The 144,179-nt window shown below is 31.7% G+C and overlaps 5 protein-coding genes and 2 long non-coding RNA genes across 20 annotated transcripts; 4 read left to right on the top strand and 3 right to left on the bottom strand.

Moving 5' to 3' along the window:
- Positions 1-814: 814 nt before the first annotated feature.
- LOC105203529 lies at positions 815-2,016 on the top strand. Its single transcript, XM_011172331.1, has 2 exons — positions 815-996; positions 1,212-2,016. Exons 1-2 carry the CDS (start codon positions 815-817, stop codon positions 2,014-2,016), a joined length of 987 nt encoding a protein of 328 aa, XP_011170633.1.
- A 9,872-nt stretch (positions 2,017-11,888) lies between these two features.
- Positions 11,889-12,857, top strand: LOC105203530 (probable cytochrome P450 6a17). The gene is made up of 2 exons (XM_011172332.2): positions 11,889-12,096; positions 12,673-12,857. Exons 1-2 carry the CDS (start codon positions 11,889-11,891, stop codon positions 12,855-12,857), a joined length of 393 nt encoding a protein of 130 aa, XP_011170634.2.
- Positions 12,858-36,393: 23,536 nt separating this feature from the next.
- On the bottom strand, positions 36,394-46,763 carry LOC120358005. The gene is made up of 3 exons (XR_005574984.1): positions 46,701-46,763; positions 37,073-37,076; positions 36,394-36,671 (listed from the first exon to the last, which is right to left on the bottom strand). It is a non-coding gene; the product is annotated as an uncharacterized LOC120358005 (long non-coding RNA).
- LOC120358004 lies at positions 43,987-45,440 on the top strand. 4 transcript variants are annotated; one of them, XR_005574981.1, is made up of 4 exons: positions 43,987-44,028; positions 44,487-44,653; positions 44,725-44,912; positions 45,022-45,440. It is a non-coding gene; the product is annotated as an uncharacterized LOC120358004 (long non-coding RNA). The 4 variants fall into 4 exon arrangements; XR_005574982.1 differs by lacking the exon at positions 43,987-44,028 and adding an exon at positions 44,272-44,374; XR_005574980.1 differs by lacking the exon at positions 43,987-44,028 and having other exon boundaries at positions 44,277-44,653; positions 45,022-45,437.
- A 636-nt stretch (positions 46,764-47,399) lies between the features above and the next one.
- LOC105195240 (adrenodoxin-like protein 1, mitochondrial) lies at positions 47,400-62,731 on the top strand. 3 transcript variants are annotated; one of them, XM_039450342.1, is made up of 4 exons: positions 47,400-47,752; positions 48,336-48,387; positions 49,560-49,807; positions 62,626-62,731. In XM_039450342.1, exons 1-4 carry the CDS (start codon positions 47,644-47,646, stop codon positions 62,640-62,642), a joined length of 426 nt encoding a protein of 141 aa, XP_039306276.1. In that variant the 5' UTR covers positions 47,400-47,643; the 3' UTR covers positions 62,643-62,731. The 3 variants fall into 3 exon arrangements, with proteins under 3 accessions (XP_039306276.1, XP_039306277.1, XP_039306275.1); XM_039450343.1 differs by lacking the exon at positions 62,626-62,731 and adding an exon at positions 50,736-50,942 and having other exon boundaries at positions 49,647-49,807; XM_039450341.1 differs by lacking the exon at positions 62,626-62,731 and adding an exon at positions 50,736-50,942.
- Positions 61,109-67,902, bottom strand: LOC105195224 (sprouty-related, EVH1 domain-containing protein 1). 2 transcript variants are annotated; one of them, XM_039450339.1, is made up of 6 exons: positions 67,697-67,902; positions 65,362-65,665; positions 65,025-65,193; positions 64,114-64,175; positions 63,409-63,965; positions 61,109-62,956 (listed from the first exon to the last, which is right to left on the bottom strand). In XM_039450339.1, exons 1-6 carry the CDS (start codon positions 67,714-67,716, stop codon positions 62,800-62,802), a joined length of 1,269 nt encoding a protein of 422 aa, XP_039306273.1. In that variant the 5' UTR covers positions 67,717-67,902; the 3' UTR covers positions 61,109-62,799. The 2 variants fall into 2 exon arrangements, with proteins under 2 accessions (XP_039306273.1, XP_039306274.1); XM_039450340.1 differs by having other exon boundaries at positions 62,736-62,956; positions 64,114-64,139.
- A 15,057-nt stretch (positions 67,903-82,959) lies between these two features.
- LOC105195230 (ecdysone receptor) lies at positions 82,960-143,343 on the bottom strand. 8 transcript variants are annotated; one of them, XM_039451180.1, is made up of 7 exons: positions 143,207-143,343; positions 142,931-143,139; positions 114,592-115,743; positions 88,026-88,498; positions 87,250-87,507; positions 86,342-86,717; positions 82,960-85,790 (listed from the first exon to the last, which is right to left on the bottom strand). In XM_039451180.1, the coding sequence occupies exons 3-7, from the start codon at positions 115,040-115,042 to the stop codon at positions 85,546-85,548; spliced, it is 1,803 nt and encodes a 600-aa protein (XP_039307114.1). In that variant the 5' UTR covers positions 115,043-115,743; positions 142,931-143,139; positions 143,207-143,343; the 3' UTR covers positions 82,960-85,545. The 8 variants fall into 8 exon arrangements, with proteins under 8 accessions (XP_039307114.1, XP_039307115.1, XP_039307117.1 ...); XM_039451181.1 differs by lacking the exons at positions 142,931-143,139; positions 143,207-143,343 and adding an exon at positions 118,802-118,932; XM_039451183.1 differs by lacking the exons at positions 114,592-115,743; positions 142,931-143,139; positions 143,207-143,343 and adding exons at positions 98,997-99,499; positions 104,876-106,086.
- Positions 143,344-144,179: the final 836 nt, after the last annotated feature.

The raw sequence follows: 144,179 nt of genomic DNA, 5'->3' as shown, positions 1-144,179 counted from the left end.
TCAACTATTGAAACTCGCCTTTAAGTCAACTGAGAAAAGTCGGCTACTAGTCGACTAACAGTCACGCGTGTTGTGTGGGTGGCTACCATTCATGACGTCATTGATGTTACCAGATGCTGTCGCAGTGCGCTGCGTACCAATAACGGAACGGATTTTTCACCACTGCCAGTACTGGCAGTTATATCGGAACACAGCCAGAATTGCGAAAGTCTAGTACAAATTTAGATACAGAGGCAAATGATGTTATCAGAACATTAGGTCTCGAGTGGAATTCAAACTTAGATAAGTTTTGATTCACGGCTCAAAAAACATTAAATGCATCCACGAAGCGTGAAATTTTGTCAGCTATAAGTAAGCTTTTCGATCCTCTAGGATTAATCGATCCAGTTCTGACAAGCGCAAAAATTCTGATGCAAGGTTTATGGAAAACTAAGTTGGATTGGGACGATTCTCTCCCAGAAACAGTTTTAATTAAATGGCAAGATTTTCAATCGAGTTTGATTGACGTAAATATATTGCGTATACCTCGATTAGTTGTTAACCATTTGGGAAATAGTCGAGTTTCAATATGTGGTTTTTGCGATGCATCCGAAAATGCATACGGCGCATGTCTTTATATAAGACCTATTAATTGTTATTCTAATGAAATATTTGTCAATTTATTATGTTCAAAGGCGAGAGTTGCTCCCCTGAAAAGACAATCAATTCCTAGGCTGGAATTATGCAGCGCAGTATTGTTAGCAAGATTAATTGACAATGTAAAACGAACGTTAACTGTGACCATTGAGGAAATCGTGCTTGGTCGGACTCGATGATGGTCCTATACTGGTTACATGGAGATTCGAATCGATGGAAACCTTTCGTAGGTAATCGAGTGTCTGAAATCACCGATATTTTGCCGGCTATACATTGGAGACACGTGAAAGGTTCTGAGAATCCCGCGGATTTAATATCCAGAGGAGCTACACCTACACAACTTCTAGATAATTCGCTGTGGTAGCACGGCCCCAAATAGTTGGGTCCACCAATGAAGAGGAATTAATGTGCCAGGTTGACGACGATGATTTTGCTTTCGCCAAGATGGAGTACAAGAAAGACACTCAAATTTGCAATTTGAATTTGCATTCAGTTCCGAACGATGTCATTCACAAGATTGTCGAGGATTGCTCTACATTAACAAAAATTGTGTGATCATTAGCCTATTGCTTCAGGTTTATTTTGAATTGTCGCAAGAGTCCAGACGACAGAATTCTTACCAGGTTGTCTATGTCAGAATTGACAGAAGCTCATCAGGCAATGATTAAGTATTCGCAAAATCTTCATTTCAAGGAGGATGTAATACAATTGCGAAATCATAAGCAGTTGATCCGAACTAGCCAGTTGCAGCAACTGCACGCTTTCTTGGATGAAAACGGTATCCTTAGGGTGGGCGGTGAAGCGCCCTGTGAAGCGCCCTGGAACTTCGCGAGAAAGCATCCTATACTATTACCTGCCAAATGCAAGATAACTTGTTTGATTATTGAAAGGGAACATTGTACTCTATTACATGCAAGGCCGCAGCTGCTACTTGCTTCAATACGTAGACAATACTGGCCATTGAACGCCAGAAACTTGATTTGTCAGATTTGCCATGTTTGTGTATGGTGTGTTAAAAACAATCCAAAGGGATTAATTCAAGCAATGGGATCGCTGCCAGCCAATAGAATCCAACCTTCCAGAGCATTTTTGATCTCAGGAGTGCACTTCGCAGGTCCGGTCATCACGCTCGTTAATAAAGGACGTGGCAGAAAAACGTGTAAATCGTATATAGCTTTGTTTGTATGCTTTGCAACCAAGACAGTCTATTTGGAAGCCGTCAGTAAACTATCCACGGCTGCATTTCTAGCCGCTTTACGAAGATTCGTGGGACGAAGAGCGTTACCACGCAAGATTTGCAGTGATAACGCCACGACCTTCGTGGGAGTGAACTTGAAGAACTTTATTCATTTGTTCGTACCTCTATCGATGGAGCTGTAGGTGACACCTTGCAAGAGATGAACATTGAGTGGAGCTTCATCCCTCCATATTCTCTCCATCTGGGAGGTATATGGGAAGCGGGAATAAAATCCTGCAAGTTTCATCTAAAGCGAGTAATGGGTAATACCTTATTCACATTCAAGAAGTTAACAACGGCGTTAGTCCAAATAGAAGCCTGCCTGAACTCTAGACCCCTGTCGCCTTTGTCGTCGGATCTTTCGGATCTACAACCTTTGACTGCAGGTCATTTTTTGATAGGCGAACCTTTAACGAGCCTTCCAGAAGTGGACTTATCAAACTTAATAAACTTGATCGCTGGGAGTCAATACAAAGAGCCGTTCAAGGATTCTGGCAACGGAGTATATAGCCAATCTACAAAGTTGCACCAAATGGAAGAAGCTAAGGAGAATCTCAAGGTCAACGATTTTGTATTGCTACAGGAGGATAATCTTCCCCCTCTAAAATGGAAGATTGGTCGTGTGATCGAAACGCACGCTGGCAAAGATGGTCTAGTGCGAGTGGCCACCGTTCGCACGGCTAATGGTATCGTCAAGCGAGCCATCGCCAAGTTATGCAAATTGCCTATAGATTGATAAAGATTAAGTGCTTAATCTTAGTGGGCGGTGTGTTTACGCTCATAATTATTCATTTCTATCACATTGCATTTATTTTACGTTTTGAAAATAGCGCGCTCTCAGGGCAGCAACTCAACCCTCAATAATCGCGGCAGCGATAGATGTCATCGCGAGCGTCGGCTAGTTCCGTCTAGCGAGGGATATCTCTCTTGTCCGTCGTCATCGTAGATACTATTTTTCTTGTTCTGTGTTCTGTACCAGAGCGTCGAGAGCTTGTAAAAATTTTGCAATAAAGATTTGTTTCTGAGTTCAATTTCGCTATTCAACACCTATCATTATACGATCGATTAATTTATACAGTGAAATCAATACATTTAGAATTTCTGCCGTTTGTAAGTATACGAATATTTTATTAATTAATATTAAAATTTCAATATTAATAAAAAATGTAGTAACTTAATTTGATCTTTGTATCCAGGTTGTTCTATCTGTGGGATACATTGTGGTTAGTTACTTTTGAGCTTACGTATTATCTATGATAGTGAAAATATCTTGTCTCCTTTTAATGCGAACGTTCATCCAAAACCGTTCAACTAAAATAATAGTTAAAAAGGTACTTTAATATAAATTGCATTTTACGCAAGATATTATAGCTATTAAAAAGACGATATTTCTCTGGTTTAATAAAACTGTGAATTTTGTCACAATTTATACATAAGTCCTTCAAAAAATAATTGTGATCCAAAGGAATATGCATTTCTGGCGATCTGAAAAGCATGCAAGGACCATTGAATCACTTCTGTGTTAATTTTCCATTTAATTGAGAAAGTCTTTCAGACGATAGATGATATCTGATATTTGTTTTCTCATCATATAAAGTTTCACATATCAATTATTACATGTGAGTCAGAACAATTAATGATTACACATATGAATAAATTTTTTTTTGTCTTGAGCAAAAAATGTAATTGTTCGGTAATATTATGTAATATGTTTCACTGCAAAGTGATTATTCTGCAAAATATTAACTTCAATATTATACGAAAAATATATATTTACTATACATTAAATTCTGAAAATATATTTGAAAACCCCTCCTGTACAAATTGCAACACCGTATAAATATATGTTATTATTGTTTTGCATATGTGCTTGTTTATTAATTTATTTGCATGAGAAGGTATGCACAACAGGAAGTTATTGAGTATAACGTGCTTGAAAGGAATAATATTATTATACATGAATGGATTTGGTATTCAATATTCTTTAAATTTCATTCTAAAAAAATTTTAAATTTTTAAAAATTAATGAGTGTGGTTAAGGACAAATATAAAAAATTTGTTATTTAAAAACATGTGTAAATCTACATCATTGTAAAGAGTATAAAATATCAAAAATAAAACATTTGTATAAAATATTTTTTTCCTATACCTCATAGTATCGAAGACATTTGCTTACAATAAAAAAATCCGTTATTTTCAAGAAAGTGGTATAACTCCTAATCTTTAAGATACTTGATAAAAAAATATATAGGGGTCTAATACTTATTGATGCATTAAAACACATTTAAAGTCTATGAAAAGAAGTGAAGGGCAGTTCCGGTGATTTCCATGTGAATTGAACAATTGCTTGTGCTTCTCCCCTAGAGAGACTACTTAATGGTGGGAGGAGCTTTCGCTTCGACAGATACTAGACCAGTCGGTTTTAGAAGCTTCAGATAATCGTGTCGGAAAGTTTCTCAGTCTCTCAATTCAAGTCTGACGTGTTCAATGGTAGTAATGTGTGAATTTATGGTACAATTTAATTACGAACGCAAACATTCAAAACCGTTACAATATAATAAAACTGTAAATATTACTGTTTCAAGATGGAAAATGAAACCGCGACGTACAGTCATGTTCTTTGCACGCTTTACTTAGATCGCGGGATGGCGCCACCTCCCCGAAATTATCTTATCGCGAAATCAATAAGTCATTCAATATATCACCGTAGCGCTCGATATCCGGGAGGGGAGCGCTCGCAATTCCCGTTTTCTGCGCGGATACGGCGACGCGAATTGTTCGTTTCCGGCTTCTTCTTCCTTCTTCTTCCTTGAGTTTTCGGAGCAGCAACACGCATCCTGGCCGTGTGCAAGTTTACCGAGATTCGCCACTTCTCTAAGATCGCGATCGCAACGCTGAACTCACGCGAGTGATAGCAGAGTGATCGAGTCGATCAACAGCGTGTTTTCGTGAGTGAGGAAGAAGCCGGAGCAACTCGCGTGCTCCGAACCGGCTCGGCGACGAGTGTCACGCGTTGATTGCGTGATCCTGCAGTAACGCGCTGCGAACGCGTTTGAATAAATTCTCCGGTTGGCAAGAATTGACCAAAAGTAACTCTCACAACGATTCCCCTCGCAATCTTACGCGGGGTAGACCGTTGTGCACGAGATCTCCGGTGGCGAGATCTCTTGGCGCACGCCATAGTGATCTACGGTGGCGAGATTTCTGTGAGCGCGCCATTACCACGTGGCGTGAAACTGTAACGAAGATAACGATCATCCCACTCGGGTGATCAGTCTGTGCAATTGTGATATTCTGTGAATATATTTAGCTGTTTGACACCCGTGAGTTCTCCGAACATTTATTTCACCTATCTCGATCTCCTGCTCCCCGTAATCGTCACGATCCTTATCGTCTCGTGCGAGACGAGTACCGGCGCCTAATCTGTTTATCTCTTTAATCCTTTATCCCTCTATTTAAAAAATAAAGTGCAGCGATTGACGATCGAGCGCGCACAATTACAGTAACGTAAAATCGAAATTGATGGATAATAGTGTAACGATAGCATCGTTACTCAGGTAAAATATATTTCTTTCTCGCTCGCACGTCCGATTACAAAATATCGTTCCGTCTCTTTTGGTTGCACCACGTGACGTCAGTACTCTCCGTCTCGCTAACTCGCGCGCGCGGCCACGTGACGTCGGTTCCGTTTTCCATCTTGTTCGCTCTCGTGCCCGGTCGCGTGACGTCACGCGTAGCATCGCGCGAGTACGTGCGCGTAGGTGCGCGCCGAAAAGTGGGATAAACACGTGGTTCCGACTGCGTGGGCGGCCAGAGGGTATAAATACGGAGCCACACCAGGAAGCAGCGACCAGTCGGTTCCAAATCACCGGTACCGACACTCCGGAAGTACTCGGAGCTCCTTGGCTGGGTGTTCTCGGCTTTCTTATACAGAGTGTACTCGGTTTCCTGAAAACCCCTGACACTGGGTGTTCTCGGTTATCCGCCTTCCTGACACCGGGTGTTCTCGGTTATCCGCACTCCAGTGCCGGGCGTTCTTGACTTCCTGACACAGGCCGTTCACGGCCTCCTGACACCGGGCATATTTGGTTATTCTGTACCGCAATCCTGTGTCGGTTGTTCTCGGCTTCCTGAAATCAGCCATCTTCGGCTTCCGGTGCCGGGCGTTTTCGGCTTCCTGATACCGGGCGTACTCGGTTACCCGTTTCGTAATCTACCTGTCCTGTATTGTTGACTCTTAATTTTCGTTTTTATTTTTAGAGCGAATTTATAATAATTTCACTTGTCAGTCGGCGACGACGTGTTAACCGGAGTTCCAACTTCCTTGCCGGACTTTCCTTGGATATCTTCCGTCCCGAGCGTCCCGTCCGAACAAGCGCCCTTCTAGCGAAGCGAGCGAATCTTGATCCCTTCCTCAAGCGAGCGTTAGTTATTAAGTTGCGTTAGCATTAAGTCTTGTAATCTTTTCCGAGCGTTAGTTTGTAAGATCCGCGTTTTGTATTTGGACTTAAGATTTCAACTGACACCGCGAGCGCTATAATTTAGTTTAAGTTCTCTACGTGTTCTCTACGCGTGTATATTATAATTAGTTTTAAGTTCTCTCCGCGTGTGAAGAAACGTTCCGGGGAACACGAGTTCCGAAGGTGTCAACTTCCTCCCTTCATAATAAAATTTTTATTTTTGTATTACGGAGTGTGGGGAGATACTTATTTAAAATAAATATTTTTGTTAATTTTTTTTCAAATCGGAGTTTCTTCTTTTCTCGACCCTGGCACCAGCGAGCTAATCCGCGACCGCGAGAAAAGTCGTATCGTTACAACAGAAAATCGCAAAATATATAATATTCACCCATTATTAAAAAAAAAACTTTCAAAGCGTATTCAATTATATTCTTAATTTCTTAAATCTTTACCTTCTCCACTTTCTGTAATTCCTTTCTCCTTTCTGTTTTATTATTATTTTACACTTCTTTGATTTAACCTGCTTCCTTCCTTCCTTTTTACGTTATTTCATTACTCTTCTTTTAATAGCATTTTAATAGCAATATTATAATAATATTAAACAAAAATGCTGAAAATAAAGTATAACAGTATCAATTCTTTATAATGATATTATATAAATAAAAACGTTTAATAAATCTTATCTAAAATAATCGTGAAGTCATCCAAACGGAAAAGAAAAGTCTTTATCAACGTAGGAAATAGAACCAACACAAAATTGTTAATACACCATTAGCCTCGTGATGTATGTAACAGTTATGTCTATTAATTGTCAAAACGCAATCTTTACCTTTGTCGCACATTTTTTAAACTCTTTACTAAAAGAGATAATGTTCTATTAAAGAAAATTTCATTTTAATAACAGAAAATTGCAAAATATCATTGTTACGTCCTGCGGAGTAACAATTCTTTTCTTTTGAAATCGATGCAGCCAAGCAACCGAAAATTTCGAAAAGATGATCTATCTTAACCGCGCAGATATGCTAAAGTCGAGTCAATACGGCTGGTTCACCCTTGACACGTGCCGATTTTAGCGGATGATTGACCCCATCGACACGAAACACTTGTCGCGCAATTAATAGGTAGCGCGCGGGCAATAATAAGAAACAGTACACCTGCGGATTAAAATCCCATAGAAATCATAGGCAGAATCAGGTATAAAAGGAAGGAGCTCCGGAGCCCGCGGGCACTTACTTACAGTCATTTACAGTCATTTACGAGCACTTGCCGCATCTTTTTTTTCTCATTCTGCTCAATCGCTCATTTTTCATTCGCGATTCACTCCAGTTCGATCCGTCGCACATTCCGTGGCATTATATGTCCGAGTTTGTGACGTTCGGATTCGTATTTATCGTACTTAAATTTGACGCGGCATTGCGAGAATTAATCAACAAGTTCTTTTCAACCTCCGAACACTCTGAGTGCCAACCGTCGACCAGCCGTCCGCCGTTGTAAGCTGAATCCACTCCGCCAAATCGTTCGCACCTTCACTAATTTCACCCAGCAGTAAGTCTTAGCCGTCCATTTTTTTTTTCTATTTACTCTTCATAAGACTACCTTCTCTCTCTAGTAAGATATTTATTATACTTTTCAAAACACTCATATATCCAATATTATTTCACCACGCTTCCTTTCCTCCCTCTATTACTCTCTTTATTTCCCGCAGGATACAATCGAGCTCTTTCGATTGAGTCCGCGACTCTTTTTATTTCCCGCAGGATACAATCGAACTTTCTCTTTCGATTGGGTCCGCGACTCTCTTTATTTCCCGCAGGATACAATCGAGTTCTTTCGATTGAGTCCGCGACTCTCTTTATTTCCCGCGGGATACAATCGAACTCTCTCTCTCTCTTTCGATTGGGTCCGCGACTCTCTTTATTTCCCGTAGGATACAATCGAGCTCTTTCGATTGGGTCCGCGATTCTCTTTATTTCCCGTAGGATACAATCGAGCTCTTTCGATTGGATCCGCGACTCTCCTTATTCCCTGCTGGACACAATCGAACTCTCGTTCGATTGAATTCGCAACTTTCTTTGCTTCCAGTGGAAACGAAGAATTCCGTTCCTTTTATTAATTCAAACTTTTTCCTTTCTCCTTTCAAGAAGTTACAATATAAATTTTATTTCCCTTTATTAGAAAGAGAGAACGTAGCCTTAATTCTCAAATTCATTTTAGTGCGTAAGCGAGTCCCTGAACATAAATCTCGAAGAGCCATTAAGAACTGTCGGAATCGTCGAAATAAGAAGCTCCGGAAGCTTGGCGCATCGTTATCGCTCTACGGAAAATTACACAATCAGCGAGGAAAAATTTCTGTTTTGCCTAACGCTTTAATTAATTTAAGAACTTCCGGCGAACCGACCGATTCATCTCCACCAGTCTCAAATCCGTCCCCCGAATCATTGTCTCTTTCCCCCTGTCGTTATCCTTCCCCCTCTTACTCCCCTGGATCTCCTGTAGAAACAGATTCTAAACAATCACCAGGGTCACCTTCTTCTACCTTCGATCCCTTTGCAGAGCCCTTAGCATCTCCTCGGGATTCAACCTTTTCTCCTACCGACTTTCCTCCTACACCTTCCCCCGATTTTTTTCATCGTAATCTCGATTCACCTGCTCGAAGACCCCCGGAAGATCCATACTCCCCCGCGTTAGAGTTTCCTCAAGAAAACCCGCATTCCTACTCATTATTTACTCCCGAACAAATAGAGAATATAGTAAACAAAAATTTCGAAACGAATCGAAGAGTAGTCAATGAATTGGAAGAAATCTTCGACTCGCTTCAAAGCCTACCTGGATAGCTAAGAATCCCCTGATCACAATATACACCCACACACGCACATTTATATCTCGTTAAGCACAAATGTAACCAATTAGAATTTAAGTTATAATTACATTTTTTATTAAGATCATAAGATTTTTCTTCTTTTTATTATACATGTTCTCTACTAACAAAAATGTTATTTGCAAATTAATAATTATTATTTTAGTCATCACCTATCATTGTAATTGGTTATTTCTTTTATTATGTTAAAATAAATTGTAATTCTTAATTTCAATCATTTTTCTTTATTTCAATCACCTCTAATTCCCGCTCCTATAAAATTGCACTTAATCCGATCCCGCGTAAAAGCGATTCAATTCGTTTACGCAAAATAAGGACTACACGAATGCAAGAGTCTGAATGAGAGTCATAGGTCGTCATTCTCGACACCTGACCTACATTCTGACTCACCTGACGCATTCGACTCGTCGCACTCGCCCGGAGACATGTGTGCGAGAGATTAGGCCTGTTCCGTCCTTCCTACCTCGCTCGAATTATTTCCCTAAGTCTCTACCTGCCAACCGACCCGAGAGACTTGTAACAAACCGCCTTTCCGCTCCCCCCCCTCGGACCGTCCACCGTTCCGGGCTGTCCGGCCGAACAACCGCCAGACCGCAAAAACGCGGCGCATAGCGCCAATAAGACACGCAAACACCGGCGTAGCGCGCGTTGACGCATCCGCACGTGAGATCTCCGTGGCAGATCTCCGCGGGCACGCGCTCGACCGGAGTGGCGACCGCCGGACCGATCTCGAGCGGCGGGGTGACCCCCACCGACTCCGTACCGTTCCGTACCCCCGCACCATCCCTGCCCTCGAGATTCGGGTATATAAGCGCCGCCGCTCCGAGAGTCGAGCGGTCTTCTTCTCCGTCCGCTCTCCTGTCCGCAGAAGAAGCCCTCCTAGTGCTCACAGGGAGTTAAGCGCCTTAGCTTCCGTCAAGAAGTCTTGACAAGAGCCGTCCGCCTTCCTGAAACCGCCGGTTAAACGGGCTCAAGTCCACCTTGGGCTCCACCAGGGGATCCTGATAGTCGGCAATTCCCGATCCGCCGTCCCCGCTTGAGTATCGGCTCACGACCTGGGGTGTGGAGTTCCGCGCCTCTACCAAGAGCTCTTGGCGTGAGTCGATCACCACCGCCGAACATCGCGGTATTAACCGCTTTGCGTCGGGAATCGCGATCCGCGTACAGCCGCACCGCGCGCGCGTCATCTACGGCCGTGGCCGCGGCCTTCGGCAAGGCCACGGTCTGCGCGCGTCAACAAACGATTCCGGGTTCCCGGAAACCTCGGCGCAGGAATTCTGCGAACCGAGCCGTGTACATAGCTCCGTATCCGATACCGCGTCAAACACGTTTGTAAATATCGTTCGTCCGTCCGCGCGCTCCGTTTTCGTCTGTCCGTCCGCGCGTATTCTTTAAGTTCTGTTGCGTCCGTCCGAGCGTCACCGCCATCCGTCCGTCCGCGCGTCGTGGCCAAGCCACTCCGCTACTCCACTGTACAACTATCTTAAGCGAAATAAACTGGCTACTGTTATACCATCCAAACCGAAAAGTCTAGTTCTCTTGGCGACCCCAACCCGCGTCCTAGTCCGTCGCGCTCGCACCGCCCCGTGCGCGGAAAAAGACGGGTCGTTACAGACTTATTTCGAGAATTCTGGACGTAACATCATAATATTCACTCGTTATTAAAAAAAAATCTTAAAACGCGGGTTTAATTACATTCTTAATTTCTTAAATCTTTACCTTCTCCGCCTTCTTTAATTCCTTTATCCTTTCTATTTTATTATTATTTTACACTCCTTCGATTCAACCTCCTTCCTTCCTTCCTTTTTACATTATTTCATTACTTTTCTTTTAATAACATTTTAATAACAATATTATAATAATATTAAATAAAATTGCTGAAAATGAAATATAACACAAAGTATTATTTTTTTATAATGATATTATAATCATAAACATAAACGTTTAATACTTATCTAAAATACTTATCTAACTTATCTAAAATAATCGTGAAGTTATCCAAACGGAAAAGAAAAGTTTTCATCGACGCATGAAACAGAACCAATACATTATTATTACACCATTAACCTCGTGATGCATGTAACAGTTATGTCTATTAACTATCAAAACGTAATCTTCGCGATGACAGCAGCTCGCGAAACAAGCACATCGAGAGAACCAATCAGCATTACGGAAAAGCATCAACAATAAATGCGACTATCAATTTAACATAGATTTTCTCAGATAAAAATTTTAAAGAAATATTACATGTAAGAATGAAGAGAGGGATTACTCATTGAAGCCAGTAATGAAAATAAGAAAGATTGTTTAGACACATATGAAAAAGATATTTTACCTTGAAAACATATCCTTCATTGAATTAATTTATTGATTCAATTGATGGAAAAGGGCTACATTGACAATGATAACAACAAGACCAATGAAAGTTAATACGCATATATATTATATTGAATAAATTTTTAAATTAATAACTTACGCTTATTAAAAATATATACATATTTGTCTTACAGTGCAGTTTCACACCACAAATAATTACAACTTTTCTTTTTTAAAATAAGATTATTAAATAAGATACATTATCAAATAATTTAAAGTTTTTGTAAATAAAACTAAATTTAAAAAACGCCTTAATTTTAAAATATATAATTTTATCTATTCAACAGAAACTAAACTTACTATGGCAGAAGCTACAGCACAAAGTTTTGCGTTCTTCATAGCTGGCTTCAAAACATCTGCGGCGACGGCATCGTTTGCTCTATACTTAGCACAAAATGAAGATATACAAGACAAACTTTGGGAGGAAATTGACGAAGTATTAATAAAATATGGTGATTTGACTTACGATGCTTTAAATGATATGAAATATCTTCAAAAAGTGATAGATGGTAAGTATAACTTCTCATTGATTGAATTTTTACTTATTCTGTATTTCACTTGTTCTGACATATAATTGTTATCATTGGGAGTTTTTATACAATAATACAAAAATGTCTCATGTATTTTATTATTTATACAGGGCATTTTGGAAATCATGGTACAATCGGAAAAAGAATGATTTTACCAGAAAAAAATAAATTGAATATTTAAAATAATGTTTTTTTCATATGACATGTAATTTTTGAGATAATTAAATTAAAAAATTAGCATTTTTTGTCACTTGTAATATAAAATGTCTGAAAAACTATATTTATTTATTATATTTATCCATATTATTCGCACCAAGAACTGTGACTGACATAAGTCTTCTATTCTTGTATTTCCAAATATGTTAATTTTGAAATTCGATTATTTCACAAATGACATATTATACAAAAAAATTTTATGCTTTGTTTTCAAATTATTTTTTCTTGTTTCTTCTCCCAGTTGTATCATAATTTTCAGAACACATTGTATATATGTTTAAATAAATTACATGTAAGAACTTGCGGAAAAATTACACATATTTCTTTTAAATATTGCAGAAAGTATGCGCAAATATTCATCTGTTCCTATCTTGAGTCGAACAACAACAGACATACACATACCAAAAGGAACATTAATAACTATACCAGTTCTTGGCATACACAGAGATCCGATGATATATCCGGATCCGGATAAATTTGATCCGGAAAGATTCTGCGACGAAAAAAGAAAGGCATCCGTATGAGTTTTTACCTTTCAGGGAAGGCCCACGAAAGTGCATTGATCAGGATATGAATTAATTTATTAATATTTGATTTATATGAATATCTTGTTAAAAATTATTATTATTGCAATGTTCCTGTCCATCATGATACTTGGACATAAATTTTTAGTTTGAATCCCAAATAGCATACAATATTTATAAAATATTTACTAAATATTTATAATATTAATTTAAATATTTTATAAATATTTATATTTTAAATCTAAAACCACACAAATATTCAATAAATATTTTTGTGGTTTTAAATTCAAAAGATCATAAACATTTTCATAAATATTACAAAAATATTTATTAACTACACTACTCAAAAAAAAATAGGGAACACTTTCCAGACACCAAAAATTAGGCTATTTTCAAATGACTGTAACTCGGTGAAAAATCATCGTAGATAAAAAATAAAAAAAGCATTTTGAAACTTGAAGATCCAACTTTAACGCTCTATCAGCAGATTTTCAAAATTCTTTTAACTTCCTTGTCTTATGCAGTAAAAAAGCACACCCTGTTTTGTTTCTTAAAATTTCGTATTTTTGACACTTTGCAGCTCGACCAACAAATTTTTTTCGAATAATTCAAGTAAAGCTTCATAAACTACAACATTTTGCCTACAAAATGCTTTTTTTAAAATTTCTCTACGATTTTTTTTGGCCGAGTTACGCAACTTTGAAGCTAAACCTGCACTTTTTACAAATGATATCCGTACTTCGTGAAAAATCATCGTAGACAAAAAATCAAAAAACCATTTTAAAGTTCGAAGTTTCAGCTTTAACATGTTATTAATGGTTTTCAAAAATTTTTTCAATTTCTTAGTACTATGCCCCAAAAAAGATACACTGTTTTTTCCTTGAAATTACGTATTTTTAACAGCCTGTAGCTCAATAAAAAATTTTTTCTCGACAAATCCAATGCAAGTGCCATAAAGTATGACATTTTTTCTACAAAATGCTTTTTTTAAAATTTTTTTTACGATTTTTTTTGACCGAGTTACAAGACTTCGAAGAAACACATTTTTTACAGTATCTTTTTCTGAAAAATGACGTCTACCGCCGACATTAGCATTACCCAATATGCACCACGTGGAGGTTGCCGGTCGGATATTCGCACATCGTGTGTGTGTGTGTGTGTGTCTGTGTGTGTGCGCGCGCGTGCGTGCGCGTGTGTGTGTATCTGTGTGTGTGTGTGTGTGTGTGTGTGTCACAGCAGAGATAAGGACCCCACAGTTCGTCACTTCTGCGGTATTTAATGACTCCAAACCCTCTCTGCTGTGTGTGTGTGTGTGTGTGTGCGCGCGCGCGCGCATGAGTATTCAATAGTGTGTATTTCCTCCTCTCTGATCAATTACTGTTTGCAAGCGTTTTTGCATATTTATACATCTTGCAATATGATCTTGCGGAATGTTGTGCCAAATTTTCGTTAAAATTTCTCCCAATTCTTCTAAATTTTGCGGCTGTTCTTCGCGACGCCTTAATCGTCGTTCTATTTTATCCCAAATGTGCTTGATTGGATTTAAGTCTGGGCTATTGACGAGATGATTTAACAATCTAGTTGCGTGTCGTTCAAAAAAACGTTATATTCGCCGTATGAGGTCGAGCGTTGTCCTGCATGAAAATAAAGTTCCGACAGGTTCGATTTAATTGCAAAACGTGTGGTCGTAGAATATCGTTGATATAACGAACACCTGTCATTGCCGGAGGTGGCAGGATCACTAGATCACTTTGTCTTGTAAGAGATATACACCCCCACACCATCACGGAACCGCCGTTGTAAGATCGTACTGGCATTACGCAACGTTGATCATAGCGTTTATTTCGTCGACGCCAAGAACGACGATTAAGGCATCGCGAAGAACAGCCGCAAAATTTAGAAGAATTAGGAGAAATTTTAATGAAAATTTGGCACAACATTCCGCAAGATCGTATTGCAAGATGTATAAATATGCGAGAACGCTTGCAAGCAGTAATTGATCAGAGAAGAGGAAATACACACTATTGAACACTCATGCGTGCGCGCGCATACACACACACACACACACACACACACACACACACGATGTGCAAATATCCGACCGGCAACCTCCACGTGGTGCATATTGGGTAATGCTAATGTCGGCGGTAGACGTCATTTTTCAGAAAAAGATACTGTAAAAAATGTGTTTCTTCCAAGTCTTGTAACTTGGTCAAAAAAAATCGTAGAAAAAATTTTAAAAAAAGCATTTTGTAGAAAAAATGTCATACTTTATGGCACTTGCATTGGATTTGTCGAGAAAAAATTTTTTATTGAGCTACAGGCTGTTAAAAATACGTAATTTCAAGGAAAAAACAGTGTATCTTTTTTGGGGCATAGTACTAAGAAATTGAAAAAATTTTTGAAAACCATTAATAACATGTTAAAGCTGAAACTTCGAGCTTTAAAATGGTTTTTTGATTTTTTGTCTACGATGATTTTTCACGGAGTACGGATATCATTTGTAAAAAATGCAGGTTTAGCTTCAAAGTTGCGTAACTCGGCCAAAACAAATCGTAGAGAAATTTTTAAAAAAGCATTTTGTAGGCAAAATGTTGTAGTTTATGAAGCTTTACTTGAATTATTCGAAAAAAATTTGTTGGTTGAGCTGCAAAGTGTCAAAAATACGAAATTTTAAGGAACAAAACAGGGTGTGCTTTTTTACTGCATAAGACAAAGAAGTTAACAGAATTTTGAAAATCTGCTAATAAAGCGTTAAAGTTGGATCTTCAAGCTTCAAAATGCTTTTTCTATTTTTTATCTACGATGATTTTTCACCGAGTTACAGTCATTTGAAAATAGCCTAATTTTTGGTGTCTGGAAAGTGTTCCCTATTTTTTTTGAGTAGTGTATTATGATACAGTTCTTTTATGAATATTTTTACTTTACTAAATTTATACAAAATTTTTTTATATCGAAAATTCTATCAGCAAATAATATTTTGAAATATTTTTAAAATATTTATTGTTATTTGTGTTTTTTAAATATTTAAAAACCAATGTCTGCTGATTGAGAAACAGAAAACATTGTGAACATTTATATAAATATATATAAATATGTTTGTGTATACTTCTATACAGCAGTTATCTCGTTAATAGGAAATATAGAGGAAAGTCGCCAATACTAGCACCCTATTTTGTTTTTGAATAATATTTTTTAAACAAAAGTTAAAAATAAAACTTTAACAATATAAATACATATTATACTAGAAAAAGTCTTCTATCAGATAGTATAGCAGTTTTTGTAATATTATTTCGTATTTTTTAATAATTACTTAACGTTTTTACAACATAATCCAAAAAGATCATCTGAAAAATTGTGTTATCTCAGACAGTAATAACAAAATCCAAACACGGCCCCGCCTAAAGAAGGAGTTAAGTAAATAAATTGATGATCAAAATAATAAAATGTGTTTTTATGTATTAAACAACAAAGATTAAAATTAAAAGATTAGAATTGAACCGTTCCCACTTCTTATGCTTTTTGGCTTATTACTGGATCGGTCGCGTCCGACGCTATTTTCCTATTTTATGGATATATTATATTTTCTATTTCCTATTTTATTAAATAAAATATAAAAAATTCATTAAATATTTAAAGAGTAATATTTATCCTGTTTCTATAAGTATTAATGCGGTGCAATGTTTAGTTTCCAAGAAAATGCCGCTTTAGCAGGAGTAGGCCAATATTGGCAACTTTCCTCTTTATAACCCTGGCAGCACAGTAACATTTTAAAAACAAATTTAAAATGTACACTCTAGATGTTTTGGATATATTAAAAACATTCAGATTAGATACGGCTCAAAAACGTTTTAAAGGTATAAATCCAGTGTTACAGTGGATTAACATTTTTTAAAAACGTTTATTTTAGGATGCGAAATTAAATTAAATTAATATATTAAACAAATTCAAGTAGATTAGTAGCTAGTATCAAATAATATCACTGTATGACACGAATTTTAGACCAAAATAATTCTTATAGATTTTTCGTCGATGAAAACGATTCCGTAAATAAAATTACTCTGTTACGTCACATTTTTGAGCTATTTTAGCTTAAAAGTGTTATTCAAAAGTGTTATTTTTGTCCAATTTTAAGTCCAATGTTCTCAAATATGTGATATACAGCAATTTTGTTCGCGGATTCGTCTTCAATAATAAAAAAATTTATAAGAATTACTTCATTCGGTTTGTGATCAAAAAAATTTTAATTTATCACACAATGTATATACAGGCTGAATCATAATAATTGCTTCAATATTTTACCATAAGAGACGATTTACCGACTACAATGGCAGCCAACTGTAAGGCTGAAATCTCATGGACTAATATTTTTTGGGTAATGCGTATCACGTAATAAATTAAAGATGTTCCACGTTTTCTACTGCGTCTGTTTTAAAAAATTTATTAGTTACGTGTTACGCAGAAAATATCAGTCTACGGAATTTCAGCCTTACAGTTGCAGTCGATAAGTCATCTCTAATGGTAAAATATTGGGACAACCATTATGATTCACCCTGTATATATTTAAATCAAATATTCTTTATATAAAGTAAATCTAGAAGTTCATAGTTTAAGCAGAGCGAGATAATTTTTTTGAGGGACTCTTTATTTTATTCTCTCAGACTCTTAGATAACGAAAATTTATTGCGCGCGGTGTGTATGCTTTCTACGAAAACAAAACTTCTCGTGCGATCTTAAAATTTTTGCTTGTCAAATTAGCAAAAGCAACACGTCGCTAATTTGATGTTATTTCCGTTAAGCAATTTTTCAGACACAAATGTCTTTGTAAAAAATTTTAATAAGACATATTTATATCGACTAAGTTAAGTTTAATTAAAATGTTGAAAACATTGCTTTTCTCTCTCTCTCTCTCTCTCTCTCTCTCTCTCTCTCTCTCTCTCTATTTCGCGATAATATTAAAAAAATATAATTAATAAAATGATGATTTTGTTTTACATAAATTTTATGCTATTTTTCTACGAAAGAAATTAGTAAATATTATTTAGAGTACAAAAAATAAAGTTTTGCAAAGTTTAGAATAAGAAGTTATAAAAATGTTTGACAAGTATCATATATTAAATTATTAATTTTCAGGTATGCGATATGGCTATATGCAAATGAAAGTCGGATTGGTGTGCCTTCTATCGAAATATAAATTTACACTTCACCCTCGATTTAAAAAGCCACTTATTTTCTGCGCGAGATTTCCTGGTCTTAGTAAGAGGCGGTATACATTTTATTATTGAGCCACGAAAATAAGTAAATTATATATTCTTTACATAAATTATTTTTATTTTTGCCTTATGATGCGTGTACGTGCGCGCGCGTGCGCGCGTACGTGCGCACATTTACATACGCACATTTACATACATTACACACACACACACACACACACGCACGCACGCACGCACGCACGCACGCACGCACGCACGCACGCACGCACGCACGCACGCACGCACGCACGCACGCACGCACGCACGCACGCACGCACGCACGCACGCACGCACGCACGCACGCACGCACGCACGCACGCACACACACACACACACACACACACACACACACATCATAAGGCAAAAATAAACATAATTTACGTAAAGAACCCTGACAAAAATATTTCTCTGTTGTTTCTATTCTACTTCTCTGCAAAAGAAATTTGTGAAAAAATATCAGAGATATTTATCCGTAAATCATACTAAGGGAGAAATTTATGAGAAACTGCAGACAAAATTGTAGAGAAAATGCAAACAAATTTGCAGACAATATTGTAAAGAAATATTTCAAAGCATTTTTTTTGTGAAATCTATCTGCAAAGAAATTGAAAAGAAACAAAAGACAAAAATCTGACAAATTTTTAAAGAATTTGCAGAGAATACTGCTGAAAAATTACTCGACAATTTCTCTGCAAGACCTATCTACATAAAAATTTAGAAAAAACTAAAGATATATTTTTAGCATAATAACAAGGAATAAGCAGAGAAACTTTAAGATAAGAAGAGAAATTTGAAGAGAAATTTCTCTAAATTTTTTCTGTAAAATCTATTAATATAAAATTGTTGCTGATAAGGAAATTTGGGTCTCTCATTCTACATTACATATTATATATTATCTAGCTTTATGTGAATAAAACCTATAATAAAACCTATACCTGATTATTGAAGAACATGGTGCTCATTGGAATTACGTATACTGTCTCAAATGTAGCATTTATTTGATTATTTATCTCATTGTAATTAAGTCTCGCGCGATTTTACAATTACAATTTTTACTCACAATCAGTAATTATGAAAACCTACAAACTTGAAAGTCTTTTAACACTACACAGTTGTTTATACTTTTTTATTTAATCCTGACGTATTTCCAAACCACCCTAAAGGTATCTGTTTATTAATTGCATTGAAAATAAATCGAGTCAATAGAAAGTTAATTTAATGTTTGTTTATTTCAAAAAGTTCTCATTTGGAGCTATTGCACAAAAACCAGTCTTACTGATTACCAATATTTTCACACAGTCACACATCCTCTCGATACTCTTGAAATATAAGTTTTATCGTTCATTTTCATTATAATACACGGCCTTAACAAACTTTCGGGTGTAATCGCGTGTAGTCTTCCAAACTCATTATGGCATACCTTTATATGGGTAACAGTTACATTTCTGGTTTGTATGTATGGCACTGAATCAATTATCAATTCCTTGTAAAATATAATTATTTTTGTGTTGTCCTGTTCGTGAGGTGAAAAACTGCAAATATTTGTTATAATTCCTATACAACCAGTAGTCGTTTCTATTAACAAACTGTTGATTTTTGTAAAATGTCCATAAGTCTGAGAAGTGTACTGACATCTATCATATATAATTTTTTTATTGCTTATAACTTTGCAATTATTATAGGGTACGTTACAAGCAGTTTCTTCGTCATTTAATACGTAATCTATTACCGAACCAATTAAAACACAGTTATTCAATTTGTGATAGAACTTAACTGTATTGTCGAATATATGTTCGCAGAAGTCGATACTCCGATAGTTAGGCTGAAATCTATCACGACAAATAAAGATAGTGATCTATAAAATAAGTATCTGCGCCATACCTGAACAGCAACGTTCGTAAGACTATTTTTCAACAGTAATAAAATGCGATTTGCATTCTCAAATAGAAATTCTGTGCCCATAATGGTCTCCAGTTATAAACACTTTTATGTATATGAAGTAAAAGATGCACATTGTACGTCATACATTTTTTTCCAAAATAATCTTGAAAAAACACAACATACTTCAGTAGAGTCATTTCACTTTTTTGCAGCATGTCCAATGTTATACAATCTTGAAATAGAAAATTAACTGTGACAAGCAATGCAAAATGTTTCACATATTTTTCTGGAATGATTCCATGTAGGCACAGTAGTGAATAGAACAAGAGCCAATATAACCATTCAGATGCTTTCCAATTACACCTTTCGTTTAATGATCTTGGTGTGCGAGAAATACACTTCGGTGGCTTTATTGACATAAGTCGATTATTAATGATTGACTTTGTCTGTGGATTTCCTACGTAAAAATTTTTACCTGGAGAACTTAATAAAATTTCTGTATGTTGCTTTACAACACCTAAACAAATTGAATGCATGGAGTCGGGAACATTACCCTCTACAAGATCGAAATATTGTAAATTCATTAATGAAGAGGGACCTTTCACACCTTTAACATCATTAACTCCTCGAGCATGTGCGAAAATCATATTAGCTTTTACAGATTCGTTTGTACGTAGTGGAGGGATGGTGATCGAAACAAGGTATACATTCTGAGTACTAATTCTCTCCGTTGGATGTTTGCAGAACGTACAGCTATAAAAGCCATTAAACTGTTTCATATTCAACATAGCGCATTGTGCAATGGAATCGACGCAACAACATAACGGAATAATCTTACTTTTAATTATTCTGCCATTTGCCGTTTTCCATTCTATACCTTTACTCGACAGAACATTCGCTTCATCGACAAATGGTTTTAAAAAAACATTCATATCAGGTTTTTGTTTATTTACCCATAAATCTATCAAAATCATATGTTTCGCGCGTTGTTTTATTGGTAATTCATTACATAGATCGGCCACATTGACGTATTATACTACTTGAAATCGAAGTTTGACATCCGTCTGTATTAAATACGTATGAAAGGTTTCAATCATCTTGCGACGCATTTAACGACCTCATAATCTTTTTATACATAAATCCATCTGTAATATCACGCATACAACCATCATTAACTCTTTGAAAATTAAATTTTTCGGCAAGATCGTGTTGTATGACTGGATTTTGTAATAAATTTAATAATTGTTCTTTGAAATTCAGTGATAAAAAGTAATTTGACGTTTTAAAGGGTTTAAATAATGTACCACATAATACACATTCAAATATTTCATTGCAGTGTATATGTGTCCGATCACCTACGTGTTGTTTGCCCAATACACGTTGGGCAATAAAAATGATAAGTAAGTTGTTGCGTGGAATCCGGAAAATTGCGCATAATTTGGTATTTTGTGAATGGGATAGTATCATGCAGAGTATTAATCAGTTTTGAAGTATCAACAATCGGTGCCCAAGTCCAAGAATGTCGCATTGCCAAATTCATAACCATAAAGAGAACATCATCTTGTTTCATGTATGACAGTGGGCATATGGTTTTGCTAACGCGTTCGCGTTTATCATCTCGGATATTTTGTTCTTCGTTTTCGTCTTCAATATCTTGTTCGTCCTCGACCTCATCTTTGTATGAAGAAAAAATAAAGTCTCTTTCTTCGTTTCATATCTGACAAGAAAAATAAAGTAAAAGATTTGAAAAATACCTGAAGCCTTATTCTTGAAAACATGCGAATAAGGCTGAATGCCTACAGGATGCGTCAATACCCCACGCAACACAAGGACGTCCTTTGGACGTCCAATGGACGTCGCGATCGGACATGTCTTGACGTCCAGATGACATACTAATTGTGTCTTGTAGACGTCTAGGAAACGTCCTTCGGACGTACAATATACCGCCTTCTGACGTCAAATGGACGTCATTAGGACGTCTCAGCAAGACATAAAAAGGACTTTTATGGACGTCGTTTGGACATTATTTTATATTGCGCGATTAGGACTTTATTTAGTAAAAAATGATATTTATTAGTAAAAGTAGTATTAACCCTGCCAAAAATATGCGATTAAAACCGATTTTAAAAAAAAGTAGTCCGAATCGATCGAGATTTCTGCACCGAAAATATGGTGTTAAGACAGATTGAAAATATAAAATCGGAACCCAGATAGATTTATTAAAACACAATACATTAATATAAAACGTTATAAATGTTTAATTTACAAAAAAATATTTCTTGTATCCTTTTCGTTAAAAAGGACTAAAAAAAGATTAAATTTGAATTAAATATTTAATTTTTGTACAAGATTAAATAACAATACAAATTGTTATTTACATGTAAAAATTATAAAAATTTATGTGGAACAGCGTTCCACACACACGTCACATTTGAAAAGACTGAGAGCGAGTATTCGTCTCAAGGTTACAACAAGCAGCTCCTAAAAGTCTTACTGAAGTTATGAGCTGGGGAGTCGGCCGCGGTGGCGCCTAGATATAACGCCCGTGGCCGCATTCGACTCACGAGAAGATCTCTCGCAGCGTGGCTGCCTAGCGGTGGTGCCAGCACTCACTTGTTAAATTCATTTCAATCCGAAATTACAGGATTTCATAAATTATAATTAAATCAAATTTTAATGTATACATGTATTTAATTCACAGAATCATGTAAACAAATATGATTCTGTAAATCAAAGATATATACCTTGCTGCTAGATGTATAATTACTTTCTTTATATTTTAAGTTTATGTTCCAAAACGTTTTTTCCGAGAAAAATTTTACTTGATATGATATACGTTATTATTTATTTATATTTTGAGTAGGATTTTCCTCACAAATAAAATAGCCATTAAATAGCATATTAAATTAATCGTTATAGTATTATACATATGTATTAAATATTACATAATTTAAATATTATATATAATGAAATATTAAATATTAACGAATAATATATTTTATTAAAAAGCTATATACTGTATATTAAAGCTTCTCATATTAAATTTGTAGTTTATGTTTATATATGGTTAAATATATCTTTTGTTAAATATTTTTTAACATGAAAAATTATCTTTATAATTTTATAATTTATAAAATTCTTGTGTTATAATAATAATGATAATGATGATAATAATAAAAATACTTAACTTCGTTGACATATATGTATATAGTGGACCTTTTCGGAACGTACCACCAATATCTGCTAGACATTTAAAGGAGGTCCTTAGAACATCTTCAAAATGTCTTATTTAATATAAAGAACAACGCAATTTTCGAATGCATATTTATTATGTATGTATACATAATATGTTAAATATTACGAATCATCCCAAATATGTCCTGCGGATGTCCTACAAACGTACAATACTGCAGCTATGATAAACCAGGATGTCCTTCGGACGTCTTTGGAACGTCCTATGGACGTACGAGATACTAGGACATTACAAGGACTTTTGTGGACATGTATCGGACGTCCGGGGACGTCCGTGTGTTGTGTGGGACGTTACGCATATATGACAAGATTAGCCAATCATTCTTTCGCTTTTACAAAAAAGAATAATTGGTTACCTTCGCCACACGTTGCCGCGTTCTGTGGGCATTCAGCCTAACTTTCGTATATGAAAGTAACAGAATAGCCAACAACAAATTATTCAATGGATTTCTTCCATTGGCTATTTTGCCACTTCCGTATGCGAAAATTATTCTCATGTTTTCAAGAATACGGCTTCTGCATCTATTATATTATACATATGTAAGAGTGTTATTGTACATTGAATACTGCATCAATTTTACTATTGAATAATTGAATATTTTTGTACTCACAAACATAAACTTATCACTAAACAAGCATCTCCTCATATTACAGAAGATATTTACTGATTTTTTATGAAATATTCTATTAATTATACTTTTTATTCTATTAAATATTGCATTAAATATTCTATTTATTTTAATATACATGCATGCATACATACATACATACGTACACCCAAGGACTTTGATTCTGTCCATGGGGAAATTTTTCAAACTGAGAAGTCACCACTTTCTACATATTTGTAGTTTATGATTAATGAAACGACTAGAGCTTATTGGCCGTTACGTTAATCATAAACTGTAAATATGTAGAAAGATAGCGACTTCTCAGTTTGGAAAATTTCCCCATGGACAGAATCAAAGTCCTTGGGTGTACGTATGTTTCTTTTCAATTAAGCTTTGGAATATTTCGGAGATTTCACCGATCAAAACTGAGGTTACATCGGCCGGCTGTCAAAACATAATTTACTAACACTACGATACATTTATGATCATTGACGCAGCATCCGCTTATAATAGTCATGAACGTAAAAACATCTATGAACAAAACGTGGACCCTAAAATCGGACCCCAGGCATACCTGGCACGAACTGTACATACGTATGTACCTCGGGTACCCATTTTTAATACCTAACACAGAAATACCGCCTGGCGGCAAACACCGCCAGAAGAGACGCGCCGAGCCATCGCACGCGCTGAGTCGGAGCGCACGCGCACTTGGAAGACGCGGTCTTCCCTACTCCGACGACTCCGCCGTCAAGCGCCAAAAGTTAACGGAGGCGAGCGGAGTCACTCGGTATAAATAGAGCCAACACGCCGAGAAACGGCGACTCCGTCACCGACCAGCTTTCCGATAACGATCCGCTGCGTTTGTGACATCCCGCTCCCGAAGTTGGAACATCGGTCGAAGTGTGCTTGGCCGCGGCGAGAGGGTACTCCGCCTCCGATACCGATCCTTCCTAAGCAGTCATCTGAAGGCCGAGACCCGCTCAGACCCAAGAGTCTTGGTCAGCGAGCCGATCCCCGGCTGCCCGGAGGCTACCCTCCTCGCTACGCGACACCCACGAAAACCGCGACCGCCGTGTTCGGGGTCCCGGGTCAAGTTACTTGACAGGGTGCTGCGCGTCCAGCCCACCTGCGACGATCCCATCGTGGCCGCCATACCGCGCGGAAATTTGGCCCGCTCACGAGAACCGCGACACGACGGCTAGCCCGCGGACCGTACCGTGAGACCACGCCGGGTGGGTGCCGATAGCGCACATCCCGATAGCCCACCAACCAATCATATTGACTTATCTAACCCAACCTACGGAAAATCTCTAGGCATCTGCCATTGTGAGTGGTTTGTGTGCTATCGGGATGTGCGCTATCGGAACCCACCCGACCACCCGCCTACCGCGTCACGAAACACGGCACGCTGGCCGTAGACCGCGCCTGCGCAAGATTGCACCGGTATACCACTGTAAGATCTGGCTACGTATCGTACCAATACCTGTATATATTATCGTGTACATAGCGTCTGTCCTGTAAATTGGCCAAATATATGTCACTACATTCAAACCGAAACTCGCGTGTAGTATTTCAACCGCACCGCCGGCCTTCCTTTCTCCCGCGTCGAACCATTTTCGCGGTCTAGCACCGAAAGCTGATCCGTGCGCGGAAAGTCGGAAATTATAGTTTTATACTCATCCTTTGTTACTATTATAGAAAATGCGGTGTCCTGTGCCTCACCTTCTCCGGGTAAGGATGTGAAGAAACATGCAAACAGTTACACGGGTCATTCCCCATGTCGATGGTGGTCAGAAGAGAGTGATAGAATGGTCCGGCTGCGTAAAGCAGCTCTGCTCAGGTTCAAATATACGGGTGTACACGCGGATTTCGTGGAATATAAGAAAAGTATGGCTTTTCAAGATATATTAAAGTATTGAGTATTAATAATTTAAATGAAATTTTGAAAACATTAGATACTGTTTAATTTATACTCTTTTTAACTGTATACAGGGTGTCCCAGACCAATGTATAAAAATTATCACGATGAGGTAGAAGAGATCAAGATAAATAAAAAAGTCTAATATCATTTTGCGATATTTGCAATAATTTTTGAGTAATAAAATATTAAGTTCAGCCGAATAAGAGCGCGCGGAAAGACAAGCGGTTGTTCATCTGAGCCGTAGGACCGCCCACTGCGACCCGATTGTAGGCGACGGTAAGTGGCGCGTGGCGAGGGAAAGGATAGCTTGGCACCGCACCGCATGGAGCCGGGCGGTCTTACGGCTCAGACGACCAACCGTTTTCCTCTCCGCGCGCTCTTATTCGGCTGACTTTAATATTTTATTACACGAAAATTATTGCAAATATCGCAAATTGTTATTAGACTTTTTGATTAATTTCGATCCCTTCTACCTCTCTGTAGTAATCTTTATACATTGGTCTGGGACACCCTGTATATATTTATGGTATATATATTTATACTCCTTGTAATTGTATATATATTTTAAGGATGAAATAAGTGTGCATCCAAGGAAATTAAGGAAATTAAGGATTTTACATCGATAATTAAATTTGACAAGTGAAATGAAATCGACCGAGTCATTAAAGAAAACCAATAATTAATTTCAATTTTTGAAGACTATTTGTTTATTTACTCTGATATCAAATAGTTTAATATAAGGTCTGAGATTTATATTTCAATTTGTATCGAAGTAACTTTAAGTCTTTTTTTTTTGTACGATGAGGGAAATGCTCATGGCACGACAGATTGGCTAGACCTGACAGTGTTGGACTCGAGTCAGGACCGTGCTAACCCGGCCACGTAATTTCAGCGACCAGGCTCGCCCTAACCCGCCTACCAACTAAAAACCTCACCGAGCCACCTCGCCCCAGATCGAAGGAAGGCCCCGGCCAGCAGTACGCTATTTCATCAGTAGCCTTCCCCCGGGGGTCGGAGCGTGAGCCCCCCGACGCGCCAGTTCGTCAGGTTGGGAGAGGACGTGCCAGGGCGGCGGCCGAGATACGTCAGCCGCCACCTTGTCCACCCCGGGGTAGCGCCGTGAAAAACACCGCACGCCACCCCGCGCTCCTTTAGGGCAGGAGGCGAGCGCCGAACTTACCCGTTCCGCGCCAACCCCCTACCCAAGGTCCAGTGGCCCCGAGGGGACCGACCGGGCCTACCTCCTATCCTCGCGCGGCCGGCACGTCGGATGAGCGGAGACCCCTACTCATCGGGCGGCCCAACAGCCAGGGTCCTCGTCTCCTGGGCATCCCCGAGCGCAGGGGCAGCCGGAAACGAGGCCCAGGGTCGCGTAATGACCCCCCCCCCTGGGGAGTCACTTCGCGGCCCTATCTCCGAAGATAGGCGACCCCGGGGGAGAAGGCGTCAACGCCTTCTTCTCCTCGGGTCTCAACGCCTTTCTGAGAGGCGTGCTCGAGTCTCGTCCCACTCGCTTCTCCCGTTGCGGGAGAGGGAGGGGCTCGAGCACCACCTTCGCCTGGGAGAGGTGCGCGGCGCTCGAACTGTCGAGCGCCTCGCACCTCTTTTTAGTCGGCGGACTCGTCCGGAGCCCTGATGCTCCGGACGACTCCGACGATATCACTATCACTCCCGTGATGAAGGCCTCATCGGCTGAGGCCTCCGCCACGGGAAGGGTCTCCTCCATGTCTATATCGGCCACTGGCCCCCCCGCCACTCCACCATCCTCGGCCTGAGCGCCGGGCGGGGTGGGAGGCGGAGGAGTCAGCCGCCGATCTTCTTCCGAGGCTCCACTCTCCTCCCGCTGCGGAGGAGGGGGAGCCCTCTTCCCCGGTCGAGGAGCCGTGTTCAGTTTAATACGCCCCGACAGGTTGCCCGACAGTGGGCAACCCGTCGAGGCCTTGTTTCTAGCCCCCTCGACCTCCCGGAACCAACCATCGGCCAGACCGGCCAGGTCCGTGGTTGTGCTCCGGGAGATCACCCCCAGTTGCCGGTCGACATACCGGCGTTGATCCGACGTAAACAGGGTCGGGGGGATCCTGATGCGTTGCCGAGGCCGCGCATCATTCTCCCCCGTTCCCTCTCCCTCCGACTCAGAGCTCCGGATGACGTTAACTCTGAGTCGGTGGACCCTAAATCGCTCCAAGGGAACCCCATGGAGCCGGTCTTCTGCGTCCGCCCCGTCGGACAATGGGGAGGGGGACCTGAAGGGTCCACTCCCGTCCAAACGGGGTCGGCCACGGGCGCGCCTACTTCTAACGTGAGTCGGAAGGTCGGTCCCGTTTCCCAGAACATCCGGGACACGGACACGGCCCTCCGACTCGTCCAAATCGATGACCGGCTCCAGGGGGTTCCCGGCCATCGGCTCCTCCTCCTCCTCTCGCCGATCCACGTCCATGGGCTCAGCATCGAGCCGAGAAAGCCCCTGCCGCCTCCTTCGAGGCGGGTCGGCGAGGTCCTCCTCGTCCGAAGCTCCCCCACGGACACGGATCGGCGTCGATCCCTCTTTTGCACTTGGTGGTGGTGCGAAGACCACCACTTCAAAAAATCGGATCCACGTGGACCCTGTGGCGCTACAATCCTGCCGACCGCCGCCCGTCTTGCGACGACCGTCGGCCAGCAGGATCGAGTCCTCCCCTGCGGACTCGGTCGGGGCTCCGGCCCAGCGTGCCTTCTCCTCTGGTGTTAATTCACTGAGGGAGGCATATCCCTCCCCCTGTTCTTCTGAAGAGAAAGAGGACCCCCCCGTAAATTCCCCCCCTCCCATTCGGACTCCTCCTCCTCGGACAGCTCTTCCTCGAGCTGCTCGAGGACGAGGAATCGATCGATTGCATCGCGAGCCTCAGGCCCGAGGCGCTCCCGCATCTGCAGGAGCATCCCCCCGCGCGACTCCCGCGACGCACCAAGACGATTACAAACATCAACCTCCACACTAGCCCGTTCGTCGGCGGAGCCTGTGGGCATCCCGCGTGACAGCCCGTCGATTGATATCGACAAGGGGGCACCCGGGACACTAGTCCCCCCTTGCCTAACCTAACCTAACCTGGGGTATCCGACCCCCCCTGCGCGGTAAGTTATCGTTATCCTTGTCCATATATTCATAAGTGGGGTATTGTTTCGCGAGGGGAACCCCACCCTCGCCCCGAGGGGTACTGCGGGTCGGCGTTCGGGGACCACCGACCCGAGGCGAACCTAATGGACAAAACAAACATCACACGCGCCGACCAGGGAAGAACAGAAAACAAAACCTAAGTGCACGCGGTTAAACGCACACCCGGGATGACCCACGATCGATGCGTATCAGACAATGGACTGCGGCGAACAGACGGGACCCCCGATCCCGGCAGGCACCCAGAACGATCCCCCGATCGGCAGCCTCGGCGAGAACCAGCGCCCCCCACGACGATGCCCCCGCGCTAACGAGGAACATCCCCGAGAGGAAACGCCAGCCGTGCCGGTGTACGGGTTGCTCCTAGGCTCGAAAGCCCGGTGTCGATGTACCCGGACTAGCCGGGGCCATCGACAACCAGCGGGTCAACACGCGGGATTAGCCACAAACCAGAAGATCGCCCCAGGATTCCGCAAGGAGAAGACGACCCGACCCCCCGCCGCGACGAACACCGTACATTAAACATAGTACACACCACCATGGCGTCTGAGGCGCGGAAACACGACACTCAGACGCCGCCTCCTTGATTTTTTATAGAGGTTGACTCCTCGCGACCCGGGCGGTGAAGCCAAGGTCCCCGGTCCATCCCGCACGTAATTTCAGCGCGTGATGGATTACGGTGTGTTAGCTCGGGCGCCAGGGTGGCTGAAGTCCCTGAATCTACGGTCTATGAAAGACCGCAGACCCCTAGCGAGCTCGGGAAACCGCAGGAACGCCAATTCCTGTATCTAGAGTCGTCGCACAGCCTCGGGAGGCCCCGAAACGACTCCAGACCCCTACGGGAAACTTTAAGTCTTTATAATTACTTAATGCTGCACGATAAAATTTATTTAATATATCTATTCAACCTTTTTTAAATAATGAGTGTACACCCATGGAATTTGATTCTGTCCATGGGGAAATTTTCTAAACTGAGAAGTCACCACTTTCTACATACTCGCAATTTATGATTAATATAACGACTAGAGCTTATTGGTCATTACGTTAATCATGAACTGTAAGTATGTAGAAAGATAGCGATTTCTTAGTTTGGAAAATTTTCCCATGGACAGAATCAAATTCCATGGGTGTACACCCAAGGACTTTGATTCTGTCCAGGGAGAAATTTTCCAAACTGAGAAGTCGCTATCTTTCTACATACTTAAGAGGATGCTAAAGTAACAGAAGAACTTCCTCGACGTCGGTCCTACAGATCACTGCAGATTATTTATCGAGCAAGACCAGGCTATTGTTCTTTGTCCATTGCATAGATCTATCTTTGTTTTTTTATTATTTCGCCATCTGCGAAAAGTCCTATCAACTACTGTAGGGCTCCATATTGCTCTGTTTATGACAGTTCGGTTTCGCTGAGCGAAACATGCATGTGGTAAAAGCACATTAGCGTATCTTTTTTGTTAGGCGTTCAATCGTAATTTTGTGAGGTCAGTGTTATTCGTGCATGTTTTATGAAGGGTGCTCTACTATCATTTTGTACGCACGAGCTACACAACTTCTGTATTAAGGTAAAGTTAACCTCAGGTGACGGCTATACGAGTGACTTTTTAATGATTTATTAAATTTTTGTTCGATTTTCTTATAAAATTGACCTGAGCACTCTTTCTTTTTACGCATATTTCAATTCTAAAAAAAGTTTTTGTGATTCTGTAAAGCCAATCCAAAGATATTTAATGCACTGTAAATGTCGGTAATTCGTGGTACTTTAGCATCCTCTTAAAGTTCATGATTAACGACCAATAAAGGACCTCGCACATGAAATGCATAACATAACATAAGCACAACATAAAACCGACGGATCAATGAAAATGTTATGTAAATCAATATGGCGACTTTATGTTGAATGCTCATTGGCCCAACGGTCTTATGTTGTGCTTATGTTATGTTATGCATTTTATGTGCGAGGCCCTTAAGACTAATGGAGTAATGAAAATGTTAAATAAATCAATAAGGCGATTTTATGCTGGATGCTCATTGGCCCATAGGTCTTATGTTATGCTTATGTTATGTTATGCGTTTCATGTGCGAGGCCCTTAAGCCCTAGTCGTTTCATTAATCATAAACTGCGAGTATGTAGAAAGTCGTAACTTCTCAGTTTGGAAAATTTCCTCATGGACAGAATCAAAGTCCTTGGGTGTACACTCAAGGACTTTGATTCTGTCCATGGGGGAATTTTCCAAACTAAGAAGTTGCTATCTTTCTACATACTTACAATTTATGATTAACATAACGACCAATAAAATCTAGTCGTCACATTAATCATAAACTGCGAGTATGTAGAAAGTGGTGACTTCTCAATTTAGAAAATTTCCCCATGGACAGAATCAAAGTCCTTGGGTGTACAGAACTGTAAAGACTAAACTACTGGCTACTTTAAGTTGGCAGTAATGAGCACGACGGTAAAAAATTCTAGTTTTAGTTGGCGACATCAGAGGGGACTCTTTACAAGTCCCTCTTAGAGTCCCTAGAAGTAGAGAGTCTGGACATCTGTTCCTAAAATGTCGGTGATGATTATGTCAGTGTATGTACGTGAGCTTTATGTGTGTGTATATTTATCGTTGAGTGCACTTGAACGTGTTGTATGCTGTTATCGCATTGGCTAAAGAGGATTAAACAGGGATCCGTATTGGTGCTGCCATTTTAGGTGCACAATCACGTGTATCCAATCACGTGGAACCCCGAGATGTCCAGACTCTCTACTTCTAGGGACTCTAGTCCCTCTCAGGGCCACTTTCACCAACGCCGATTAACTTAATCGCTGATTAGTCTATCGGAATTGACTAATTGCATTTGTCGTTTTTACTTAACGACAAATATGATTGGTCAATTCCGATAGACTAATCAGCGATTAATAGCGTTTTCGATTGGGAAAAAGTTAGTGCGCACCAGTGCGCACTCAATTCACGCCAAAACTGGACAAGTTTCATGAGTTGCACTGAATAGTGCAAATGCAAAAGAACACGCCCAAATTTTCAGTGCAAGTGTCAAGTTGAGTTAATTATAATAAATCACGCGAAAAAGAAAAAAAGTAACCTCGAAAAAGTAATTTCGTGCTTAGTAAGTAATGATTTTTACTATATGTAATTAAATAGTATCCCACATAGCACGTAATATTTCTGTGATATCACAGAATCATTGCAATATCACAGAAATATTACATATTACTGTGAAATATCACAGAAATATTACTGTGATATTACACAGTGATAATGACATTGAAATATTCCACTGATATCACAGAAATATCACAGAAACATTATTGTGATATTACACAGTGATAATAACATTAAAATATTCCAATGATATCATTGCAATATATTGTTGCAATATTTAATTTCAAAGAACAAGGTAATGTCAAATGACGTTTTTATTATGTCTTATTAATGCAACGTCAGTATCTCTTTGATTAATTTCGATATTTTTAGTATCCTTAATATTCTTGGTAATTTTGGTATTCTATAGAAGAAATCAACTTACAAATAAAATAATTATGTCTTTACCCTTTCGTGGAATAAAAGTAAATGTTAAGAAAAAAAATTAATTAACTTTATTATTAGTTTAGATGTTTACTTAGTTTATTCCTTAAACTGTATATATGTATAAACTATAATGTACGCTCTTCTATGTAATCTATCAATTTAATTATTGCTTTACAACTCGATCAATACTGATTTTATTAAAAAATTACAAAAAACCTTTGTATTTGTCTTATTGCCATTTATAATTTTTACAGGAGCACAAAATTGATTTTAATTTTTAAAAATTTTTATCATGAGGAATTTAAAAAAAAATGTTTACAATAAGTTTTGTTAATACACATTTATTATTCACTTGGCAATAAATATTTCAAAGTATATTTAGAAGTTTTTAAAAAAATATACATTTTTACGTCATTTAATATTTACTGATCGGTACATTATTTTGTGAAATAGTTTATTCATTAATATTGATTAGACTATTATACACCACAGTAAAAGGTTTTTCAAGTTAATTAAAATATTAAATTTCCAACAAATTTTTCTTTAGATTTCACTTTTTTTTCAACTTTATTAAAAAATATGATTATATATATTCTATCATTAATTAGGTATTTTACAATGTTCATTAATTATATGTATGTATATAATGTTGCGGCTCGGTCACCGATCGTCACAACATACGACGAAACAAGCGAGCGCGTGCACAGCCGCTATGCGGTCCCGCCGTGTGTATAAGACTCCACGCAAACAAGTGAGTGCTGGCACCATCGCTAGGTGGCCGCGCCGCTGGAGACCTTCTCGTGAGTCAAGTGCAGCCACAGGTGTTATATCTAGACGCCACTCCGGCCGACCGGGCCGGCTCACCACGACTCACTAGCTCACACTTCAGTGAAATTATAAAGAAAATCGTTGCTTGTTGTAATTTGGAAACGAATACTTGTTCTAATTTTTTTCCCAATGTAACGTCCCCTGAAAAAAAAGTTGATAAACTTGTTTCAATAAACTGATTACTGATTAGTAACTGATTATATTTTGTCAGTTACTGATTAGTAATCAGTTTATTGAAACAAGTTTATCAATTTTTTTTTAAGGGGTACGTGTGGAACGCTGTTCCATATAAAATTTTATATTTTTACATGTAAATAATATTTTGTATTGTTATTTAATCTTGAACATAAATTAAAATTATAATTCAAATTGAATCTTTTTTAACAAAAATGAAAAAGGATACAAGAAATTTTTTTTTGTAAATTAAACATTTATTACGTTTACATTATTGTATTCTGTTTTAATAAATATAATTATTTTTTTATGTTTAATATATATTACATGTAACAATATGAAAATAATATTAAGAATAAAAATAAAATAAATTGAAATAATTTATTTATTTAATTTCTTGCAATATTATTTAAATATCACATAAACATCACAGAAATATTGTGAAATATCACAGTAATATTACTATGAAATATCACAGTAATATTACTGTGATGCGTTTTCGCGGACATTTTGATATTACTGTGATATCACAGTAATATTTCGTGATATTTCTGCAATATTTCATTTGTAATATTGCAATGTAAAAGTGATATTGCTATGATATCACTGCAATATTACGTGCTATGTGGGATATAATCATTAAAAAAATGCTATTTTATTACATCAAGTAATTAATTATATTTTAAAAAAGGTATAAAATCGATGTACTTGTATAAAAGATATAACACTTACGGTGTCATTATCCATTTTTTTCCCACATGCTACATAATTTACAGTTTTTGGAATCTTTCTTCTAGTTCGGAAAATTGCAAATATTTCTTCTTTTTTGCTTGAACTAGAAGAAGATTCCAAAAATGTCTCCAAAATATTAAAAAGATCCAAATCCGGATTGCTCATTTTTTCAAATTTGAAATTTTGTTATTGCTTACAATAATGGGGGTGCGCACGATTGGACACCGCACGATTGGACACCACAACTCACAGCGGCTGATACCTAGAGTTTTTCCGTTGGTTTGGTTAGATAAGTCAAGATGATTGGTTGGTGTCCAATCGTGCTGTGTCCAAAAGAGTGTCACCCACAATAATGCACTAATGCTTGCATGCATCCAGTGCACTGAACTGGCACAGTCAAAATATCTCGTGCCACTGAGTGCGCATTATGCGAGTGTCGTGCGTTCAAACGAACACGTGACACTAGCCAAGTGCGCATTGGCACTGCCAATCGAACACGCGCCTGACACTGAGTGCAGCCAGTGCATCCCAATCGAAAACGCTATAAGTTAATCGACGTTGGTGAAAGTGGCCCTCAGTCACAGTATAAAGCATGGTGGAAGTAGACATGCCGTTTGTTTTCTGTTCCTGAACTCTCTAAATAAGTGTACACTTAAAATGAAATAGATAGATGTTTCAAAGTTAGCGAAAGCAAGAAGGAACGTTCCAGTGCAGTCTAGTGCAGGAATAGAAAACAAGCCTATGATGTGCGCGAAATTCGCAAACCACGCCCCTTTTTCGCATCGAGAGACCGTAAGTCCCCAAGTCTGCCAACTACGAAAAACTAAATGTTTGATGATATCAAGTTACTACAACTGTTTTGATTGCATCTTTGTCATACCCTGCTATATATTTGTTGTATCCTTTTCTCTGATACGTGATACATATCATTATGTCTCTGAAAGAGTACCTAATAATGTATTCTTCTGATGAATTAATTTATATTAGTAAAATTGTTAAAAAATGCTTTATAAATTTTCATGACTACTTTTCTCAAGAAAATTATGTAATACACAAAATAATTATACTTATTAAAGAAAATACCGAATACTATCAATGCATTCTTGATGAAATATTATAATTATTGTTTGGTACAAACTCATACTTATATACGAGTAGAAAAATAAATAAAAAATATGTTCAAAAAAATGATAAATTAATGTTAATGTTACGGCTGAAAAAAGTCAAGTAAGACCAAAACGTTCCTTACTCGCAATCTTTTTAGATTTTAATAAATTAATTTATAATTTAACAACCGTCTTGCTCGTTTACGGCCTATAATTAATCTGTGATTTATAACACGAGCACGAAACCATTGGTTTAAATATATCAGAGTTTCTTTCATATAAATAAAAGTCGTTTATTATTATCTTTTATTATATTAGTTTTTTTCTTTTAATATTATCTTACTGTAAGAGCGGGCCGGAAGGTTTTCAAAATCCCGCCTCACAAAGGAGAGGAGAACGTGCGAGCCGGAAAATATTAGGAAAGGAAATATCTCGTCACGATCCCTCGTGTGTCAGGAGCCGGAAGTACCGACGGAAAGGAGGGTAACTGGAATTAACTGCGCACCAGGAGTACAATGGCAGAACCGACTTTATTCACCGGTCGTGTACAGAAAAACGTGGCGGCCATGCCGCACTTAACGAGAGCTTCGACGAGTCTGATGCTTGCGATGATACACCCACGAGAGAGACCGCAGGGGCGCGCTAGTGAGCCTCGCAGGACCAATCGCATGGCGGTATACGTCTCACGTGGTTTGCAAAACCAATTGGGGCACGAGACAGAAGGTCACGTGACCCACGCAGCCAATCAGGCAAGCAATACGCAGGCAATAATACGCTGACAACGCCACCGCAGTGGCGGCCGATTTGAAATTTATACCGAGTGAGCCAATTGCTCACTTACATTACATTTATATATTTTATTATTATCTTACATATCGTAGTTGTCGTTAAATAAAATTGACCAGAAATAATCAATTACAATTGGTACTGAACTGGTCACAAACAGGAGATTTTGAAACCAGCTCTTAGAAATTGTAATAATAGGCTTGTTTTCTATTCCTGCACTAGACTGCACTGGAACGTTCCTTCTTGCTTTCGCTAACTTTGAAACATCTATCTATTTCATTTTAAGTTTACACTTATTTAGAGAGTTCAGGAACAGAAAACAAACGGAATATTACGATATTCTTTGATTACTATGCAAAAGTTTATTTATAAAAGCCCGCGATGCTAGAAATGGCTAGAAATTGGTCCGAGTACTCAGATCGAAAAGATTATAACCAATCAATGTTTAGCTTTTACGGAAAAATGACAAGCTAATTGATCACACAGTTCTCAGCCCGAAAAGTTGCACCGAGTTTTAGCATCGTGGAGATGAGTCTTAACATTTTCTTTTCAAAATTATCGACATCTTCCATACGTTTTTTATGTCGAATCTAATGTACGTTTTATTATAATTACACGATAAGTGCAATCGTACGACATTCACGCACGTATACGATAAAAAGAGACCGATAGAATACTAAATGACGTGCGTGCAACGAAAACAACCATATTCGGTTGTAGCAACTTTACGGAGTTAAACAAGGTTGGTACACGTGGGGACATACGGTCAAAAAATAAGTGAGAGGGCAAAGAATTAGAGAGAGACGCTTGCAAACTGCGCACACCATATCTACTTCTACCATGGTATAAAGGTGCAATTTTACGCAGCGAATAAAAGCTGGCGTTTTACCCCCACTCAATTGCAACGCTAAGCAGCATTAAAAAGCTAAACGCTATCGCCTCTATCCTTTTCATGTAGCGAATAAAAGCTGGCGTTTTACCCTTACTCCACCCAACTCCACCGCAACGCAAAGCAGCGTTAAAAGCGGCAATTGCTAAGTACATAATCTGACATAACCGCAAAAATGGAGTTGGAATATTATAATCAATATATCGAGTATGTAAAATATTATAAACGCACAGGGGCGGTTATTGTTGAAATTAGACGTATAACTGCTGCAATGTATTTGTTAAAAAAAGAAAAAGAAATAGATATAAAAAAAAAGTTTTGGGTAGCTCCGATTTTTGTAAATCGTAATGAGCACAGTTTTTTTTTGCATCGGGCCGAAATTGTTACTAATGTATTTACCGCTTTTAGGATACAAAAATAATATGAAATTTTATCTATGTAACATTCATCCCTCCACAAGAGTGCCGATATATTTCTTCACTTTCTTGTATGGTACAAACAATTGTTTTGCACACACCACAAGTATATGAGGGTATAACAGAAGTATAACAGAATTTCCTACAATATAAAAAACACAGTTATTAACACAATATAACAAATAAAACTATCTAACATAAATAAAAAACAAAAAGCAACCTAGCCTAAAAGTATGCTTACTATATGTATATAATATATATTAACTTCGTTTGTATTTTCAGATGATGTTGATTGATTTAACCTTTCAGTCATAATTTTTTTCTTATATATTCACTTTTGGAAGGTAATTAATTTGGAATGTAATATTTAAATTTCAGCGTCGTTTTGCTAAAAGTTGGACTGTGTCGAACTTTGAGCATTTATCCTCTGAATTTGCCAAATTGATGAAAATTGGTGAAGAAGGGGTAAACGCCAGCGTTTAGTCGCTAAAAGTTGACATTGTGTCGAACTTTGAGCGTTTATTCGCTGGATTCGCCAAATTGATGGAGACGGGGTAAAACGCCAACTTTTATTCGCTGCGTGAACTTGCGCCTTAAGAAAGAACAGTAGGTCGACTCGGTGTCGGCACCTTTGATATGATGACTACAAAATAGCCATGTTGCTGGTTGTGCGTGGATCCAATAGCGTTTGCGAGCGCAGTGGTTCAACTTAGGCTGCGTTCCGAAATTCACTGCCAGTACTGAAAATCTATAGTATACGTAACGTGAACTATAGATTTTTAGTACTTGCAGTGTATATCGGAACGCAGCCTTAATCTGAGTCGGGTTAATGACGCCATATGCTGGGATCGTCCAATCAGAACTTAATCGCCATATTACTGGTTGTGCGATTTGGTCATGCGCAAAGAACAACTTTCGCCGTGCTTTATGACGGAGTCGACCTACTGTTCTTTCTTATAGGGTGTTCACGACTCAAGTTGAGTTGGTTTCCAGTAAGGCCAAAAAATATTAGGCGCGACTCTCTCTAGTACCTTTATGATTCATGACAACTCAACGCTGTATCGTATTGCCTGAGTTAAGTTTAGACCTCGTGCTCAATCGGTGGACTGCGTAGAATAGTCGAAATATAAAACAGTACGATTATAAAGTACGAATTAATTTTAGAAATAGAAACATTATGTATGCAAAATTAAATAAATGTTTTGAATATATTTCCAATTTAAAAGAAAGTTTATATAAAAAGATGCTCATTACTTTTTGTAGAAACGCTAGATTTTTGGGTTCTTGTATTTCAATTAAATGTTTAATAGGATTATGCGTTGCAAAAAACCAAATTCATTGTTATAATATATTTGCCCTTACAAATTAAGTCAAGATCATTTAAAACTTATGTTTAGTATTATAAGACAGCAATTTAGATCCAATAATAAGTAGTTTAAAGCAATTTCAAAGTGCAATAAAAAAAATTTTGCTTCATATGGAATTAAAAAAAGATTCATCTGAAAACTGTATTTTATTATCAAATATAAATATATTATATTTTATATACAATTTTATATATATTTTATATACAAATACAAATATATTATACTTCTTGATTAAATTTAATTACGACGATAAATAAAACCTCCAATAATGGAAAATAGACATTAGTAACTGATGCATCAAATTGTGATAATAAAAACTTAGAAATATATGATATTGCTTTGTATTGTAATAAAAATAACTCGCAGCTAATTACGAAATGCTCCCACAATATTATATCATACATATCAGGCATTGCGGTACATTTTTTAACAAACAAAAAAAATTATGAACAATGTGTCGACGCTTTGACAGAACTCCAGCTAAATTCTTACGACCATGATTTGATTTCCATTAAAAATAAAGAAGGCTTATTATTTCCTTCAAAAGATGCAATATTTATGTGTGAGGTTTATGAGAAACTTATACAAATAGCTATTATGAAATTTCTACATAGTACACCCATGGAATTTGATTCTGTCTATGGGGAAATTTTTCAAACTAAAAAGTCGCTATCTTTCTACATACTTACAGTTTATGATTAATGTAACGACCAATAAGCTCTAGTCGTTACATTAATCATGAACTGCGAGTATGTAGAAAGTGGTGACTTCTCAGTTTGGAAAATTTCCCCATGGACAGAATCAAAGTCCTTGGGTGTACAGTGCGTTGCATTGATGCCTGGGGTACCGATTTTAGGGACCACGTTTCTTTCTTGATTATTTTTATGTTCATGACTGAATGCTGCGGTGATCGTTGACGGCAGCATTTGGTCATGAACGTAAAAATAACTAAGAAAGAAACGTGGTCCTTAAAATCGGTACCCCAGGCATCATGCAACACACTGTACACCCAAGGACTTTGATTCTGTCCATGGGGAAATTTTCTAAACCAAGAAGTCACCACTTTCTACATATTTGCAATTCATGATTCATGAAACGACTAGGGCTGCGGTCCATTTATAGCGTTTTTCATTGGGAAAACTAGTGCGCACTGAGTGTGCACTCGCCGCTGGCAATTGGACGTTTCGGTTCGCGCGATGACGGTGCCAACGGAAACGCCCAATTACCTGCAGTAAGTGCACATTCAGTGCGCACTAGTTTTCTCAATGAAAAACGTTATTAGTACTTCTGAACGCTCTGAATGCTACGCTTTAAACGGTTAGCCGACAATTTCCCGAAAAATGGCCGCAATAATGTTGGTACCAACAAAAATCCCTAAAGAACGTGTTTTTATTTTTTATAGATTTGTAGCATTGTTCAAGTAGTAAGTCCATCAGTTTAAATAACCTTATTAGCATACGTGCGCGCGTGGTGTTTAAAATAAGTATAACCATAATAAAGTAAATTGTAAATATAAAGTATAAAATAGTAATGTTTTATTAAAATAAAACTAAATAAAGTAAAAACATAAAGTAAGAACATAAAGTAAAATTACCATATGGTAATTATATCAGTTTTACAAACCTGTATTTGTCAATCTGTCATCACACTGCTAGTGAAAGATATTTGACTATTCTGATAATAATGTTACAATTTTAACTTTTGCTTTACTTTGGACACACTTCTCCTGGAGTAGTCTCCACTCCTCCTCCAGTAATCTCAGAATTTGCTAATTTTATTAATTCGCAGAAAAATGTTCTCCCAGATATTAACATTCTGTTGAGCAGATTACGTGAAAAGCTGGAAAACTAAAAAAAATAAAGAAAAGAATCGGTTCATCAAAACGTCTATGTATGTAATTACAGTCAATACATAAATAATTCATCTTTATTTTATTTGAATACTAGCTACACTTATCTGACATATTGTATTTGTTTAATTATTGCAATGATGATTCCATATAATATATATGTAATTATTTGTCCAATTATATATATATATATATATATATATATTATATATATAATTATATATATACAGGGTGTCCCAGAAAGCTCGCATCCCATTTTAAGAGCGGATTCTTTGGAAAATTCTAAGAAGAAAATCCTAATACAAAAATGTCGAGGACATAATGGTTTTCAAATTATTCGCGATTAAAATTTACGAATCACTGAGCTGACATTTCGCGCGCTCAGGCATGGTGATATGACAAAGGTACCACAAAGATACCTCTTGACATTGATTTGATATGACGGTTGTCATATAAATACGCAATGTCATATAAATACGACATTTATATTAAGAAATTACTACTATAGGAAACATATTTGTACATTACATATGCACAATTAATGTTTTCAACAAAATATCAATTTAATAACAAGATGTTACGATAGCCGTTGGGTCAGCTGTCAAAATAAGTTCATTACCATGTTTATATGATAAGAACTTTTATGATAACATATCAATAATATCGATAATTTATGTGATAATATGAAATTAAAAGATAGAATATGTTGATAAAGTAGAATTCAGACATATCAAATTATGTCTATTTGACATTATCGCGTTTATATCAATTAAATTACCAATTTACATTTTTAATAGTTAAAAATGTAAATAAATTATCGATAATTTGAATAATTTGAAAACCATTATACCCTCGACATTTTTGTATTAAAATTTTCCTCTTAGAATTTTTCAAAGAATCCGCTCTTAAAATGGGATGCGAGCTTTCTGGGACACCCTGTATATATATATATATATATATATATATATATATATATATATATATATTACTTTATGTTTTTACTTTATGTTTTTACTTTATTTAGTTTTATTTTAATAAAACATTACTATTTTATACTTTATATTTATAATTTACTTTATTATGGTTATACTTATTTTAAACACCACGCGCGCACATATGCCAATGAGGTTACGTAAACTGATGAACTTAGGCTGTGTTCCGATATAACTGCCAGTACTGAAAAATCCGTTCCGTTATTGGTACGCAGCGCACTGCGACAGCATCTAGTAACATCAATGATGTCATGAATGGTAGCCATATTGCCACTGTGACTACTGCAGCTTCCAAGGTGAGGTAGCTACAGTGCAATATGGCTACTATGCTGTTCCGAAATACGATGCTATAGCAGTGCTGGCAGTAATGCAGTAATATTGGAACAGTTGTGACAGTGTACTGTCATGACGTCACATTTACTGCACTGCCAGTAAAAACGGAACACAGCCTTACTACTTGAACAATGCTACAAATCTATAAAAAATAAAAACACGTTTTTTAGGGATTTTTGTTGGTACCAACATTATCGCGGCCATTTTTCGGGAAATTGTCGGCTAACCCTCTAAACGCTACGCTATGATCGGTCCACTAGTGTTACCAATATTACAATCACTACACAAGTGGACCAGTTTGTAGCAGTTGTAGCACTTGAATCAATTAGCCGCGGTTTATCCAAATTTAATAATGGAATCAGTTCCAATTTTAGTAAATGATTATAATACGTTCAACGATATAATATCTTATATATATGATGATGAGAAAGAAGAAATAGAATTTTGCTTAATGAGTTATGAATCGAAGAAAACGAAGAACGCCTAAAATTGAAGGTTATGTAGAATGTATTATCCCATCTCTCACTGCTATGGAATTCAAGAGTCATTTCAGGTAAAGTCATAATTTTAATTTATTTTTTCTCGCGTAGCAGAAACAAAGAAAGTTAATGATAATAATTCCTTTTTATTGTCAATTGATATATCATGTTTAAACATGTATGAACACAAATACGGCTCCAAACAAATTATTGATGAAGCCAACAGCGGTTTGAGCGCGAATCGAAATACGGCTCAAGTCGTAATTTTCCGCCAAATATTGAAACGCTCCAGCTAACCCATCTCCCGAGGTGAGGCAGTTAGAGCGAATCGAGAGCGAAAACGATGACGTATTGATGACGTAATAAGAGCTATTGGAAGCGTCAAATGGACCAGCCATATTAATGCTACGAATGCTCTGTAGCGTTTGAAGCGCTAAGTGGCCCGCAGCCTAGAGCTTATTGGTTGTTACGTTAATCATGAACTGTATGTAGAAAGATAGCGATTTCTCAGTTTGGAAAATTTCCCCATGGACAGAATCAAAGTCCTTGGGTGTACAGTCGCTTTCATTATAGTTGCGACACTTTTTTTTAGATGCATTTCTGAACGCGCAACTATAACGAGAGATGAGAACGACTGCAGTTGTGGAGGTTAGCGCGAAATGTCAAACGTTGATATACAAGGTGTCACAAAGAAAATTTGGACACCTTGGAGGAAATATAAGACAAGTATACTCGCAAACATTTTTCAAATAGAGTTTATAAAAAAATATTCGCACATTTTTCGTATAGGATCGGCTTTGGTCTAATTGAGCTTTATATATTCATCATTACAGCAACGCGGCGATGAGCTGAGATGCTTAGATGTAGTTAAATAAATTATAACTATAATAAATATAAAAAATTAAAATTTTAAATATTTGTTACAGTTATAATTATAATTTATTTAACTACATCTAAGCATCTCAGATCATCGTTGTTGTAACAACGAATTTATAAAGCTCAATTAGACCAAATTCAATACGGAAAATGTGTTATTTATTAATTAAAGCTAACTTTTTCTTATTTTTAGAAGGAGTAGAAGACAAGGATGATACTGAAAGAAAGAGGTAAATAAGATTTTAGTTTAATTACGTAAGACGTAAGAAAAATTTTGTAATAAATATACAATTTATTATTTGCATAGGTATCACTTTAATTCTGGTCCATTGATGCAACAAGCACGTAACATTTTGAAACAGATGGATGGTAAAGTGATGAAGAATGAATTTGATATTCAAATTCTTGATTTATTGGCGAGTTCTTGGCCAGACAGACCACCAGTTGAGAAAAGCTGGAACTATTGAAGATAATATTATTTTAAAGTATGCGGCTCTTTATATTTTATTATAATATTTATCTATTGCATTATTTCTTAAAAGGATATGAAGACTGGTTTATTAGAAGAAGGGAAAGCTACCTTACTCACGAAAATGTCTTTGGAAGAAGGGAAGCCAGATCCTGTCACATAGAGGATAAAATATTCGTTGCACCACCGAACTTATGACAAGTGATTTATTTATTCCAATTATGTTTGCACCCATTGCTTGTGCAACAGCATTGAAAATATCACATTCTCCATGGAGGTAAAAAATGATTATTTCAGTGTAATCTTTAGCTTTATATATGTATATATAAATCTTTTCCATAACAATATCTGTATTACGTCCATTTGGTATTAAATCTCGCACATTGTTGACGCCAAATTAATTCACCTAAAAACAACGCATGTATTAAGTTAGAAAAAAAAAATATATATATATATTTTTCTACTTAATACATGCGTTGTTTCTAGGTGAATTAATTTGGCGTCAACAATGTGCGAAATTTAATACCAAATGGATGTAATACAGTTATTGTTATGGAAAAGACCAAACTTGAATATATTAGGCTCATGTGTCAAATGAAAATGACTGGAGCAATTTGTAAGCAGTAAGTAAATTTTCCAAAATTAAGTAGAAAGATATTGTTTGTTTTAACTATTTGTTTAATTACGTTTTCACGTTCTACGTTATTTTTATATTTTAAATCTTCCTAATTACAGGTCTGTTCTTGGAAGGATTTTATGATATTATGCTTAAACGACCAATTTTCATATTTAATGAACAAGAACTTAAACTATTGATCAGTGGCTTGCCTACTGTAAATATCTTAAAGGAGGATCTTAAAGCAAATATTGACTATCATAAATACACTGCTACGTTTTTATAAGTACGTTTTGATATTTTGTATTAGCTCAAGTTTGAAAGACTTGAATTATACCATCTTTTTTCCACTCACAGATTCAATGGTTCTGGTGCATTGTGAGGTTTTAATCAAGCGGATTGTTCGAAGTTCTTACAATTCATCACTGGTACATCTAAAGTGCTGTTACAAGGTTTTCTGCGTTAGAAGGCATGAATGGCATACAAAAGTTCCAAATTCACAGAGAAGACAAGTTGACAGACAGGCTTTCATTTGCACATATTTGGTAAATATATGAAAAAAGAAATTGTTTTAATACCTTGTCATATGTGTGTATAAGTTAAAATTAAATTGATATAAAATTACAAGACTAAAATTGTATTTTTAAATTGCAGTTTCAATCAACTGGATTTGCCAGTGTACGAGACGTATGATAAACTCTGAACAAATCTACTCAAGGCGACTTACGAATGCACCAAAGAATTTGGATTTGCATAAGCTTACCAGAATTTGCTCCTGCACAATTTCGATTTCAATCGATACAATTTCGCATTCAATTGATGATATTCTAGAGACCAAACTTATGGTTGGATCTTTACAGCCAGTGATAACATTCCGAACGTGCAATGGCCTATTGCTCGCAAAATTTTTAACGTACTTACAAAAATTGTTATATGCAATGTTATATGTAAAACTATCTTGTGAACGTAGCGAATCACAGTGCTCTAATTGCTATAATATGTATTACACTTATACGACTTTATAAATACGAAATATATATTTTCATTTTCAGAAACAACGCATGTATTAAGTTAGAAAAAAAAAATATATATATATATATTTTTTTTTTTCTAACTTAATACATGCGTTGCTTTTAGGTAAATTAATTTGGCGTCAACAATGTGCGAGATTTAATACCAAATGGACGTAATACAGTTATTGTTATGGAAAAGATTTATGTATACATATATAAAGATAAAGATTACACTGAAATAATCATTTTTTACCTCCATGGAGAATGTAATATTTTCAATGCTGTCGCACAAGCAATGGGTGCAAACATAATTGGAATAAATAAATCACTTGTCATAAGTTCGGTGGTGCAACGAATATTTTATCCTCTATATGACAGGATCTGGCTTCCCTTCTTTCAAAGACATTTTCGTGAGTAAGGTAGCTTTCCCTTCTTCTAATAAACCAGTCTTCATATCCTTTTAAGAAATAATGCAATAGATAAATATTATAATAAAATATAAAGAGCCGCATACTCTAAAATAATATTACCTTCAATAGTTCCAGCTTTTCTCAACTGGTGGTCTGTCTGGCCAAGAACTCGCCAATAAATCAAGAATTTGAATATCAAATTCATTCTTCATCACTTTACCATCCATCTGTTTCAAAATGTTGCGTGCTTGTTGCATCAATGGACCAGAATTAAAGTGATACCTATGCAAATAATAAATTGTATGTTTATTACAAAATTTTTCTTACGTCTTACGTAATTAAACTAAAATCTTATTTACCTCTTTCTTTCAGTATCATCCTTGTGTCTTCTACTCCTTCTAAAAATAAGAAAAAGTTAGCTTTAATTAATAAATAACACATTTTCCGTATTGACTTTGGTCTAATTGAGCTTTATAAATTCGTTGTTACAACAACGATGATCTGAGATGCTTAGATGTAGTTAAATAAATTATAATTATAACTGTAACAAATATTTAAAATTTTAATTTTTTATATTTATTATAGTTATAATTTATTTAACTACATCTAAGCATCTCAGCTCATCGCCGCGTTGCTGTAATGATGAATATATAAAGCTCAATTAGACCAAAGCCGATCCTATACGAAAAATGTGCGAATATTTTTTTATAAACTTTATTTGAAAAATATTTGCGAGTATACTTATCTTATATTTCCTCCAAGGTGCCCAAATTTTCTTTGTGACACATTGTATATCAACGTTTGACATTTCGCGCTAACCTCCACAACTGCAGTCGTTCTCATCTCTCGTTATAGTTGCGCGTTCAGAAATGCATCTAAAAAAAAGTGTCGCAACTATAATGAAAGCGACTGTACAGTCGTGTTCATTATAGTTGCGACACTTTTTTTTCGATGGTTTTTGGAATGTAGCCTTGCTCATCGAGCGGCGAACGTAATTGGTTGGATCCACAAGTAAGAACCAATCATGTTCTCAGCTCGTGTTATAGTTGCGTGTTCAGAGACGCATCTAAGAAAAAGTGTCTCAACTATAATGAACACGACTGTACATCGGCTGAGCAGGTCTAACTTAACTCAGGCAATACTAGAGTCCTATATAAAGAGAGAAGCGACATTGATGTCCGAAGCTCTGATTGGTAATCTGATTGATACTTGATTGGCTAAACGAGCAGCCATATTGTGACCACAGCTGTTTGCAGAATGATACGAATGGTAGTTGATGACGTAAGCGGTCCCAAAATGGCGGTGGAGGACTCAATTGGATACTGAAAGTTGTGGTGGGGATTCGATGTCGCTTCTCTCTTTATATAGGACTTTAGGCAATACGATACAGCGTTGAGTTGTCATAAATCATAAAGGTACTAGAGAGAGTTACGCCCAACATTTTTCGGCCCTAGTGGAACCCAACTCAACTTGGATTATCGTAAACACCCATGGTCGCAACATGGATTTAGCACAAACTCGCACCACATTAATTTTTGACATGACATTTTTATCGGTAGCGTCGCAAAATGAATGTGATACGTAGTATGTAAAAGTGGATGTTCGGTGGCGCTAGTGAACGGGAAAATCACACTCTCACGAAGAAGACCGGGATGGCCGCTCTCGTTTCTCTCTGCTCCGGTATTTCTTTATCCTTGTCTAATATTAATGGTAAACAATAAGGGTAAAATGACATCATTTATGGATTGTGTATGGTCCTGCGCAATCCTGCGTGATCTGTGATAATCAGTCGCCTTGAGGTGTATTTTACGAAGCTTTTTCAACTATTTCCTACGAGATAGATCATACGAAAAATGACATTTGCATTACGACAGTTATATCTGTTCTGTATAAAGCAAAGAAAGTATACATCAATAAGCCACTTGATTAAGCTATCTAATCATAAAATTCATACATCTAAAGGTTAGTTCATGCTGTTATTAAAAACAGAAATTATTAAAATTTAACACATTTTGTGACATGTTGGATCACCGATGATTTTCACTAGGCTTTCCATTTCAGCCATATGATATTGGTTATGGAGAAACATAAAATTTTTAATATGCATGAATAACATGCATGTATATACATATGTTGGATCATGTCAACTTTTGAGTTAATTTCTAATACTTTTACAAGTATAAAAAAAGTTTTTAATAATTCTTAAATCTGTTTTAGGAACTATTTGTATAGCTATTTACTAAAAAAATATTTACAAGACAAAATTGTCATATCTTATGTACAAAGATAATTGTGATACATGATGCAACGATACATTAGGTCTTCTCCGTTATAATAATAATAATTTTCATTAATCTTAAAATATATTTTTGCATACTTGATAAATATATGTAATAAATACAAACAAAAATGCCATGTGTCGGATGATACAGCATAGCAAACAAATTACTTAAAATTGGCACTCCACAGAACATGTTAACTAATGCCTTAGATAAATATTTAAATATAAATAACAAAACATAAATACTGAAAATATTTTTTGCAGCTATGTTTCATGGTGAATACGAAATGCAGGATCCTAAAACAGAGGCTGATATGTAGGTAAAATAAATTATTATTCTTTATGTTAAGTTTACAAAACAGAACAGAATAGATTTTAAAAATTAATTTTATGCAATGAAAGATTAATATTGAATTAATTTATATTGAAACTGCAATCAGTATGAAACGCATCTTTTATCTTTTCTCATAACTGGAAATAAAAGATGATTTTTAAAGCTGCTTTATACAAGATTTTGTAAGGAATTAAATAAATTTACTTGACATTTTTAAAAATGGTAAAACAATTTTGTGTACAATATAATAAATATAATAATGTTTGTTTTTGCTGTGAAAACTTTATTGATATTAAATTTGATGATCCTTTATTATCGAGTTTATTATATAGCATTGGTAATTAGATAATAATAAGTCTATTTTTTTATAATTAAACTAATATGCATTAGTAAGATAAATGTCCCAGTGACAATCATTGAACACATCCTATATTTGGACACTTACAGAATTTCATTATTATTAATTTTAAATATTTTTATATTACTTAAATTTAATTGTAACATTTAAATACTTAAGATATTTATAAGATTAGATTATTTTAAATATAAAAATTATTGTAAAAAGAAATAAATGTTACTCAACTAAACCAGTTTGTATTTTGATGTTTTTCATATTTTTTAAAAACCTGTATTTGTCAAGATAATAATATTGTATTTATTTTATAAATAATAATTGTGTTCGTTAAGAACAAGCATTTAGGACAAATATTTAGCTCAAGCATTTTAGATTATCTGGATATTGATTCAGTCAGATGCTTTATTTTCAGAATAATTAAAAAAACTTTTTTATATTAATAATAATATTTTATATTTCATATTTCAGTTAATTACATAATTAGATCATTCCAAATTGTAAATTCTTATTAAAATTCAACAATATAGGCATCATTCTATGTCAAGTTATTGTGATATTTATCTATTTAAAATAAAATAAATAAAAAACTATATATATATATATATATATATATATATATATATATATAATTTATTTATGAAATTTGGCGAAAGCAAGATAGAAAGTTTTAGTGCAGGCCAGTATAATTACACAGGTCTAATATAATATATTGTGTCATGGATAACACTTGTTAATGTAATATTACGTCAATATTAATTAGGAGTTGATATAAATATAAATTACTTCATTATTTTTCCAGAGTTAATGTTACATTTATTGACAAAACAGGGAAGAGAGTTAAAATAAAAGGAAAAGTGGGTGATAACGTACTTTATTTGGCTCATAGATATGAGATTGAGATGGAAGGAGCGTGCGAGGCCAGTCTAGCATGTACAACTTGTCATGTTTATGTGCATCATGATTATATGGATAAACTTCCAGCTCTTAGCGAGACAGAAGAAGATCTTTTGGATCTAGCACCATTCTTGAAGGAAAATTCTAGGCTAGGTATATCGGTCTTCATTATTTTATTTGATATTGTATTACATATATTTTCATAATAATGAAAAAAGTAGATTATTCGATATTTCAATTAAAAGTAATACAAAAAAAAAAAATTAATCCCGATTTCGTACCTGGATTGAAAATTGTATCAATAGCTAGTAGAAATGCTCTCTAATGGAATATAATTAAGAAATAATGACGAAAGCTCGATTTTTTTGTATGAGTATTTTAAGGATAATTTATGCTTTATTAAATATATTGGTCTGTAAATAAACAAATTTTATTTATCTACAGAACTATCAATCGCTACAATGAAATTTTATATAAATCATCTTGAATGCTTAAGATATTTATATTAAAAAATTTTAATTTTTGTTAAGATTTCTTAATTACGTTTTTATTATAGTATCTTTTTACTTTTTATTAAAATAATTTTTAATCTACAAAATCATCCAATTTTTTGTATTACGTATGCAATGTAGAACAATTTAATTTTTTAATTTTTTATTATTTTAAAAATATATGTAATACATCCTTGAACCATTATCGATACGTGGTCTCCTTCATACTTTTTTTTTATAAAATAAAAACACAAAATTTCGACATTTATTATTAACGATCGACATTAACTATTATTAAATGTAGCCAGTGAAAATATATTTGTCACTGCACACGCCAAAACTACCATTCAGTTTGCAAAGACCATTTAGATATGATATTCACCATCTTCTAATCATCAACAGACAAAAACAAGCAAGATAAATTTAGTCTAATTTATTTTATACACACACAAAATAAAGAATTTTTTCATGAGATTTTTTTTAATATATAATACATAATTCACCATAATAATTATGAAAAGTACAAAATCTTTAACACGTTTACAAACATGAAAAGACAAACATGAATAAATTCTGTTTGTTCCTTGTAGGTTGCCAAATAATTTTGAAGAAAGATTTAGATGGCATAGAGCTGAAATTACCTAAGGCGACTAGAAATTTTTATGTGGACGGACATACTCCTAGTTCACATTAAAGAGTTTTTTTTTATTGAAATTAATTGAATTAAACATGTAAATACTTGTAATATCATTTACTTGTAAAAGTATTTTATAATAAATAGAAATATTGAAATTTAATATGTGATCTTTCGCTGAAGAGTTTCATCCAGATCGTGTGAAAATCAGGATTAAGTAGAAACTACTAATTAGTTGAAAAATTAAAAGTTACATTAAAAAGTTGATAACTTTCCACTAGACTCAGTTAATTTTTAATAAATTTAATAAATTTGTTTTATTTATTTTTAAAACACATTAACTTATCGACTTTTTATGTTAAAATTTTTACTTATAAAAAAAAGAGGGAAAATTGTAAAAGAAAGATACATTTCTATACAAAAACGATATTTCTGTTATTTTATGTAAAATTTATTTACAAATAAACTATTAAATTTATTTGATGATCCATATCGTAATTATTTTATTATTATAATCTATCCTTTTTAAATTACATTCTCTAATTCAATATAAATAAAGCTTTTCAAAATTAATTTTAATTTAACTTAATTTAATCTTAATGCAACATTTAACGTAACTAAATTAATTTTATAAACTAGTAGCTTTAATTTATTTTAGTTTAAAAAAGTATTAATTTTTTCAACCTTAATGAAAATATACAGAAGATAAAAATGGCGAACGTCATTTATATAACGTTTCGGTATTGTACAATATATTTATTTATTACACATGGATTATGATACATATCTTCTTTTTTCTTTTAATTACAATCATATGTGATATTAACACAACACATTTATGATATAATGTATTTGCGAATTAAAAATCTGACTTCTTGAATTTGCAACATTAATACGTGAATAGTGAAAATTATTCTGTTAGTTTTCAAATCTGTGCTGCCACAAATGTTAAAAATGTTATACTTCAGACAGGCACCGTAGACATTTTCCCAGTTTGAGAACTCATTTTTCGTTTATTCGTAAATGTAAACATATGCTTGTAGGATATCCTAAAAATAATCTTACAAAGACTAAAAGTTTTATAAAAAATTTTAAAAAAGAAATTTTCTGTTCTTTAACATAAATGTAAAACGCTGTTATTCTTTTGCAATTAAATAATGTGATATTAAAACTTCGTTAAAAGGCACTTAAATATCACGGGAAAAATATCTTTTAAAATTTATTAGTTTTGATGAAAATAATTGTAGATTATATACATACATATAATCTACAAGTTCAATTTATAAAAACAATTCTTCGTTGTATTAAATACTGCTGATATTTTATTACCGTTAACGTTTTAACTTAAGCAACACAATGTCTAAAATCGGAATGTATTTAACATATCTTGATTTTGGACATGTTTGCTGTCTAGGAAATTAGGTAGTATTTTACCTTCTTTTCAATTCAAGTATAATTAATATTTTAATATTTTTGGATAAAAAGTTGTAGGATATTCTATGTTTGCATAAATTTACATTTCTTATATTATTTATTTCTTTATACTTTTTCTCAAACATGCTCTCACATAAATGTACATGCACACGCAAAATATCGTTATATCTTCTCTTTTCATGTTATTTTTTATCATTGCTATTTTTTTTCTCTTCTTTCTTCTTTTCCTTTCTCTCTTTTTCTCTCTTATTTCTCTTTTCTTATTCTTTCCTCTCTTTATTTATATAGCAAATTTGTATTTCTTAATTTCCTCCTATCTCTCCTTTTCTTTTTCATTCTTCCTCTACTTTATCGTCCCTACTCATCGCCTGTTCATCCCTGTCCATCTTTTGGCTATTAGTATCACTTCACCAGAAACTTTGTTTCACATTTGCGATTCTATATTATAAATTATCCTAATCTCTTCATTCGCCATTACAATCTTTTAATCCGATATATTTATCACACTTGTTTCGTTATTAAAGCAATTTAAACGAAAGTTCACACCCTACGCGGGAATTATCATACATTGATTTTTCATTTGGTTTACGTTTTTCCACAACATATTTGTTAAGAAAATTAACTTTACACATACACACACATTCATCCACCAAACTTTATCCAAAGGATGTCCTGAGAACGTCTTTATAACGTATGGACTTCTTATGAATGTTTTTAGGAGGTCTGTGCTATATGAACATATACACATGAAAAATATTTCTTGCCATTAATTAAATATTATACACGTAATTCCTATACATTACGAAGTCGATACAAGTCAATACATCACCAGTCTTGGTGATACATTAAAATGATACATTCCATTTATACAAAATTAAGTATTATTTTTATGGCAGTAAACAATTTGATATCTATGCTATGGTATTAATAAAATTTCTAAAATTCGAAGAAGTTACACGAATACATTCATAATATCAAATTATCTGTGCAACAAAATTTTTAAAGTTTCTGTGATAAATGTGAAATAAATCTACATTTAATTTACATTAAAATTCATTTTATATATGCATGTACATATTTTTAAAAATTTTTACATACATACATATACATACATATCTATACACACAAACACACGCACACGCGCGCGCGCGCAGATTATATATATATATATATATATATATATATATATATATATATACATATATATATATATATATATAGTGTGTGTACGTGTGTGATACTGAAAAAACGATCTGATATGAAAGAATGAAAAAATGTAGATTTACATTTTCATTGTATGAGACTGTCTTCATGGAAATTGTTTTTGAAAATTTAATAACTTAAAAAAAACAAATGCTTTTAATTTCGCAGAAAAATCATACATTATTTTTAGTTATTTAGACTTAATTTTTATTTTTAGTTTTTTCTTAACAATTTTTTCTTGTCTTTTGAATCAATTTGAAATATCTTTATCGATAACATTATAATATATTGCACAAGATCACTTTCCAAGCTTAAAGATAATAAAATATAGTTTTTTTTTTATTTTCAAAATCAGTTTTCTTGAATACAATATCTCATACGAATTGTACAATTTGTTCTATACTTTAATACTCTAAATTATTTATCTTATATACGCACACACGTTCTATCAATTACGTATGAAATAGTCTCTTTACAGTATCTTTGGCTTATTTGAGATTATTTCTCAATGAAAATATCTAGGTAACTATAGAAAATTAATCATTGAAAATAAGGAATTCTGGCAAAAACTACATTAGGATAACATAGATGGCATAAATAAATATTTCATTGATCATATTGTATTATTAGAACTACAATGAAATAAATTTTTGTAATCAAACTAAAATTATTAATAATATAATATGCATTGATATCTGCTTTATACTTATTATAAACAAATGAAGAGACTATTTATTTATGTTATCCTATTGTAAATTTTATTCAGACGAAAATAAAAATTCATACTCTTCAAATTTTCCATCGCAGCCATATAGAATTATTATCGGAAGCAAAAAATCACATAAACTTCTTTCTTTACTATTTCTTTATTGAAACAAATTAAACTTTTCATATGTTATTACGCAACCGATTTTCTTTTTCGATTTGACCCTTCACGACCAAATATTTCTACTGCAAACTTTTCTTTCAGCTTTTATTCTTTTAATTTACGAAATATAAGTCATGATGCAATTCATTAAATAAAGACTTTATTGCATATACTTCGCATATATTATATTAGTGTAAATTGAAAATATTACTTTTCGGTAAAAGAAAAAAGAGTACACATATCAAATATATATATATATATATATATATATATATATATATATATATATATTGATTTAGGGATAAATTAATTTACAGTATGCTTGAATTTTCTGTATAAACATTATCAGTATGTTTTATGAGCTGAAACAAAAAATGTTAAAGGTCATAATGCTTTATTAATAAAAAAAATTTATAGCAAAAATATAAAATCGCTATTGCATCGATGATTTTTCGTCTAGTTCATTTTTTGACATGACTTGTATTTCATAAATTTAGTATATAAATTTTTAACAATGTGGCACAAGATAAACTATCAAATGATATAAATGATACTTCGTTCAATGATTATTGGACTTGTCTGTTTCTTTTAGTCATGTTTGAAACGATTGAATTCAATATTACATCAATGCTAAGCTTGTAATGACATGCAGACGTATTTTGAAATGTATACTTGAATGAAAAATCCGACACCCTATTATATTTATATATAAAGTTCGTATATGTATACAATAAAATATATCATGGAAAAGCGTCTTATGATCTGATTTTGGATTTTTTGGATGTTGTCTGGGTGATTTCCTTATATAATATTACAAATATTCGACTTCGTATCTCTCTCTATCTTTGAAGATGGTTTCCTCAATGGTGTTTCAATGGAATAATAAATACATGTATAATTATTCTAATAATCGTATTAATAATTGTGTCAGGAATAGCTCGTTCTTCACGTGTTATGTGATTTTTCGCTTCTAATCAAATGGTTGCTTTCGTAACTCTCGTTTGATGGATATTGGATTGTTAATTGTTCAGACTCATTCCTGCATACCGCACATGTCACAAACGCTTATGATACAATTGTAGTATGTACACACATAAAAGTAATACTCTATTTTGTGAAACAGGTCATCCGTTTGTATTTCGTATGAACTTGTTCCCCCTTAATTATAATATATTACTGTCATATTTTAGGAAAATTAATTTTCTCAAATGTAATATAATAAAACTTTAACGTATAAGTGTCTTTACTTAGAAATAAGAGAATAGAGGTCCGAGTGGATGATTCAAATGTTCATCGTGTTATTAACAGTCATATTCAGTGTTGGGCAAAATTTGATCAATTTATCGATTAATTACGATTAAAAATTTAGTTTTTTTATTATAATAAGCGATAAAATTTCGAGTTACCTTGAAATATATCTTAGATATTGATTAATTAAATTTTTAATCTGTAAACTGAATCGATTAAAGTAATTAATTGTATGTAATTGATTAATTTTTAATTGATTGACTGCAAATAATTAACTACTTCCGATGAAAAAATTAATCATTAATTGTTGATTGTTTTGAGTTATTGTTATAGTATTGACTGATAATTAATAACATTGATTAATAAATAATTTAATTGAATTAACTAATGTTGATTTGAATATCTTTTTAACAAACACATTTATGAGAATCATTTTTGTAAATTTCGTAATTGTAAAAATTAACAATATAACTTTTAAAATACAAGTAAGAATGAATGATTAACGATTATTTTTTAAATTAATTTTGATTTATTTATTTCAATAATTGATTAAATCAATCATGATTATGCTTATCATTCATTTTTAATGGATTGGTTTATTTTATGGATTGGTTTTTAATTCAGCGAAAACTTAATTATACAAAAACGTTTGACAATTTTATTAATTGACTATATTAATCATGATTATTTATATTTTTAACTTTTAGTCAATTATTTTAGTTAACAACTAAATTAATCGATTAATGCCCAACATTGTTCGATTAAAACATAGATCTATTGTATTCGAAGGTGATTAATGGTGTACTTATAATAAGTTGCAATAATATTATTTTATAATTTCAAGCGCATTTACATTGCAGAGACACGTAATATTGGAGACATTCTTAAATATCGCTTTTGCCAAAATGACTTTGCAATTGGTCGAAAAAGCAATATATATTGTATATACATAAGCCAGTCGGTCAGTAAGTAAGTAACCAAACTCAAAAGTGATATAATTTGCGAACAAAAGTTGATTAAACCAGTAAGTTGTGCACCTTTTTCCATAAAAATAGGCAAGGTATAAATATATGTATACTTTATATAAATACATTCATATTTTATATTATAAATACCTTAAATATACATTTACACTTTGCCTATTTATTCAGAAAAGATACAACTTGTTTGTCTAATTCTCCAAGTAATTATCTAGTTTCGTTCGCAGATTATACTCCTTTGGCGGTTACTTATTGACTGACTGACTGAAAGACTCATGTATTAGTTGTAAAGCATAATATTTGTTAATTCATTAGGCAAATAAATTTTTTTTACATTAAACACATTACTAAAAAGTAAAAGCAAACATGTTGAGAATAAACACTTCCATGTGTGAAAATATTCTATGAAATTGCAAGTAACATTTATACATTGATATTTACAAGACGCATTTAACATTAAGTAACGTGTATAGCACGAAATAATAAAATGTAAGATACACTTAATTATAATTTATATAATACTGTATAGTATACAAAAGTCATAAAATTTCAACAAAGAACGATAGCGTCTTTATCTTAGGATAACAAAAATAATATATACTTTGATACAATACTCAGTTTTATTTTAAGATCTGATGAAGTAAAAATTAATATCAGTATATGTATTGATAAAAAAAAGTGCGTTAAACATCAGATCTTATAAAATCATAAATCTTACATTTCTTAATAGGAATCGAAGAGGCAAACGTTTTAGTTGTACAAATTTTGTGCTTAGATTTTAATTGATGTTCCGTCTTTCTTTCTTTCTAATATCAAAATGTTGTAATTTTCTTATGAGAAAGATAAAATGCTACATTAAATTAAATGACTGTACACGTAAAACTAAAAATTTACTTCAAACAGTATTACATAATTGAATTTTATATACTTATATATATTTATTGCGAAAAGATATAATTCTTATTTTAATCACACTCAAATCTTAATATTGATTAAAGAATATATTGTATCCTTTTTATGTAAATATGTTATTTTTCCTATCTTCAGAATTAATAAGAATAAAAGAGATTGATACTAACAGAGATTTTTAAATTTATTTACGCCAAGTGTCGGTCTACAACTTTGCTTTAAAAGGCCATAAGCCATAAGGCCGTAAGAAATTAACAAATTACAGTTGAATGTGAAAAGAAAAATCGATTATGGTTGACATAATTTCTTACGGTCTTACGACTTACGGCCTTTTAGAGCAAAATAGTGGACTGACAATAATATAGACGAATAAGTATACGAGTTGTCGATGTCATTAATATTCGTAAATTTTATAAAAATATAGGAAACCGATACACAAAGTGTGAGCTATATAATCTGTTAGAATCAATAATTCAATATATAACTAAACCCTATAAAAAGATACCTATTTTTCTGGATGGTAAATAATTTCTTATACAATTTTTTCAAAATGAAAATTTTTAGATCTCACTTTACATCTTTTATTAGATAATATATATCTTGATTGTGTTCCGAAATTCACTGCCAATACTGAAAATCTACAGTTACGTATTTCATAGATTTTCAGTACTAGCAGTGAATTCCGAAACGCAGCCCTTAACAATTGCACAGTAGAAATCATAAATAGAAATGTACGAATCGTCTCCATACAAAAAATATATTTTTGCTACGATCAATTTTTTATGGTAATAATTAATTATAATATATTTAATGAGTTATACGATTTCTTTTATATGTATTATTCATTTTAATATTCGAACTCTGCAATGTTTATATTTATCGATTTTTATTTAAAACAGATTATTAAAAATTATGCATGTTACCTTTGCAATCTTATTTCATTTCACAGAAACATAAATAACTTCTTTTATAATTATAATATTTTATTAAATAGATTTTTATATTGAATAACAAATCTTAAATGAGATAATGTCAAATATTATTGTGTTGTAAAAATATTCGAGCACTTCTTGTCTATTATTATTATTTTAGACTATTAATTTTAGAAAATCTGCTAATATAATATTACGTTTTCTGTGTAAACATATGAATAGCTTCGTACTTCTGTCAGATGAAAAATATAGAATACTAAATTTAACAGAATTTAGAAGGCTAAGAAACATTGTTTTTTAAGATGACATATAAGAGATAGAATATTAGTATTTATAAATGCCATAAATCATAATTTATTGTAAAGAAAAATTTTTTGTTTGAATTCGTAAAATTATAATAATTAATACAAATTATTTATAAAAAAAAATTATGTATATGAAAAAATATACTAGTAGATATTGTGAAAAGATATGAATAACAATCTATTTGAAGATACAAAAAAATGTCCGCAAGCATTGAACTTCAAAAAGCAAATAATATAAAAAAAAAAAAAAAAAAATGCAAAACAATCCGCGATTGAATTTGAGAATTGAATTTGTGAGGAAATTTATATTTCGAAAAAAATTGTTTTAAATTGCAGAAAGATACGATGCTCGCTAAAGATAAGTTTTATGTTTTCAGTTCAATATTTAAATGGAAAAGAAAGATATACCTAATGTAGAGGAAAGTAAATGTGGAAAGTGAGAAATTGAAATAAAAAAATATTTGAGAGACTTGATTTAATATACAACAATGTGAAAACACATTCCCACAATTTAAAAGTTAGCGGATGAGTATTTGTTTTAATGTCATAGATAAAAATATTTTAAGAAATTTTAAAGAATTTTTTAGTAAACAATATATAAATATTTTAGTAAAATTGTTTGGTGCATTATGTTCCAAATCGCCAGATTTAAATGTCAAGAGGACAAGAAGATAAAATCAATTGTGCAATTCGTAAAGACACTATACTAAAATAAAGAAATTTTATTAAAGAATGTTACTGAAAATTTAATAAAAATTATTCTAATCTTATAACTTGATTTATTGCATGTTATTAAACAAAAAAATAATCTAATAAAATATTTAAAATCAATTTGTGTGTCTGTAGAGTATGCTAATTTTCATGAAATGCTCGAATATCTTTCTCACATAATAATTATACAATGTTCTGCTTAAAACTCATTATATAATAAAATATTACACTTGTAAAAAAGATTCTGTATATTTTTGCGAGGTAAAATATAATACAGAATGATTAAATCAATATTTTACTTGTTAAAATACAAAACAATAGTAAATACATAAGTAAATACTGCAGTTTTTAAATACTAAAATAAATTGGCTTCAATCATTTAATGTATACAAAAAAATATTTTAAAAAAGTGAATACTGTAATAGCTGTTTTTATGTTATTTTAAAATATCTAGTAAAGAAATATCAGAATAAGAAACAGAATGTCTCTTAAATTATAGATTATTTAATGATCTTATTTCAATATTTTAATACATAAAATGACTAGAAAGATACAGATTTATGTAATAAAGAGTTGTATAATGAAAAAGAAAGATGAAGATCTTAAAATGTAAAGAAATTCTTCTCAACCATAACATGTGCCTTCTGTTCATTTTGAAATTATTTCTATTATTTTTTGTATAAAAAAAAAAGAGAAATATTTGAATTTAAAAAAGGAAAAATTTTATGCACGTGCACATACACACACATGCGCGCGCGTATGCATATATACATATACAATATATAGCGTTTGATAACCAAAATTTACAATCCCACAAAAATAATAATTAATTATAATAAATAAAATTTTTTACTAAAAGTCTATGATAAATTTAAACATTTTAATGTCAAAATTACAATTCTACAATTTAAAAATTTTCCTTTTTTAATCCCTCGTATATATTTGTAAAATACATATGGGAATATTGTAGATGTAATTATATTTTAAATGCAAAAAAATAGATTAAAATTTATAATTATGTTTCAATTAAACATGTTTCAATTAAAAAATATTTAATTTTAAACAATTTATGTGAAATAATTTAAATAAATAGTTTATTAAGTTATTCATTTCTAGATAACAAAAATATTTTTTTCAAATCTTTGCAACGTATAAACTACATGTTTGCAAAATAATAATGCATTTAAAATTTAGAATTGAATGTAAAAAACAATAGAATTTTTTAGAAATGTCTATGGTATAAAATTATTTCAAGATTCTGCTTTATTAATGTATATTTGTAAATTTAATTTTATATCCTAAATAAAAAAAGATGTTGTTTTATACATTAAAATGAAGAAAACTTTCATATTTAGTTCTTTACTTTTTCTAAATTTCGTATTTTAATTATTTATTAACATTTTCAATTATTATTTGAAAGAAAAACAGTAAATAAGCATTAAAAAAGAAAATACTTAATAACGTTGAAAAAATATGACAGTTAAATATTAATGAAACAGTATAACAATGGTTATGAAAAATTTACGACCTGAAAGGCTTCTATATGCATTCTGTTCATGTAGCTGCTAATTCTTAGTCTTTAACAATTTAGCATTGTAAACATTCTAATATTTTTCTTTAAAGTATAATGTTAAAAAATAACTGATGCAAAATTGTAACAAATTTATTTATAAAAATTCTTGAAACTTGATTAATTAACTCTGCGCGCGCGTGCGCTATAAATAAAATTAATTAATAAATTAATTAAAATCTATTTATAGAATGTTGTTCTTTGTACATATCTAAAAATATATTTTAAAAGTATAATTTAAAAGATTTAAAAATATGTCCCAAGGTAATGTAATAACTCGGAAAATTATACGTAATTCAAAACTTAATACAATAGACAAGTAAAAAAATAAATTCAACATTTACGTAATTTTTAAAGCAAATTTCGAGTATATAATTTGCGCAATAAATAAATATTACGGCGAATAGTTGTAAATTTTTTTCGTACTTTCTAATAAAACTGTCATAGTTAACATTTTCAGTAATTAATATCTATATTTTTATAATGTGATAGAATAATTTTAATAATAAGCAAGCAATAGTAGATCAGTTAAATCGCGATTTAATTTAAAAAATATTTTAAACAATTTTTAAATAATTGCGAGAAATAAACACTATTAACTCTTTTGAGTTTTAAAAATACTACATTTCTCATACACTACACACATGCGCATATACATACATACTCACCCATTCACACACACACGCACACATGTACATGTATTTTATATATATACATATATATATATATATATATATATATATATATATATATTACATTTTCTCATTATAATTTAGTAAGTCAATATTACCATTTATGGCAAAGTCATTAGAATTTATTATTCAAAATAAAACATTTAAATTGTTGGAAGTATCACTGTTTGTAGTACTTTTTATTTTCTCTTTTATTAATTTTATATAAAAATATTTTCGAAAAAATAATTCTAAAAGAAGAAAACAGTTTTCTAAATAAAATTACAATAAATAAAATATTTTCATAATTAATGTATCAAATGTAAACTAATTTTTTGAGAAAGCGAAATAATGAAAGATATCTATCTTCAAATATACTATTTGCCAAATTTTACTCATACTATTAATAATAGTTAATACAAGAAAACTTAAAAACATTTGATGAAATAAACACATATTTTGTAAAAATAAATTAGAAAAGAATATTGGCTTATTGGTTCGGCAACTTTAACTCAGATCTGACTGAATCACAATATATCTTTATATTCTACACCGATAATCCCCATCGAGACATACTTTTAATGACCTTATTTATTCCTCTGTTAGGTATCATTAGATATCATGAAACAAACACCACTCAAACTGAGAATAGAAAAATTTCTTCGTTTTGACTCACTGAAACTACACTCTCACAATGTGTGTGCACCACATATCACAAATAGTTGGTCTGAGTCCATCTGCTAATTTCCACAGATCAATTGTTTAAATTTGTAAATACTAGTTGATTTCACCCAAATTGTCCAATGTACATGTGAGATTAAATAATGTATTTTAGTCTAATAAAATATACAAAATGTATAGAATATATTGGGATTATATACACACGCATACACACACACACATATACACACACACATACATACATACACACATACATATATACACACATACACATATAATGAAACATCCTGTGCTAAAAATTGGGTCTTTTCTCTTTGACCAATTTTCCTTAAAGGTGACTCTGATGGATAAGTGCGTGCACTGGAAACTGTCTACCCCTTTGATACCTCTGACAACGACCCATGCTCAAATCGTGACATTCATACACATTGGCGACTGTGTTGTACGACGCGGAAAGGTTGCTCGCACCAATTGAATATGGAGCAGAGACATCAAAGGGTTCTTCCAGCTATTCCATAGGGTGATGACGTCCGCCGCACATCCCACAGGACATTCCACACCAATGTGCAGCTTTAAGTGGAGGATATATCCACAAACAAGGAACGATCAGTGATAACAGGGCCAAGCCGAACCATCTGCGTCCGCATCCTTCTTCTGTACTACAACTGATTTGATATTTTATAATTTACTCAAATGTCGCATATTAATCGATATAAATAATCAACTAAATCTTTAAAAAATTGTACGTATAAAATTATAAAAAAAAGTTATTTAATAATGATAGATATTAACGTATAAAGATTAAAAAATAGGATTCAAAAATATCATTAAAAAAAAAAGACTAATCTAATGCTTTTCAGACACTCTTTGAAACAAATTTAAAATACAAGTTCCTAAAAAAATTCAAAATCTTTGTAATACGAAATAATACAAAATAAAAGGAATTGGAAAAATAATGTAATACAAATACAAATATATTTTAATTAAAATATATATATATATATATTATATATATTATATATATATATATATATATATATATATATATAAAATAGTACAATAATAGAGTTCAAAGAGTTTACAAATCGTCTGACTATAGTTCCAACATTATACTCACCTACAAGGATTTTGTGCAAAGTCACCTTCGGCATCGCTCATACAATGATATAACATACATTGGGCACAAGACAAACAAGAAATTGTCGCAATTCCACGCCGAATTGGATCAGGAGCGTATTCGCAAGAACCTTTTGGATTATGTTGCTCCAAATACAGTTCTTGACAATGCCTGCAACGTAAACGCACATTACGTTTCACGGTATTTTTTGAAGGCTGCGATACTACTGTGTCCGGCTTCTTCAGAGAACTTCCGCTATTAGAAGTATTATGTCCATCTAATCTTTCACCCTTGTGATCGTTAATGATGGGATACAGATATTCATGATTAAGTGTCGTAAGCTGCACGTAAGGATAATTATCCGATCCAATGTCTGTGGCGGAAGTCAAGGGATGTTGCGATGGTAGGGCTTTAACAGTTGAAGAGCCACCAATATAATGGATAGACCGATGCGAATCGGGGAGTTCCGAATACTGAGAATAATTGGGCACTCGAATTCCATGAGGTGTATCCGTAGAGGAACGTGGCTCAGGTGGTTCCACTGGTAAATTCAAAGTCTGTAAATTTTAATAATTTCAATAAAAACTTTTGTCTGTTTTTACTCTTTCGCTTTATTTTACCATAACTTTTGTCTTTCATCATAATAAACATTTTTTCAATTAAAATTAATAAAAGAATAAGATAAAAACAATAATTTTTTGTTACCATAAAGACATCTTCATCCCCAGCGTCTGGAACATCAGTAGTCAGTGTTAAATCGGATAAACCTGTCCAAGCATAAAATTTCACAATAGGATTACATCAAAAACAAGAAGCAATAAAACGTGAATTTGATGTTATTAAGCTTACCATTTGCACAATCCATAATAAATTGCAGCAAAATAATTAAAGTAAACAAGTTAACGAAATATTGTAAGAGTTTTGTAATATTTATATAACAGTTATTCTCTATAAAGTCTATAACAATATAGATGACTTTTACATATAATAATTCAATATTTAAAAACAATGGGTAAAAGTGAAATACCTACGTCAAATAAAAAAAAATTAAACTGGTAAAAAATATATCCGGTCATCCAAATTGTCATAGAAAAATATCACTGTACACTATATAATAATAGTTATTCATTAACTATATATTCTTTCATTTAAAACAAGATAAGGATATTGGATTTTATAAAAAGAAAAAGGAGAATGTGTGTGTGTGTGTGCACGCGCGCGCGCGCGCGTACGCGCGTGTGTAAAGTATAGAAAGAATATTATAATTTAAAAATTTAGCACCAATACATCGTAAGTGCAATTTCTTAATTTTAAAAATTAAAAGATTTTTCACAAAAATTAAATAAGACAATATTTATTAAAGAAATAAGTCCAGAGGTTTATTATTTTTCTTTTAAATCCTTTAAAATATTATATTAATCAAAGTCTTGCAACCTTATTTTTGTATCTATTATAAGTTCCAAGAAAAATTACAAAATTTATAATAAACGATTTGAAAATAACAAGTTTTATTTTTTTCTAAAAATTTAGTTTTTTAATTTGTTTCATTTTTTTGTAGAAAACTAATTATTTTTGTGAATCATTAATTCTTGATTTTGTTTAGAAAAATACTTTACCTTCCAACAATTCTTCAACCGCTGTTCGAACACCTTTGTCAAACGCCCTTGCATCAGCAGCTGTTTGAAATGTTAAACCAAATTTCTTTTCACCCGTCCGCCAGTGATGAAAAGTTGGCATTACCTTATTATATTCAAAATCTTTTTTAATTGTACAACTAAGAACAACCTGAAAAAGATTTATTTGCATTACAAATCGTATACAAAATAAATATATTGCTGATGCTACATTTTGCAATATGTATTACAATTCAAACTATGTTAAATGTACTTAGCTGTCATAGAATTAAAATATTTTGCTGAATTAAATATTTAAATAATAAAATGCAAGACTTACCGACTGATCGGTAATACGTTTTCCATAAATAAAATATTCGTGTTTCCTTTTATTCGCGCCAGGTGGGGAGATATTAGAAGATCCATGATTTTGAAGACCAACTGTCGTATTGGAGACAGAATGTGTGGGGTTGGTCGTAGTAGGAATAGTGTTTCCATTGGTATTGTTTATCTGATTTACTGAGGGAGTGACTCTACGTCTGACCGAGACATTCGCCAATCCACCTCCGCTCAAAGGAACCCAACCACCAGAACTGTCATCTCTTGTCATTACCTGGGCATGAACCCTTACCAGATAGTTACCACTGCAAAAAATAAATATAACAGTCACTATTATGTTACATATCGCTCACCTATGCATGTTTATCAAAATAAAATTAATAACAGACTCTCTCTATAATTTCACTAAATACTGCAGTAATGTGTACATTACAAGATTAAATATTTTTAGAAAACAAAACACAAAACAAATAATATTTATATTATCACAAAATTATGAGATTCAATTATAAAGACAAAACAATTAAAAATTGCAAAATGCAATACATAAATTACCAAGCACAATATCTATTGATATTGGTTCTTTCCTCTTTATGTTAGACTTTTTTTTGTTCTTATAACTTTTAATGTTTATTCAATAAATAAAAAATGCTTCTAGAAATTAATTGAAAAAACTCCAATTACAAGAACATTTAATTCTACAGATATAACTGTAGAATTCTATATAACTTCTATATAACTTATATCAAAGCCAGGTAACAAGCTGTGGGACGACGTTATTTGTCGTCATTTTTACACCAAAGTGTCGTCAAAGACGTTATTTTGCTGTCAAAATGATGACAAATTACGTCATTTTGTTACTTGGGAAGATACACAGGCAATAACCGTCATGTACAATAATCAACAATAAAAGATTAATTGTAACTTTCTCAATCTTTAACTTGTACACGTACAAAGTATATTAATTTATCTCATGATATTATCACAATCCAAAACATTCTTTAAGATATTTGTAAACCTCCTGCTAAAATTGAATATATATTTTATTTTACCACTTATATTATTATTTATTTCTGCCTACCAATAACAACACCTGATGATTTGTACTTGCTGTTTTCAATTTCCTTTTTTTGTTTTGTCAATTTTATTATATAGACTACATGTTAAAAATTTTTTTGCCTACACAATAGTAACTAATAGTTATCAAATATTAAAAACTGTAGATTTGTTAGATCTATTCTTATTGTTCCTAATTAACAGTAAAAAATTGTCATAAATACTCAAATGTTGGCCTTGAAATCAGCTATAAAGAAAAAGGTAATGAATAATTTGGCTTATAAGCTTTTTTAATGTAAATCGTCATATTTTGCTGCAGTTTTAAGTAAATAACTATAAAAGTGAATAAATGAATCTAATAAATTCTTTTGTACAAATATTTATTAGAATTTTATTAGAATATTAGTATAAAAGATTTAATTTAATTTATAATGCCTTAGAACTTATAAAATTTGCAAATGAGTGCCAAAAGTGTGCAATTTTACATAAGAATCAAAAGCAAACAAAAAATTAAGTAACTTAATTCAAGAAGAGAATTGTGCTCAAATTCTACATAGATATACTTAAACATGAAAGTAGAATAATCCATGAAATTTTTGGTAATGCTTTAAGATGTAACACTTACAATATTCATTTAAAGATATATTTTTAAACAAACAAAATATTCGATCTATAATTCTTTTTGTGTCCAACAATATAATTTGTATCAATAAGATTGGAGTTTTGTTAAAAATTACATGATTTCGACGTTTCTACGATACTTGAAAACGCGTCGCGCAGATTATTTAGCCAGATGTTACACACACTGACATCGATTCAATGAATGAATGTCCGTTCATACACGAATACTAGATAGCACACTATTAGGAGGTTGGAAATAGAGACAGAGAGAGAGAGAGAGAAAGAATTAACAAAAAAACAAAAGCAAGAAATGAAAAACAATACGTGTGTATATACGATAAAGGATAGTGAATCTCTGAAATGTTGAGAGAAGAAAAAATCCGTCGAAAAATTTATCGGCGTTATTTTAGTCTTTTATAATCTGCGAACAAAATTTAACGAGAACGAGAAGGAAAAGAAAGATCGATTCAAGACGAAGAAAAAGATGATAAAAATGTAAAAATCGGACATAAGCTAAATACACCCGAATAATACGCGTGTTTGATGTCAGTGGGAGATACAACGATAAGTTAATAACGCATAAAATGGAACGGTCTCGGAAAGGAGACGTGTTACATGTTAAAGGCAAAGATAAAAAATTATCCCTCGTGTATACTCACTCGTCCGACGCCTCTGTCATGATTCGAGGTATCGAAGCCTTTACTCAAAGCCCTCCACTCTCCTCCATACTTGACCATTTTCATCACATCGAAAAGACATTCGATCGTGCGATTCTACCTGCGGAGCTTTTTTAGACGAGTATCAACACCGACACAGCGCCCCAGTCCTCTTCCTCCCCCTCTTCCTCTTCCTCCACGACCACCTCCGCCCCCACCACCACCACCACCTCCTTCTCCTCCTCCACCACTTCCTCCTTCTCCTCCTCCACCACTTCCTCCTCCTCCTCCTCCACCTCCTCCTCCTCCTCCTCTTCCTCCTCCTCCTCCACCTTTACTTTGCACTCCCCGTGCAGTTCATCCCCACACGCCCGCTGCCTTCGACACGCGCGCGCACAAACACACACACACACACACCGCAGGGCCTACCCAGGACCACACACTTCACCACGCCTGCTCCCTCAAGCCACCACCTAAATCGTTTTACCTCAACCTCATCGATCGTACGTTTATTTGCTACGTACGAAAACTACAACTTTCCGAGAGCCACTGCTATTGTAAAATAATGTTTCGAGTTTCGGTGCACCTCTATCACGCAAGAAACTTGCGCTCACGCCCAACTTCGTGATTCGTTCAAACTCTGATTTGCGATTGTGAGATACGATCGAATGGACCAATCGTGATTCGAATGTTACCGAGCGAACGCGACAACAGCAATTCGCCAACACCTAATGCAAGTATTCTTGTTCGATGGAACCGACGATCGCGTTCACGGTGGGACACTTATTGACTACTTTACGATAAAGCCGCCGGGCTGCGCAACAGGATTCATTCATCGATACCACACACACAATCCTGTGTAAACGAGCGCGCCACACGCGACCTTTTAGCTAAACAGTATGTAACTGGACGCAGTCGATAACTTGGCATTCTTTGGATAAGCTAGTATGTATGTACCATTTCATGCGTTTCCTCAGATGTCTCCGTTTCAGACAAAATGTGTCGCATCTATTTGTACATCATGACTATTTAACTCGACAATGATAGAGAGAAGTATGAAAATGGACATCTCATAGACATATAAAATAGACCCAGCATTCACTCCGATCCGACTAAAAGGTGAAGATGACAAAACGGAGTGAGAGAGTAACGATGTCCTTTTCTGTCCTTTTTTGTTCGCGCATCATTGACAGAAATTTTTAGAAATAAGAGATAGCAAACTAGAGAATCAGACGAAGAAAGACTTCCCCACACTTTGTCTCTCGTTCCGTTCTGTCAACCTCACACACGACACACACACACACACACACATGTGTGTGTATATATATATATATATATATATATATATATATATATATATATATATATATAATGTTGGGTCTACCTTATATATCTATGGATCATCCTGGGCGTTTTTTTTTTGTGATACTGTCGAAATCTCCGTATATACCACTACCGCCACCAATGTCAATATTTGCATTTGGAATTATAAGCTACTATCATATTAAAAAATATTGCATATTGCATATTGCATAATTTTACATATATGGTATAAAGCTATAATTGATATACAATAAAGATGAGATAAATTATTACGTATAAACTATCAATTTTAAATAATTTAATTTTAAAGTTTTCTTTGATTAAAGATTAAATTATATATTGTTTTAGTTAGATAATTTTTTTAAGATAATATACAAGAATTTAGGATATAAAAACATTTGTATTTTTATTTCAAAAATCTTTATTTCTTAAAAATCAATATAGAATAAAATGGGGAGAATAAAAATGAGATAAAAAAATGCAAAGAAATTTTTAAATAAAAATGAAAAATTTATCGAATTATTATTATTGTACTGACAAGGGGAGGATCAGGTGAGTCACCCTGGGATTTTGATCCCAATTTTTTTAGTTACTCTGGAGACGAAAAAAAAGTTTACGTCTCCCAGCGTTTGATCGAATAGGCCTTAGTTTCAAAATAATAAATTTGTGAAAATTGGCCATACCGTGGCGCGCCATATGAGTTTTTCCGGTAACTGTTTTCCCAATCAGTGCAGTCGGCTCTGTGCGTTAGGTGCTTACTTCATAATCGTAAGATCCCGGTTCGCTTCCGGATGTGTGCAATATTTTTTTTTATTTTTAATAAGTGTATTTATCTTGATGATATTGATTTAGTATGCAAATTTCTAAAATAGAAAATTTAATTTAATATCACTTTCTAAACATTAATTTAAATTTAATTTGAATTCAAGTAATAATATTTGAAATAATAAATAGGTAATAATAATAATAATATATAAGTTTAATAGATAACATACCATATAAAGGCAACGTATCTAAATTTTCGAATTGTTTAATTTAAAATTTCATTGGAAATAATATTAACAATATTTTAAAATTCTAGTTTTTAAAATAATTAGTCGTAGAAGAAGAATACCAGTGTAAATTTAAACAATTTGAAAATTTAGATACGTTGCCTTTATATGTTATCCATTTCAAATAACTTATATATTATTATTATTACTACTTATTTATTATTTCAAATATTATTACTTGAATTCAAATATCCTCCAAATTAAATTTAAATTAATATTTGGAAAGTAATATTACATTAAATTTTTTATTTTAGAAATTTGCATACTATATCAATATCATCAAGATAAATAAATACACTTATTAAAAAAATATAATAAAAATATTGCACACATCTGATAGCGAACCCGGATCTTACGATTGTGAAGCAAACACCTAACGCACGGAGCCGATTACACTGGTTGGGAAAACAGTTACTGGGAAGACTCATATGGCGCACCGCGGTCAATGACCATGGCCAATTTTCACAAATTTATTATTTCGAAACTAAGGCCTATTCGATCAAACGCCGGGAGACGTAAACTTGTTTTTCGTCTCCAGGAAAAACTAAAAAAATTGGGATCAAAATCCCAGGGTGACTCACCTGATCTTCCCCTTGTGAGTTATAAAACTGATCAAATGTTGAAACTAGATGAAAGACGAGGGTCGTGAAATACATATGGGATATCATGATATCTTGTAAAATTCACGTCGAATTCTTAGAGCAACTATTAAAATATTACTTTTTTACGGAATCTATTTAAACATTGTACACAGTTATTGGACACAGTTATTAGTCATTAGTGTTCACTTCTTTTTTATTTAAAAGTTGAATTTCAGTTTTGCAGGTAGTAACAATTTTTTTGAAAAGTATTATGTTGGATATTAACTATATAACTTTTTTACTTCAGTCCCGCTTGAAGGCCTTGAATGTAGTTTTCAAATAATTTAATTAAATTTGATGTGTATATGAATACTGATAAAGTTATATCATGTAGTAAGAAAGACCGTGAGATGGCTGTGATGAAGCAAATTTATAAAGAGCATCAGTAAATTTGGCCCATTTCTTGGACTTCGAATTTCAAACTTTTCTTTATGCCAAATAGTACTATATAATGAAACATTAATCCCAGAAAAATTTTAAGATGAGCATAAGTGCGGTTCTGGAGATATAAAGGGTTAAAAGTGATGGTTTCTCATAACACAGGGCGCCGTTTTTAGACTTCTTTTTTATTGTTTGAATAAAAGTTACCATTTCCCATTATATTTTTGCGCGCTGAACACGAATCTGGTAAGCAAATTGCTCTATTACGTCAGATTTCTTAGAAAAGTGTCAAAAATGATTATTTGTACCTCATTATGGCGTTAAAAAAAAATCTATTTTTATCTATCTAAAAATTTATCTAATAGATGTATAAAAATCCATAAAAAACAATGTTTCACTTTGTTTTATATATATTAGGAGTATAAATAAGTTTCCGCCGTTTTTTATCAAAAATTGGGCATTTATTGTGAAAGAACGGTACCTAATGTTTTATTCGAAGTATTGTCCATCGCTAGCCACTACTTTTTCCCATCTTTCTGGCAGCATACGGATACCGCGTCGGAAGAATGCTTCATCTTTTGAAGCTATCCACAAATCTACCCAATTTTTTGTATCTTCATATGATGTGAAGTGTTGCTCAGACAGGCCATGCGTCATCGATCGAAACAGGTAGTAATCAGAAGGAGCAATGTCTGGTGAATACAGCGGGTGGGGTAAAACTTCCCAATTGAGTGTTTCCAGGGAGGTTTTGACCGGCGCCGCAACATGTGGACGAGCATTATCATGCAGAAGAATAACTTTGTCGTGTCTGGAATAGTGGGCACGTTTTTCCTTGAGTACTCGGCTCAATCTCATCAATTGTATTCGGTAGAGAGCTCCAGTAATAGTTTCATTCGGTTTGAGCAATTCATAATACACGACACCAAGCTGATCCCCCCAAATACACAACGTGAGCTTTTTTCCATGAATGTTCGGCTTGGCTGTCGATGTTCAAGCATGGCCAGGTGATCCCCATGATTTCTTCTTCTTTGGGTTATCGTAGTGGATCCATTTTTCATCACCAGTGACTATACGATGCAAAAAACCCTTTCGTTTATGCCTGGTAAGCAACATTTCACATGTGAAAAATCGGCGTTCAACGTTTCTCGGCTTCAGTTCATATGGAACCAGTTTCCTTGTTTTTGAATCATTCCCAATGATTTTAAGCGATGTGAAATTGCTGGTTGAGTCACTCCTAATGTAAGTGCAAGTACTTCTTGCGTTTGGCACGAATCTTCATCTAATAATGTTTCCAATTCCGCGTCTTCGTACACTTTCGGCCTTCCGCTACGTTCTTTGTCTTCGTCAAATTCACCGTTCTTAAACTTGTGAAACCACTCACGGCAACTTCTCTCACTTAAGGCAGCCTCACCATATGCTTCTACAAGCAATTGATGCGCCTCGATTGCAGATTTCTTCAAATTAAAGAAGTAAATCAAAAGCTCCCGCAAATGACGCTTATTCGGCTCAAAACTCGACATTTTCGCACGAAAAAAGATATATGATGCTGATACAAAATCGCTAATATTTTAAGGTTGTTGCCAGATGTCCAACCTTACGATATAACGTTTTACAACAGACAATTTCAATCATAACATACTAGTGGCGCCATTTTTTGTGAAACGGCGGAAACTTATTTATACTCCTAGTATATATATAACACACAAAGTGAAACATTGTTTCTTGTGGATTTTTATCCCGGATTGAAATATGACCTTTAGTTTTCGTCTAGTATGAAAACTTCCCGAGATAGATGGAGTTGAAGTGACACATGACACCGCCTTTCACGAATCGAAATGCTTTTCTACTGAGTTTCCTTGCCTCTCACAGCTTGGGGTGCTTTATTAATATCAGTCCCCTTGCCTCTCACAGATTGGTGTGCTTTTTTAATGTGAGTCCCTTACCTTTCACAGATTGGGGTGCTTTTTTAATGTTAGTGATAGATTTTTAGATAGATAAAAATAAATTTTTATTAACTTTTCTTTATTTGACATAAAAAAAAGTTTGAAATTCGAGATCCAAGAAATAGGCCAAAAAATAGGTCTTTTTACTGATGTTTTTTGTATTACGAATGTAAGACTGTTTTTGTGACTTTTTAATGTCCAGTGGATGGTACATAATATTTATTAGTAGCAAAGAAATTATTTAATATAAAATACATTTAATAAAATGTTTATACTTTGTTTTGTGACACATTTATTAATGTGTAAGATCTACGATCATTAATTTCTTTTTAATTGAAAATGTCTTTTATGATATTCTTGTTAGTAGCATTCCATGATCCTCCTGCTATATCTCACAAACGCATCCTTTTTCCCCTCTTTAGTAAATTATGTTCATTTATATGTATACCCGATGAATTTCTATAATACTTATAAGATGATTGTTAAAATTCTATAGCTAACAAACTGGTGTTGATAAGAATTGTGTCGCATTAATATTTACTGGGTAATTATAAAAATACGAAATAGTATTCCATCACCCCCTCCTTTCTCTATATGCTTTAACTATTTACAATTATCTACGATTTGCAGAAAATAATTAATGAAAATCATTTTTTCAATATTAGCATGACATATAAACAAATTTCTATAATTTTGCTACAAATATCTCGTTTATAAATTTTCAAAAGAAATTCATAAGAATAGTATGATTTGATCAGTTTCATAAATGATTTCACTATATAACTTAAGAACTCATAGAATGTGTGGCACGAAAAGGATTGTAATGTTATTAAAGCATTCAGTATAGCATTGTTAATTCAATTTAATTATATTTTACTCCAAAACTATGTCATGAAGAGCGCAGTATGCGTTATTTTATTTTCTGAAAAAAATACACACTGAGTTAAATGGCAAACATGTCGTAGTTTCCGCCCAATTTTTATTTTTCTGTCGCTACTTAATTATAATTTTTGTATTCTTTCCATCTTTCTTTCCTGTATTTCTTTTTCTCTCACTTACACAATCATTCACACAACATTACTATTTCTCTCTTCTCAGTCAGATCGTTCAACTGTTATATGCTTAAAATTTAGTTAATGATATTCATCAACTAAATCGCTTTTAGTTAATGATTGTTAAGATTATTGTAGATTATTATTAGTAATCATTAAAATACAATATAATTGATGTACACATGCATCGTTGCGTGTCTATAATGTATGAATACCTGGATCCTTGGATTCGAATATTCATAAATAAAGAAGTCTTGAATATTTGTCTAGTTTAAAACTTTTTAAAAAAAGTTTCATGTTTTGAAATTTATAGATATAGGGAGTTTTTTAGTAAGAGAATATAGAAGCTATTCTGTCTTTGTTTGTCATTAAATATCAAACAAAGATAGAATGACTCTCGTGTCAATTTGTGTCTCTTGTTGGAAAGTTCCCATAAATATCCGTTTTATTTTGAAATTCGTGAATTGATTAGGTCCATGAACTTCTAGGTCTTTAATTTATCAAATACTCTCAGTTCTTTAAGATAAACTAAAGTTTCAAATCTGTGGATCCTTGTATTCTCAAATGTTTGGATCCGTAAATCCTATGATTTCAGTTCTAGTAAGTTTTAAGTTTCATTCTGTTTTTTTTACATTCTTCTCATGTCTCTCTCTCTCTCTCTCTTTCTCTCTCTTTTTTCCGATTGGAATTATGTATATACAATATTCATAACTCACTATTATCTCAATTTCTTACTCGTTCAAACATGTTCAAACGTCCGCCGAGCATTGTATTATATCGTTTATTGTATGTGACGCATCTCATTTCACAACTCAGTCTATACGTGCGTGCGTGCGCGCACGTGTGTGTGTGTGTGTGTGTGTGTGTGTGCGCGCGCGCGCTTTGTATGTAAGAATAGTAGTAAGTGCGCGCTTTGTATGTAAGAATAATAGTAGTAGTAGCATTAATGGTAATAATAGCGGTAGTAGTATTGATGATGATAGTGATGAGATGAGAATAGTAATAGTAGTAGTACTAGTAGTAGCAGCAGCAATAGCAATAGTAGTAGTTGCAGTAGTAGTAATAATAGTACTAATAGTAGTAATAGTAGGAGTACTGGTAGTAGTAGTAATAGTAGTAGTAGTAATAGGAGTAGTAGTATTAGTAGTAGTAATAGTAGTAGTAGTAGCAGTAGTAGTTGTAGTAGTAGTAGCAGCAGCAGCAGGGGTTGAAACAGGAATAGAAGTAGTAGTATCAATAGTAGTAGTAGTAGCAGCAATAGTAGTAACAGTGTAGTAAAACCCATTCTACAATTGCGTGAACGTGATTGTAGGTTTATAGGAGTATAATAGCAATAGTAATGAATGTGTGTTGTGTAACAAAGTTAATTTACAATGAAATAAAGGTATTATAAACGATGACGACGTGGACACGTAAGTTCTCCTGAGCATTCAAATTGATTTGCAATCAATGTTGTTATAAGCGTGGAAGATTCAATGATCTTTCATAACACACTTTAAAACCGTTTCTTATATTTTATATATAACAACTTATAACCACGTTTGCATAATTGTAGAATGGGTTTTATAATACTATCACGTGCATACAAACATTATCTTTATACAGTAGCGCTCAGCAAACAAAAATTAATTTAAATAAATTGAAAATTGCAATTTATTTAAAATAATTATTTTTAATTCGTTTTAATTTATCCGAGCGCTTCAGAATATCGAAGTATTTTTGAATTTAAATCAATTGAAATACGAAATGCGCTATTTACAATTTTGTATTCGAATGGATTCATGTCCAAATTATATTATTTTTGGATTCAAATGGATTCGGAAAAAGCGTGAATTCGAAAATGTTGAAATAAATTTATATCTATCTATTTCATTTTCGTTTGCTGGGTGATTATATTAATACCTTCACGTTACTTTCCACGTGCGCATGTGTTTCATATAGAATAAATTACATGTACTATATGAAACGTATATGAATATAAAAAATAGCGTGAAAACCACTTCTGTATATGATGTATGTACGTACGTATGTATGTATGTATATATGTATGTATGTATGTATGTATGTATGTATGTATGTATGTATGTATGTATGTATGTATATAATGTGTATGTATGTATGTATGCATGTACACACATATGCATGTCCTGAAATTTATAAAATTCTATAACAAGAAAGTTTTTGAGAAGTTAAATAAAATAATTATTTGTAGATTTTTATTTTAAGTAGTAATTTTTTTATGTAACAGCTTAAAGTTGATTAATCAGAGATTATTATATTTAGACGGCTGCTTTTTTGTCATGATTATATATTAATACTATTATTACTCGCGCGACTCATGAACATGTGTTTAAACATTCCAAACATACCCATACAGCACAAAACTTGCAACAATATTGTTGCAACGTTGCAGCAATGTTGCAACAATATTTCTGCAGCTTTCTGTGCTGTATGGGTAGTTTGTGAATAGCCAGCTTTAAATGCTATTTTTTCAAAAAAAAATTATTTGAAATAAAAATTTACAAATAATTACTTTACTTAATTTTTTAAAAACTTTTTTACTATAGTATTTTGATTCCCAAATTACGGAACAACTTATTCAACACGCATGCGCACACGCAAGCAGACTCTCTCTCTCTCTCTCTCTCTCTCTCTCTCTTGCGCGCACTATACATGATTTTATATACGTATATATACATATATACATACACGCATACGCATACGTAGAGAGTGTTTCACTCTAGTTCGTCCATCTTGAATATCCTTGCTATTCTAAATAACAAGAAAAAAATACAAACTAGTGTATGGCATTGAGAGGAACATAATGTATACTCCATACAATACTTTTGTTATACATAAAAGCATAAAAGAAATTTCAAGGCAATTAAATTTTTTTTATAATACAATAATCTTTTAATGTAATATGTGTGTGATTTCACAGATATTTTACATATTAAAGTAAGATTATTAAGAAATAAATAGTTTCGGAGAAATTTTATGCTTTATTCTGGTATGTTTTCACACAAAATATAAAGTATCTACGAAAATATTAATTGTAAATTTAATTTTATTTTGGTATCACTTTAATACTTTTGTGTATATATATATAGATATATATATATATATATATATATATATATATATATATGTGTGTGTGTGTGTGTGTGTGTGTTTATATAAATAAGATAAATCAATTAGTTAAAAAAAGACACATAGTTGTTTTATTATAAATGTTTAGAGAAATTACATGATTTAAGAAAATGTATATATTATGCTCTTTTTATTAAAATGTCAAAATAAAGTATAATAAAGTGTATCATAAATTATTAATTTGTTAATAATCTCACCTTAATATTTTTTTGGAGAATGATTACAAAAGTTACATATTATGTAAGAAAAATCTACTTCCATTAAGGAAAAAGGAAATATAATAGACATGAACGTTAATACATTCCAAAAGCCTTGTGTCCAAGACGTTAGAAATCGGTCTGAGATCGCATGCATACATGTCCAAAATTGGAACAAGACATTTTTAAAAATATTTAAGACATTTTCATCACAATATGCCTTAAAAATGTTTTATGTCGTGATTTTAGACATGGTGCAATCTAGGTTGTCAAGCCAATGCCTATAATTACAAATCTTGAACAGCACAAATTTGGAATAACAATGATGTTTAAGATATTTGAGAGTTAGAAACACTGTATGTAGATATATATAGATACAGATATATGTGTATGCACATAATAATTTTGCGTGAGCGCGCGCGTATATATACATATATATTTTTTTGTGTAGTGTATGTGAGCGCGTGTGTACATAGTTTAAATACATGTATAAAACACTCCAAATAGAAATAATATTAAATGGTTCAGGCAAAAATTTTCATTCTTTCTCTTTCCTTAAAACGTATAACAATAATTCAGTCTAATACATTCCAAAGCACCAATTTAATAATAATTCCATCATAAATTCATACTTATTTTTAAATCTCCGTCATACCGAAGCAATAAATTTTATTTTTTTACTTACTCTTCACTAAATGGACTAAATCGAATTGCACCTAATGCAAATAGAAGTCATCTGAGAGTTTAGGAAGAATTTTTTTTCCTACAATGTCATTTGTTCGTGTAGTAAAATAATTTTAATTTTCTTTTTTATGAAAATGACACTTCTGAATAAAGGTAGTTTCGAATTTAATAAAAAAGTAATATCGAAGATTTATGAATGTCACGGATTTCAATAGGAATTTGTTATGATAACCAAATATGTATGATACCAAGAATTTTTAGTATATCATGACTGTGTTGTAGATATTAAGAGGTATAGTATCGAGGTATAGTATCGAGAAATTACAATGTCAAAGAAAGATTTGTGAAATTATGAATCAATAGTATTAAAAATCTGTGCGTTTATGTGTTTCATCTTCCATGCAGCACAAAAAGATTGCAGAAATATTTTATTACAAGATTGCAATACCGCAAAAACATTATGAAGCGTTGCTGTAACATTGCAGTAATGGTAAAATATTTGCTTTTTCAAATATTGCAATGTAATATTGCAGGATATTTTATATATATATATATATATATATATATATATATATATATATATGTATATACACGCACGCGCACACACACACACACACACACACACACACACACACACACACACACACAGGGTGTTCATTAATGGTTGTATCCACTTTTTACCATAGGAGCATGATTTACCGACGGATATGTATTTCTAATATATTATTATATTAGAAATAACAAACGTGCACCTGTGATAAAACGTTGCGACAACCATTAACGAACACCGTGTGTGTGTGTGTGTGTGTGTGTGTGTGTGTGCGCGTAACTGATTTGTATTTAATAAAGCTTGATAAATCATAAAATGTGCACGAATATACAAATTTTTACACATAAAATCATCTTTGTTTATTTTTATATTGTATTCAGCAGAATGTTTATTTTGAACTGTTGAAGCTTTTCTCTGCGTCGATTGAATTATATATTTATAAATCTAAAGGAATAGTTCTATCGGAATGAAGAAAATTTTTAACACTTGCAAAATAAACATTCTGCTGAACAATCAGTGTTTAAAATGTACTACAACATTATATCAAAATCACGTTACATAGCTATTCTTTAATGTTTTCTGAAATGCTGCATTGTAATATGCAAGATTCCAATGTTGTTGCAATGTAACTGCAAAGGTTTTGTGCCGTATGGGGGGTTTTAATGTGTATGTTGCGTGCGCTTGTATCATTAAATTCTTCTCATGAATACATGTGAATGTATGTAAAAGTTTAGTAGTAGCAACGGTAACAGTAGTAACAATAATAGTAGCGGTAGTATCAATAATAACAGTTTGCAGTGATCTGCGATAGAATCTAGTATTAGTCGTAGCAGCAATTGTCATTAAAAACAATAGCGGTAAGTTTTCTGTAAGAAATAAGCGGCATTTGTATTGCTGATACTAAATCATATAAATTGTCTCTGTGATTCTTTGAAGCTAGTTGATAATTTATGATACAAATACTTCCCAAATGAAGAAATTTTATGCAAAGAAGGCGCGATCAAAACCTCTTAGATTTTCAAGCTATCCTAAGATTTCTTGGATTTTAAATATTTTAAGCCCATAAATAGCGAATCGAGAAATTAAGACAACATACTGAATGTCACAAAAATTTAATAAAATTTAATTATTTTTGAAAAGTTTATCATTTTTTAAATTATTGCATTAAGTCTAATCCTAGATAGCATGAGAAGTTCTATGAATGTTCTGTGAACGTCCAAAGAAGTTTATAGAACATCGATGGAATATCCTCTGTGTGTGTGTGTGTGTGTGCTATCTAAGATAGAATCTATAATTTGAGCTTGAAATAATTTTATTCGAGATGTTTTAGATGTTTGATAATATCTTAGACCTTCGATTGCATGTAATTTTCTAATAGACAGACAAATGGAAAGATAAATAACAAAATGCTATGCGCAAAAATGTTCAATATAATTAAAGGATTTTGTGTGTGTGTGTGTGTGTGTGTGTGTGTACATTCATGTACCAGATCCATGTTCATTTGAATGGATGTATTAGAGCTTTAAAAAAAAAAAAACACAGAAACTCTCGATTCTATTCTTGGCAGTATTATGAACAATCGCCCGACAGGCGTTTAATTGTTTCTCCTTATTATACTTGCTCTGCTTTATCTGTCTTTCATGCGGTTCTTAAATCTCGAAAAAGACATCTCAACAAGATGAGAATGACGTAGACGGTGAACGTCCTTGGCAGTGATCGTAGAATTGCGTGTTCGTGTTTTTGTCTTTTCTTATGCATCATTCGGATCTTTTCAATTCATTCTGTTAAATGTATTTCATGTAACTGTGACTTTTACAATAACAATCTTTTTTTGCAACTAAGCAGCATGTATTGTTACAAGCGTTGCTAAGTTTAAGGAAAGTAAAGCAGTAAGATTAGATACACGTGTTATTACCAAATACTCCGTAATTTGAATTCTTGGATTGTAAACTTTTTAATAAACTTGAATTTTAAAAACATTTATTTCACAAAGTTCTAGAATCGTTAGCTTTGCAAAGTTTTCTATTTCTGAAATTTCAAATATTTTTAATCAATTTTTAACAAGTAATCTCTCTTATTCTCAAATTTTATGAAATTCCTTGGATCGTTAGTTCCTTCGATTCTTAGATTCTTGCAATTCACTTGTTTCTTATGTAATATTAAACATTATTTTTTTAAATTTATTTTTTATAAAACATAATATAGATAAATATGAAATAATTATTTAATAACCTATTTAATCAGTTACGTACAGCTTATGTAATGTTGAAATATAAATAGAATTTGAATTTGAACTTAAATTTTAATTTTATTTCATGCTTTTCCAATTTTTTCTGAAATATTCCTGTCAGTATTTAATACATATTATTAGAATATCATTACACATATCCTCTGTCTCTCTTTTTCTCTCTCTCCATATACATATATAAAAGTTTGTACATAATTTTATTCTAGACTAAATATTTCTCTAATTGAACTGGAAAAAATAAGCACCACGAATTGAGTTATATATATATATATATATATATATATATATATATATATATATATATATATATATATATAAATTACACAAATGCGTGATGCTTATTTTTTCCAGTTTAATTAGAGAAATATTTAGTGTAGAATAAAATTACAAACTTATACAGCATTTCAGTAATATTGTAGAAATATTATTATATTGTATTGTTGTATGAATCTTTTCAATTCAGATTTAGAAAATAAAAATAGAAAGATTAAAACAAATTCAGAATATTAAAATTATTAAGAATCTGAGAATCTTGGAATTCATTAATTTAAAGATTCAACTATCTCGAGAATTGAAGAATACACAGCCTAAAATTTCTAAGATATAGCAATCCAAGAATTCTTTGTCATCCTTTAACGATTAGAGACTAAATGTTTTTTCGTGTTAGCATACTGTGTTATGAATTCTGCGAACTATAAAGATTTTTTTCCATAAACTTTTACTTTAACTCTCATCAATCTTCTTTTTCATAATTTCCTTTTTAAAATGTGCTATCAACTATATCCATCCTTAATAATCCACTTTCGCAATCTCTCTATTCTTTTCCTTCTTTTTTTTACCTACCTCTTCTCTCTTTTTCTCTTTCTTTCTCTGTTCTTCTTTTCCCTTTATCGTTACCATTCTAATAATAACACGGCAAACCCGTATGATTTCGCTCCGTTTTTTTTTTTAAATAGCAAGTTTGTTTTTTTTTAAATTTCATTAAAAGATAAAGACGGACGGTTAAATTTCAAGTATTCCTTTTTTATTATTTTTTTTTATTTCTGTTTGTCGGTGAGCCGATGTCCGCTGCTGAAGGCACAAGGCTTTGCACTAGAACTCGGTCACCTAGTCTAGCTCACTCATCTACGATCTATTACCGAACTAGTCTCATCATCTTATGGGAATTTGTTTAAACCTCGAGCGGGAGCGTGTAACATGCCATATTAATTAACATAATGGTATTTTAAGACTTTTGATAAAACTAATTTTAACAAAATGTTATGATATTTTTGTATTATAGATAAAAATATTTGAAATTAAAGACTTATTTTAAAAAGAATTATACAAATCTGATTACACAGATGTTTTTAATAATAATAAATAAGAGTACTTTATATATATATATATATATATATATATATATATATATATTAAAAATACTCTTTATTATTATTAAAAACATCTGTATAATCAGATTCATGTATATATATATATATATATATATATGGCTAATTATTATCTTGAAAATGCAATCGCTCGAGAATTAATCCAATTCAACAAGTTTCATCGCTTTCATTCTACACATTACTGTTTTTTTTTTAAATTATCAATCGATCGCCATGTCACTTCCTCTCGTTCGATTGTTTTCGACATTCCCATCAATTTGGAACGAAAGGTGATCGATTCGTCTTAAGCATATCATGCATCTCATTCGTCCTTCCCTTTCTTAACTATCTTATAAAATTTAATCTTCGATCGTTTAACGGATGGAGGAAGCCGACTTTAAATTATTGTTTCACTCCATCGAAAATTGCAGTACAAATAATAAATAACAATTTCGAAATTTTTAATTTTTCGGATTCATCTGTCTTCAGATTTTTAATTTCTTTTGGATCATCATTTTCTTAAACATTATTTTAACATAATTTTCTTCAAATAATAATATACATGGAATAGATAAAATTATTGCAAACGTATAATAGATGCGATATACAACGATATATGAATTATTATGATATTATTTGCCGCACAATTTTCGATTCAATAAACGAATTCAAAGTTGGTTTACTCTATTACTTAAAATATATATTTTTATTTCTTAATAAAAAAAAATATGTATTTTTGCCATATTTCTTCTGTTGAAAACAGTTGAATCGGAGAGTTCTATACCAGTTGCCTCCAAAAGACATCAGTACATTCATTACGAATATTATATTTCCTCGCACACATTTTCGCAGGACGTCCCGTACATTTTCTTTTTACTTATTAAAAACATTTTTGTAAAAATTTATACTATAACGGGGTATATGTAAAAAAACGAAGATAATTATAATATACAACGTGAATGTCTATTTGTCTTCCGTATATTACTTATGAACACCATACTTCTATATCAGTAAGAAAATAATACATTTTAAAAAGTTCCTGTTTCATGACATTTAAATAACATGTTGTATGTACACAGTGTATCTCTTAAAAAATATGTCTTTTGCGAAAATAATATCATTCCTTTAGTCATCTCTCTCTCTCTCTCTCTCTCCCTCTCTTTTTCTTTTCTGGGACGCCCTGTACATCTTTATGTGGATCTGTATTAATAAAAATATTAATACACAGAGTTTTAAGACGCACCATCCTGCTGCGGTGTAGATCCTTTCCAATCTTTTCCCCTCTATGTTTCTCATTTTCGCTCTAGTCTCTCCTTCTCTCTCCCTCCTTCTCTCTACTTTCTCTCTTTTTCACACACGCGCGCACACATACACACGCACGCGCGCATATATACACACATATACACACACACACACACACGCGCCTGTTCTCTACACTCTCTCTCTCTCTCTCTTCCTCTCTCTGGTATAAACAATGTACATGCTAGCAAGATATATTATGCTGTATGTGTATGAATGATATAGAATCTATGCTATTGTTATACATATCATATTTATTTTCCTTTTCTTTTTCACGCTCCATTCATGCGACGCTGCTCGATAGTGAATATCTTACGAACTTCATTTCACTTTCCTTTTCATTTGTTTTTAAATCTGGGAAAATGCTGTATTATTGATGATTACAGATTTGAATCCTCGCTGGTAGCATTACCGATTATATTTAAATAATTATTCGTTTTTTTAGTTCATTTTTTAGTCTCATCCTGCCAATATAATTTTCTACTCTTTCCCTCCCTTATAGTAACTGCTCTTGCTGCTATTCATTTTCTCAAGAGTAACAAGTGTGACGACGCACACTCATCACAAATATATCAATACCTTATCATATAATACATTACATTTACATATCGATTGTGTGTAAGGATGTATCCAGGTAGAGGAAATAGCGATAAAATGTAAATTGCAGGTAGCTTTCTTTATATATCTTCAATCTCTGTTCTCTATGTATCACAGCCTGGGCCGCGCCACTGCCTTTCTCTCACAATGATATATTCGTTCTTATTCCCATTCCATTCCTTGCTCCTACATTTGGAACGTGCACGTTTTCTGCACGTATCTTTAATGTGCGAGGCCTTTCCTGTTCCTTGTCTTTAAACCGGTCCCACACGGTTCGTATAGGTCTATAATCATGCGAGTGACCTCATATTTGCGAATTTGTAAATAAAAGAAGGTATCAGTATGGTTGAGTGAGTTATACAGCACAGAAAAATTGCAGAAATATTTTATTGCAACATTGTATAAACGTTGCAATATGTTGCTGCAACGTTACTGTAATATTGCAGCAACGGTAAAATATGCGTTTTTAGAAATAATGCAATACAATATTATGACAATATAATATATATTTAATAACATTCCTATACAGTACAACATATTTCAGAAATGTTACCACAACCTGCAATGTTTCTGCAATATTAGTGAAATGTTACACTGTATATCTTGTGCAGTATAGGATTGTTCCGATTTAAATAGTCTCGAATAAACGATATTATTAAAAAAGTTACAGATTTGATAAATGGCTAGATCTACAATGATCGATAGTTTTATGAATCATACAGATACATCGTCTATATTTTATGCTTCACATTTTTGGCAAAAAATCCATAGCATAAAATATAATCTTAGTTCTTTAAATCTTTTATATTAGTATCCCTGGTACTGCATAGATCTGTATGGATCAGATCTCAGACAAGTGTTGAATCATATGTGTCTTCATCGACACATTGTTCTCAAACGTATTTTATTATCTATCATTTTTACAAATTGTCCATTTCTTTTTTCTTGCAGAATCATATACATAAATCTAAATCTATAAAGAATAACGATTTTCTGTGCGTCACATACACACACACACACACACACACACACACACACACACACGAGTTTCACGCGAATAGTGTGGGGCCGGCTTGCAGACGCTTGCCTTACAAGCCATATAAAGACCGATCAATCTAGAGTGACACCTAGAGATGATCGATCGAGAAAGAGCAAATGATCGAAATGAATCTAAAACAGCACTGATATATGTTGACTTTGCGATGTTGAGGCAGTGGCATAATGGTGCACTAGTATAAGAATTTACGCAGGCCGTTTTCCACGTCCGTGCGCGTCCATCGACGCCGTTGTTGCTGTTGCTGCTACTGCGACGTCAAAAAGATTTATTCAGCCGACCGGCGCGATCGCCGTTGATCGGCGACTGGGAAACTAGGGCACCACGTCCCAGATTTCGGCGAGGAAAAGTGGCAGCTTCTTGTTCTTAAATTTCAGGTTCAAGCACATTTCACTGTTTTGATTGCCAAGGGTTCTGAGTTCAGTTAGAACTGATAGGAGTTTAGCAAATATCGTGCAGGATTTCGGTCGACGGCGATTATCCACATACGCTTTCAGTGTCTTCAAGTAGATCTCCTGAAGCTTTTCCACTTTTCTGCTTTCCAACAAATTGGGTCTCTCTGTAAAGCGATAATTATTAGATTTTAATGAAAACGTTCATATAATAAAAGCATAAATTAATGTGAAGAGGTTCTCCAGCTTAAAACAGTGGAAAGGGGTCTTATGCTACTTTTTACTTATACATATCTTTTAACACAAGAGTTTTTGACATCACGATAATTTATTATTTAAAAATATTTTCTTTACTCTAAAGAAATTGAAAACTAATTGTAAGATAAAAAAAATTTTTTAATAAAGTTTCTATTTTTTCTTAATTTCAACGGTTTTTCACTGCATTAATTACATTCGTTGTAAAGAAAATATTGGTTTTTTTTCAATTCAGTTATTAGTACAATTGGTAATCAATGAAATTTCACTTGAGCGTTCTTTTCTAGATTTATTTGTATTTTTCAATAAATCGACAAAACAAAATTTCTTGTGAACATTAATTTCTTGTATAATGCCACAAATTATTAATTAATAATAATATAAAAATAGATATACCTTATTATTTAATCATTGAAACATTTATTTTTTTATATAAAATACTACTTTATTTTTTGATACATACCTGAAAAGATGACAATAGCTGTAAGCAAAGCATACTCGGCATTATTGACCCTCATAGCGTACATTTGCCGGCAGAATCGTAAAAGGTCCTCGATGGTATCTCCCATCCCGGCGACGTTATAACTATCACGCGTGTATGATTGATTGTTAGCAAAAATGATGCTGTCGGTTTGCACGTCGTATTTTCTCGCCATCCGTAGCATCATCACCTCGCTGGAACACGCCTTCAGCAGGGTGATTTGATCCTCGCGTAATAGCTCATTAAAGCCGGGTAATCTCTTTGAAAACTCGACGATCAACTGAACGGTTAGAATTGTGATTTCGGTGATGTGTCTGAAACTATAATCGCTTGGATCCTCGCCCTCCATTGGTTGATTCTGAAAGCGGATATATATCATGTTAAACGTAAAATTATTTATTGCATTAATAATTAAATTAAAAAATTTAAAAGAATCTGTTACATAATATTATAAATAGAATGATATGGATAAAGGAGATACAATGCTAGTATGAAAGTTTTTATTTATTATAAAAATAAATATTGTCGGTTACCAATCAAAACAACATGGCGCTTAACATGTTGAAAAGATAAATAATCATAAATTTCAGAATAGTCTTTTTAATTTCCCAGGAAAAATAAAATTAAGAAAAAAAGCTAGGGTTTTTTCCGAAAAATACAACTGTGATAATGACAGCAGACCTTAGAGCTCTTAAAAAAAAATGAGAAACCTTAGAAAACCATTGACATAGAAAATAATAAAGATATTATCTAAAACAAAAAATACAATAAAGAAAATCGGAGAAAGCTGGTTTTTTTTCGAAAAAATTTCTGAAAATTTTTTTGGGCTAAGAACACTATTTCAGAATAAAAATTTGTGATATAAATGAAATATAAAGCGTAACACATACAGTAATCCTTTTCAGATCCTCTTCACTTGGTTGTTCGAATTCGCATTGAAAAGACACAAGCCTATTTATCAGTTCTTCCTGTTCAGGACTAATGGGCTTAACACAGGTATAAGAACTGATAGGGGTAAGAATTCCACTACTGCCGGACATAGACAACGACTCGGCTTCCGCTGGTTCGATTTTGACGCCCATTTGCTCGCCCATCCCAGCACTTCCTGGCGAACCGTTCATCGTCGTACTGTTTGGTTTATCCTTTTCCTGCAGAGCATATTATTATATATAAAGATGAATATATAAATAACTCTAATGAGCTTTCTACAATAAGCTATTAATCAGTATTATAAGTCATAAGCCATAAGAATTGATTAATCACAGTTGAATATTCTCTTCACATTTGACTGTGATTGGTGAATTTTTATGGCTTATGACTTATAATGCCAACTAATAGCTTATTGTAGAAAACTCATAATAGAAAAAATCTGTGAATTTAAAATATATAATATTTTCGAACAAAGTAATCAGAATTTTTAGAATTGAAGTATTTGGTTTTTCACACAGATTGTTTTAAATCTGTATTTCGAAGAAAGGCGAATTGCCCAGTATAGCTCAGAATACAGTATAACACTTCTGTAATATTGCAGCAACATTGCAACGTTGCTGTTAATACAATATTACATAGAATGTTTTATGATATCTAAGATGTATTTCAAATTCACAAAAATAACTCAAAAAATCAAAAAAAAAGAAAGAAAAAAGAACAATGCTATGATATCTACCTTCTGCGCTTTCTTCTCTTTTCTCTTCACCGCGCATTGGTACTCGGGCACAACACATTCCGGCCTCATGCCAACCGTGAGACACTTCTTCAGTCTGCACTCCTGGCACTTGCGGCGCATATACATGTCGATCTCACAACTGTTGCCATACTTGCACTGATATACAGCGTTCCTGGTGATGCTTCGTCTGAAGAAGCCCTTGCAACCCTCGCATGTAAGGGCGTTGTAATGATAACCAGACGCACGATCGCCACATACAAGGCACAATTCTTCTTGTTGTCGGGGTGTAGGTCCTTTTCTCTTTTTCGAGTCGCATCCTTCGCCACTACCACTTCCAACCCCGCTGCCTCCGCCGCCACTGCCACTACCGCTGCTACCACCGCCTCCGCCGCTGCCACCGCCACCACCGCCTCCTCCCCCAGAATTATTTCCGTAGCCGTTTATTGAACCCGGTTGAGATAGTTCGTCCCTCCCTGGAATTAATCATCATTTCTTTAAATTTTTAAGTATATAAATATCTGTTAAATATAAATTGAGAAATAAATTTGTTTATCACAGTGACGAGAACTTATCCGCCACAGGACTTTATAGCTACATTGCAGCAACAGTGCATTCTTGCATATTGCATTGCAATGCAATTTTTAAAAGCATTGTTAAAATACAGATATGTAACGTGATCTTTATTAAGATTATTATGTTACAGCGTTATTTTTAGATATGGGAGAAATATAATAAACCTGTAACATTCTTATTTTCTTAAATATCTTCCAATGTCACATTCACATTCACACTGATATTGATATTTAGTACAAAGTACTTAAATTACTTGCAACTCTGATTTTGTTACCATATCTTAACGACTAACTTGCGTACGATAATAAGAAGCACGTTCAAGCTAGCAAAGTCTACACTTCGATATATTGAACAGCAAACATTGTTAGGTATTCTACCGCAGCAGCTAGTTTAACTGCGTAACATATATTTTATCTTTACTTTTTATTTAGCGATTTAGTTTATTATACGTTCAACTCCTTCTTTTCCTTTAATATCTTCGATAGCTTTTTTTTAGATTTATATTTATTTCAATAATATTTAGTTAATTTTACATCTATTTTTGAGCAGTTAACTTTTTATTTAGTTTGCACGTATATACATTCAAACGGTTCTTATGTATTGGGCGTATATATTTTTTTTTATTTTTATAGTTTTTTTATAAGATTAAAATTTTTTTTGTAGAAGTTATGAGAAATTTTTTTAACGTTCTTAATACAAATTCCATTATATTTCTTCTGGAAAAAAAAACTTTCAATTTTACCGTCCAATATACATACGTATACATATAATTTGAAATTCATTAGATTCGTAGTCTCTCTGTTTCTCCTTCGCTTTTTCCTTCTCGTGCACCTCTCTTTTCTTCCTTCTCACGAGGGAAGGACATGATGTATTATCCCTCTATTTAGATGAATTTTTCACGTAAGTCAAACATAAAAAGAAATGCCAATATATATTTTGCCGTTTACTCAAATGTGACAAACAAGTAAATGATTGATCGGCGTATTTGCTTCGAAACCCTATGTTCAAATTTTATTAATAACTAAATTTTCTCCGTTTCTTTTCCAATTTTTTTCGTAATTTTCAGCCAAAAAGAATGAGTAATTGATTTTATAATTGGAAAAAATCAAATTTTTATTTGCAAAAAACTTATCAGCAATTAATTTAATAAATTTACAACCTGCTATTTTATAACATGCTCAACAAAGTCTGTCATTGTATTTACAGAATCAGAATTAAAAAATTCTATTTTATATGTACAAAAATAATCATTTCATTGAGAAGCAATGTAAGTAAAAATTTCCAAAAATTTTCTTTTAATTTTTTTTTTGCAAATAAGTTTTAAAAATGACATGTTTTTCACTGACTTAATATATGAGATAATGAAGCCTTTTTTACATATTTTATTTTTAATTACTTTCAGTACTGCAATTGTAAAAATTGGACAGTTTCTTCAATTTTCCAAAAGTGAAATTTTTTTACCTATGTTGTGTTTCTTAAATAAAACCGATCCAATGTTTTAGGGTTAAAAAAAAGTATGAACTAGTAAAGATTATTTTAAAATTAAAAATTTTCCATTTTTTATCATTTATTATTCCTGTAGCTAATCTCGAATTTCTTAAAATACTATAATTAAATTTTCTTAAATGTTTTTAGTATTAGCTGATATTAGTAAGATGTGCTGCGTACGTAAAGATTGTCCAGTCTGATTTACACCTTGTACGCACACGTTTGTACAAGGGTAATAAATATTCGTAATTTCTTAGATAAAACCTTCCACATGGTCAACGGATTGGTACAAGAGATACGATTGATAGACAAGGTAATTCAATAATTACTTATTTTTATTAACACATTTTCGTGATGATACTACCCATCGCACCTCTTTTATTTATCCATTGATTATTTTAATTTCAATTTATTAATAAAAATTTATTAATAAAATTAAAATCTAAAAATAAATCCTATTAATAAAATTTTCCCATATAGTACACTTTATCCAAAAGATGTCCTGAAAATGTTTCCTTAGGATAAACATCCTAATTCAAAGGTCAGTTGTATTGGTGTTAATAATAATACAGTCACACAAAAAAGAAAGTGTCATGTCCGAGAGATTAGACCTATGTATTCCTATGTATCTTGAGGCTCTAAAACCAAATATGATCCCAGAATTGCGCCATCAGATCAGGGTTTTTTTTTACCGAGCTGAATAATAGTGTAAGTAGTTTTAATGAATGTTTGGCAATTTTTTGAAGGTAAAAAAATCCTGATCTGATTGTACAGTTCTGAGATCATACTCGGTTTCAGAGCGTCAAAATACATAGGAAACATGGGTCTAATCTCTCGAACACTTCTTTTTGTGTCGCTGTGTAATTATAACAAATTCATCATTTTTATTTATAAAATTTTGAAATATTGTTAAAGGTCAATGTGTTATAAATTATAAATAAAATATCAAGGATATATCATTTATTTGCTACAGCAACAACAAATTTGAAAATTGTCACTTTTAAGTAATTTACAAAATATAAGAATTCCAAATGGGAATTCAGTACACTGACTGAATAAAAAGATGATACTTTTTTATTCTTCTATACTTAATCAATTACACGAAAATTGCATTTAAAAATAATATTACGAAATTTTAATGATTTAAAACATTAAGCTGGAAAACAAATAATTGCAGATATATCAAATAATAATAACTTATAAATATAAAAAGATAACTCTTTTTTGATCAAATAAATATGCAAATAGATTTAATCTTTGCGATAACATTGTTATGCATCTCTATTATACACTTTTATTTGTTTTACTTGCCGAGCGTAGGCAAGTTAGAAGTCACAATCGGTGAAAATATGAGAATTATGTTCCAAATATGCATTATAATATACGTATGCAAATACGTATATGTGCACATTGATATATATATATATATATATATATATATATATATATATATATATATATATATGTGCACAGTCTGCGGGAGGACGTAAATTAATTGATAAAGCTACGCTAAATCAATAATCATCGTACTACTTTTTAAACAAATCGATTTATTATTTATAAAATAAATATGTATTTTTATCAAGATTGAGTAGTAACTGTTATAAAATGTTAAAAATCAAATAAATAAAGTTACAAAGTTAGTAACTATTAACTTAACATAGTTAAATTTAAATGTATTAATTTTTAATTTCAACTAGTTATTTTTTAAACAAACTTTAACATATTAACTTCTTTTTCTCAAGTTTTATAAAAATTTTTCGTATTTAATATATTATTTTTTTTTAATTCTTTAATTCACGCTAATATTCTGCATATTATATTTATTATGTTTTAGATGTTTGGTGCATCTTTCTAAATAATAATTAAATACTTAATTTTTCATGTAATTTAACATCCTTTTAAAAGTTTCTTTAAGTTTAAAATCTTTACAATTAAATTAAACGATAGATTGATTATCACAACACGTACAAATTGAAAACGAGTAAATGTGTGCAGAACTAGCAAATTCAAATCATTAACATCAGTAGAATTGTAAAATATTCTTTTACATTTTTGAATCGTATAATATCTTATATATATAAATAAAAAAAAATGCTATATTTACATAATATTATTTTTGGAGAACAAATTTTTTTTCAATTTGCGATGACTTTTTTTTCTTCTATTTGAACCAGGATTTCTAATAGCGATTTTAAATCAATATATTTAAGAGAGATTTCCAAAATAAAAAATAACGGTTTTTTTCCAAATACAGTTTTGGAAAAAAAAATTAGTTCATATTCTTTAAACTTTAGCAGACATTCGGTTAGAAATTTCGTTATTAAGGTTTATGATTAGAAATAATAATAAGTTAATAACGATTCTTCTTGATACTTTCAAGATAAATATTAGCTAAAGAATTTGGCATTAAAAATGTAAGTAACAAATCAGTTGATTACATAACCTAACATATATTGCTTAAAATTCAATAATATTATTACATTAATTTTTATCTATTTTCTATATTTTCATTATATTAAAAAAAGCGTTTAATTTTAAGATATTAAAATGATTTATTTCTGCTCCTATTTTTTAAATACTCAAAAATGATTAGTTTTTAACGGTCATTAAATTTAAAACATTCAAACGTTTAAAATTGTTAGAGATTTCAGTTTGAAATGTTTCAGTGTTTCAAAAAATTTTTTAGTATTTATAAAACAAAGGCATAAATAAAACAATTTAATATCTTAAAATTATACTCTGCTTTTTTTTTTAAATTATGTGTTAAATGAAGGTTTCTTGTATTATATCAAATACAAAGTGAGCCAACAGATATTCCTAAAGTCGATAAATGTAAGCTTCGAGTTTCGATTGACAACTACGTACGTATTTCTACGGTAAACCCAGAAAGACCACGCGCAAAACGTTGCCGGTTTTAATATTCCTTAGCAAGGTTTCCATGCTGGTTAGTACCTCTCTGTCACGACGTAGCAGTGAGCGGCCTTGACTCTGGCTTTCTTGGTGAATGTCTGTACAAGTGGACGCACACAACCGCCCGTGTCCTCCTTGTTCTCTTGTCTTACCTAACAAATGGCGAGTTTTTCCCTCTCTATTTCTCCCACCGCGCCGTGCCGTGCGCTCGGCCGAGAGACGAAAGCTAAAACGGGCCAGTGAGCACCGCTTCGTTTCCTTCCAGAGATCAGACTAGTTAAGCGAGCGTGTGAAAAGAGGAAGTGGAAAAACGTAGACCCGTGAGCTCGTACAAAGGGAGAGGAAAAAAAAAAATAGATTCGCGTGTAGGAATCTTTAAAAAATACATATTCGCCGCGGAATACGTATTTACTCCATCTTTATACATATAAGATCCAGAAAGGATATTGTTGAAAAAATTCTCCAGGCATCTTTATAAAACTTTTCAAACAAATTAAAACATTTTTCATGCAAATGAAAATTTCATTGTTATATATTTTATTATTACATTTAGATATTGTCATGTACTCGTATATATACTAATTTTATTAATATTATAAATTTTATTACTGTTATTCTACATACTATGTTACCTTCTCCTTTTTGTCTTCGTATAATCATAGAAGAAAAGAAGGAAAACTATTCCTTTAAATTCACATAAAATCTGATTTGTAAAAAGCACTTGTACAAAAATAGGTATTGTATGAAATTTCTGGGAGTAGAAATTTTATAATATGCTTATTTTATAAAATTCCTTTTCAAGAACAAAATAAAATAGGATCTCCTTATAAAAAGATAAAAAGAGACTAAACTATTAAAAAATAAGATAAAAATAAAATCAGCGATACATTTTACAAAGGATATGAACAATACATTTACAACTTCTGATTAAAAGTTCGAGATAACATTAATCTTTCTTATAAAAAAAATTTCAAAAATCGCAAAAAACCTACTTGTGATACATTAGAACTTGAATTATCTCCAGAAACCTGGTAAATTTTCGGGTGGACAGTATTTTCAGTAATCAAAAATCTATTGAAGAAACATCTTCTTTTCAAACCTGTGTTTGATTTAAGACGACTCTATCGTTTGTTGATTCAGTATTTTTGTTATAATTTTGCATTTTTATTTTATCATTAAAAATATTATTTTTTATTTAAAATGCCGTTATTTTTTAAATAAAAACTTTATGTAATGTTAAAAAGTAATCTATTCGGTTAGTTTTCAATAATTATTTAAAGAAAAATGCTTTCAAATAAAACTAATTTATAAAATTTAAACATAATTAAAAATTAAAAATTTAACTTTCCAAATCGCCAAATTTGTAATATAATTATTTTGGGTAGAAAAACTAATTTCACAATTTATAAAAACAAAAGTATCGAGTAATCAATTTCGAAGAATGTTCTGCTTTTCTAAATTCCTGTGTCTAAATTCCTTGTAAATTCTTTAAAGGGCCTTTCTCTTTTCTCTTAAACGCAAAAATTTGACCGTGTTTATAAATTCTTTTGATAAAAACTCTATATACAATAATATTTTGTACGTTTATTTTGTATATTTACATACCTTCGCTATGTAAAAAATTGTTATATATAAAATAATCATACCTAAAACTTTAAATAGGTTTATCTCGAAATTATATCTTCTAAATCTCAATGCACATGATTATTACAAAAACTATTGGACCGATTTACTTCTATTTTGAGTATATTATGTCTAAGGAATAAACCTAAAATTTCTGAATTTTTAAAAACAAATTTCTTTTGTTGTGATGTTTTGACGAAAATACGCAATATTAATTTTAATCAGACGCCATTTTATCAATTTACAATTTTTTCGTAAAATCCAAGATTTATTTTCTATCTACATTTTTAATAAATAAAATGCAATTTAAATTTTTATTTCAGATAATTCAGGGTTACTTATTTTACACTTTATTGAAGATACACAGAATAAACGTAAAAATGTAAAATTGATCCATCGCACAGTTTTTATTTTACAAAATTGTAAAAATACTATTGTTTTTACGTGTAAAAAGGGAATTAAAGGTTACATTTTTCAAGCAAAAAACTCGGCAAAAAATTATCCTAAATCCAGATTTCCTAAAATTTTCTAGATAACCTTGATAAAATATTTCTTGATATAAACTATATAAAACATTTCATATTAATAAATTTTTAAGAAATTTTCTAATTTGTTGAGGAAAGGAAAAAATATTTCTGATAAATAATGTAAGTATTAAAAATAATGTATTAAGATATATATATATATATATATATATATATATATATATATATATAATTAATTTATATAATATAATTATTTATAATTTATTTATGATACAATAAAATAGTATATAATACTTTTAAGTAATATATATTAAAATATTAAATATCTTGACATTCTTTTAACTATTTTCTACACACACTCACACAGATCACCTACAATTTTTAATAAATTAAATATAATTTTTCTTACGTAAATCAATGCTCCTTGATATTTTGCACATAAAAATATTGTAAGGATATAAAAGTGAGGAGATAAAATAATCAATTTACGAAACGTTTCATATATTTTATTGTGCTATATGTATATACAGTGGCGTGCAAAAATTTCCGGCCAATGACATTTTGTACTCTAATTTATTAAAAAACAGCCTAATAAAATTTTCATAATTATTAGGTATGAGTATAAGATATAAGTAACGAAATAATATAATAAAACAATGATAATTATAAAAATTTTATTAGGCTGTTTTTTAATAAATTAGAGTACAAAATGTCACTGGCCAGAAACTTTTGCACGCCACTGAATGTATGTATGTATGTATGTATATATGTATGTATATATGTGTGTGTGTGTATTCTTTTGACATAAATATAAAATCTATAATAAAATATTCACTTTCCGATAATTATATCTTAATATTTCCAGGTATCTTATATTATATTATTTTTTTATACAATATATGTATGTATGTATATATATATATATGTATATATATATATGTATATATATATATGTATACATACATATATACATACATACATACATACATACATACATACACACACACACACACACACACACACACACACACACACACACACACACACACACACACACACACACACACACACACACACACACACACACACACACACACACACACACACACACACACACACACACACACACACACACACACACACACACACACACACACACACACACACACACACACACACACATATATATATATACACACAATTTATACTATAATACTATAATATACGTATGCATTCTATACTTGCACTATATTTGCACACATATAATTACAGTTAAAAAAAACCGAGAAAAACTTACAATTTGCAAATGTGTAATTGTACATGTTTGAAAAACAATTGTGTTTTGTTTGTATCATTCATATGAAAATACTCACATAAAAAATATGTTATCAAGTGCACTTTCTAGATTTTTCACTCAGTTTTGTAGTAAATCTAACTACTTTAAATTTAATTATTTATTAGATATTTTTGAAACAAGCATTTTTAATTAGATGTATCTAAAAAAATTTATTCTCTCAGATTAGACGGATTTTAAGAATTATGATTTGATAAAAGTATTTTGTTAAAATTTACTCAATAAAAATAAATATTGTGAAAAAGCATTAAAATTTAAAATAAAACATCGCTGTAATGAACACATTTTCATGTTTTTAATCTATATAACATATTCTATATAATTAATATAATTCTTTCATTTACGAATTAATTTAAAACAACGACTCAGTCTAAAAATTTATTTACTTTAAATTTACAGATTTCTTGAAATTTTCGAATTTTTAGATAATATCATAAATATCCAGACAACACTCTATAATCAAAATTGGCACATAAGACGTCATGATTTTGGACTTACAATTTTGGACTAGATATTATACTTACATGTATCCATATTTCTAATTTTCTATATAATAATTTTTATAAAAAAAAAAGTATATTCAAATGTGATTCAAAATGTTATCCAAGAAACCAAGTAAAATCAAAATTCTTAATATCGTTCGTTAGACTCGTATTCGTAAAAAGATTTTATTCATCTGTGATCGATCGATTTCTTTCATTCGCTAAGGAAAATAGTCGCTTTATATACATTAACCGTGCAAACAATAAATTCCTGAAATATTACAAAAGAAATTAACTTCTAAATACGTGTCGCGCGCATTATTGCCCCCGTGTATATACAATATAAATATATTTAGTACGAAACACTATCACGTCTCTTGATAACCTGACGATACTTCGTCAAACTCAAAGTTCAATATGACATTTTGTACAAGGGCAGTTAATTGGAAATTATGAACTAATTCAAAGAATACGATGTAGAGTCGCCATGTGATGTTAATCGCCAGATTATTTTCAAAAGTTAAATATCAAAACGTATAACAGTTTTGTTGTAAAATTTCCAAAATTTGAGAATAATTACATTTCAATATTTTTATGCAAGTTAAAATTAAAAATAAATAATTAACAAAATTGAGAAAATTAAAATTATTAAAAAAAGTTTTAACATAAGAATACCGTGACATAAGAATGCAGTGACTACAAATTTTTAATAAAATGTAATAAAAGAGTTTAAAAGCTCTACAGGTATTGAAAAGCCAAAAGTTTGACATTTAATAGAAATTATATTTTTCATTAATTTAATAATGACTTTTTGTCAATTTAATCAACTTGAATAATTGTTTAATGAATTAATTATTCTTTTTTGTGAAGAAGTGCAATAAATGCAATATTAGCGATAATTAATTATTCCCAAAGATTTTGGAATTTAAGTAATTGTAAATTTTTGAAAAAATAAACTGAATAAAATAAAATGAATTAAATTTTGCTTATTATTACTTTGCTCTTATCATTACTTTGCTTTACTTTATTATCTTACGCGTATAGAAACATTAACGTAAGGAAAATAAATATATTTGGCGAAATATTTCACACTTTATTTTAAAATATTTCGACATAAAGTACAAAACTGTTTTGGGTAAACTGTTGAGTTTTCACATTATTTTTTTTTATTTTATAAGTATGTATAAAAATATAAAAAAACCTATAAACATGTATAAGAAATATTTTGTAATACTATTTAAAAGAATGCATGCCAGCCAACGATTAAATTAAGATAATCAATTTGTATTCCAGAAGATAACTTTTGTCTAACACTATTTTAAGGCATTTAATTTGAGGTAAAATATGTGCGTGTGCGTTTGTCACTTTAGTTATGAATAAAAACAAAACAAGTGTTTCATTTGGTTATATACTTTTACCTGTTTTTTTAATTGAGTATTTTCACGTTTTATATTTTCATATATTTATATATTTATAAATATATTGTATATAACATAATATACTTAAATATATTTTACATATTTGAAAAATATAAAAATCATTTTTCAGTAATATTTAAAAATTCGAAAAATTAGGAATTCTTTTTACCAGGGAAAATTAAATCTGCACAATTCTTCCAAATTTAAATTTTATAGACATAATTAAGTAATTAATAATATATTAATTATTTAATTGTTAACTTATTTGAAACTGCAATTTAAATAAACTTTGATTTAGGAAGTTGGAAATTTAATTTTTTCTAATAATAAAAGTTTCTTGATTTCTTCGTATTTTAAAATATTACTGGAAGGTGATTTGTGTATAAGTATATACTTACGATGTTTTAAATTAGAAAAGTTTTAAAATTTGTGTGCGTATATTACCTTTATAAATCTAACAGTTATGTCCGCTATCATCCAGACAACGGGAAGTCTAAAATCGGGTCATGAGACGTCATTTAAGACTACTTTTGAATACGTATCTTAAAAACACCTCGCGACGTCCGATTTTAGACTCGGTGTTGTCTGGATACAGAAGAATCCTACAACGCGGTTTCATCATCGGTTGTATTTACCTGGGACGGAGATGAACAAAGGTGAAGGTGGACGATCGTTGTTAATTAATTCCGCGGCGCTGGTGGTGATAGTGCGGTAGTTATCGGTGTCAGATTCCGTTTTGAGTCCCCGATGAAGATCCAAATCCCAAAGTTGAAGATCTTCTTCGCGCACTGATGCGCTCGAATCCGCTTGAAAGCTCGACGAGAACGTATCACTACTCGACACTTCCGGACTAGATTCTTGAAGATTCTCGATATATTTATTGCTCCACCTTCTCCGTACTCCCGCGACAGGTATCCGTGGCATTGTCTGCAGCATTTCACCATTCACTTCCACCGTTTAACTTTACTTCGCTTTACGCCACACTATTAAACATTGTACGTACGTATCTTCGATGTTTTCGCGATTAACCGAAAATCGTTCCCAATAATCTCTATACGAGATCTATAAGGCAATTATGGATAAATAAAATCGGTTGTTTGTATATGTGGACTGTCAATACGGAAGATTGCTTCATGTCCTTCAAAAATTGATGAAAGAGCATAATCACAATCTTTTCTCATGCAATGTTCGGAGAGAGAGAAAAAACGAATTCAGATCAAATCTAATAATTGATCTTACGTTCGTTCTTCTTTCCACATGTGAATCCTCGCGTTCCATTTCTTGCAAAGGATGACGAGTTAAGCGTATTAAGTGAGCCCATACAGCACAGGAGTTACATTGCAGCAACGTTGCAATTTTGTTTGTTTATTATAATGTTTCGGAAACATTGTTAAAATATCACATATGCAATATAATTTTAATAATGTTACAGCAATATTTTAAGCACAAATTAACAGTTGTGAAAATCAACTGTTCTACGTATATTTGTACGTACGCGTGCACATTTTCCAATTCGTCAAGCTTATAATCAATTTTATAGAGTATAAAATGTTGTATACCAGTTAAATACGAGGCTAACGTGATTAAAATTCAACAATATTCTATTAATTTTGCATTCACAGCAAAGTATTTTAATATTAAATTTTAATGCAATTCTGAGGCACTCTAAAAATTACAATTATTAAAATCACGAACAATCTGTAACATGTATACAAATCTCAAAGATTCAGAAAACAATAATATAAATATAAATTTGCAATTGCACTGTGTTAATAACGTGTTAATATCGACGCATTTATGAATAATACATTTTATATACATGTATGTATATGCAATGTATTATCGAGTGTATTATATACACACACATGTTATTAGACTTTTATATATTAGAGTAATACGTTGTTAATAATAGTGCATTGTAAATTTATTTATACAAATTCTTTTCTTCGTTTTTGATTCAAATTAAGAACATTTTAACCCTCAAATGCCTCTCACACTAGTGCGAATTTGCACCACCAAAAATTTCTAACTACTTACTACTGTTTCTCAACGATGCGATGTTATCACTCTTCCCCTATTATTCGACAAACTTTTGTTTAGTCCTTCCTGTGTGCGACAATTGTTGTTCGTGGCATCATTACCGTCAACGTTCTGACAGGCGATTGCAAAAATTCGAGTTGGTGCAAATTTACACCCATGTGATATTAGCATGCGCGAGATCAGTAAAATTTTGAAAAATTAATCTTTTCGACAAATTTTCTGAACAATCTGTATTAAAAGTATTTTTTATGCATGCATTTTTATAAATTATTAAAATTTCATGAAAAACATATTAGTTTGTACGTAAAATGTGCGACAATAAACAATTAAGTCACCTCTTTTTAATTATCTATCATAAATTTTGCATATCATCTTCTTCAAGAATAAACAATGTTTCTTCTACATATGTCTCGTGCTTTCATTTATTATTATTATTTTTTTTAAGTCCAACTTCAAGTTAACGTAATAAATATGTCTTTTTAAGCAATTCAATTTCCAATAATTGTTCTTTCAAGTATTGTGCTAACCGTAAAAATTGATATACATATACATACATACATACATACATACATACATATATATATAATTGAAGTTTACTGAATGTAAAAAAAATATAAGATGAAAAAATAAAGAATATATTTCAAAAATCTCTTTTCCAAAACTTAATCTTCATTATCAAAATAAATTTTTCGTGAAATATGCCTTTCACCATTTAATTCCTCACAAAATTTCACAATAGAAAACATAACAAATTAATATTTCTTCACAATAAAATAAACGACTAGAAAAAGAATACGCACCAGTGTGGCATTTACGATTGCGTGGTAGAAGTATGGCATTAGAGGATTAAAAGCACTATAACGTCATTTCGCAACGTTTTTACAATATTGCAATGAAATATTTCTGCAATGTTCCTGCAATCTTTCTGTTCTGTATGGATAGGTATTTCTATATAAATGCACATCTACAAAGAGTATTCTATTTTAATTGTTCAATATCTCTGGAATATCTCGAAAGAAACACATTTTCACAGGAAATGTTTCAAATAAAAATCGTATAGTCTGAATGCCAAGGACGGGGGGGGGGGGGGAGATGGCAAACAATAGTAAAATAAATTTTCGAAAAAATTGAATTTTCTAAATCACATAAAGCTCATCATTTTTTTAATGAAATCATGTGATATTTTTACATGATGATTCCACCAATTTATTTTGCGTATACAAATATTAAAGAGTAGAATTATATTGTATATAAAAATTAATAATTTATGAGAAATATTTTATATTTAATTCTCACGTTTTTATATAGAACATTAAATATCTTGTAAACTATTTACGTTTTGATAATTAAATATTTTTTTTTAAACTATAATTTTTTTAAAAAACAACTAATTTTTAATTAATTTATCTCATTCTCATTATACTGTGTATTAAGGTTATATCAATTATCAAAAAATTAATAGTTTATAAGTTATAGTTTATAAGTTATTTTATATTTCATACCAATATATGTTAAATAAAATATAAAATATCTTGTAAGCTATTGATTTCTTTATAGCTTCACTTGAATACCGAATATACAGAAAAATTAGAGGAATGATATATTGTACTTAAATTAAAATTTTCTTTTAAAAAATGGCAACGTTTTTATTAAAAACTAATTTTTGCAAAAATTATTTGTTCTCCTCCAGACTACATAACTTTTGTTTGAAACTTTTCTTTTCTTAAATACACTTTTATCATCAAGCTAGTCAAGTAAAATAGAATACACTGTATGTATATCTAAACATGATCAATCTTATTTGCCAGAAAACAGGATATAGCATGTAACAAACAAGAAAATTAAAACAAATTAAATATTCCAGAAAAGTCTTCAAAAGACCGAAAGACTTTAAAAATCAAAAGGCGTAACATTTCAGCATATTACAATCCATTTTGTTCCATCTATTTTGTACAAAAATTTTATTGAAAAAGAAAAGAGAAAACATGATTTTTAGACAGACATATAGATTAATATTCTAATAAATTTTGAGCGTAGTATGAACGTAAAAAACTAAATCATTAATAAATGCAATAATAAAGCTATAAATATATAGAATATCTAGTATATTTAATAAATTATTTATAGATTTCTTATGAATAAAACTTGTAAAAGAGTGGACTCTATTATTTGATATTCTTCAAATCACAAAATATGAATTAAAAATTGATATTATAATTTATTTATCGTTAAATTTAATTGAAGTTCTATTTTATAATTTCTCTGAAACAGATAAAATATTCTATGTATTCTTCCCCCTGCTAACTGTCACTGATGACTCGAAATAACATAGTGTGTAATTTATTTAATTTCAAAAAGTGTCGTATTTAAATTTTAGACGTATTATAGCTTCTTTAATGAATGTATAAAGAAAAAAATTAAAAAAAAAATAATATTATTTTAGCTTAACACGGTGTAATAATAGAAGTAAATTTAATGGTGATCTTTCTCTTTACAAATTGAATATGATAGAATATAAGGAAAGAAGTATCGAGGTCAGCATCTTTCTTCGCTCCACTTTTCCATTTGCGATTGCCATATCTTTTCCTCTCCTTCATCTCCGTTTTTCTCTTGATATACTTCTCGTTATCAATATATTTTTGTACAAATATTATCTACGAGTGCAAAATATTTTATTTGTATTCCTTATTACCTTTTGTTATTTTGTAGGTCTATTCGTTTGTTCAAGGCATAATAAGTTGGTCATCATGATTATCGTATAATATAACACAAAATAAATAATCAATTTTTACATCATACTTACGCGCAAAATTAATAAAAACTATAATTATATAATGTATATTTCTTTTGTACTAAAACAAATTTTTGTCACAGATAAAAAAAATCAATAATCTTGCGGTTGTGTGATTCATGTAAACTTTAATAGAATTTTTAACAGTATTTCAAGGAAACAATTTTAAAAAATACGTATTTAGATTTACCTAAATTCTCTGCTTACTCCTATTGCTTTTTACTCTTTGTTGCCTTATTTCATTGTTTATCTTTTTATTATACTCTCGGACAAAATAAGGAACTGCGTAAAATCAACAATTTCAAGATGTACAATATCGCTCAAAATTTCATCATGTTTGAGATTTTTTCGCATTTCACGAAAGTTAAATATAAAATAGTTTTTTAAAATTGTGACAAAATGCATGCGAATCAAAAACATTATAATAAATTTCTCTTTCTTCTTTTTTTCTATTAACACTTTAGTTTCAAAATTAAAGAAACATTTTATGAAAAATTTTTTAAAAGTAAAAAACTAAGACAGATTGTATTAAAAGCTATACTTTTCCTCTCAAAAGTGCATTTTTGAAAAGTTCCCTGCAATTTTTTTTCACCGAATATTTTTCTTTATACATTTATTACAAGCTATAATGCGCCTAAAATCCAAATAAGACACTTTTTGAAATTAAATAAATTACACACTACGTTATTTCGAGTCATCAGTGACAGTTAGCAGGGGGAAGAATACATAAAATATTTCATCTGTTTCAGTGAAATATTTCACTTTGTGTGAGATAGCATAATACAACAATTTTTTAAAAACAATTTAAGACTTAAAAGGCCAATTTTTAAAACAAGTAATTTTTTGTTAATTTCTTCGAATTTCCGATAATGTTTCAATTCAATAAGTTACACAGCACTTCAAAATAAAAGTAAATATTTCAAAAATACGAATTTCCAACTTTAATTTAGAAACAAAAAAATATCGTATATTTAGAAACGCGAAATTAAATTCAAAGCTTTATCTTCTTTCTCGAAAATGCATTTTTTGAAAACGATCTACGATTTTTTCACTGAGACTTTTCACTTTTTGTGAGATGCGATGAAATCTTAAGAGTGCTAATATAGATTAATAGAACAGAAAATTAAAGAATTCGAAAATTTTCGAAATTCTTATATGTATAACCATGTGACAAATGTGGAAAAAAGAAAATGCGAAGTAAAAGAGAGAAAAGAAGGAAAAAACGTGATAAAAACGAATGTCCATTTTTTTCTCAGATATTCAGGTCAGTTTGAAGATCTAAGCGAAGCAGCAAGAGCAGCAGCAGCAGCAGCAGCTGCTGCTGCTGCTGCTGGCTGCTGCTGCATCATCGCGTTGCAGCGAGTGTCCACTAGTGGGGGTGTAACGCGTTAACACACGCACGTGTTCTCTCGGCGGACACGCACAGAAGAATGGCTCCGACGCCATCGACGCATCGCGACTCGTCGTGCGCGCGCGCACACGGACGACACATCGCCATTTTACATTATTATTGTCTTTCGTCTGCAAAATCTAGCCCGCAAAACGATTGTTCAGTCGTCAAGTGCAGTAGATACGTGAGATTTTAAGGTCGTTCGGGTCTTTCGATACTTGGATGCGTCATTTTTTCAGACTGTTGAAACTCGAGCTGTACGCTTCATTGTTAATTTCGTTGGATCTAGATACCTTCGGTGATGCACAATTGTTGCATGAGGCAATTATATCGACACAGACACATTAGCACGATCGTTGACGTGCGCACACACACATACACACACACACACACACGCACACGGTGCTATATTGTATATGTGTATGTGTGTGTTGTGTGTTCGTGTGGGTGTGTATGTGCGTATATATATGTATGCGTGTGTACGTGTGTAGCGATTATCCGAAATTAATTAACACGTTTACATTCGGAATGTCGGAATGGAAAACGTAGTGAGGAACGAGCGTCTACAAGTTGCGACTCCGACGGTTCACCTTCGACTGAGGCCAGGCGGATCGTGCGGAGTCGCTCGAGAGTGGAACGGTAGACACGAGAGAGAGCCAGCGGCACCAATAGCGGCAATAGCCAACAACTTCAGCCGAAGCCGAGTGGATTCGTTTTTGGAACTTTCACTGTCAACGCGCGCGCCTCGTGTGTGTGTGTGTGTGTGTGTGTGTGTGTGCCTGAATAAACTCGTGCACGCGAATATGTGTTTACAGTGAGATTTTCATTTTCATCCACAAGTGGGGCTTAATTGACTAATAAAGCTGCGATTCAGTATTTTTCTCGAAATTGTACTCCAACTTAATTGGACTTATTGTTAGATAAAAAATCGAGTCACATTAACGCAACATGAAATTAATATAACCATATACGTACGGCACAGATCTTCTGAGAACGTCCATGTAGGACGTTCCAAGGATATTCGTATACGTTTTAAGGATGTTCTCATATTCATCAATGGATAGAGTGTGCTACGTGCCTACGTAGCGTCCAGACAACACGAATGCAATCCCATTAGCAAAATGTATGCGTCATCTCTCGATATAGTCGCCCAACTTTGCAAAAAAAAAAAAAATTTGTACAACGATTCAATAGTCTTCCGATTCTCTGTCTGTAAAGAAAATTTTTTTTTTTTCTTGCCACCTTTGAAGCCTCGTATACACCACTTTTGTTTAACTTGCTCGTCACTGGCCGCGTATCGCCGGCCATGTAAAGCACAGAACATATATAAAGCTTTCTTTCATGATCCAAATAAATGGGAATCGGCAAGAGCAAGGTCTCACGTGGATGGACTATAGACTGGAAGGGGGATAAGTTTAAATTTCAGTCGTCTTAAGCCCGTATCAGAATACGCATTGAAGATTGAGATTGAAGATCAAAGATTGAAATTTGACCAATCAAAACAAGGAAATTTTAACTCCTTTTATTTTGATTGGCCAAAGCTCAAGCTTTAATCTTCAATCTTCCATTTTCAATGCATAGTCTGATACGGGCTTTAGAGTTGGATTCAACGAGGGAGTCCACTCCGTCCGAATGTGAACGAGCGTTATCGTGTTACTTATCGTGAAAGCACAGAAGCACATCTTATTACAGGAGACCCCAGGCGTACAGTCCTGACCTTGCTCTTCTTGATTTTCACATTTGTTTGGACCACAAGCAAGTTTCTGCGTGGAAGTTAAGGAAGTGCAGGTGGGTGCATCGTGCAACGACCAAATCTTTTTTACGGAAGGAATCAGAAGGCTCGTGTCATGGATTTTGTTACACAAAATTTTTTATCAAGTTAGGGGACTATAGAGAAATGAGAAATGATGACACATTTTTTGATTTCCCCTCCTATACATTTATGTTTCTTCAATTCAACACTGAAAAAAGTCTAGTTATAACTACCAAATGTATAATGAAATAATATCAATTAAATATTTTGTCAACATAACCAAAAATAATTTTGTGTTTCTAAATGTTTAGTAAGTATTATCAAATCTGGTGTAAGTTACTGAATATTTAGAAAAGTAAAATTATTTTTGGTTATATTAGCCAAATATTTAATTGATACTATTTCACTACATTTGATACTTATTACCAGTCTTTTTTCAGTGAAGTATTTCTGATTTTAAGTACGCAAGTACTTGAAACACACAGTACATAAATACTGAAGAAATTTAATCAAGTTAACAACCTTTCTCTCCTCAATGCATTTTTTTCAATTCAATGATTAATCATAAACACACATAAAATGATATCTAAACGTGAAAGAGTACAATGCCTAATAAAAAAAAAAACTTGCTCGATATCTGTATGATAGGAATAACTAAACTATTTGACCTCATTCACCTGTTACGTACTGTGCGAAATTGGCGAGTGAATATGAGGCATCTTACACGTGCATATACGCACACGACATATACGAGAGAACGCGCGTTGCGCATGTCGGGATAGAGTTACGAACGCGGGGGAGCATTGAAACGGGGCTGAGAGCTACCATTTAGCTGGGGGCTATCGGGGTGGGTCATGGTCAGAGAAAGGAGGGCAACCCTCGCTGCTGTACCCAGGCGAACCTGGACGAATTGTGCCATTACTAACCAGCATTTCGGAAGCACTACATCCGAAATTTCATGCGCGTAAGATAAAGATATGACCGTTTCAATTTATTCGAATAATCCACTTCTAATGTCTTATTGCCCAGATGTCCACAGCACGCGTGTCCAAAATCAAGAAATCTTCAAATATTATATTAAATAGTACAACTTTTGACATTTTTATGTCTTTTCTACGAATGAAAACATACGTCAAACATAAGATAATTGTCACCAAGAGTATCTACATGACGCGCAATAATCTTAATTAAAACTTTTTTTTTTACAGTTTATAGGAATATAAACTGCGACAGTTAAAAAAAATTAAGGATCAACTGTAAAGAAATGTGAAATAAACGAGGACTGAGGAGGATGTTGGTCCGCCTTATTACATACGGAAGTGGCACAATCAATATATTTTGTTATGTTAATTTTTTGAATAATTATTCACCATCCAATTAGTCGACACCTTTCTCAAACGACTTTCCCATGAGAAATGAATTGGGATTATCTAATTTGCATTAATACCTTTAATAAAACAAATAACTTCAACACACCGTGAGAATGTGGATTTATATAAATATTAATAAGCACATTTTAATATAAACAGAACAAAGTGTGTATTCATCGTCCAAAAATATAATTAAACTTTCCAACAAATATATGAATTATACAAAATAATAATACAAAACATAAATGTAAGAGAGTAATATAAGAATATATTTTAGCAAGTATAACTTATAATATTCTTATATTAAAAATTATTATATTGTAAAGAGGAAATGCAAAAGGAACAATAAAAACAAGGAATCGAATTATTAGAGCGATAAAAATTTGCTTATATCCCCATTAAAATTCTGTTCATATATGTATCTCGTATTATTATACCTTAAATTACTTTGATTATGTATTTCGATTACTTTATGTGAAACAGAATATTTATCGCGCAGAAAGGGAAAATGTTAAGTAATAATGATGGAATTAAAAGACCTCCAATGTTAAGTAGAAGTCGTGCAAGACAAAAATTCATAACATACCTAAGCCGAATAAGGTCCACCTAACTTATTTTATTTTTTATCAACTCTATTTAAGATATTAAAAATAATGAAATAAACTAAGTGAGAATAAAATGTTTATTTTAATTACTCATAAAAGTAAAATTATCTTCCATATAGAACACTTGTAAATAAACAGAAAAACTTTTTTTTAATTTTAACATCTTATTAAATGCTTGTGTTTTTAATAAGTTCCGAATAAAAAAGGAATTGAAAATAACAAAGGAACTAAACATTATCTTCCAGATCTTTTAAAAATGATTATAATTATTAATCACAAAAAATAAAATTACTTGTCTTAGAGTCTATTTTATTGTTAAATATGACAATAAACTTTATTTAATAAACACATTATTTATAAAAAAAGTATACTTATTCCACTATATATATATGTTTTTTTCTACAGTTAACAAGTTGAAGAATATTAAATATTATAATATTAAAATATGTTGTAATAAACCACGCATAAAACAATGTACATGTATATTTACTAAACTTTACCGCGAATTTTTATAAAAATGGCTCATTTATTCACTTCGTTTTTGTTACGTTAAATAAACGTGTTGCTGCCAGTGTTTTAATTCCCCAGTATCTCTTTACCTACTTCCCATGACATCTTTTAAAACATATATTCAAAATACAATTATAAGCAAAATATAATTCTCAGACATAAAACGCACTTTTAAATAGTAAATTTAAAAGTGGACTTTATTCGGCTTAAATAAATCTTAATCAAAGTTCGAACCATATTAGACGAAAGAAAACAGTATTAATTATAAATTTAAAGTCGTTATAAGAATACAAAATATGGCTTACATGGAAATATATATTAATTATGATACAAATATGCATTAAAATTTATTAAATTTATAGTTGGAATAGATATTTTTCTATTTTTTAATGTAATATTTATATGCATCTATCAAAATACAATTACACGTAATTATTTTCTTAAAATTTATAACACATTTATACGCGCACTCAATTGACATTTTAAGATTCTTTCCGTATCCTCTTTTTTTCCGCCGTATGCGAGCATTCTCCCTCTCCTTTACACTCCCTCGATCTCTGATCGTAATTTTTAAATTACAATTCTGTCGCTGACTCTCTCTCTCTCTCTCTCTCTCTCTCGCTCGCGAGTGATCTAGGCTCCTGGGCTCAAGGCCGAGAGTGGGCGCGGAAGGCACACCCGTGCATGTTAATGCACGATTCTAATCGGTGATCCGTACAATGACGCTGACGTTAGCAATTCTGTCGTATAATTAACTGTAATGATGTGATTTTGACGAAATATCGTTTATAATGCATACTATATTAGTTTATTTTATAATTGGGGGAATTATAATCTCGCATTAAATATAAAAATCTAATCTTTAAAAAATGAGTCATGCTTTTATATATATATATATACAGGGTGATTATTAATAAATGTCCCCACTTTTTACCATAGGAGCACGCATTTGTAATTTCTAATATAATATGTTAGAAATATGTATCCGTAAAATCCGTCGGTAAATCATGCTCCTATGATAAAAAGTATATATATATACCTTTACTTCGATCTATGTTTTATTAAATTAGTTAAAAATTTTACCAAATTTCATTTTCTCTGTCGAACAAGAGAAAATTACTAAATCCAACAAGTTCTTACTCTTTTAATATTTCATTAATCTTAGAGTATTATCTTTAGAGTATGCTGTATCTTATATGTATAGAAAGAAAAAAAGAATATTCTTGTTTTATGAAAACGTCTTTATCGCAATATTAAATATTGAAATAAAATTATATAAGAGAAAAAGAGAAAGACGTAATTTACTTACATGAAGAATTTTGTGTGCAGTTTCATCAAAGAAAATATATTTTCATTATTCAATAATAATTTTCACAATTTAAGAGGAAAAAGTAGTAAATAACAATATCTTTAAATCAGAAGAATTTATAATTTTTTAAATGATTATCAAAATAATCATATTGTGCTTTTTAGATGACTATTATAATATTGAAATTAATGAAGAAATAATAATGAAAAATAAAAAGTATAAACCTATGATATTAGATATCGAAATGAAAAGTAATAAATTTTTTAAAATAAAATTACCATACCTTGCATTATTTTGAGAAATGTTTTAAAATTTATACCAAATTATTTATTAATACTATCACATTTAATAAATTATGTTTATAGTCAAAACAAAGCATTTTTGTGCAAATTTTTATATGATAAAAATTAAAATGACAACTACTTAATTAATTTGTGTTTAATATGTATCTATAAAATGATAATAGTACATACTTTTATATCATGCGAAAAACTATATTGCAGACTCTTCAATATGTCTGAATCATTATCAGTTTTTAAGTCCAAATATGTGTTTTAAAAAACAGACAGAACGATTCAGAGCTTTTGTAACAATGATTCAGTTATAGTAATTTAAAATTCTTACACACATTTATGCGATTAGCTTTCAGATCGCACGTTTCTGGGCAGATTACATCGCCCATATCTTTCCTCCTCGCAAAATTAATGTTTCCTTGTCTTTATTGGAGCTTACTTACTAATATTCTTTGCCCGAAAAAATTCTCGAAAATTTTGGAAAAACGTGATTTTTTCTGTTTTATTCCGTTTATTATACTTTTTTGGCTTTTTCTTTTAGGATGTCACTTTCACTGTTCCCTATGTCGATGGTTTTACGATTTCTTTTACATTTAAGAGCCCTAATAGATAAGTAATTTAATCAAGTTTGATTGTCATTATCACAGTCGTATTTTTCGAAAAAAAATTAAAAAAAAATCGAGTTTATTTTTGTGGAAAATTAAGGACACTTACTTGAGCTCTAGATTCGTGATTTTTTAATATCTAGGTTTTTAGCTTTGATATAATTCAAGAACATGCAACTTGAGAGTTTTAAAACATTTCATGACATTGGAAAATATTCTCTATTCCTTACTTTACTGAATATAAATCATTCTTATATTTTCTTCGTTTGAACAAGTTCAAAATAACATCTTGCCTATGTGAACGATGTTGGTATCGCTAGGATGCACGGTCTATCACGGCCAATGGCGAGCAAACCGGACACAATTACAGAATCTCGTGAAGCTTCGCTGAACACCGCGAGGCCTCCGACACGCATCGAGGCCTCGTCGTTTCTTTCGCTCGCTCTCGCTGCTCTCGCTTCTCTCGTTCTCGTTTCAAAGCTGCATAAGCACCAACTCGAGTTACATGTTTCTCGAGTTAGTCGGAAATATTAAAATATAGAAAATATGCGAATGTGTATCACGCTTCAATCGTTTAAAATCATGCTTTATGTGTTTGGAGGAAAATTATATTTATACAAAGAGAAAAAATGCTGTAGTTTTATTGAATACCATAAATGATCTGAAGATAAGAAATTTCTATCTTTTTTTCCTGAAAATTTAATCGTTTGATTTTTGTAAGAAACATTTTAATTGTACTTGATTTTGCTGCTAACTACAAATTGGCATTAATTTTTTATCAAATCTTTTTGTACGAAGAGTGTGAGTGCTCGGCGCCGCTTTTTATCTCTTTTTTTTAAATAACTTTTTACAGATTAATATAACGCAATCGTTAAATAGCCTCACAAAGTTTGTTCATACTCTGAACTCATAAATGTGTTGAGCGGTTGAATCATTCTCACAGTTGCTTTTAATACAGTTAAAATCCATACTTTTCAACGTGCTGTAATAAACTCTTGTAGACTTGTGAGTACAACGTTTGCTCTAAATGTCTACTAACAATGCTGATACATTGAAAATATAACATGCTCCTTGAATACTGTGCATAATCGCACAAATAAATTACAGCAAAATTTAGAACGCAATTTCTAAGAAAATATGTATGTGATTTAATAAAATATCAATTTTTTTAACTCTATCTCTCTCTCTCTCTCTCTCTCTCTCTCTCTCTCTCTCTCTCAATGCGAGACATATAAAAGGTTCTAATTCTTGTATTTGTAATCAAGACACGCAAGAAATACTGCTTGGTCTCGACCTTGACAAGAAATTGCAACGGGCAATGTTACAGAGTGACGAGAAGCTTGTCAGGTCGAGCCAAGTGGCCGAACAAGAGATAGCTATTGAGGACAATGCTCCTTCTCAAGGATATCCACTCTTCTCGATAGAATCCGAAGAGATAACCGAGATCGAGAATGCCAACATATACATGCTACATTTCATCGTCAATAAAATTCCCAATTTTCAAAGAAAAATGAATATAATAATAGATGTACATCGGAATTTGCTTGAAATTAAATTCCAATTAGAAGATACGTGATATCGTGTACAAAATCCAACTTTTCCATTTTTTTTTCCTTTATATTCCTCTTCTGTTATTTCATATCTACTATTTAATTGCGCTACTACTTATTGAATGAACAATTTTTTTACTCTGTCATTCTTATTCTTGGACTAAGCATGTTTTGATGTTTCGTTACTCGTGTGATAATATAGTATATGCTCTCTCTCTCTCTCTTTTCTCTATTCTACTTCTCCCTCTCCCGTCTCTTCTCCCCTCTTTTTCACTCTTTACGATTATATTTGATTGGCAATAATAACGCCATCTGTTTATCGTGACAAAAATCTTGGAAAGAAAACGGTAACAGATGGCGCACATCAGATTTAATTACAAGTTAGTTGGATCACAATAAAGATTAAAATATGATGGGTTTGTTGCAATAAAGCAATTAAACAGCATTACAAAAATGCGTATTTGTTTTTAATTTTTTGCTTTTTTTGTTTATGGCTGCGCTAACCTAACTTTAATCTTAAGCTAGCGTAGCCATTGCTTTTAGGTAATCGGAATCTGGAACAAAGTCGGAAATAGAGCAATTAATTAGCAAAAAGATAGCAATAATTTTTATAGAACTAGTAATTATTTTTATATAAATCTCATTCGATTGTGCTGAAATAGCTATGTCAATTAAATAAACATTCATTATCCGAAATTATTGCATATTACAGATTTCAAGGTGCAAACTATTTTTATAAACTATTTAACGTTTTGTCTCTTAAAGAAACGATTTTCAAATTGTTTTAAATGATACAGATAATTTGTTTTAATTGGTTTTACAACAATATCTCGAGTGTAATTCATCTATTAAACGAAAACAATAATGCTAAACTTTGCATTATTATCTTCGTAAAGCAAAAAGGAACAATTTTTTGTTACAGGAATTCTAATCAAGATTATATTCGCGATAAAAATATGATTTTTAAGATACACTAGAAATTACATGAAAAAATTTTCTAAATTATCAACAATTTTTCTAGATACCTACAATTATATTATATGCATGGCTAGCAAAAATTGAAACTATATATGTATAGTAGCCTGTTTTGATGTCTCGCTGAGATAATTATAATTATAATCAGCCGAAATATGTGTACATTATTCACTAGAAACATTATTTTTATCGTTTTGCATGGAAAGAATTCTCAAATATCACGTTGTCTCACGCAAAGAGTACCATGATTTTTAGGGTAAGTGATAAGAAAAAATTCTCTCTGTGTAGACGTAAAAGAGAAGAAATTTATAATTATTATTATATGGCTTATTCTGATGTATTATTATTATTTTATGGCTTATTTCAGATGATGAATAATCAGATAGCAAAGATTGATAAGATTAGATTCCTGTTATAGTGCAGTATGATATATTGTATATTTAAAATACATTGTACTATATCATCAAGATTATGTGTGTGTGAATGTGTATACACGTATACACACACACGCACACGCGTTATTTAAGATATATATTATAATCTCAACATACATGTCAAGATAAAAAATAATACACATTCTTTAATACATTTATTGATATTTAAACATTTTTTATTAACTATACGGTAGGAAAAGTTAATTAGATCTTTCCGAGATCAAGGCAATCATCAAGACTAGAAATTTATTGAGGATAATTAGATAAAGATTAATATTTATTCCTTTAAAGCTTTTTTCGAGTAAAAGATTCTGTCTTTCAAGTATATTTTTAAAATACACTTATTCGAAATAATATTAAAAAAGATATTTATAGGAATTTTGAATTTTATTTTGATTTTTAGTGTTTATAAAATTATTTAAGAGTATTTAAGGTTTAAAATGATAATTACGCAATAACGTACGTAACTTTTACAAATACGATTTATGTTAAAAATCACATTGTTTTCGTTAGAGAAATCTTAATATATACGCATGTATCGTCAGTTTCAAAAGCAATTCTTAAATTATTTAAATGCAAATTGGAAATATGATCAAACGACTTACCTATTTTACCGTTGGGACTATATGGGTCATAACTGCCGGTGCTCATAGGACTCGCGTATCCATTATTGCTAACTTGCTGCTGTTGATGCGCGAGTGGACTGGAGTGGGCCATAGGAGGTTGCTCCGACAATTGCTGCTGGGAAGCGGAATAGACCACGTGCTGACTCTGTAAAGAGTTCTGCGGCGATCCCGGACTGTTCGTTGCCAGCCAGTCGTCCGACCTGGCTGCAGTCTTATTGCTGTTGGCGATTCCGGTGAAAAGATTACTTCCGGCGGCGGCTGTCACGGCGGTCACCGTCGCGGGCGACGTCGATGTTCCCGCCAGATGATCCGGTCTCTCGGTCTTAACCAGTGTCAAGGATGCGGTGTTGGCGTTGGCGTTGACGTTGGCGTTGGCGACGACAGAACCGCCGTTATCAGTGTCCATATTCGAATCACCACTGGTATCCATACCAGGAGTTATCGGCGTCGTCGCTGTCTTCGTAGTCGATAGATTAACGATCGTCGTGCTTGATGGCTTAATTACTCCTCTTAGCCTGGATGGGGCTGCCAGGATGACATCCTCCGTAACAACAACCTCCGACCCTTCATTGTATCGCGCTGCTACATTGCCACTTATTAAATCGGCAACCGTCACGGATCCCACTTCCGGTCCCGTGATATCAAATGCTACCTTGTCTTCGTTTTTCTTTCTAATCGATTCCTCCTGTGCTTGATTTTTATTGAAGCTTATAGCTTATATTTGTATACGCGCGCGCGCGCGCGCGCACGCGCGCGTGTGTGTGTGTGTATGTGTGTGTGTGTAAATAGAATAAGAGTATTTTGAATCTTCTTTTACTACTTTATCTCTTTAGTTGCTTTCTAACGACAAGAGAATACTTTCGACAAGTTTGTTGTTATTGCAACACTTAATCTTTAATTTTTCCAATTAATGATTAACAAAAGCACCGACGTATCGATATACCGATATATAGCCGTCGTTGAAATATCTTCGAACGAAATAATGGCTAACTTCAAATTATTTAATATTGGATTATTCAAACTTAAGCTTGAGATAAAATAATCACAGCCTTTAACGCATCTTGACATGCGTGTGTGTTGTTTGTTACAATTTCATAATGGAAGTTGTTGCCCGCTGCTGCCTCGAAAAATCTGTAACACAAAAGGAAATTGATTCTTTAATTCACATATCATTACACGACACATGAAATAAATTGTAATTAATTTCATCATACGTTGATATTTTGTTAAAAGTTCGAAAGCTTATCTAGCATATAATACATTATTAAAAATAATCGAGTTTTTTCATAAAAAAATTTATATATATGATTTTTATAAATATAATTTTTATTGTGTTTACACAGAATATATTTCATTTTCAGTCAATAGAGTCAATTGAAAAAGCATTTTCAAGAAAAATGTTTAAAATAAAAGTTGTACGAGATTCAGAAAGTGACAAATGATAATAAACCTAATGTTTGAAAAAATTAACTTTTCAAAGGTCATTACTATTTTTAAAATAAAATTATAGAATTTTTTTACATAATGTGAGTCTTCTAATTATTCTGCGTATAAAAGTAATAAAGTTATAAACATATCAATAATTTACAAGATATTTCATACTTACTACTTTTATAGTCTGCCATATTTTGACAAGAATGATCAAATATCTCATAAATTATTTATTTTGTGACGACTATACCTTAATACTTTTATGCACAAGATAATTAGATAAAACAAATTGTGTAAAAACCATGCAGTTGCTTCTCAAAAAAGTTATACAAGATTTAATTACACACATCTTTGAAAATGTGTGTAATGTTCGATGTTTTTATAATTTTCCGTAATAATACGTCATTTACAAGTTATTCGAAGTGAGCAATTAAAATTGTATGTAAATATATAGCGTGTAGTATTTTAAACAGTCCAGTCAAATATCTTGAAAAAGAGCCTGGAAGACAAAAATGTTTTAGACAAAAGTTACATAGTGACTGGAGGAGGACAAATAATAAAATCAATTTGAGTTTCAGTGATAGAACGTAAAAATAATGCTAAGAATAGAATCATAATTTTTTCAATATTATCGTTAATTAAAAACTATCTTAAACAACTTTGAGACTGTATGCTTTACGGTTTGATAAGAAAAACTTTAAATCTCAAAGAAAAATGTTAAGATAAATAAAAGATAAAAAAAAAGAAAGGTAAGAGATAAATGAGAAAAGCATAAAGAAGAAGGAAAGCAAAGGTGCATGGAAAATGAAAATAGCGAAAAAAGAAAATGGAAAAGGAGAAACGGGATAAAAAGAGAGCGGAGCAGAAAGAATAAAGGGAAGATTACAGAGACGAGGACAAGGACAATCGAGAGGGGGAGTAAGTAACTGGAACATGCTGGAATACACAAGAATGCACCGAAGTATAATAAAAGGAAGAAGAAAAAAAAGAAAAAGAGAAGTGTAAAAATAAGAAGAAACGAAAACAAATACGTTTAGTTTAAAAGAGACGAATTTCCCACGGAAAAATTAAGGTTTATTTAAAAAATATTGTACTTCAAAACCATACAAGTTCGCTGCATTATTGATCGAGTTACCCATTTTCCATTTCGTCTTTCCTCGTGATAGGATTCAGCGCGGAGGAGGAGCCTAACCTTTAATGCTAACCCTGACCCATCTCGCTGATCGATACAGCAATCCATTCCCCACGTTTCACACAAATATATAAAATCGCGATTCTAATTTCGCATTTGAAATCTTTACTTTAGCAATTTATAACCAGTTCCTTGGCTTTGGATATCGATTAATCAATATTGTAGATACAACCAAATAACAAATCATAAATATAATTGCTATATAACATTGATATAAAAATACTACACTTACGTATATGTTATAAAGCAATTATATTTGCATTTACTAGGAAATGCAAAATATCGCCATAAAGTAATGTACTGTTGATACGCGTCTTCGAAATTAATATGTAAAACAGAAGCTGTCAACAGTAAGTTCAAGCATAACGTACATAATATTTTTCTTTTCAATAAAATTTCAAGAAAAAATCAATTAACATAAGCATCAAATAATATAGTAAGTATAACGTTTTTGAGAAAATAAGTAAGTATTCTTTAATTTTAATAGAAGCATTTCATTAACTTCTATTTCAATTGTTCTTAGTATAAATTTATTTTAAAATTATTTACATATAAATATTTAATATTACGTTTTACCTTTCTTTTAAAAAATATACAATTGGTATTAACTGCATTGAAACTTTTGAAATCTGAGAATTTAAAATCTTTGAAAAACAAATTTTTTGAAATAATTATTATGATGTACAATTTCAATCTTCTATAAATATATTCGAATATTTGAAAAACTACATATTGCTGTTGAAATGTTCGATAACGACAGTTGAAATGTTAATTCGTCGATGATATTTAGATCAACGTCTGCCCTTACTCTAGCATGTGTAAGTTTGTTACGAGCAATCGCAAAAATCTCTTTACTTTGCCACACCTAAGTTTAGAATGAGCTAAGCTGAATCAAATCGTGTCAAACTGAACCGTTCGTCATTCCTTTTTTCAATTTTCGTCCATTTCCAGACAGTACTATCCCACTGAGAAATGATAATAGAATTGATGTCGAATTGAAATCATCAAACTGATATGGTTTTGACGTCAATTCGATAAGTCATTTCTCACTGGGTATATCCAAAATCGGGATGTATGAGGAATGCATGTCTGAAGGGCGTCTTAAAGATATCTTTAAGATATATTTATCACAACCTGTCTCAAAAATATCTTTAAGACTTATTTTCCGATTTTGGACATGAATTAGTAAAAGCAATTGTACGTAGACATCTCTACAAATTCTAGAACTTGCAGTATTTCCATATATTTTTCGAGCAAAACTGCGATTGCAGTTGCGAAAGTATTGCGCGCGCGCGCGCTTATACACAGAGTGTCTCAAAATAAATCGGATATCTTTATAAGAGCAGATTCTTTGGAATATTTTAAGATAAACATTCCAATATAAACATGTCAAGTTACAATAGTTTTTAAATTATAAGCAATTAAAGTTCACCAAACGTACAGCTGACATTTCGCACAATCAGGCATGATATTATGACAAGTAATATCAGTGTATATGGGTGCGTGCGTATATGTGTGTGTGTGTGTGTGTATTTCTGGGACATCTTATACATTTATATATTTTACACATCTATCGGTCTTTTTCTCTCGTCTGACCCTCTCCTGGTAACTGGGGCATTGGATCGATCCTGCACAGGCGACACAAACGCCATCACCACCAGTCTGCACCAGTACTACCATCAGTATCACCACCACCGCTGTGATCACAATTACTACTACTACTACTACTATTACTACTACTACTATTACTACTACGACCACCACCACCACCACCGCCACCGCCACCGCCACCGCCACCAGCAGCAGCAGCAGCAGCAGCAGCAGCAGCAATAGCAGTAGCATTACCATCACCACTGTCACCGACACTATCACTACCTACTATCATCATCACCACTGCTACTAATTTTCTTCTCCGTCACCATCAGATTTCGACGAAACAAGACTAGCTTAGTGCCTTGATCTGATTTACGAAGATATACATACTAACGCCTATATTTCTTTCGCTTAAAACGATCGAATTTTTAAAATAAAATTTTTTCAATCTTCTTTAAACTAAATTGGAAGACATTTTCGTAAAGTAACTTTTATTATTAAAGAAACTAGTTGTCAATTTTGATACTAAAGCGTTGTTTAAATTTATTTTTCCTCTTTCTAAGACAATTAATAATTCGAATAAAACTAAATTAATAATACACAAAAAATAAATAAAATTAAAATTAGCTAACAAAACACGAAGAAACAATGAAAAAAAATACAATTTCAAATATATTAAATAAAGTGTAATTATGTTTTTAGCAGCGAACAATAGATAGAATGCTCAGCATTAATTTTTATCGTAGCTATAATATATTAATGTTAATTAACATTAATTTTACATATCACATTTAATAAATTGAATTTGATTATTTTTAACAAAAAGTATCGTACACTAACATTAGAAAAACGTCAATTTATCGTAGTCATGTGTGAGATATAAATAATAAAATGGATCCTGTACGTACCAAACGTACGTGTATGTTTGAATCTTGCCGCGCCGTTTTACGTGAGATTTCGTAAGCGACGAGCAATTGTTTCTCTTTTATTTCTTTTTTCTCACGTGGAAAGAATTGAAAAATACGTACAATCTTTCGAAAATAACCACTAAGTATAACTTGACAATCAAGAAAGTTTTGTTTTAAATATTTAAATTGCTATTACTATACTTTTACATTAATGTAAATGGCAATTGCAAGAGACTCGCGAGAATGCAACAGTGATTCAAGATCTGAATATTGAGAATATTCTAATAATTTACAAAATATCATGAGATTGACGTAAATAGTTTTTCTAAATTGAATAATATAAACAATCGAGCTGATGGACAAAAAGAATGCAAGTTATTTAAATATATATGAATCATAACAAATTGGTATATATCCATATTCACGATCAACATTGGATTAAACGAAACTATCAGTCTTTTTTAGTCTAAAACTGTTTTTTATCTGAATTATTAATCATTCTAGAAATTTTATTCACTTTTTCAATAATTACTGGATACTTAATTCATATTACTTCTGTCTAGTAATTGAAGAAATAAACTAATTCTTATACGATATTTAGAGGCAAAAGAGTTCTTATTGGCATCATTGCTGTAATACATATTTCTTAGCATCATCATTAATAAACTGATTATCAATTTTATTATTGTGATATTACTATTCTCGTACAGTTCAGAACTGTGTTTCAAGTGCGTCGAAATTTATTCGGCGCACAGCACAGTTTGATGAACTTGAAGATGTATATCAAATGAAATAAAACATATCCTGCACTACGATTCAGCTTTACGAATAAGGCTCATATCTAATTAATTGTGATATAGAATTATTGTGTAATAAAGAAACGCTGTAGTCGATTGGTTAACGAGGCTAAGGCACAAATGTACTGTACTCAAAACGCGCATGCACTCTGTGCACGATCAACGACATATCGCAGCTGACCCCGACGCGCGACGCCGAGTCGACATCGTTGCCTGCCAACGTCGCCAAGAGATTAATCGATTTCTATTCCATTCTCTCTTGTATATTCGTTTTTCCAGTTGAGACCACTGACTACGTTTACACTGACTACGCTTACACTACTGACTATTGCTTACATGGATGCAAACAGCGTGACCAAAAACAATCTGGGCTCACGCCTCATTTTAAATTCAATATTAAGATAATATTTAATTGTACACCTAAGGGACAGGATGTTTCGCACACGTGTACAAACAATTTATTAAAATTTAATAAACGCATTCAAAGTTATTACTTTGTTATACTTGTTTTGAACCATAATTTATAATAAATTTAAATAAACAAGTCACCACTTAAATCCTTTTCCATTTACGTCCATTTTGGCTGATTAACGTTTATGCTCTTTTCAAAGAAAACTTTAATATATTCCTATTTATATTTCAGAAAAAAAAATATTGAAGAAAGGCTCATATATCAAGATTGTAACAAAATATTGGCGTTGAAATAATGTTTCTTGTGTGATTTTACATACTTATTATCTGATACTTTCCAACTGTGTACCGTTACTTTCGGTTCCACAGCTATTAAATCGAATTAGAAGAGTAATATCACAGAATTAAATTGACAAATCAATTTATACTAGTATTACTGAAGCTAACTAGTATCTTTAAGATCCTCCGGATAAAGTGGACAATCTGTTGCAAAAGTAACGGAAATATACAGTTCGAGAGTATCAGAATTGCTGAAAAGTATTATATGTAAAATCACAAGAAACCTTATTTCAGCGCTAATATCTCACTATGACCGTAATTATTGAATATTGAAGTTGAATATAAAAAGTAAATATAAAAGTACACAACTTTATCAGAGACAAAATTAATTATTAATAATTGTAATTAGTTATTTATTTTTAATTTTATAATATAGCGGATAACAGCTGCTTTTTTCTTCATCAAAATAATATAATCGATATCAAATGATCAAATTATTTTATAATATTTAAACTACTTAAACTACTTATTTAAGCTAAGTAAAGAATATAAAAATTATTATTCAGTACTAACAAGGAAACGGACAGAAGTATCCGCATCTGATGTTAATGAGCCTTTAATATTTTGTAGTACAGATCAAAATAAGGGACACGTATTTTTTTATACGTGCCCATTTTTACCTTTTTAGAGGGTGAAAGACCCCTTTGAAGAAAATCAGTTTTATTCTTCCGAAGCATACAAGTTTCATAGAAACTATAAGAGAACGAAAAAAATGCTCTGAATGAAATGGCTTGAAGAGTACAGTGGAGCCATATCCGAAATAATAGGGAGACAAAATTGTTCGAATAAGGGAATTTTCGGATAATAGAATAAATACATTTTTATATTAAATTTTATTTATTTAATCAGAAACTTAAATTTTTAATAAAAAAGACTTTATGTATTCAAAAAAACTTAAATTCTTTACATAAAGAAAACAAAATCAATTTCAGAATACTTATAACATTCAAATAGTAGAACGTTCGGATATTAAGTATTCGGATAACGGAACTTCGGATGTGGGAAGCTCTACTGTACTTAACAACAGTGATTTACAAAAAAATTTGTTTTAATTAAAAAAAACATTTTTTTTAATTAAAAAAAATTTTTAATTTAAAATTAAAAAAAGTTTTTATTACAGTTATAAAGTACTCTTATTAATAAAAAAAATATGTGTCCCTTATTTTCATCTGTTCTACAACATATTAAAGACTCATCAAAATCGGACGCGGACATTTCTGTCCATTTCCTTGTGTAACAACTGCTGTGACTGACATGTGAGGCTTGATTATCGTATGTTTAAATATTTAAAATTTATAAATTATTTCTAATACATAGTAAAATAAAAAAACATAAATATAAAAAAAACTTTGCGAATTCAAGAGTATCCCTAAGTATTCAAAATTTCTCAACACATCTGACGAGAATTCATAAAACCAAATAAAAGAAAAAAACAACTACGAAGGTCTAAACGAAAGCAAGTTCTAAATTACGGAATAAGTTTAAAAACTAAACAAATCCAATCCAAAAAATTAACAAATATTCAACAAGGATTACAGGGATCTAAAACTTGTGTATGTGTTACAAGTTTGATCCCCCAGGAATGTAGTCGACCGTGAGTGGAAGGATATATGAAGAAAAAAAGGTGGGAAAGAGAGAAGAGGAATAGTTTACGTTCCGCCGTTTCCCATCAGCAGCTATGAGAAGCGAAAGTAAGAACTAGCAGTCTCAATCGGCCTTGAACCTAGCAACAGGATCGATGATCTCATCTCCGAATGCGTTCTGCCCAAGCATATGTTAACATGGAAATTCACATTAGTATCAAGTACATAGGACGATAAAAATGTTGCAGGAAATTTAATATCTCGTAAAAGACGCATTTAAAAGAAAAAAATTGTTTCCCATCAAAGTTGTAAAGTTTCAAAAGCTCCATTTTAATGTTATATGTTGTATTATCTTTCAACGCGTTTCCTGCTGCTATTGAAGAAATGGTTAGGAGGGTCGGTTGGCAAAATATCTTAAATAGCAAGAGAAATCAAAGGAACCTCTCAGAAAAGAGCACAAAAAATAAACTTTTATCTGCAAAACTTTTTTTCCAATAAATATTTTTGGAGATATTCAAGATAATTGTTTCAATTCGCAAAGAGTGCACGAAAAGTTACGGGTCGAAATCCTTTTTATTTCAATTTCTTTGTTATTATTCCGTATGTATTGTACAATATTTCAAGAATAATCTCGAAATCATTCCGTTTCTTGTCCTTGCGTTGCTAGTATTTCTTATTATTTTCAAGCAATCCGTTCTGCATTTCGATCAATTTTGATTCAAAACTACAAGTATCTCACGGCGCGTTCTGTAGTGGTTTCTCTTTCAGTTTAGTATGTATTATAGAAAATTACTTTTTACGGAGATTGCAAAAATTATTATTCAGCATTTATCGTAAGATCCGCTGTGAACGATGTAGGCCGCCTCATTTATGTTTAAAAAAATCATTTTTTAAAAAGATATTTTTCTAAAAGTGCAAAGCACACCGTCCCCCGTTTTCATTCTTGAAGAATCATTAACGTATCAAAGATTTCTTCGTTACCGAATAACATTGTGCAGTTTTATTTTACAAAATTTCGGTGGAATTAAAAAGAATGTATCAAAGAACAAGCAAAAGAAAAAAAAGATTGGAATCATGATTCAAAGATATTTGGTAAACTTGGGACTTCAAATTATTAAATAAAAAGTAAATAAAATTTTGGAAAATGTCGATTAAAAATTAATAAATTGAATAAAAAGATTTTCATTTCATTCATTACTTCTTTCTAAAAATAAAATAAAAAAGAACAGCTATTTTTAGATAATATAAACATTTTCAGCATAATACAATGTAATTTAAGAAAGTTGAAAAGTAACGCGTTACTTGTAACGCCATTATCGTTAGCTTGTTTACTTTTTCATTTATTATAATCAAAAATCGTAAGAACTTTTTTTATCATAATTATCGATTGATAAATTGTATTAGATTTTGCAAGACTTGAAGGATGCGCTAGAATTATACAGGGTGGGACAAAAGTCCGAATACACCTAAATCAGTCAGAAAATATAAGTTTTACAGAAAAGTGTTTCAGACAAAAGTTGTACGGCTCAAAAAGATTTATTTACTGATTTTATCAGTTTGACCTTCGATGACGTCGCCAAAGTCAGATTGAAATCATATTAACTTTTTAAAATGGAACACTCTATTTTTGATTCCAGAATCTAATAGCTGGTGTCAAGACCTTTCCAATACCTTATAAGAAAGTTTATTTTCGTTGAGTACTTTTCGAGTTGTGAGGCTTGAAAGCTACAGTGTAATGTAACTTTCAAACGTCATAACTCGGAAAGTACTTAACAAAAATAAACTTTCTTGTAGGATTTTGGAAAGCTCTCGAAATCAACTACAAAAAAATGCAATAAAAAATATAGAATGTTAAGGAAGTACCGATATCTTTTAATTAGGGAACTACCGATACTTTAACATTATATTTTTTATTGCATTTTCTTGTAGTCGATTTCCAGAGCTTTCCAAAACCCTACAAGAAAGTTTATTTTCGTTAAGTACTTTCCGAGTTATGACGCTTAAAAGTTACAGTACACTGTAGCTTTCAAGCCTCACAACTCGGAAAGTACTCAACGAAAATAAACTTTCTTATAGGGTATTGAAAAGGTCTTGACATCAGCTATTAGATTCTGGAATCAAAAATAAGGTGTTCCATTTAAAAAAGTTAATGTGATTTCAATTTGACCTTGGCGACGCCATTTAAGGTCAAACTAATAAGATTAATAAATAAATCTTTTTGAGCCGTACAACTTTTGTCTGAAACACTTTTCTGTAAAACTTATATTTTCTGACTGATTTAGGTGTATCCGGACTTTTGTCCCACCCTGTTTAATATATTTTATAATAAATTAAATAATAAATTTTAGAGTATTATTGCCTCAAAAGATTCTTAATGGTTCAAGAATTCACGTTTGATAATTTTACAGAAGACAAACTTGTCGTTACGCGAGGATGTAAAGAAAAATAACTCGCTCTTAAGATTCTCGCTTAATGTAGACTCTATCGATAACACGATTTTATCCGTTTCATCCACTCGCACTTTCACAAGATAAAAGAGAAAGACAGACCGGTTTTCCATATCAGTCATAACGGAACATAGATGTGGACAACTCGAACGCGTTGTATGCCAGCAGGTTTACCTAATGTATAATGATTGCTCTGAAATAATCGTCGTTATTCTTTAAAAAAACTAAAAATATCGAAAGATCTAGCAATTCGTAGACTTTGAAAGTTAGAAATCAGAATCTAGAAACTTAAAAATTTACAAATTGGGCCAAGAACTTTTGGTTCAAGTGACACATATCAGAAGAGAAAAAGAACATATAAATTAGTATTAAACAATCTCGAAATTAATGTTTTAGTAAATAGAACATTTTAGATTTTGTACATCTAAAAATTCTATGAATAAAGGGAATGATTTAAAAATATAACAATAAGAATTTAAAAGCTCAGATATTCGACAAGTAAACTGTATATAGTCAAAAAATTTAAATTTATAACAAAATGTACTTAAAAACTACATGTAATAAAAATTTTTTAAATTAAAAAATCAAGTTTAACTTTAAGAATTTATTATATAATATTAAAAAATCAAAAAAATTATTTCTTTTTTTCTATCTTCTTTTCTATACAATTTTTTCCATTTAATTTCTATTTTATTCCAGGTTAGTTTTCACAAATATTAGTGGTATATAAATTATACGTATTACAAGAATTATAATTCTATAATTATTTAAAAGGTTATCAATGGTTATTAAAACAAATTTACATACATTTTAATAAAGTACATGTGTATACATATATGGTACATATGCATGTGTGTGTGTGTGTGTGTGTGTGTGTGTGTGTGTGTGCGTGTGCGTGCGTGTGTGTGTGTGTATGCATGTATATCCTAATATTTCAAACATTACAAAAATCAAGAAACTATAAATTCAAATTTCAAGATAAAATTATTTGCTCGTAGCTTAAAAAATTATCAACTTATTTTCGTACTTCTCTCACTTTTAGGTTCCTTTTCTGTATAACGTAATATTAAATTAATTGTTATTTAATACTTTCAATTTAAATTTATACACATAAAACGAAAGAATTTATCATTTAAAGAAACATAACAGTAAAATATGTAATCAGAATTCAATAAATTTTATACATTATTTTTTGTAACATTTATTAGTTTCTTTAATACAATTATATACACATAGAAAAAACGATTTTTATATTAGCGATTTTCTTTCTTGATAATAATTACAGATAAGGAAGAAAGCTATGAGAATTTCACGTTGGTTAGTCAAGTTGAGTTGAAACAAGACGCTATACAATGTGCATGTTGCCGACAATATAGCTACGAGGATATTGATTTCCAGATATAAATAGTCTGTGGTATCTATTATTCAAAATGCTCTCAACCTCGTTGGATTGATAGTGCCAACTCGTGATACTTAACAAGCGATTCTTCTAAAAGACAGTCAAATATGAGGAATCCAAGAATTTAATAGAATTCTAAAATTAAGAAAATTAATGATTTAAAATTCGTGAATGTAACGATATTACGTTTTAATTTAATAAATTAAAAATTTTACAGAGGTTATTTCAATAATAATCCAAAATTTTCTGAAAACGAGAAAGATTTAAAATAAATTGTACTGGCAAAAGTAACCGATGATAACTGAGAATTAAAATCAAATAATGGTTTCGAACTAAAAAAAATATAAATAAAAAAATAAAGAAAAAAAGAAATTAAAAAATAGAAAAAGAATGAGGAAATAAGAAAAAAAGAATAACAGTAAAAGAAAAAGTAGTAAAAAAAAATAAAAAAATAGAGCAAAGCAAAAAAAAACAAAAATTAAATAAAGGAAAAAGTAGAGAGCAAAAAAATAAAAAAGGAGGAAAAAGTAGAGAGCAAAAAAATAAAAAGGGAGGAAATAGAACAGAGGAAAACAAAGAAAGAGAAAGAAAAAAGCAAAAAGAAGAAGGATAGCAAGGAAGAAAGAAAAGAAAAATCTTTTCTAAAAAATTATGCAACTTACATTGCAACGCAGTTATACAATTTTTTTAAAAATCAACTATGTATTTTTTTACACCAATTGATTCATCTCGTTATTTCATTTATGTATAAAAGTATTAAGGTACAATTATCAAAAAATTAATAATTTACAAGATATTTTAGACTTTTTTTATATTAAAATAGGTTACAATCAAATATAAACTATCTTGTAAACTATTGCTTTTTATAACTTCATTTCAATAATTTCATATGCAGAATAATTAGAAGAATGATATTATGGAAAGAAAATTATATAAATTCTAGTTAAAAAATAGCAAAATCTAACTTTACGTGGTTTAAAAAACAATTTTTATAATTTTTATAACTTGCATTATTTGTCCTCCTTTGAACTATGCAACTTTTATCAAAAACGTTTTTCCATGACTTTTAAGATATTTGCTTGCAGAAATCAAAATAAAATACTCTATATATACATATATCATAGATGTATTCATAAAATGTCTTTTAATGATTTTGAATGCGTTCCAACGCTTGCAATACTTTTGATATCATTTTATCTTGTTGTTTATCAATTAAAAAAGAACAAATAATGCTGTGAAGCGTGATGGCAGCTGTCAAGTGGGACGCACCTTTTGTCTTTAACCTTATTATTATATCTTAATATATTAAAGTCCTCTTTATTTGAATCATATAAGAATGACTTTTAATTTCTGAGATGTTATTATTAAGATATTTAAACTATTATAATTTTGTAAACGTTTGATGTGAACGTAACATTAATGACGTTATATTGTTATTGAACTAATTTACACCAAAATTTGACCTCATCTATCTCCTGTCCTAAAATAGATTTCAAATGAAACGTTTACACTATATAGACCTATGATACTTTTGAGTGGATCATGCATTGTTTGTTTTTTGAACTGGGGTTGATCTTTTTGTCATTTACATCTACATGCGTCACATTGTGCGGCTCAAGTTAGGTCAGAGTACGCGAAAAAACGACTTTACTCAAGCTAAGTCAGATCGCTTACCAACTATTTAGACTTACTGGTACATATATAATATGTGCGCACACATACATATATAAATATATAACGTATGAATATAATGTATGAATATAACGTATAGGTCATGGTCTGAACGCAGCTAACGTAAACTAGCCCATTGATGCTACGTTTAACCCATAATATTGTCAAAGGATGCATCCAAATGCGCAATAGTGCACTGAGAGGCTAAGTAGCAATCGAAGATAATTGGTTCTTACCTTTGAATCTAACTAATCATCTTCAATTGCTACTTAGCCGATCAGTGAATAGTTGTGCATCTGGATGTACTAAGTCATGACTTTATTAGTCGGTCACACAATCTCCGGCTTGAACGTTGACTCATCATTGATTTGAATGACCAGTTCAATGTGTGTGTGAAGCTGGCACATTATTTGGTGAAAAATCACTAAACATTGACAGTTCTGAGTTTATTTTCAATAGTTCTACAGTTCCTGATAGATAAAACAAATAGTTCTGGCCTTTAAAGCGAAAAAAACGCATAGGACAAAGTGAGGTGCCAGGTTCACGCTGCACTTCAGTTTGTCCTGCGTCATTTTCCATACCCAATTCTTGTAAGATTTTAAAAGATCTATAGTTCTAGATGAGTTCTAGAAAGAGTTCCAGCGTTTAACATAGTTTATTTAATTAAAAAAAAAAATTATTATAAAACATTTATGTTATAATATTACATAATAGAGTTCCGTGTACGAAAAAATATTTTTCCTACAGTTCTCAACATATTAAAGAGCGTTCCGAAGAGTTCCGGTCGATTCAATTATTTATTAATTAAAAAAAAATTGTTATCTTCCGCGAAAGTCGTATATTCGCGCATATGGGTGAGACGCTGGTCTATATTCGAGAGTTCTGTGTACCAAAAAATATTTTTCTAATAGTTCTTAACGTATTAAAGCGCCTTCTAAAAAATTCTGGGCAATTCCGTTATTAATTAATTAGTAATAAATTATTAACTTCCCCCAAACACGTATTTTATCATATATGGGTGAGACGCTGGTCTATATTCGACAATTCTGTGTGCGAAAAAATACTTTCAATGTAGTTTTGAACGTAACCAAGAGCCTTCCAAAAAGCTCTTGTTGATTCAATTATTTATTAATTAAAAAAGATAATTATTTTCCGTGAAAATTGTATATTCGTATATTTTTAAAATTCTAAAAATATAACAAAAAATTTAAAAAACAAAAAAAAATAAAAACCACAAAAAATAAAAAAAGGAAAAAAACCTTAATCTCGTCCACGTCATTGGTTCCGGATTATGCTGAGAACAAGACAAGCCAGTGTCCATATAACAATAAATGCAACTATATCAAAAAATAAAAATTATTTAACATATAATTAATAATGATATCGAACTCAATGAAATAATGTTAAAAAAGTTCAGCCCTACAAAAAAAATATTTTTTTATGCACAAAACTCTAAACAACCGATCAGCGTCTCCCCCATATAAGCGAATATACGTCTTTCGCGGAAGATAACAATTTTTTTCTAATTAATAAATAATTGAATCGATCGGAACTCTTCGGAACGCGTTTTAAAATGCTGAGAACTGTAGGAAAAATATTTTTTCGTACACGGAATTCTATTATGTAATATTATAACATAAATGTTTTATAATAATTTTTTTTTTTAAATTAAATAAACTATGTTAAACGCTGGAACTCTTTCTAGAACTCATCTAGAACTATGGATCTTTTAAAATCCTACAAGAATTGGGTCTGGAAAATGACGCAGGACAAACTGAGGTGCTGCGTGAACCTGGCATCTCACTTTGTCCTAGGCGTTTTTTTCGCTTTAAAGGCCAGAACTATATGTTTTATCTATCAGGAACTGTAGAACTATTGAAAATAAACCCAGAACTGTCAATGTTTAGTGATTTTCCACCAAATGATGTGCCAGCTTCACACACACCAATTCATTCAGGAATGATCCAAAATGCAAAACTTAAAACTTAATATATTTAATTTCTTAATTATCTTAATTAAATGTATTATATTACTCAATTATCCCTTACAGTACAAACATGGGTATTTCAATCAATTTCTATTCATGAAAAAATTTCGAAAGCAATTAAATTACATTATATATTTTTTCAAAATAAACAGACATCGTTGTAGAAACTTGAGAAAAATTATGCTCATGAATCTTTAAAGATTTAACTCTGTTTAACCACTTTTAAATAGATGAAAAAGTGGTCGGATAATACAAAGAATACCTACTTGCATCTACAGATAAAATGTTTACATACAAACGTCCGTAAGGATTAGTAACTGCACTGTAAAAATTAAAAATTTTTTAAGTATATTTTATAATTATAATTTGTAGAAAATACACAAAACAAACAAAATACAATGAGTTTTAAACTGCAGTTGACAGTTTTTAAATTTAATTAGCCACTTGAGTTAATTGGAGATGACAAGCCCTAAGTAACTTTCAAAAGATTTTAGTCATTATTCATAATCTTAAAGTCTTTCTCCTATCCGCGCATTTATTCTGCTATAAACAATATTTTTTTTATTAATAAAAAATCTATTAATTTATTGTTATATATTCTCAAAGTTCAGAAATTCAGAAAAGTGTAAAACAAAAACTGCTTCCCACACAAAACTTTATCCGTATACTGCATTGGCTGCGTCAACTTAATAGACATACTTAATGGACGTCCTGGAAGCATCCTCTGAACGTCTTTAGAACATCCTTTGGAGATCTGTGTTGTATGAATCAACAACTCTCTGGGTATATCAAATCATATCGACAATTAAAGTCATTAAAGAAATGTAAACGAAAATATTATTATTAGCATCACTACCAAAAGATGTTAGCTTCAGTATTATTAAATTGATTGTCAATTTAAAGGGGAAAGGTCATGTAAAAATCGATTTTTTTTATTGCATATATACTTATGTACCAAAACATTTCAAGAATTCAAATTTCAAGTTCTCAGATTGGAGATCGATATATTAACGATCCTACAGACAAGTTCATACGTGCGCGCCCAGTAGATAGTCACGCGCATTTCAAACTTTGAACGAGTTTTTCTCAAAATTACGTCTTTCAAAACGGCGCACAATACAACACAAAAAATATTCGATCAATATAGCTGAGACGGTGCATGTTTATTTTTCATTAAATTCTCCACCGGCTGTACTTATAAAACTTGTAAGAATAACTATTCAAACTATTTTTTTCAAATGATAAAAATGAAAATTTTATGCAAAAATTCGACATTTTTTTCAAAACTGCGTAGAATTTTTATTTTAGTACTTTTTACTATCGGATTTAGGGTCTTCCCGAGTGCAATTTTATCAAAAAGACAGATTCGTTCGACTTTTTATTTTAAGATAAAATAAAAAAATACTGCATTGTACGTCATTTGACTCCCTCGAAAATCAGAACTTGGAGACCAAGCGTCATTACGTTGCCATATTTGAACTAATTTCGCTTTAAAAAACTTTTTCTACAGCTACAAATTATAATATGTGAAAAAAGTTACGGACAGTTCATTAAAAGTCTTGGGCCGCAAAAAAAAAATTACGAAAACTTACAGCTTTTTTTCGACCGATTACATGACCTTTCCCCATTAAGAGGATGCTAAAGTCGTCCTTTTTTACCGACCGAACGTTAATTTTCGGGCTTGCCGTTCTTCTAATTGCATTTACAGATTTAAAAATCCTTTTTCACAGTTAAAGTATAGACAGTAATGTATAATGGACGCTATATAAGGATAATGAAAACGAAAAAAATTGGAAAATTATTCTCAATTTTTTTTGTTTTCCTTATCCTTATATAGCGTCCATTATACATTACTGTCTATACTTTAACTGTGGAAAAGAATTTTTAAATCTGTAAATGCAATTAGAAGAACGGCATGCCCGAAAATTAACGTTCGGTCGGTAAAAAAGGACGACTTTAACATCACCTTAATATTCTAATATTACAATTCTAGATAAGTGTAGAACCGTGTTTCTAAAGCCCGAAATATTCGAGACACGCTTTCTTTTGAAAAACTATGAGGAAAATTACACAAATTCACACAGGAAACATTAAGTACTAAGATCCATAAATTTTGAGGCATTTTCCTGTGATGTAATTAAATTTAGTTGTAAAATTTTACTATTTTACTATTTTAAGATTATAGATCAATTAAAAATTTCCGATAGACTTGAGTAAATATAAAGCGATATGATAAACCTGATGCTTGATAAATCCGACACTCAAATAGCCATCGATGATATGAAGTCTAGTAAAGGAAGAGTTACACTGGACAGAAGGGTGAGAGAGAGAGAAAGCGAGTAGTATCTAGGTCGCAAAACAAGTGTCGTAACTTGTGTCAAATACATCGGTACGTGAATACGCACGTATATTTACGTTTTGCGCGTAATTAACACAGAAAAAAACTGTTGCACTAATTGTTTGTAAATCATCACAATGCAAGTTATAACAATTTTTAAATATTAAAATAATATTTTATCTTTATAAAATAATAATATATGTGCATAATGTTAAAAAATTTGTGTGTGTGTGTGTGTGTGTGTGCGTTTATGCCAGTTTCTCAATAACTTGAATCAAATATATTCAAGAATAAAAGCGAGAAGTGCGGTATATGTATACATATAAGGATGTGCATCTTATTCTTCTTGATTGATAAATAGTAAAATTACAAATAAATAAAAGAATCAATCATGTTTCTGTGTCTCTTGAATTGTTTTAAGAGTATTATGGTTGCGCCGTCAATTCATTGTTTCAAGTATTATGCACGAAACATGTTTTTTCAAAATATAATTTTACATGTAATCATCATAATAATATCATGTTGAACATATATCACTATTTTCATTATCTATCTTTCCATTTGATGCTCTCCTTGTTTCTCATATCGTAATGTTTCGGTTCGCTTAGTTGCCTCTTTATCTTGCGATCGATGCCGAGTCGCTGTTCTTCGACACCGATTTCTTATAAAAGGTCAAAAGTCGTTATCACCTCTTCGAGTTTCTTGGCTTATAAGCTATATCACCTTGACTTCCAACCCTTGAATTAGCTTCATTCCCTGCTATTGACTGTTATGTTACCCCACCCCACCCCCTCCTCTCCCCTCCCCCACCCTCTTTCCATCCCACCATGCGGTCAAAAATATTCAATGTCAGCTTCTGTGAAAAATAAAAATTCGAACAAAAATATAATATATTATTCTCGATATTACTGAAATATAGATTATCAAAAGAACTTTCTGTGTAAAATTTGTCAAGAATATAACAAATTTTTATACATTTATTTCTTTCTCTTATTGTTAGAAAATGAAATTATCATTTCTCTTTACAAGTTTCCTTATTCTAACATTTTTAATAATAATTTTAACGTTAACTCCATTTGAAATAAAAATTGTGTTCAAATAAAATTAACAAACTCAAAATCAAAACAAACAATTTGCTACAGTCAAATTCCTCTAACAATAAGTTAATTCTTTAGTTTTTAATTTTCATTCACTTTTAGCTCGTATTGTACAGCCAAAGCATCCTTAAGGCAAATGACGATTTCTATTTCTCTTCGTCACTTCTCACGGAGATTCCAACACGGTTTGAACATCGTGTTCCTCTATTCTCCTCGTTTCGCAACGTGTTTTCTTATTCGGCGTTGTCTGCGCTTTATCTCCAGCGATTCTCGAGAAATGTTCGGTCGGATATGCTGGTGCTGGTAATGTAGCGATAGTAGTAATAATAATAATAGTAGCAGTAGTAGTAGTAATAGTAGTAGTAAAGTAAGTAAGTAGTAGTAGTAGTAGTAGTAGTAGTAGTAGTAGTAGTAGTAGTAGTAGTAGTAATAGTGTGGTGATGATATACGGTACGGTGCGATATGATGTAATATAGTATACCCATAAGGGTAGAATTTTGTATACTACAATGCAATATTTCAAAAACATTAAAATGGATATGTAATATGAATGTTGCAATATTATAAACACATTGTAAAAATAAACTATTAAAACTTTAAATGTTTGTACGTACGCACGATATATTATTCTGATTCATCAAGCTTATATGCAATTTTATACAACATATTTTTATATTAAATTTAAGTACTAGTCTACCGCAATTAGTTACATGATTATTTACAAAAATGCTTGGTAATAATTTCTGTAAAAAAAATTCTGTAATTATTCAAACCAAAGCACAATTTAATTTTATAATTTTGTATTCACAACTTTAATATTAAATTTTTATATGATTCTACGACTATCTAAATTATAATGTTGTTTAAATTACAAACAATCTGTAGGATATGTATACAGTTGCCAAAAATGTTAAAAACAATTGTATAAATATAAATTTGCTATCGCGCAATTGTTAATACAAAGACATCCAATATACGACACATTTTGTATAACAGTACCAGTACATATTATATACATATGATATGTATTAAAATAATGCATTTCATTAAGATAAACTTATAATTACAAACTTACTTATAATTATATAATTTAATTATACATCTTATATATAATTATCTTCTTAATTTTTGGCTTAAATTATAATAAAACACCTTAATTATCATGACATTACAAAGTATTATAATATTGCTGCAAAATATTGTATCGTATAAAATATTTCCAAAAGATATTTTATCGTTGTTGTAATGTTACAGCACCACTGCAGCAACATTTTACAATGTTTTTGCAATATTGCAATGAAATATTTTTGCAATGTTTCTGCAATCTATTTGTGCTATATGGAAGGTAAGATGTGGTGTGATGTGATGTGATATAATAGTAATGAAAGTCATAGTTACAGTCGTAGACGTAGTCGCAGTCGTAGTCATAGTAATAATCGTAGTAGTAGTAATGTAATGGTGGTGGTAATAGTGATGATGGTAGTGGTGATGGTAGTGATAGTGATGGCAGTAATAATGGTGGTGGTGGTGGTGGTGGTGAGGATGGTAGCGGTGGTGGTGGTAGTAGTGATGGTGGTGGTGGTAGTAGTGATGGTGGTGGTGGTGGTGGTGATGATGGTGGTGGTGGTAATCGTGGTGGTGGGTGGTGGTGGTGGTGGTGGTGGTGGTGGTGGTGGTGACGGTGGTGACGGCAAACGAATAAGACGGACACAATGTTTTCGCCTCGGTCAGTAGTGTCAAGGGAAAGCGTCATGTTCGCGTTGCAATACGTGATCATTACGATCGTTCATAAAAACATGCGCCGCTACAGACTCGATATGGTAATATAGCGAGAGTATAGAGCAAATGTAGGTAGCTGACACAAATTCAGAATTTACAAATTTCTCGAGGAAAGGGAAGAATGTCAGAGCCAAGAACTCAAGATATCAATCGTCAAATTTTATAATTTGATGTTAACACGAATATCGATTTAAAAATAGCAGAAATAAGATAATATCGAATAACAAATTAATGAAATATTGTAATTTTTCATTTTTTAAAGCATAAAATCAACTTACTTTTCTAATAATTAAAATAATTACTCTTCAATTTAATTTTTTACAATTATTAAAATATTTTTAACCGTTTAAAATACAGTTGGCAATAAAGTACAAAATTCTGCGATGTGATTACTATCAATTAAAATATTCAAAAACTTTTTAGTGACAAGATAAAATAATAAGATTTTAGGTCAAGGAAACTATAAAGCTATAAACGAAAATCATCGACCTAAATAAATTTACATTACAAAATTATGAATTCAAAAATATATAGTCGGCATTACTAACATGTTTCAGTTTCAATTTAAATATTTCTCAATTAAACACAATTATACGCATTATGTAGTATAGTCTAATAATTTTAATATCTTTATGGTGACAAATAAACATCAATATAAGTTAGAAAACACGTATATCATATAATGCTAAACTAAGTAATGTAGTTGTAATTTGGAACAATCAATATAATGAAAACATGGTCGTAGATTTTTAATGAACAGTAATTCCGAGAGTAATTCATAAATATTTAGATACACAATACGTTCAACTCAGAGACATGTTTAAATTTGAAACTGGGAGTAAATGATGTATTTATGTCAAAATGTGTATTAGGTATATTAAAATAACGTACGCATTACCATGATGTCTTCGATATGTAATAGACTACTCTGTGTAAATATTAAATTTTTTTATTCTTGATATTATATTTTATTTTTTAATTCATGAGCAATATGACAAATCAGTGATAGAATTGTCGTGATTGCGAGTATCGAACATGTAACGAATATGCGGTCACTCGCTCCGTTACGGTGAGTCAATGTATATGTATGTGAGCTAAAAATGATACGTTGCACGGGGAGTGACGTCATGACGAGTCAGCTTCTTGGCCGATGATCGACGCAGCATGCGCGCAGTGTCGCGACTAAACACAAGTGTCTATATGTCAAACGGCAAATGCCGAATTTGTAATGAATACACGTTTCTTGCGGAAAAAAAACATATTATGAACAAAGGATTGTTCATAATGTTTTTTTTCCGCTTTTGTCAGAGAGGATGTAAAAATTTCCAAGATAAAAAATAATCATTATAAGAAAGAGGAAATATTAAAAGAGTCGCTTTACTTTAGGCTTCGTATCTGAACGCATTAAAACTACAGATTTCCTGAAAATGTTTTAGAATTCAATAATCTGATAAAATATATTTGTAGAAAACAATGATTTCTAAATATATCTAAAATGTTTCTTAAAATGTTACATAGGTTTCATATGAAACATTTAGATAAAATATTTAGATAAAATTTTTCTCTTCAAAAAACTAAAATAAAAATACTAAATAATACAATTTATTAGATGTTGATGTAATATCGTGTCCTAAATATAATATAATACGCTTCAATACTCCATTAAATTTTCAAAACAATCTTAATCATAAGGAAATGATAAAAAAACACGATGAATGAATTATTTGAAATCATATGAAACTTGTGATTTTTTTGGAAGCGACAAAACTCGTGCATTATCGGAGTGCACATTCATACAGTGTGTCTCTAACATCAACTACGCGCTGTGAAAATTCAACGGAGATAAGCTGACGATCGAGTAATCCCGATATATCTTGATAACAAACTTACTAAAGTCTGATTTAAAAAAAAATGTTAAATATGTTATTTTTTATTTATTTTGTCATCTGTTTTATTTTTTTCAAGTTTTATTATCTTTTACGCCTCCTAGCTATCTATTAATTGTTAATATATATTATAAAGACATAGCATAAAAGATTTGTACAATTAGATATTTCTATTTTTTTTTTATAAAAATCTTTTAATTTGTTCAATTAATTTTTACTACGTTGTGCGCGTGCGCGTGTATATAAATTTATAAATACATTTAATTGTACAATGTTAATATTTTATTCATAATTTTCGTTTTTTCCTGCATCTCGTGTTTTTTTGCTATTTATATAAAAATAAATATTTTCAAAGACAAAATTATTTTTTTCTCAAACTTAAAACTTACTCTTTAAAATAAGACTTACCTTTGCAATTACAATATTACAATTCAATATTATAGTTCTAGAAATAGAAATTTAATAGTCGGCACGGCAACTATTTAATATTCCACATTCTTCAGTATCAAAATTGACGACAGAAGAACTAATGCATTTTATATGAAGAAAGTTATTTTGCAAATATTAAATTTTTTAAAATTTATTTTTGTTAAATTTACGGTTTTTTAATTTCTCATTTTTCATCACTTGGTTGCTATTACAGTAATTAGTATTAATAATATCTATAATCTCATCATTTAAAACCTTCAATATCTATTTGCAATAATTTTAAAATAAAAAATTTTGTTTTATCGGTTGTTCTAGGAATTGTCTATGCGTCCTTTTTCAAGTGAAGAATATAATAAAGTTAGTACGCTCACCTTTGATATTAATTTCTTACTATAGAAACGATAAATTAGCATTTAATTATATTACATAACTCAAATTTATTTTTAATCATGAGATGAGGGACGGAAAAGGGAAAGTGCTAGAGATATGCAGAAATAAAATAAACATTAGTTAAAATTCAACAATTAATTTTGTGTTTAATTTTTTTATAATGAATAACTTGGAGCTGAGTAAATAAATTCCACGTCTTTTTGAATTCTGAATAATTTTGATACCCGAAGTTGGATATCCAAACTTGAATCAGATATAGGTAATGAGTATTATACAGATTTCCAAATATTAGCAAATTCAGATTGTAATCCTGATTTATGAATATTGAAATAAATTCGTTGCATACTTACTAATTATTTCTTTTATTCACCTCTTTAACATGGATACAATTTAAGACAAATCATTCGCGCGTACGTCGTGTGTGTGTGTGTGTGTGTGTGTGTGTGTGTGTGTGTGTGTGTGTGTGTGTGTGTGTGTGTGTGTGTGTCAGGAGGGAGGGGGGGAGTGTAAATATCATATAACAAGAAGAATTTTATTAATAGAAAACTAAGTAATAAAAATTTACAATCTTTTATTTGAAGTGGTAATTTTTAAATTTAAATTTTTAAAATTCAGTCTGAACACAGACTACAAGCAACCACTTATTCATGAATCGTATTGTACGTTTATAATATTACTGACCACATTTTATGTGCTATTCAGTGACGTTAGATAAATGTTAGTATCTGCTTACGAAAATTATCGTACAGTGATGTAACGATCCATAAAAATATTGATCAGAAATTAATATACGTAAAAACGAACAATAATATAACGTTTTCCTTCGATAAACAAATAAAATACACGATAAACTATTATAATAAATATATGTAAACCGCAAAAAGATGATATAAAAAACACATTTATTAAAAGTTATTTTTAAAAAAATTATGAAATTTGCAATGTGCAATTGTGTATTTCTTTTCTTAAAAACAACTATGTGTTTGTTTTCTTTACAATTGATTCATCTCGATTCATCTCTTTATTCTGTGTACAAAAGTGTTAAGGTACAATTATAAAAAAAAAAAAAGTTTATAAAATATATTTATATATTAATTTTATATTTGAAATCAATATAGAAGAAAGTACACAATTTCGTAAAATGTATATACATGCACGCACGCACGCACGCACGCACGCACGCACGCACGCACGCACGCACGCACGCACACACACACACACACACACACACACACACACACACACACACACACTTTTTTTTTACCATTTTAGCCTAATACTTCTATACAAACACATACATGCAAAATATTCAATAGAATCTATAAAAAAAAAATTATTCCGTTAAATAAAAAGTAGAAATTTATTTTTTTTTGTATCATTGCATCATACAATAAAAATGAGTCAATAAAAAATTAGATATTATTATTCAACCGTATCATCTCTTTGTATCTTCAATAGGTAAGGTACTTGAGCCAAATAAGGCCCACCTAACTTATTTTATTTTTTATAAATTCTATTTACAAAGATATTGAAATAAACTAAATGAAAATAAAATGTTTATTTCAACCACTCGCCAAAATAAAATTATCATCTATATAAAATATTTTTAAATAAACAAAAAAAGAAATGTTTATAAATTCTGAAATTGGGCCTTATTAAATTCTTGTGCTTTTAATAAGGCCCGAATTAAAAATAAATTAAAAATAACAAAAAAAATTAAATATTATTTTCCAACTTACAGTTAAATTGATTATTAATCACAAATACGAAATCCTTTAAGATCTATTTTACTGTAAAACATCACAATTATTTTTAATTTTGTCTATAATTAATATTTTAAGAAATTCTGGCTATTTTAGTGCAATTTTAGCTTATGGAAAATTAGCGTCATTGAAAATCGTTATTCTCTGTTGCAAGCCACATACATAATAAACAAATGGCAATGGTTATAACAATAAATGTATAAGTGGGTCTTATTTAATAATACATTATTTATAAAAAAGTATACTTATTCCAAAAAATCGATATATATATTTGTTTTTTCTATAGTTAGAAAGTTAAATAATATTATAATATGTTGTAATGAATCATAAAATAATGTATAATTATTCAATTTCGAAAAAATTTTTATAAAAACGTCTGATTTACCCACTTTGTGCAAGCTTTTGTTGCACTAAATAAACGTGTTGCTACCAGTATTAATTCCCTAGTCTCTCTTTATCTTCTACTTCCTATGACATACCTTTTAAGCATATATTTAAAACATAAAGCACGTTTTTAAATGATAAATTTAAAAGTGGGCCTTATTTAGTACTGGGCCTTATTCGGTTCAAGTACCTTATTAGAACTCATTCTAATTACGTGGTGCACATCTATATACAATACATTTTTATGTTTTTTCAATAAATAATGATTTCGTTTGTTATAAGCTGGCTAAATAATACTTTTAACACAAGCTACTTTTAATAGAAAATTTTGCAAAATAAATTACTGCATTATATATAAACTAATAAACAGGACCAATTACTTTTCTCTGTGTACGCATAGTTTATATTCAGACAAATTCAACGACTATAGTCAATTGATCATTTGTAATTACATATATTCAAAAACCAGTTCCATGATAAAAACTTAATGTCCTTAAAATCTTTTCTACAGAAGAAAAAAATAGATAAGTCTATGTCCAAAAGATAAGAAACATTTCTTTCTTTAAAAACTTTTTTATGATCAGTATCACACCGTCATTAGTTTTTATCATTTTTCAAGATATATTTATGGTATTTTATACGTTTCATGAATACATATATTTGCATTTATCAATGCAAATTTGTTAGGCAAAACAACATATCATATCATGTACATGTTTTAATATAATCAATGTTCTATCTTTTATATTTATAGAGAAAAATACATAAAGTGAAAAATACAGAAAAGTATTTGTGACTATTAAATTGAATTGAACGTTTAAATAATTATGAGAGCTCCAAATAATTATTAGAGCTCCAATTTAATAGTTAATTCTACAATAATATTAGCAATAATAATATATAATGTATTATACTAAAAAAATAGTTACAACTACTATAATTTAAATACAATTGGCACTGAAAAGGATTATAATTTTATAATTATTTTCGATGCCAACTATATTTATATTGTGGTAATTACAATTTCTTTGTTAGTGTAACACATTATTACGTTATTACATTGTATGTCTTAAAAAAAAAATAAAATGGAATAGACATGATTATAAACAGATCTCCTTCAAAAGTCACGTTGTTTTAAGATATTTAAAAAAATGATTAAATTAATAAGTATTTTGACAGTATCACTTCAGTGCAGTTGAAGAATAATAAAAACAAGTACAAATGATTTTTTTTCAAACATTGATAAAATTGAAATATCTTATAATTAAAAGTTATTTTTTAATCATTTTACGCTTCTTTTTTCATAAATCTTTTTCCTTTTGAAATGTAAATTAAACGAAAGGCAGGAGGAATAGTTATTTATTTATACCTACGAATAGATAATATAAAACAAATTTCATAAGTTTCTGATTTTTATTAAGTCAACTAATCTTTTAGTTTTATTTGTGTATGTAAAATAAAGAAATATTTAAAAGCATTAATTTCCACGCAATAACTATTTGTTCCCAGTTTTTTAGATTTTTACTTTAGAAAACTAATAAAATTAATTATTGTAAATAAAATGTAAAATAAGTAACATTTGAAAATTATCCTTAAGAAAGAGTTAAAGAATTTGTATAAAAAAAAAGTTCATTATCGTCGCTTATGTGTTTTTTTTTGTATTATCAGTTAAGAATGAAATTTGCATTAACACAATTGCTAATTGTATTAATTTAAAATGACTTATCGACTGTTTACTTAACTGTCGAAAAAAAGGAAATATTTTGTTAAATGCACAAAACGTTTTTTAATCAATTTTAAGATCGTATAGATAGCACATGATTTTACTGTTATATTTTTGTTATGCACAGCGGATACCTAGGCAGATAGTAAAGTTTACATTAAGATATAAATTATTTATTTATTTTATATGCATGTACGTACGTATATACTATCTCCTAATTGTTGCAATGATGCGTTTACGAATCATTTAATGACAGTTTTCAACGCTTTATGAATGGCTATATGAATGGCATATTATAATTATTTCGTTATATATGGTGCATTTATTATAAACAATAAGTTTTTGTACATGGTAAAGATTAAAGAGAGAGGGAAAGAGGGAGGGAGAGAGAGAGAGAGAGAGAGAGAGAGAGTTGTGTTTCGTACCTGCGCACGATTGGAACGTTCTCTCGTCGTGGGATGCGTCCTAGCTCGAAGGTCGCGCCGAGCGAATGGATAGCAGATGTGTGCGAGAAAGAGACACGAGGAGGAGAGAAAGGCAAAAGGCATGCGAGAGGAAAAGGAGAAGGAAAGGTAGAGAAGAAGAGAGAAGTAAATCAATCTTTCCACACGCGCACAAACGAAAAAGATGGAACCACCCAGTTAATAAAAAAATTGGGCCAATCGGGCGAAAAAAGCCAATTTCAAGCTCTCTCGGCAAGTTCACTCGTTCAAGTCGATATGGACTCGGTATATTATGAACAATGTAGGTATATCGAGAGATCGTACTCACCTATAGCGGGGAATACGCACGCAGCGTGGAAATTCCAGCAGGACTACTCCACTCCGGTCCTCGAAAATGTCGGACTCCGATGGCACTTAACACACTCTCGCACGCACGTGTAACACTTTGTCACTTTGCTTCTTTCTTTCGTCGCGCACTACGTACGAAACGTACACACAGGGGGATGTGAACCGTGAAATCGTGAAGATGCGAGTCCCCTAGAGAGGAGAAAAACATACCAAGGTTAGTCGCGAATTTCCGAACGACCATCCCATTTAACCTCACCTCTCGCGAAAGCGCGACTGATCGGTGTGTCCTCGTTGCACTCTACCGCTCGTCACTATCCAACACATGCACACACGACGCGCGCGCCACGCATACACACGCTCACACATGCATGCATACATTACGCATACACACACACCATGTGTATATATATACACTTTTCTCCCACCTTCCCCTCCCTCCCCTCTCTCTCACGCTCTCATCTTTTCTTTGCATCTGTATCTCTTTGCTTATCTTTCTCTCTCTCTCTCTCTCTTTCTCTCTCCTCTTCTTTCACTCGTCACTCTGTTTTTAATCTCTACTTTTTTCTCCTTTTTCGGTCTTTTTAGTGTCGAAAGTACACTTCTGTCTTTGATTGGTCAATGAAGGAGGACGTTGGTACGCACTGCCAAGAGAGATAGGTAAATAAATAAATGGACAGCAGACAGCCGTCAGATGTACAGATATGTAGATAGACAGATAGATAGATTGATAGATATTAGATAAATAGGTAGGCGGATAAACGGATAGATACCTAGATAAATAGACAAATAAATAGAGACACAGACAAATGGAAGACAGAACAGAAAAAAAAAGAGTGAAAGGGATGTGTGAAGCATGTGTGGCGTGTGGCGGAATGAGAGAAAGAGAGCCAAGAGGGGGTAGAAAGAGAGAGAGAGAGAGAGAGAGAGGGGAGGGGGAGAGATATTTACGCACGTAAACTTGACAGGAAATAATGCTATTACCAAAAAAACGTTCTTCTCTTGAGAAAACGCGATGACACACACACACACACGCATCACAAATTCCAATTCAACTACCGAGAGTAGGTGCGCGCGCGCGCGCGCAACTGCAATTCTCATATACGCCGGCAGCGTGACTCGCGACTCTACTGTTGCGCTCCGATCTCTCGATTTCGAAGGTAGCGCCGTGACGGTAACTAGCAATAGACTACTAATGGCGCCAAGTTTGTATCGCGAAACGAGGGAAATTA

The sequence above is a fragment of the Solenopsis invicta genome, chromosome 6, assembly GCF_016802725.1.
Source record: "Solenopsis invicta isolate M01_SB chromosome 6, UNIL_Sinv_3.0, whole genome shotgun sequence".
Taxonomy (NCBI): Eukaryota; Metazoa; Arthropoda; class Insecta; order Hymenoptera; family Formicidae; genus Solenopsis; species Solenopsis invicta.
This window is presented reverse-complemented; position numbering and strand designations above follow the sequence as displayed.

Bases quoted from the DNA above. Each gene is read 5' to 3' on its own strand.
- LOC105203529 (XM_011172331.1), top strand. From the start codon at position 815: ATGGTCCTATACTGGTTACATGGAGATTCGAATCGATGGAAACCTTTC. The intron at 997-1,211 runs GTAGCACGGCCC...CTATTGCTTCAG, and splicing joins CTTCTAGATAATTCGCTGTG to GTTTATTTTGAATTGTCGCA.
- LOC105203530 (XM_011172332.2), top strand. From the start codon at position 11,889: ATGGCAGAAGCTACAGCACAAAGTTTTGCGTTCTTCATAGCTGGCTTC. The intron at 12,097-12,672 runs GTAAGTATAACT...TAAATATTGCAG, and splicing joins TCTTCAAAAAGTGATAGATG to AAAGTATGCGCAAATATTCA.
- LOC105195240 (XM_039450341.1), top strand. From the start codon at position 47,644: ATGACATTTGCATTACGACAGTTATATCTGTTCTGTATAAAGCAAAGA. The intron at 47,753-48,335 runs GTTAGTTCATGC...TATTTTTTGCAG, and splicing joins TAAAATTCATACATCTAAAG to CTATGTTTCATGGTGAATAC. The intron at 49,808-50,735 runs GTATATCGGTCT...TGTTCCTTGTAG, and splicing joins GAAGGAAAATTCTAGGCTAG to GTTGCCAAATAATTTTGAAG.
- LOC105195224 (XM_039450339.1), bottom strand. From the start codon at position 67,716: ATGACAGAGGCGTCGGACGA. The intron at 65,194-65,361 runs GTAAGTCTTGCA...AATCTTTTTCAG, and splicing joins AACGTATTACCGATCAGTCG to GTTGTTCTTAGTTGTACAAT. The intron at 64,176-65,024 runs GTAAAGTATTTT...ATGCTTGGACAG, and splicing joins GGTTGAAGAATTGTTGGAAG to GTTTATCCGATTTAACACTG.
- LOC105195230 (XM_039451180.1), bottom strand. From the start codon at position 115,042: ATGGATACCAGTGGTGATTCGAATATGGACACTGATAACGGCGGTTCT. The intron at 87,508-88,025 runs GTAGATATCATA...TATGCTCTGCAG, and splicing joins AAGAGAAGAAAGCGCAGAAG to GAAAAGGATAAACCAAACAG. The intron at 85,791-86,341 runs GTATGTATCAAA...ATCGCTTTACAG, and splicing joins AGCTATTGTCATCTTTTCAG to AGAGACCCAATTTGTTGGAA.